This window comes from Dipteris shenzhenensis, chromosome 17 (assembly GCF_047967505.1).
Source record: "Dipteris shenzhenensis isolate YYH24624 ecotype China chromosome 17, Dip_SZ_1.0, whole genome shotgun sequence".
In the NCBI taxonomy this organism is placed as follows: domain Eukaryota; kingdom Viridiplantae; phylum Streptophyta; class Polypodiopsida; order Gleicheniales; family Dipteridaceae; genus Dipteris; species Dipteris shenzhenensis.
Window position 1 is genome coordinate 53343169 of NC_141612.1, and position 144179 is coordinate 53487347.

The following is a 144179-nucleotide window of genomic DNA, read 5'->3' on the forward strand; positions in this document are numbered from 1 at the left end:
CGAAATAGGAAAGCAACACTGGTCCTCTTATCAGGACACCACAAACTTGGCTTGCTTTCTTGAGCTCCTTACCACGAACAAGGCTCTGATACCATGTAAAGAATGAGGGAGAGAGATAGGAGACTCAAGTTCAGCTTTCTTCACAACACACAAAAGAGAGAGGACACAAGGTTGGAGGGTGAAGCCTTTCTTCACTTTTGCACACAACAACAATACAATAGAAGAGGGAAATACCCTATATGTCAAAACCTAGAATACGTGGTTCATATGTGAACCCAAACCAAAAACATACGTGGTAGTCTAACTACACCACGAGTACAACTAACATAGGCGGTGACATAAATAATAGTCATCCAGGAGATATATCGGGGGTAGAGCTTGATATCTCAACACCCATAACCTGTAGTCCCTACTGGACTCACTGTATCCAAGGAAGATACACCTCCTCGAACGGGAACCATAAGCATAAGCCTCACAGCCAAACACACGTAAATGCTCATAACATGGTGCCCTGCCTGTCAAGAAGTCAAATGGCACTCTACCATTCAGAGATCTCCTGGGTGACCTGTTAAGAAAGTATGCAGCTGTCTTACATGCCTCAGCCCAATAGCATTCGGTAAGACTTGCATATCGTAGCATGCTACCAATCCTGTCCAATAGAATCCGATTTATGCCTTATGCCAAGGCATTGTGAGCAGAAAGATGAGGAGTGGTTAACACCCTCCTGATACCAAGTGTATCACATAGATGCTGAAATCTAGGAGAGGTAAACTCTACATCACCATCAGTCATCAAGCTCAATAGCTTCTTTCCTGACTGATTTTCAGCATTACCCAAGAAGCGCTGAAATGTATCATATACATCATGCTTCTGCCGAATCGGATATACCCATATGTACTTTGTAGCAGCATCAATAAATGTCACAAAGTAAGAGGCGCCACCCAGTGAAACGGTAGGCATAGGCCCACAAACTGCACTATGAACCAACTGCAATGGCTCAAGATACCTCTCACTGATTGTCTCCCTCACAAAGGAGGATCCTGACTGCTGACCATCATCACAATCATGACATAAAATTTGAGAGACATCCATAACAGGAATGTATCTCAATGTTGTAAGGGCTTCCATACCTGCAGTAGACATATGTCCAAGTCTGGCATACCATAAACTAGTTGATGGCTGCTTACTAATCATAAGCATCTTATCCTGGACACCTGATACATGCAATGCATAAGAGAATCCAACCCGTGATCCCCTAGCCATAACCAGATTGCCTGTAGCAATCTTCCATGCATGATCACCCAAAGAGACATGATAACCTGCCTCAACCAACTGTCCAGTACTGATCTTGCTCGTAGCAAGTCCTAGTATATGTCTAACCCTCTGTAGAACAAGAATAGAGCCACTAGGCATAACAAGGTGGATATCCCCATAACCATAGACATCCATAGAATGATCAATGCCCATCAAACCACTCTCCACAATGCATTCCTGATATGCACTGAACCATGACCTATGAGGGGTCATATGACATGAAGCACATGGATTAACATCCAATCACCAAGAATGGGTACATCAGTGGCCAAGAAGGAGGTGTCAGACATAGACAAAAGAATGCCTTCATCACTGCTACTGTTAGTGGAAACCCTGGCATCGATGCCTTGAAGCTCAACATGCTTCTTCTCCTTCTTCCTGTCATTCTTAACCTTGATCTTCTTCTTGTATTTTCTCAGCCATTTCCAGCAATACTTTTTCATGTGGCCATACTTTCCACAATAGAAACATCTAACACAAGTCCGAGAGCTAGACTTGCTCTTGGAATTCCCCCTTGAACATGACCTGTTTCTACCAATTAACCGACCTTTGGAGTGCATATCAAGGCTGTAATTCAGCCCATCAGTACATTTTAGCCCATCATGCTGTAACATAACACTATCATGGTCATACATCTGGCATATACGAGTATAGAACTCATATGCATGGCAATCTACCCCTGTACACCATCTTGTACCTGCAAGTAGACTGACTTCGAGAGTGATGACTAAATGATAGAGCATGCTTGCTCATCCATGTCATCCCAATCACTCTGTTTAATGCTATTAGGCTTGACACCTTTGCATTGAATGGGCTTATGTTGCCTCTTCTGCACTAACACATCATAAATCTGCTATTTCCAATACTGAAAGTTTGATCCATCCAACCTCTCAATATCAAAGAGGGCACTACCAGCTGTAGATGCCATATCTATGGCACAATAGGTCACAACCAAAGAGCAATCAGGTCTCCAAATAAACTGGCTGATCCAATGCTCAAAAGCACTCAGCCATAAAGAGGCATAAACAAGTATGTATGCAGCCCAGTAACCTGCCAATGCCTAGCAATCCAAGTAAGAAATGCACTGAACCAAATGAGCAATGCCTGCTCAACCAATGGCAATAGGATCCCAGCTCAACTATTAATAAACATCAGTGTAGCATCCACCAATGCAAATCCATAATGCATCGAAATGGCATTTACGGCATCACCAATGCATCACCTCAAGCGCGTAATTGTTTGGCAACAAAATCAAGCATTCACCACTTGCCACATGTGCCAAAGTGATTTGCCAAAATGCCAATAATGCCCTTGGACTGAAGTGAGATTCCAATCACTTTCTGTAATTTACTGTGAGTTCCCAATTCACTGTTGTGCAAGAGAAATCCCTACAACAAGACCTCACAGCCACTTTGGGCAAAATAACACGCTATTCCTATTTTTGAACAGCGATATCTTTTCACTGAAAGACTGGATGCCAAAGCTATAAATAGCAAAGTTGTAGCTGGTAGAAATATCTACAACTTGTCAGTTGAGATCAAGAGCAAAATCCTTGTGGATTCTCAGATATTCTCACCTGAAAAACAGCTTCCTGCATATTGGTCACAAATAGACAGTAGACTGCAACTTTTTGTGGTTTTGCAGAGGCTGTAACTCCTGCAGCTTATACCGGATCAACTTGCTCCCAAAAGAAAAGTTGTAGTATGTTCTGCGAACTACAACTTTTCAGTTCGACACAAAGTGCAATTCCGCACCAAGAAAGAGATATTCAGTCCTGAAAATGACTGTTCTGTCATTATAAAAAAAAAAACAGCAACAACTAATCAATGACCTGTCAGTCAAGAATATCAATCATTTTCTCGTGGGCTTCAAAGCATAACCATATATTAAACATCCAATTTCTGAGCAAAATACTTGCATATACTGTGGCATCCAATGCATAAACCGCTTTCTGGAAATTGCATACCAGAGAAAAAAAAAAAAGCCTTTCAAGAGTCCCCAAAATGCATTTACTACATGTATATGGCCTCATTATATTGGCATTCAAGTGAACATCAAATTGTATGCATTTGCCACTCACTTATGCATCCAAAATGCATCACCAATGGCATATACCAAGTGACATTTACTGCATCATTTTGCCAAAATGCATCAACTTGCCAAAGTGCATCAACATGTATGCATTTGCCACTTTTCAAGTATCAAAAAAACAGTGTCAAAAATGGCATTAACCTCTTGCCCCAAATGCATTCATTGTGTATGGGAGATATTCCTGCAAGAAGACCTCACTTTCCCTGTACCAAAAGTGCTAAAAAGCACGTCTCAACCACACACCAGTGGGAGCTTGTAAAATGGAAATTACAGAATAGAAAGGGATAAGGTGAGAAGCACATGTGCAAGATAACACTTTCACATTAACTCATCCACTCGCAAGATCTTGCAACTCATTAACTCATTGCTTTTGCCTTTACCAAGTTCAGCAAATCCAATGATTCCCGCATATCATGCTTCATGCGCTTTGTGCACTGTGAGCAGTAAGGTATCCAAAGCTGATTTCTGGACCAGGAAAACCTTCCTTCACTTGCTTCTTTGCACAAGGAGGATCAACCGTGCAAATTGAGTAGAAATCGTCTGCAGAAGGACGGTATGCCTTACGTAACGAAGAGTTTTGATGACCATTTTTCTCTAAACGTGGCAAGCAAACTCGTTCACCTCTCAGCCCACCACAATGATGACCGCATTCAAGACTCTAAGTACAGGCCTTGCTGAGCCACTCCCTACAATCCTTCATGTGCAAAATGACCCAAATCTTCAACACAGCAGGCAGTCTTCTTGGGAAATAGTTGTGTCTTCTGTCGTGCCAAAAAACATCATTCTAAACCCATACTAGAGATGTCAACTGCGTTGTGCTTATCATTGACTCTACTACTGGTGATTTTGAAGCAGGTATCTTCAAGGATGTGAGCATGCTCTTCTTGCTTTCACTCTTGGTGTCAAGCAAATGATATGTTGCTGCTGTAACGAGGTGGAAATTCTTCAATGAGACAACTGTCACTCATCCTCATCGTCGCAGTCAGATCCACTAGTGCTAGAAAGGAAGACTCCAGCAACGATCCACATGCTATTCTCTCTGTAGCTCTTCCCTTCGAGGTGGAGGCCTGGCTCCTACTCTTGAGATGCACTGCTTGAAGCTCCACCGGCGGACTCTCTCCTTGTTAGCCACACTCACCAAGCTCAACCAGGCTCTGATACCAGTTGTGGGAGAGGAGAGCACACACAAAGGGATAGGAGACACCAAAAGTGGTGGAGCAAAAGCTACTCCAGCTTATTCCTCTATCATATATATATGAGTATACATGGGCACTGTACAAGTGGGTGGGCACACTGCCCTTTACCCCAACAAAAGGTAGGTGAAAGTGAGTTTTCTCTCAAATTTGAAAACCAAAGCAATCTAATGCAATGTCAAAGTAGTGATAAAGAAATTCTAAAGTGCTCACAAAGCAGTCATGAAGCACTCACAAAGGAGTCAATAAAGCACCTTCAATAGGTTTCATTACTTGGGGGGACTTAGTATCTCGTTAAGCAGTCCAATTCAGTGAGAAAGCTTTCATAAATCATTGACAAAGCAATCACATGCAATGACAAAGGAAACACAAAAGTCCCCCAAAGTAGTCTAATGTAGTGATAGAGTAATTCTAAAGCACTCACAAAGGACTCAAGAAGCAATCACAAAGATGTCAGTGAAGTACCTTCACTTGGTTTCATTAATTGGCGACTCTCTATCTCCCCAAGAAATCCAATTCATTGACAAGCATTTATGACAAAGTAGTCACATTTAGTGACAAAGCAATCTCTCTTAAGCACTCACAATCGGTGATAAACAAATGACAAAGAAATCATATCAGTGTGACAAAGCATGCTATCCTAAGCACTCACAAAGTAGTTAGAATGCAAGCTAGGTACAAAGCACTCCTCATCCCTTCAACAAAAGAAGTCACAAAGCCATTGCAAAGCAGTCAAAAATGCTAATATAGAGAAAACATCTTATCTAATTCCTAACACAAGCAAGTGGATTGGGAGCATAGCAAGAGAGGATCCCAATACCATTAATTTTGTTGTTGTGTAGGAATATTTTTGAGCACCTAGGTGACCTATAGTGTGACTCTCTCACACACATATTGGCAAAACAAAACTGATGGTATGGATGTCCCCATGGCAACATACAAACATCAACAAACTCATCATGTCAATTTCAAAGCCATAAGCAGCATAGCTTTCGCAATAATGAGATGAGGGATCATCTTACTAGCTGACATAATAGTGGGCTGGGAAAATTGTGATAGTTTGGTTTGATTGCACTCATTCTATCATCTTGTTGGCAAAAAAATACTACTACTAGGCCCTTTAAAATTTTGCAAATTTTTCTTATAATTTTTCTTGCCAATGAAAACAACAGTAAACATTGTAGGACATGAGATATGGTCTATTCAAAATCTACAACACACTTAAACCTCAATGCAAGTATATCTCAAACTTTGGAGCTTTAGAAATGAATCCCATAATGTCCAGTGTGATGTTGAAGGAAGGGATGTCTGCCTGTAACTTCCTTCAACAATCTAAGTCTCCTATTGAAACTTGATGTGCCAAATTTATTTTGCAGTGTCTGTAAGTTCATCCTTAATTTTTCAACCATGGGCATGTTTTGATGGCACAATCTCTTCTTCTTTTTCTTTTCCATTGAATTGATAGATTTTTCTATTGTTCTACAATAGAATATTTTGACAATTAAGTATCTAAGCCAAACTATAGCTTGCTGGTGGTAACCCATATGCATGGGAAATTGAATGGATGAAGCCCCAAGATCATGGGAAATCAAATGAACGCTGGCTTCACCCTACCTATGAGGACTTCAAATATGATCACCATGAGATGTCCCTTTAGATGATTCAATAGAAAGAAATATTCCTTTTGGACCATCTTTTGAGATTTTCATTGAACTGCCCCAAATGCACACCATGTTTTTTGTAGATGCAACTTGATTTATTCTTTTGGACATAAAGAGTGGCCTTTGTAGGGTTGTTAGGAGCTTGGAAGTGTCCCCAATGCATGGATTCTTATTTCTATATACTATTGGAAGAATCTGATGGATTTTTTTCATAACTAATTCCTAAGTATATTTTTATAGGTCATGAGAAAAGTGCAAGCTCTAGATTAGTAGAAAGAAAACCTTATGCCCATGGAACGCCTCAAACTTGTTAAAGATCTTAAAGATTGCTCAAATGCAATGCATGTGCTTAAGGGTTCATGTCCACTATAGGACCACCTAGTGCAAGCCTTACTTATTGGTTTTCATCTTTGTATGTTAGACTAATATCCCTTCCTCAACGTATACAATTTGTGTCTTGCCATATTAAGGTTCTAACACCCTATCTCAAGCCACAACTGGGCTTGTGGGGTTCACTTGGATAGATGTCCACATGATGTAGATTACCTTTTTAATAAATTGCCAAATGTCAACTTCATGAGAGTGAATTTGTACTAACTCCACCACGCTCACATATACCTAGGCTTTTCCAAGTGCACATGACAGATGTCAAGTGCATGGAACGTCAAGTTTGAATATAATATTTACTCTATAGTTATTGCTCCTCTATCGACCATCTATCTCATAGATCAAGTATGCCACTCTATGGGATTGATCCCATGCTACCATCACCACTTAGCCATATATGTCATCACAACTTACACAAGCTAGTTGGTTATTCTCTACTATGAGTAAAGCTATGTCTACCTATGCATTATTCCATATACCAATCTTCCACATAGTTGCCATGATTTCGATAGTGTCTACCATCCCTTCATGCACATTTATTTTGTGCACCTACATGTCTTTACTAGCATTTAGGGGTTATGTCAGCTTCAAAGATCCTTTCTTTTGTATGCAAAATGGGAGGTACCTTCCTGGCACCTTCAGAAAACATGCATTACCTATCTACCCAAATGTAACTATGATGTTCTAACACCTAGTTTGTTTGGATGGTGGCAGGTAAGTGGACCTCGACCTCGGAACCTGGATTGCCGGAGGATTCGATATCTTTTTTCAATATTATGTTTGTCAAACTCAATATTATTAAAAAATTCTTAATTTTGATTGAAAATTTTGCAAACTCTAGTTGCATTTTTCGACTTAGATGTCTCAAATATTTTTTCCTTATATCTTTCCCTTTTTTAAACTTTTTATCCAATTGATGGAATTAATTGTATGGCTTAATTATTGATGGGACTTTTTAATCTAAACACACACACACACACACACACACACACACACACACACACAACTAGGTATCCTAGAGGGTCCCTCCATAATCCAAAGACAAGATGAGATAGAACTCTAAGAACGTTTATACTTCATTCAAGGGAATTCATCCATACAATAGTTCAACACTCATCTGAATACAACTATCATGTCTCAGTTGTAAGGCATTCCTTTAGAATGTTGCATGTGTCCTTGTGTTCCCAAAAGGCCAAAAGGAACCTTTCTTAATATGGGTTCCTTCCACTCCCAATTACCCAACTATGCCTCTTCCCATTGCAATCCATGCTATTCACACCTTCACCATCGTGGAAAGATTGTCGACCCTTGAGTATTGATCCTTTATCTAACTAAAATGTGCCTTGGGTTGCAATATTTGACCTAGACTTAAACCAAAGCGTGGCCCCCATGCTTTCTCGTTTTCAATGCACTGATATGTTTTCTATGTCCACTTCACTGAATTTGGGTGCATTCTATCAACTTGGTCCAAAGCTTGCTTGCTTCTTCTTCCGTGATGCAATTCATCCTATAATAGAAATCTTAGTGTCCGATTTTGGCTACTTTTGATGATTGCATGACCTTTTCTTGTGCAGCTTGTCTGATGATGGTTGCTATCTTTATGCATGCCTTTTGTTGATTGTTGATCTATGTGCAATGACTCATTTTGAGATAATCCTTGGTGAACATGCAGCTATCTTACCTAGCTTAACAATTGGCTATGGGGGCAATGGATCCTTCATGTGTTGTGTTATCTTCATTGGAGATGACAAGTCAATTACATCTTCCTTCACAACAGATGTGGTGTGTACTGGTTTTTTTAAGGCTTATGAATTACCTTTATTGGAATCACTTCTAGGGGTTGGGGCAATTTTCTCTCAAGTGCTTTTGCATATTCTATAGAGAGTTCCATTGGGGTCTTTGTGATGTTTGCTGGTTCCTGAAGGATGTTCTTCTCGCCATGTTCTCTACCTCTTCCTCTTTGTCTAGACAATGGAGAGTCTTCAACATGTTTGTCTCAAGGCCTAACATGTATTCAGATGTCTCAGTTTTTTTTGCCTTTCCTTTATCTATGGGCCGTGAATTGTTCTATGACTAGTTGTGATGTACTCATCTTACACGATACTAAATTTGTGCAATTCTCACACTTTTGAAATTGTAAATTAGATCATAGAGAGTTGTTGATAATCTACTTTCTCATAATGGCTTTTCATTTTATTTCTTTCTTTACTTTTTCTTAAAAACTTTAACACTTTATTTTCAAATTGTTAGCCTCACACTCGAGTGTGGCTTGCGGGGTAGCACTAGGCCCCTGTGCTCTCACAAGAGATGCAAACACTCCAAGAGCCACATCTCCATCTCCATGGAATCATTAATTTTATCTCATTTTTATTTAATATTCCAAAGTTTAAATAAAATTTTATTTTTGAGCAAGAAAAAATTAAAATAAAATTTAGTTTTTAAGCAGTAGATTTGGTTTTTGGGATTTTTGAAAATTTTAAGAAATAATTTATACTATTTTTTATTATTTAATATTTTTACAATTTTAAATAGGCAATAATATTCACCCTTTCTAGCCCAACACTCAAGTGCCCTGGCTTGTGGGCTAGTACTTGGCCCCTGTGCTCATAAGGCACAGGAGCTAGATGGACCACTCCAAGAGTTAGATCCCTAGGATCTCTTGAAGAGATAGGTGGTTTTTATCATCCTATGTCTTGACGAAAATCGGAGAGAGATGGTCAGCAGTTATTTACATTTAAACTTCTAAAAAATTTCTTTGAGAGTTTATCAAGAATTTAAATATACAATACTTTTTGAGTTTATTCATTAATGAAAATTTTAATGTCTTTCTTAATGGGACTTTGTAGGGCATCAAACTCATGTGCAAGCATCCCTATTATATTTCTTGTCTTTTATGTAATCTACTATATTTCTTTTCTTTTACGTAATCTTTTTGGGCACTGATATGTAGATAACCAACTTGGTTTAGTTTCTTCATGGTGGTGGAGTGACTTTATAGATATGCACATTATTCATAACAAATGGTCATTTTATTTATGCACACACTGCACCATCTTCACAAGCGTTCATAACCATAGCTCAATATGGTTAATATACCTTGGAATGGATGTCCATAACTTTTGCATTGGAATTTGTGCGAATGCTATCCTAAGTGCAAAAGAATTTTTGGCATCGAGTACACACACAATATTGGACTTCGAAAGATGCTTGTACTTTAAGGTTTTCTTTGTGTCAAGAGGTTTTGCTACTTTTAAATTGCATTACGACATACCCAGTCATGAATTTTGTTCAACATCCACGCCGTTAAGCATGTAGTTTTAAAACATATTACAAGATTTTCAAACACGATGCACCACAATGTGGATGCGCATTGAAGATCATATTAGGATGTCATAGCATCATCTAGCTGACTCACTGAAATGAGACTCTTGGTCATCTTAGGCACATGTCTCACATTTTTCAAAACAAATGTGGATCCATTTGCAAAAGAAAACTTTATGTCACCTTCTCCCACTGTCAAATGCATAGTTATTTCCAAGATGCACACAACTTGTCTTTCCAGTGTCATGAGTGGAGAACCATTCCCTATGGGAGTAACATGGAATGAAGCACCAGAATCCAAAATCCAATCCTAGGAATACACATCATCAAAACTGGTAAGCAACTCTATAGGTAGACTAGACATGAAGAGAATACCATTGTCACAATCATTAGTGATGACTGCATTAATCTCCTCGGTCTTCACTTTTCATTTGTCCTCCCTTGGACTCTCTTTCTTCTTATTTGCACCCCAGTTCAAATTCTTTTTCTTATCCTTTTTCTCTTTTCAGTTTGTAGCAATCCTTTTTCATGTGGCCCTTCTTGCCACAATGGTAACACTCAATGTTCCGTGCCTTGGATTTGCTATGAGACTTCCCCTTGAACTGTGATTTGCTCCTTTGCACATTTAAGGCTGCATCCTACTTGTTACCATCCATAGACTTCTATCTTATCTCCTCGACCAACAAGCTATCCACAACATCATCAAACTTCAGTACTCCACTAGGTGCAGAGTTGCTGACAGCTGTACATAAGGTATCCCATGAGGATGGCAATGAACACAAGAGGAATATTGCCTCAGTCTCCGCATCAAAATTCAACTTCTGAGCCTAAAGCTGGCTGAAAATAATATTGAATTCATTCAAATGAGACGCAATGGAGACCCCTTTCTTCATTTACAGTAGGAGAAACAACCTCTTCTTGAGGTAAACTTTATTAGAGGTAGGTTCCTTCTCATAAGTGGCACATAATTCCTTCCACAAATCTTCCGTAGTATTCTTCTCATTTACTACTATGAAATAAACAGACTCTGCAAGATGAAGTCTAATAGTAGACTTTGCTAATGCATCCAACTCATTCCAATCATCCTCGGACATAGCTGTAGGCTTAGCCCCGTAATCCCTTCCAAGGGTTTAATCTGCTTCTTTTCAAGCACATCCCTTATCTGTTCTTTCCACATAGAAAAGTTTGTTCCATCAAACTTTTTTATGTGAAAAAACTCCTTTTCAAACATGGAAGAGGATGCAAATAAAGAAAAATTCCAAATGCTAGTGCCTGCAAAAAAGAATCACATCAAATACCAGCTGCACCCAAATGTGTATGCCACAATATAGTGCAATATCGCCAAAAGTCAAAGCTCAAAGCATCAAAACGCAATTGACACATATGCCTATACTATGCATCCATGTGAGCAAATCTAGCCTAAAAGAAAATGCCAAATGTAGATAAGTGCCAAATGCCTCAAGCATAAACACCATCCATGGGCATAATCATCAGCAATATCTCATCCAAGAGAGCATAACAGTATCAGCACATCAATTGCAATGTGTTAAATTTATCCCTCAGCATAAAATAGCATCCATGTGCAAAGCGTCCATCAAAATAGCATCTCACAAGGCAATTTGATCCTATCAACACATCCAACAAGGACCACAATGCATCCAAATGACCTGTAAAGCATCCACTGCGACCCAATTCAAACCACGAATGAGCGCACATGGCTCAAACTGCAACTAGAGTGATTTGCGGAAGGTATGCCCAAAGTCACAGTCTCATAGCAATGACCGATGTTGCAAAATAAATCATCATATGCCTCAAAACATGAACGTTACTGCATATCCAGACTCATTGATGCAATCTGCACATTTCTCCTTTTTGTTGCAACTCCAAAATCTTATCCCGTGAGGGAGTAAAGCAAGTCAATCCTTGCAATTGACTTGAAATTGTACCTTTGAATGATTTTTGGACACAGAGAAAAAAGACAAAACTTCTCCACGGTATCACACAAGAATTGACAAATAGGGGTTTTTGTGCCTCCTAAACACGATGGAAGGGATGGTTTTAGGAACCGTGGTCCCAACAATCACAAAGTCCAACACATGGACCAAACAATGTTTTAGCAAACAGATCTATTTGTAAACACCACCGGAATGCAAATGATGAGCAACATAGAGGTTTAGGACCTCTTGAGTCCACGGAAACTAACAAACCTGCGAATGGTTGCTTCAAACTCAAGCTCTAACAAATTTGGAGTTGCTGTCCCAAAATAGATCAACTCTGTTGTGCACGAAACAAAGACCTATAAACATCATAAAATGTAGACTATAATTACCTAGGTGTGTAGAGCTTGATGTGTTCTACCCGAGAGCAGTAGAACACCCAAATTCGATATCGAATGCAATAGTTATGATGAAAACGGTGGACTGTCAAGCTGCCATTTTTGACGACTTCTGCGGAGAAGATTCTTCATCTCAAAGACAGCTTGATGTGTTCTACCTAGGTGTATAGAGCTTGATGTGTTCTACTCGAGAGCACTAGAACACCCAAATCCGATATCGAATGCAAAAGTTACAATGAAAACAGTAAATAGTTGTCAAGCTGCCATTTTTGGTGACTTTTGCAGAGAAGCTTCTTCACCTCAAAGACAGCTCATAGATCCAAGAATGGTTCTCTCTCTTGTGGATAAGAGGGGATTCACACACCAGACAAGCTCCTCCTTGCTCCAAGGCTCGATCTCTGCTCTCCGATGGCCGATCCAAGCTCAATCTCCGTCGTGTTGTTATGGCAGCCCCATATACCTCAAGAAGCGCCTCGATTCGAAGCTCCTCTTCCATGCACACACCACAGACCTGATGCCGTGGTGCTCTGATACCAGTTGTGAGTTCACAACAGAAGCAAAAAACAAGAGAGAGTGAGAGCCAGAGAGGAACACACAGATTTGTGGGTGATGAACCACCTTATCTTTTATGTCATTCACATATATATATATATATAGAGTATTGTGTACATAACCGGGGTTAAGGCACAGTGGCCTTTAATCCCCATGTGTGTGTGTGTGTGTGTGTGTGCATGAGTGTGCACGCGCATGCGTGTGTGTGTAGAGAGAGAGAAAGAGGGGGGGGGTAGTATATTATGGAGATAGAACGAATGTAGTAAATTAGGGAGATAGAGCTATCTAGGCTATGCACTTGTAAATCGAGAGGGGAGAGAGAGAGAGAGAGAGAGAGAGAGAGCGGGGGGGGGGGGAGGGAGGGACGGGGGCAGGGCTAGATTGGGGAGATAGAGCAAATGTAAATCTAGGGAGGGGGTAGATTAGGAAGTTATATATATATATAGAGAGAGAGAGAGAGAGGGGGGGGGACTAGATTGGGGAGATAGAGCAAATGTAAATTTAGGGATGGGGTAGATTAGGAAGTTTTATGTGTGTGTGTGTGTGTGTGTGTGTGTATAGAGAGAGAGAGAGAGAGAAAGACGTCCACGAGAGGCCTCGTGGGCCTATGGGACAAAGTGACACCAAAAGGGGAAAACCCATACAAGCCACAAAGGGCTGGAGCAAAGGGCACACAAAGGCCCTTGCTGAGTACTATGTTGAAATAAAGAGAGCTTAGTAGCTCAAGAAAAGTCAAGTACAAAGCATATCATATCATATCAGATCATGTGATATTTGATATTTGGAGCAAGCCAAGAGCAAGAGCTGGAACTCAGAAACCAAAACCTGGCACTTGTCTATGAGTGGTAAAAATGTCTTGGATCTAAATCTCTAAGATCTTGTGGACGCCTCCTCTCATGGGGATCCACGTGATCTAGCAAGAAGAACTCCGTAATAGAGCTCTAAGAGAGATCTACCAAGGAAGAAGTCTGCTCCTATCTTCGTGATCAAAGTATCCTCTCACGGTGCCTAACTACCTCATGGATGAAGCCCACTAAACATCTCTGGTCTGGGTAGGAGAGAAATCGGGACAAAACCCTAAAGCTATCTCTAAAGAGACAGTAGAAACACCCTCGGATCTCATAGTAAATAAGGCACTTGAAGATGAACTGCTCCTCCATCTCAACCTCATGCATGTCACATAATGTGCATATGCGCCTCTCCTTGGGTAGGCTTTTTGCTCAGTCGCTCTCGATTCGAAGTCTATGTGAAGAGACCCGGAACTTCCTAATAGAGATCCTCAGTGAGTGGGGTAAGTGGATCTACGTGTATCCTGGTGGGTCAATAAAATCCTTCTATGTGATGTGCAAGATGTGATCTCTGTAGAAGTTGAGCTTCACTGGGAGTTCGCTCAGTCCCAACCATGTCTAGAATATGTGTAGTTGTAAGAGATCCTCACGGATTACCTAGTTGACCTCATGTGATAGGAGGGGAGAAAACGGAGCGCCCGTACTGTACTGGAAGGGAGGGAGTCTATCCATGTGGAGCCCTAGTCGCTCAAACCATCTCTTTGTGCGTGCATATCAGCATCTCTCGTCTCCCCCTGCTGAAAGTGCCATAGGGGAGGACAATGCTAGCCAAGGTAGTCTGTTGTGCTGAAAAGTGTAATCCTCGTACTCCATAACTTGGTACAAATACGTGATGACCTAAAATGCAACATCTAGATGTAATGGGGAGGAACCAAACTTAGCTTGAATGATCTAGTGAGGAACGGACAGCTTACCGCAAATCATCCGCAATAGCATGCGAACCTGTAGCTGCTCCACACGAGCCCACTCTATATCTGACAAGTTTGGCCCCAGCAAGGGCTATCATACATCCCCGCTGGGGGACCAAAAAGTCAAAAAAGCAACCACTTGGTCCGTGGATCCTGAAATGCGAGCGAAAACACTGCCCCTCTAGTCTAGCCAATGAAGCGTATGCCTTGCCCAAGCGGGCCTGCATTGCACGTCTCATAGTGAAGATGGGTCCGAAGAAGAAAACCCCAAGATATGTGTATGATGAAACTATCTCAGCAGGTAACCCATCAAACGTGAACTGCTCCATGACAGATCAATGTATTGATCATAATCTTGATTTTACCAAGGTTGACCTTTAAATCATGAGACTCACAAAAAAATTATAGTGAGTCAAGGTGTTTCTGGAGCCCCTTTGCTGAGAAAGCCAAAAGTGCCACGTCATCTGCATACAACAATATTTGGATTTAGAGTGCCAGCAAGAGAGCATCTACCCCCCCTTTGTGTCTGCATCACTGTCTTGAGCTCGTTAATGTAGAGGCCAAACATGGTAGGTGATAAAGGACACCCTTGCCAGACTTGAGAGTCAATGGAGTGGGGGTGAGGGGAACCATCCCTCTAGGAAACTCCGCCAAGTTTGTTTCTCTAGAGACATGCACAATATTGAACTTATAAAATATTTTTTAAGTGAAATTGTGGAAAGTCAATGAAAGTGATTATGTCATCAAATATTTGCGGAAGAAAATATGAGGATGTGAGTACACTTTTAAATTGTTTAATTGCAAAAAGATAAGTCTTAGGTGATTTGATATATTGTACTCCAATTTGCGTCGATCTAATTTGGAGATCAACACGCAAAATGAACGTGAAATAAAACTTGCTTAGCGGACGTTTGAATTTTACATGTAAAAGACCACCAATCTTCATGCAACTACAAAAAGACTTCAAGCAATAAATCAATCACGCCTTCAATCAAATAAGATAAGGATGATTGTTTATAACTCATATACACAAACAAATAGACAAGCTGCATGCACCCACCCTCAAGCGTAGCCTCTCCCTCTCTCACTCTCTCTCTCTCTCTCTCTTTGTGAAGGTTGGTGGATCATAGGTGAATGAGCAGTCTAACAACAAGTCTTGGTGAAAGGTTACCGTCTCTCCTTTTAATAATCTATCCATATGCCTCAACGACTTCTAATCTTTCACAACGACTCCTAATCTTTCAGTTACACTTATCCCATGTCTATGTGCGCACTTCATCCAGAAAACTCACATAGATACAATTTGAAGACCCAATATACTAAGCGTACAGAAAAACACCCGTGTTGCATATTCACGGAATCTTAAGCTCCATATCAAAATTAAGAGGTGAATGTCACTGCCATTTCAGAAGGGTTATATATAGAACATGGATCCCCTGATCCTATCATGTAGGGGGGGTAAAGGACGAAACTGTGACCCAATTCGAGAATAGGTTGACCTGCTTCCACCGCTACCAACAGTGCTTGCTCGTTCAGGATGTGAACCATAGTCTGATCCATCTGACCCAAGCCACACACACGCTCGCTTGGCAGCAAGGTGAGCATAATGACAAGGGGGGACTGCAACAGGAAAAAAAACCCGAACACGCTTTCTATCAGCATTGTAGGAAGAAAAGTAACATGGAATGCATCAAGTGTGATTGCCAAGAACTAATATAGGCAAAAAGATTCAAAAAACTATTTACAATACTAACCAACTGATACGGCTCGAGTGCATCGCACATATCTAGACACACAGCAAGTCCAACCCTTAAAATCCCTTTGAAATAAATATATAATCTGCAATGGAACCTTTGTATGCTCCTTGCAAATGCAATTAAAGAATATACTAAAATTATCTGGTAATGCAGAACGTGAAGACAGTGACTCACTGTAACTTCTATGATTTCCTTGTATATGAGAGACGCATGCAGAGGATTTAAGAGAGACAAGAAATTGAACAGTTTGACTTGCTGCACATTTGTTTCTTCAGAGCAAATTTCAAACAAAGCCATGACATGAAGCAAACAAAGCATACTCCGGAATGGTGCTTTCCCTTCTCTGTCTTGGATAAAAGGAGGCAATGCAAGTACAAGAAAAAGCCTTCTAAAAAACTTCTGGTACTTACGTAAAACAAAGATCATTGGTAAGACTTTGGATTTCATCCACGCCAAAGTTGTTTTCATCCTTGAGAACATAGTAATGTGCAGGGCGACTCGTTCCCTGCAGGAACAATATTAGCAGGTTGTACATACGATCAGAGCTTCTACTTCAGAAAACTACCGATTAGACCCACAGCTCACCTTTAAGCCATGATGGCTGCAGAGGAAGAAATCAAAATGATTTGGATGGCATATCACAGAATCTACCACCGTACCTGCCAAGATCCAACCATGTTAAGTCTGTTGCCACTTAACCATTCGTACGCCTATGATAGGTTCCAGTAAAAACAAAATAATATGTATGTGTCTAATACTTGCTGGTGACTATGAGCTCCCAAATTACCAGAAAGTATGTTCCCATTGTTTGATGCACGTTTTCGGTCTTTTGGAAAAAACCGTGTGTGATGTTGTTTCTGGACCACAATAAATGTAATTTTGGGACCTGATTCTCCTCGAAGTCTTTTCTGTTGTGGCACTTCACCTCTTCCATCCTGGGTTTGGTTGCCCCAACCTAAAGATTCACAAGCCTGCAACAAAAATATGAGCAGCAGAATCTCACCTCCTCCTGTGCTCTAGCAAAATATCACAATATAAGTGCGTAAATGTTTACACCGCTACTGCATTTTCTTAACGGAGCAGCTCAGCACAGGAACAAAGAACACAGTGACGACCTTTTTCACTGCCTCCATTTCATTGTTCAGAACTGCCTCAAATTGCCCCTCGCTCACACCATCTCTGCAAAAGACAGCAGGAAGACTTTAATGAAAACGTATTGGACTCCTATATTGGCTCGTTGAACCCTAAAATGAAAAAATTAGTAATTGCATCATCCAAAGTTTGGATTTTTAAATTAAGATTAGAAAACAGCTTAGGACTGTCCACTGTCTGGACTCTGATTGTGGTCAACCAGACCTCCATTAGACTTCAAAACATACTTACACCCTAAAATTCCTTGTGCAATGCTGGCAGTTAAGGGGACATTTAAAGAAGAAGACAAAGAATTGCTTTGATCCGACAAAAGATGAATCTATAGCGCTCAAAATCATAAAGGAGTGTCTACTGCCATGTGGAGCCTGTGAACCTGTAGAAAATAATTCGCTCTGGCTTCTGTCCACTTCTCTCCTCAAATGAACGAAGTAGATCCCTGGAAGTCAAAAGACAAAGATAAGTAAAACTGTAAACTTCAGAAAACTTATATACCAGTATGTTAAATGTTATGCAGACTTCATGCACTAATAGTAAAGAAGTGATAGCTTGGATGATACATTTGACTTACTTAACCATGCCACCAGTTTGCTTCCTACCCTGCTCATCTTCCCTTTCCCAGAATAACTCTTCCAAAATCTCTCCACGCTGCCTTTGACTTTGTACAATTGTTTCATATTGAGAAAAAAAAGGCCAATCCATACTGGCTGTAACCTATTCAAATAGGAAAAATTTAGAATCTGACACTCCCACATAACATGAAAACTATTCAATAGCAATGTATCCATGTTGCTTACAGCGCAAATAGAAGGACTATAATCATCACCAACTTTTGGGTGAGACACATCAGCTCCAAAAATTATAGAAGGAACCCCAGATATAAGAGGTAACCTTCTGTTTTTCTCGTCAAGTAGCAGTGCATTACAACCACCAAGCTGTCATCATTAGATATAATATCAGAAGGTGAAGAATAACATGTAGAAGACCAAAAAGGGAGAAAACAATGTAGTAGGATTATTCTGTCATATTGCTAGCGCATGTAGTCATATTTCATTACAATTAGAAAGTCCAAGGCTGATCAATCTGTGCTAGTCCTTGTCCAAGTTGTACAATTCTGACTTTTCTGTGTTGAACAAAAACAAGAGGGGAGGAAGAAAACAAATGGGTAGAATTGAAATAGGCCAAATACTCAGCTATCAGGTTCGTCAAGGTGTTTCAAGCTTACTAGCAGGCAACATCAGTGTGAGGTCTTACAACAGGTGGCCTAGCAGGAGAATTTTGTTGAACATTCATCATCTTGCAGGAAGCTAAGGGCAAGCATCAAAGCAAGGAGATCCTAATCCTAGCAATAGGACGAGTTGAGAATGTGACCTTCACATTAACTTTCAAAAGTAGGTTTGCAAGATACTGTGGACGACAAGCTTTAATATGGTCAGATAGGCAACACTGTGTTACCAAGCCTAATTCTATCTCACAAACTCGCTTCACAGAAGCTGCAAAAACAATAACCATGGAGCGATTAGTAAACGACATATATGCAAGAATACCTTTAAGAGAAGCGAAGGCCAATGTTTTTAATATCAAAATACACACCATATATGGATTTGTTGTCATTCTGTGGCATTATACACAGAAGAAACTGTAATTCCTCCCCTGTACTCTCCAAGCACCTCTGGTAGAGAAACTTGATAACATTTTCTATACTGCTATGCCTTTCAGGACGAATCCAGGGAACTGCCATGTCTGGATTCATTTCCTGCAGAAAAGGTCTTCCTTTAACAGCAAATTTGCATATCGTGTTTACAAAAACAGGGTTTACTGAAGAAAGAGCACTTACCAAACCATATGTATCACATTCCCGCGGGAGTGTTCTGCAGAACTTGTTTACATCATTATCTGACAAATTATGAGCAAAGTTGATGGCAGACCAGCTTTTGATTCTGCAGCCCTTAAGCATGACCTGCAATATAACATTATACGTCCAGGTTTGTCTGTGGCACAGAACCTCACGCTGTATAGGCTGCAAGCTTTTTTACATGCTTAAGAAGCAGACATGACAATTATGACTCACCTAAGTAGAATCTAGTCCTAAAAGACGGCTGATCACTAAGCACACAGGGAACGACTCATCAACCAGGGATGCTACAAGTGCCAACTACAGAAGGGGTATTTTTTGGAAGTGAAACATTTTCCTGGAGCTGGCTCCTACATCTCTTTTGACTGGCTGTCTTCATGCTGTGCCACCTTGAATAAAATACTAAATCTTCATACCTTTTTCATATTAGACATTCCTGCTTTGGCACTTACTCAATACAGAAACCCCAAAAAAGTTCTCACAGCAGGCTCTGTGCTACAAGTTTTTGAGTCTTTTCGCTGCTCCACTGTTTTGACTCCATTTTGCAATACATACAACAAAACTTTTTTGGCTATAACATTTTTGTACTTTGTACTTTACAGACCACCGGCAAGTGTGTAGATCTGTTGTTCTGGGCCTTGTCCAAGGTCATTAATGTATCATGAGGCCAAAGAGCTATTTAAGGAGGCTTCCTGACTGAAGGCACTGTCACTCTAAGGGATTTGACCACTAGAATCTCACTCTTACGTTTTTGTTCCCCCAGTATAAGGGATAGACAACTTAAAGTGGCCTAACCTTTCAAAAAGAGCCTCACATAAGGTGAACCCTAGAACAATACCAGTGAAGTTACAACAGTAGAGGATGTAAAGATAAATAATGTCAAGAAAACATCTTAACAAAGCACAATGAAAAAACACATTAACTTGCAAAACATATTTTTAAATCCCTTCAACGACTAATAAAACTGCACGTTTTGTGCTAGCTGCTGAAACTGGCCTTCAATAAACAAAAGGGCAGTGATCTTCTTCTTCTCAGTCATAAACTTCATAAATGGCCACAATGCAAGCCTTAGTCACTTCAATAACTTAGCACAACTTAGAAACAAACTTCAACAACAACAAAGGTGAGGCTAGAATGCCCCTGCTCAATGAAAATAGTACACAGTGCACCCACTGGCCCCAAATGCCTTGGCGCCCCTTATGGTATTTATTTCATGCTTCTGAATGGAAATGCTGTACAACAGGGGTTCAACCCCGCACTGTTCCTCTCTGCAAATCCTCTACCTCTCTTCAAGGCATCTAATCCAAGTGCACCACTAGAATTCCCTCTGGCAAGGCATACTCAGGCATTCACTTCTGATTTGACCCAACTGAGAGGCATTCAGGCATCCAAACCACTGGCAAACTGAGCTCAAGGCAGCCTCAAGGCTATCACATGCATCCACACTGTCCTTAGGCCTACCACAAGAACACCCTTGCCTCTGGGTGCTTGTTAAAACCTGTGACACGACTGCAAACAACACACATGCACTGCAAAAAGCTCCAAAGCAAGAAAGAACAATGAAAGACAGAACCTTGATCCAACCCCCGCTGTTTGTGGCAAAGGGGCGAGCTCCTTCCTCGCACCTATCCTCTGTCCAGGCTCCCCGCAGGGTGCAGGTGTCTTCCAGCAATCAGGATAAGAGAAAAATGAAGGTAGAGAGCGGAGGGTGAACAAGAAAGAGCTGTAGAGGGAAGATGGCCCACAAATCTGCCCCAAGATGACTGCCTTGAGATCTGCGCTGCTTGAGAAGGAGCATGCCAGAAGCAATAGGAAAAGCTCCTCCTGCGTCCTGCACTAGTCTAGAACAGCTCAAGAAGCCACCACGCAGCCAGAAACACGTGCAGAAAGGTCCAAAACAACAAAAGACAACCTTGGGCAGGAGGCAGCCGTACACGTCTGTGCAGAATTTATACAACCTGGAACAGCTGAAACAAGCTTAAAATAGCTGAAAACAGGCTTGAAACAGCTGAAATAGCTCAAAAACTACACAAGAATAACTGAAAACGTCCAGCAGAGTCTTCTCCTTCTCCCAAGCATGGAGGATGCTTCCAAGAGAGTGAGGGAGAGAGATGGTACGTGGAGGGGAGCACATGCATTTGCATGCATGCCACTCGGCCCTTCATTAAAGTCCTAGCCACCATACCAAGGACAACGTTGGTTATCCTTGGGACCAACTTTTAGACCCCTCTTTCTAGGACCTAGTGGCACACCTAGACTTTGCCCTAGGAACTTCTAGAAGTGTGCACTTCCTCTTGCCAGTCCCTCACAACCAAACCATTACTACACTTAACCATGGTTAACCCCGGGTTAAGCGTAGGTTGAGTTACAAAGATACTTTACATCACTTTTCACGTCCCTGTGACATACCCTCCTCTTAAAACAGCAAACTACCCAGGTTGTTGGAGAAAATATTACAATGAAACTAAAGTAAATAGGTAGAAATAGCCCATACCAGAATATACATCAGCGGCGGTAAGATACAACCTACAATGATAATATGGGCTAGGAGAGCTCGAGAGTCCATCCGTACATCAATGCATCCTCTGTGGCGAGTGTCGCAAACACCCATCATGAAGACCTCACGGCAGAAATAATGTCAGCAACAAGTAGCATTTCGGGTGAGACAATTGATGCCACCGAGCGATCTCCAGATACATGAGCAGTCTGAATTAAGGAGAGGTGCTACCCTCCTCTCGAGCACTAGGCAATGCTCCAGATCTCTGCTTTGCTGAACCTGTAGGAGCCTATACCATAGTGGGTGCAAGCCGAAACGCGTCCAGGTAGAGCTGTAAAATCTGAGGTGACTTTGCCAGGTCATCCTCCTCCATCCACCTCGTATCCACTGCAGGATAATTCCTAAACTTCACTAGGTAGCGACAGGAAACTCTACCTCTCACTTTTCTTTCCATATGTGCCAAAATCTATTCCGAAACCAAGATTTCATCCAACTCCTCAACTTTAGGCTGATCCTCATGAAAGGCACATCGTCTTAGAAAGGCTTCAATAAACTCACATGAAAGGCATTGTGTATGGTCCAAGTGGCAAGTAGCTTCAGCCTGTAAGCTACATCATTAATGTGTTCAAAAATATGAAAAGTACCATAATACCTCATCTTCAGCTTTGTGTACACTTTGGTCTTGCCTTTCATCTTCCTGAGTCATGCTTTCTGAAAATGCAGTAGCACCCAATCACCCTCTTTCAAGAGTAGCTCTCAGCGATGCTTATCTACTACTCGTTTGTGCTTCTCTTGGCTTTTCTCGAGGGCTGTTTTGACCTTTTGGTAAGCAACATCCAAGCTCTCCACAAATCTGTCCGCTTTAAAAATCTTCTCTTTCGTATGCAGAATGGGAGGTACCTTCCATTGTCCTACCACAATTTCAAAGGGGGCATGGTGCGCGTCCCTGTTGAACACATGTGCACACATTATAAATATATAAATATATTTATTCTCTGGTTAATCGAAGTCAATGCTCTTGATCATGATTAAGGGGCTTGACCAAGGGTTGAGGCGCCTTAAATATAGTCAAGTCTCTCCAACCGAAGTTGGCACAACTCTCCAACCGAAGTTGGCACATCTTGGTTAACCGCAGTTAACCTTCTTGGTATAAACCAAGTCTTCCTGTCAAGCTTACTTGACCAATCAATTCTTTGACCAATAGAAGAACTCTTTTGACCATAATTAACCTAGATGGAAAATTCTTTAATTATGATCAAATAAATGGTCAACTGTACTTTGACTTAGGATATTTACATTGTGGTGACATCCCCTCGGCTTCTATTCAGTTGACCTCAATTGAAAAGCTTCCTTGTTAACATCCAAAAGCTGTGGATGATCGGACAAGATGTCTTCATCCATCCACTTGGCATCCAATACCGTATAATTCTTGAATTTTACAAGGTATCTGTAGAATTCCTTGCCCTGAGGGCCTTTTCGTACAGTATGATACACAATCTACTATGGCTGAAGGACCTTCTCCAGCTCATCCACTTCTGGTAGATCCTCTCTTCTGATATTGGCACTGTAGGTTTTGGCCCCTAGCATTTCTTTAGAAGACTCACATGAAAAGCATTGTGAATCCTCCAATGCTCTGGCGATGCCAACCTGTATGCAACCTCATTTATTCTTTCTGTAACCTTGAAAGGGCCATAGTACCTGGGAGATAACTTTGCATACACTTTCTGTTTGCCTTTAAATTTGCGGAGCCTAGCTTTCTTGAACTTCAAAAGTACCCACTTCCCTTCTTTGAGATCTAACTGTCTCCTATGCTTATCTGCAGCTCTTTTATGCTTCTCTTGAGACCTTTCAATTGCTGTCTGGACTTGGCTGAAAGCTGTCTGGAGGTCTCTCACAAACTGATCAGTTGCAAATATTTCGTCCTTAGGATAGGTGGCAGAATCACCTTCCCATAGATGACCTCAAAGGGGGCTTTCCTTGTAGAGCTGTGTACTGTATTATTGTAAGCGAACTCTACCAATGGTAGGTACTTTTCCCAGCCTGAACCTTGGTCACCCACGTAGCATTTCAGCATATCCAATGTTGAAGAATTTGCTACTTTACTTTGATCATCTGTCTGGGGATGGAAAGAAGCAGAAAAATTCAGATTCGTCCCCATATTATCAAATAAGGCTCTCCAGAATAGACTGGTCATTCTGGGATCACGATCACTGACAATGGGCTTAGGCATACCATGGTACTTAAAGATCCGTGCCATGAAAAGCTTAGCCATATGATCTGCCTTTATGGTTTTACGAACCGGAATGAAATGAGCTTGCTTGCTGAATCTATCAATGATAGTCCAAATCCCATCATTCTCTGACTTTGATCTTGGCAAATCAAAAATGAAGTCCATTGTAATACTTTCCCACGGTGCCTGAGGCACGTGAAGAGGCATAAGTAGGCTAGGTACCTTCCGTCTATCATACTTCACTTTCTGACACGTAAGGTATTCAGTAACAAACTGATGTATATCTTTGCGCATCCCTACCCAAAAGAAATATCTCTCTAGTGCTAGAGTTGTTGCTGTAATTCCTCTATGTCAAGCATACGGAGGTGCATGGCATTCTTCAAAAATCTTTTTCCTCATCTCATGGGTGATGCATAGGCAGTCATCTTTCATTAGATACCCATCTTTCAAGGAATAGTAACTAGTGGACTGCCCCTCTTGCATTTGTTGTAAAATCTCACCAAAATCTGCATCATTAGCATATTGCTCCCTCATGCCTTCTAGGTCTGATGATAAGCAATAGTCACATTGTTGACCTGGGGTCTTCGAAACAAGGCACCACTCTGTTCCAAACTCTTGGAGTATGGACAATCTGAAAATGATATATTGGCAGCATATTTGCCCATTTCATATGCTTCTCGGAGAGTTTTGTTCGAGTTAGAAAATATCTCAGACTTTGGTGATCTATTTTAACAGTAAAATTTGCACCCAAAAGATAATGCTTCCATGTATTCACAGCATGAACTACGGCCAACAATTCTTTATCATAGATTCCCAAATATCTCTCAGCATCACGCAATCTTCAGCTTTCGTATGCTACTACATGTCCATTTTGATGAAATGCAGCCCCAACACACTCTCCACAGGCATCACAATCAACATCAAAAGGCTGATAAATATCCAGGACTACAAGGATAGGCTCTGTAGTCAACTTCTCCTTGAGTGTATTGAATGCTTTCTTCTGTGACATTCCCCATGTGAAAGCTGCATTTTTCTTAGTAAAGGTCATGTAGTGGAGCTGCAATATCAGCAAAATGCTTGATGAATCTTCTATAATAGGAGCAGAGTCCCAAAAAACTACGGACTCTGTGCACAGTTTTCAGGTCTGGCCATTCTTGGATGGCTCGAATCTTTGCTAGATCCATCTCTATCCCATTCTTGGATATTATGTGCCCCATATAATTCATCTCTTCCAAAAATAATTCACTTTTCTTGCTATTGGCAAAAAACTGATGATTTTGAAGTTTTGAAACACCAAAGCAAGATGTTCCCTGTGCTCTTCTTCTGTCTTTAAAAAGACTAGGATATCGTCAAAGAAAGTACCCGTGAAGTGCCTATACTTTCGGAAGAAGCGATCCATCATTCTATTGAATGTGGCTGGTGCATTTGTCAACCCAAAGGGCATCACTAAGTATTCATACAACCCAAATGTAGTGCGAAAAGCTGTCTTATGCATATCTTGTGGTTGTATTCTGACTTGATAATAACCACTCTTCAAGTCAATACTGCTGAAAACTGTTGCCCCTCTGAGTTGGTCAAGAACATCATCTATGCGTGGTATCGGAAATCTATTTTTGATGGTCATCTTATTTAATGCACGGTAATCAATGCACATTTGAAAAGAACCATCTTTCTTCCGTATTAAAAGTATTGGTGAGCAAAAAGGAGACGAGCTGGGTTGAATCAACCCTTCGGACAGCAAGTCCTACACTTGAGCCATAATCTCCTCTCTTTGAGTAGCAGTGACTCTATAAGGTGGTCTATTTGGTGGCTCACTACCAAGCATTAACTCTATCTGATGATCTTCTGGTCTCTCTGGGTATAACTCCCCTAGCAAAGCATATGAAAAACAATCTTTAAAGTTTACAAGAAACTGAAATTTATCTTTGTCTGCATCATTCATTTCAGCATGCATATCATTCTCTTTTTCTTTTACAAAAACCATGTACGTGGAAATTGCATACTTTATTGCTTTACCACATGTAACATCAGATACAATGGGAATAGTTTCCCCTTTATTCTTGGCAGCTAAACGCTGGTTTTTCCTGTCACCACAATGTAAATATCCTAAGTCAAAGTACAGTTGACCATTTATTTGATCATAATTAAAGTGTTTTATATGTGTTAATTATGGTCAAAGAGTTCTTTTAATGGTCAAGGGATTGACTATGGTCAAAGATACTTGACTCTAGTCAAGTAAACATGACTTCGGTCAAGGAGACTTGGTTTATTACCAAGAGGGTTAACTGCGGTTAACCAGAGAACTACAGAGCTGACTACGGTCAGAGAGTGTTGACTTCGGTCAACAAGACTTGGCATGCGCCAAGAGGGTTAACCCCGGTTAACCAAGATGTGCCAACTTCGGTTGATGAGACTTGGCTATAATTAAGGCGCCTCGACCCTTGGTCAAAGCTCCTTAATTATAATCAAGAGTGTTGACTCCGGTCAACCAGAGAATAAATATATATATTTATATTTGTTTAGGTGTGCACATGTGTTCAGTGGGGACGCCCACCGTGACTAGAATTAGTCCACAGTGTGTTATTTGCATGCAAAGCGCTAACAATTAATGGGTGCCATGGTGGTACGCTTTAATTAATTGTTGCAGGTACTAGGAAGAGTTATTTTTCCTAAGCGCTACGGGAGCCTAACAAGCATCTAGGAGGCGGTTCGTGTGACTAAGTGCTTTGAAGACTCCAGAGTGACCCTTAGTGGCATGTAATAGGACTTAGTCTAGATTTTAGACAAGTGGCATGTTGCCAATTTGAAATGAGCTTGAAGCTCTTGTAATAAAGGGGATTTTTCACGTTTTGAAGGGGGGGTATCAGATAGCTCTACGCTAAACTTTTGTAACAGCTTCTCTTCAAGTAATAAAATTCCTTCGGGGGGGTCCAGCCCGACATGTTGTCCTGGGCCCTAGTGTCTCTGTAGAGAGAGAGAGAGAGAGAGAGAGAGAGAGAGAGAGGGAGCGCAGAAAAGAAAGTGTACTTGCTGGTTATTATGAAGGAAGTTTCGTTCACAATAATTGTTGTCTCTCAGAAGAGCGAGATGGATTGCATTGGTATCAGAGCCAAGGCTCATGGCCTTCCTAGGCTGTGACGATCTAGTGAGGAGGCAATAGTGGCTAACGGGCAGAGATAGCGCAAAGTGTTCAGTTCTGGATTGTATGCTCAAGCTAGACTATACGCAAGTGTGAATGAAGGCAAAGCGTACGGTGACCCGAGGCAAGATACGCTGGTGATGGCGTGGGCACAAGGGGTGCTGGCTAGTAGGCCTGGGGCCTCATGCCTATGACGGCGTAAGGACGCCTCTAACGGAGAGTCAAAGCGAAAGAAGCGATCAAATTGCCAACGAGCGAAGTAGCTGCTGGGTATCGCGTGAACGCTCGAAGTGATTTTTGGCTTCCTGTGTCATTTTGCATACCCTAGTGAAGGCGATAGCGCTCGAGGAGGCTATGCTATGGCGAATTGTTGAGCAGATGGTTTCATTGCGTGGGTGATCCCGTTATATATTGCGCAACGATTGGCGAGGCTTCCATGAAGGCATATATGGAGCAGGCCCGTGGCTCGACGTAAGTTTCATAATGGAGATTAGTTGCGCTGGTTACGTTGAGTGCTGACGGAAGCTTTCTTCTTTCTTTTCTCGTCGGACGTGAAGGCGCGATGTGCGAAACTCGGGAGAATTCCGTCGTCTGCGCGTATTTTCTCAGCCAAGGTTCAACCTTAGGCTGATGTGGAAGCCAACGTGGCAACCAAGGTGACGTGGCAGGCAAGGCACCAGCTGACGTGGCAGTACATGTGGCATCCAGATCAGGTAGCTGATGTGGTAAGAGAGGACAGTTGCAGAGACTGTTTCTGCTAGCAGATTTCACTTGCCTGTCAGACTTTTACTGTCAGAAAAGCAGAGAAAACAGAGAAAAACAGAGAAAGCAGACTTTTACTGTCAGAAAAGCAGCAAAAAAAAGCAGAGAAAAGCAGAGATTTGCAGAAAAAGAATATGCATGCCTTTGAGCAGAGAAAAGAGGGAAAAACAGATGCATTTTGAAGTCATTTGCAGTAGCCAGAAAAGGGGCAATACAATTGTTGATGCTTTAGCAATTTTGTGGGTTTATGCTTTGAACTGATAGCCCAATTACTGGCACAAGTTGTGAATGCAAGACACCTCTTGTTGAGGTATTTTTCTGTCGGAAAAGCAAAGGTAGTTGTGCATCAGTTACCTACACGGTGTGAGAAAAATTTGCAGATCTCAGAATATGGATCAATCACCTATTCAGTGGGATTCACAAGATAGGGATGTACATCCAAGACAGAGAAGTGTGCAGCAAACTCAACAAGAATTTGAACAGATGGTACGTGCTCGTATGCAAGAGATGGAAAATTTCAGAAAAGATCCAAGGGCTCAGCATTTGTTTCAAGCAGAAGCTATGTTTCTTGTAAACTTTAAAGATTGCTTTTCTGATGCTTTGCCGCCGGAGTTACCCCCAGAGAGACCAGAAGATCATCAGATAGAGTTAATGCCTGGTAGTGAGCCACCAAACAGACCACCTTATAGAGTCAGTGCGACTCAGAGAGAGGAGATTATGGCTCAGGTACAGGACTTGCTGTCCAAAGGGTTGATTCAGCCCAGCTCGTCTCCTTTTTGTTCCCCTGTACTGCTAGTACAGAAGAAAGATGGTTCATTCCGTATGTGCGTCGATTATCGCGCACTGAACAAAATGACCATCAAGAATAGATGCCCTATTCCGCGCATTGATGATGTGCTGGATCAGTTAAATGGAGCTTCAGTTTTCAGAACGATAGACTTAAAGAGTGGCTATCACCAAGTGAGGATACAGCCTCAAAATGTGCACAAGACAGCATGCCGCACTACATTCGGGTTGTATGAATACTTAGTGATGCCTTTTGGGTTGACAAATGCTCCAGCCACATTCAATAGAATGATGGATCGCATCTTCCGAAAGTACAGGCATTTGACAGATACTTTCTTTGATGATATCTTAGTCTTTTCTAAGACAGAAGAAGAGCACAGGGAACATCTTGCTATAGTGTTTCAAGAGCTGAGAAATCATCAGCTCTACGCAAACAGCAAGAAAAGTGAATTCTTCTTGGAAGAAATCCATTATCTGGGGCATATAATATCCAAGAATGGGATAAAAATGGATCCAGCAAAGATCCGTGCCATTCAGGAATGGCCAGAGCTGAAAACTGTGCATGAAGTTCGAAGTTTCCTAGGCCTGTGTTCTTACTACAGAAGGTTTATCAGACATTTTGCTGATATCGCAGCTCCATTACATGACCTTACTGAGAAAAATGCAGCCTTCACATGGGCAATATCACAGAAGAAAGCATTCAATACACTCAAGGAGAAGTTGACTACAGAGCCTATTCTTGTAGTCCCGGATCTTTATCAATCTTTTGATGTTGATTGCGATGCTTGTGGAGAATGTGTTGGGGCTGCATTGCATCAATGGTCATGTAGTAGCCTATGAAAGCAGGAGACTTCGGGATGCAGAAAGATATCTAGGAATCTATGAGAAAGAGTTATTGGCTGTAATTCATGCCATCCATACATGGAAGCACTATCTTTTGGGTGCAGATTTTACTGTTAAGACAGATCACCAAAGTCTGAGATACTTTTTGACTCAGACCAAGCTTTCCGAGAAGCATATGAAATGGGCAAACATGCTGTCAATGTATCATTTTCAGATTGTCCATACCCCAGGAATTCGGAACAGAGTGGCAAATGCCTTGTCCCGAAGACCCCAGGTCAATAATGTGACTATTGCTTATCATCAGGACCTGGAAGGCATGAGGGAGCAATATGCTCCTAATTCAGATTTTGGTGAAATTTTACAGCAAATGCAAGAGGGGCAATCCACCAGTCACTATTCCCTGAAAGATGGGTATCTAATGAAAGATGATTGCCTATGCATCACCCAGGAGATGAGGAAAAAGATTTTGGAGGAATGCCATGCACCTCCCTATGCTGGACACAGAGGAATTACAGCAACAACTCTAGCACTAGAGAGGTATTTCTTTTGGCCAGGGATGCGGAAAGATATACATTAGTTTGTTACTGAATGCCTTACGTGTCAGAAAGTGAGGTATGATAGACGAAAGGCACCTGGCCTACTTATGCCTCTTCCCGTGCCTCAGGCACCATGGGAAAATATTTATTTTTGATTTGTAAAGATCAAAGTCTGGAAATAATGGGATTTGGACTATCATTGATAGATTCAGCAAGCAAGCTCATTTCATTCCGGTTCGCAAAACCATAAAGGCAGATCATATGGCTAAGCTTTTTCATGGTACAGATTTTTAAACATCATGGTATGCCTAAGTCCATTGTTAGTGTTCTGGAGAGCTTTATTTGATAACATGGGGACGAATTTGAATTTTTCTTCTTCTTTTCATCCCCAGACAGATGGTCAAAGTGAAGTAGCAAATTCTAAAGTTTTGGATATGCTGAAATGCTACATGGGTGACCAAAGTTCAGACTAGGAAAAGTACCTACCGTTGGTAGAGTTTGCTTACAATAATACAGTACATACCTCTACAGGGAAAGCCCCTTTTGAGGTCATATATGGGAAAGTGATTTTGCCACCTATATTGAGGACCAAAGATGAAATATTTGCAGCTGATCAGTTTGTGAGAGACCTCTAGACAGCTTACAGCCAAGTCCAGACAGCAATTGAAAGGTCTCAAGAGAAACATAAAAGAGCTGCAGATAAGCATAGAAGACAGTTAGATCTCAAGGAAGGGGATTGGGTACTTTTGAAGTTTGAAAAAGCTAGGCTCCGCAAGTTTAAAGGCAAACAGAAAGTGTATGCAAAGTTATCTCCCAGATACTATGGCCCTTTCAGGGTTACAGGAAGAATAAATGAGGTTGCATACAGATTAGCATTGCCAGAGCATTGGAGGATTCACAATGCATTCCATGTGAGTCTTCTAAAGAAATTCCACGGACCAGAGCCTACAGAACCAGTATCAGAGGATCCACCAGAAGTGGATGAGTTGGAGGAGGTCCTTCAACCAGAGCAGATTGTGTACCATCCTGTGCACAAAGGCCCTCAGGGTAAGGAGTTTTACAGGTATCTTGTAAAATTCAAAAATTATACGGCATTAGATGCCAAGTGGATGGACGAAGACATGTTATCCGACCATCCACAGCTTTTGGATGTTTACAAGGAAGCTTTTCAGTTGAGGTCAACTGAATAGAAGCCGAGGGGATGTCACCACAATGTAAATATCCTAAGTCAAAGTACAGTTGACCATTTATTTGATCATAATTAAAGTGTTTTATATGTGTTAATTATGGTCAAAGAGTTCTTTTAATGGTCAAGGGATTGACTACGGTCAAAGATACTTGACTCTAGTCAAGTAACCTGACTTCGGTCAAGGAGACTTGGTTTATTACCAAGAGGGTTAACTGCGGTTAACCAGAGAACTACAGAGCTGACTACGGTCAGAGAGTGTTGACTTCGGTCAACAAGACTTGGCATGCGCCAAGAGGGTTAACCCCGGTTAACCAAGATGTGCCAACTTCGGTTGGAGAGACTTGGCTATAATTAAGGCGCCTCGACCCTTGGTCAAAGCTCCTTAATTATAATCAAGAGTGTTGACTCCGGTCAACCAGAGAATAAATATATATATTTATATTTGTTTAGGTGTGCACATGTGTTCAGTGGGGACGCCCACCGTGACTAGAATTAGTCCACAGTGTGTTATTTGCATGCAAAGCGCTAACAATTAATGGGTGCCATGGTGATGCGCTTTAATTAATTGTTGCAGGTACTAGGAAGAGTTATTTTTCCTAAGCGCTACGGGAGCCTAACAAGCATCTAGGAGGCGGTTCGTGTGACCAAGTGCTTTGAAGACTCCAAAGTGGCCCTTAGTGGCATGTAATAAGACTTAGTCTAGATTTTAGACAAGTGGCATGTTGCCAATTTGAAATGAGCTTGAAGCTCTTGTAATAAAGGGGATTTTTCACGTTTGGAAGGGGGGGTATCAGATAGCTCTACGCTAAACTTTTGTAACAGCTTCTCTTCAAGTAATAAAATTCCTTCGGGGGGGTCCAGCCCGACATGTTGTCCTAGGCCCTAGTGTCTCTGTAGAGAGAGAGAGAGAGAGAGAGAGAGAGAGAGAGAGAGAGAGAGAGAGAGAGGGGGAGCGCTGAAAAGAAAGTGTACTTGCTGGTTATTACGAAGGAAGTTTCGTTCACAATAATTGCTGTCTCTCAGAACAGCGAGATGGATTGCATTTCCCCCTATGGATAAAACTCAACACCCTCTCAGGGTATTCTATCTTTACTCCTTTTCGATGGAACCATGGTGTACCAAGTACAACATCATGCTGCTTGAGAGGAGAAATTAAGAAGTCCTCCTAATCTATATAACTCTGCACATGGACACGAAGCTTTCCAATCAAAGGAGTAACTTGCACTGGATTCCCATGGAACATTTGATCAGCATAAAGAGCTCTGCCTAGCTCTTCAGTTTTAATCCCTAATCTCAAGGCTAAGTCTTCGGATATGAAATTGTCTGTAGACCCTAGATCAAATAGGATTAATCTGCAAAAGCACTTTTTCCTTTGGGTCTGAGGTACTACCCAAAACATTTGGGAGTGCTCCCACTGCTGTACAAGGTTGCAGTGGCATAAAACCTATAAGAGAGCCCTCGTGAGACAACCATTGTGTGGGTTCGCTTAATTGGTCTTGGTGGTACTTGTGGATTTTTTTGCTCCTTAGAACCCGAAGGCTTCTCCGGGCACTGGGCAGCCATATGCCCCTCTTTCCCACATCTAAAGCATTTCTTATCTCTGCGGAATTCAGCTATTTGTTCAGGAGAGAATGGGGATTGGCCTTCATATGTCTTTGAAAGCTGAGTACCCCTCGGCTTCTGACGCTGAAACCCTTTCTTCTCAACCTTGGGATACTCTTTCTATTCTAATTTTGAAAAATCAGGTTTCTTCCTGTCAGTACCTCTTGCTTGCAAGAATGGCACTGTGGCTGGATCTTGTACCTGCACGAGACTCGCTACTGAAGCTGAATGCATAATGTCTTGGATGTTCTTTGCCCTCAGAGCATTCACCACTGCCTGCATTTTTGAACTGAGACTTGCTCTGTACTTTCATATTTGGGTTCTTTTGGAGATGTTTTTCAAAGGTGCAACCTGCAAATAGGCATCCCAAAACTTTTGATTGTACACCTCCACAGTATCCCCTGCATCCTTATGTAAACTATCCCAATCTTGAAGGACATGATCTCTGAACTGTTTAGGCATGAACTGCTGGTAGAAGGCTTTCTTGAAGCTCTTCCACCTCTTTGGGACTGACCCATCTGTGGTCTGTGCACTCCACCATGCACTAGATGTCCCTGTCAAGTGCAAGCTGACCATTCTCAACTTGGAGGATAAGTTTTATGTACCGAACGCAGCATCAAACTGCCTAATGAACTGCCTGTATGACCATATTGTCCATTATAGGTCATAAACCTCCATCTTTGAATTCCTTGGTCTTGGAAGACTTGCTCTTCCTAGACTTCTTGTGTTTCCTTCTTTTCCTGGATGGTTTATCTGATGAAGAAGAAGAAGATACAGAAGTTGAGCTTGAAGTAGACGGTGAAGGGCTTGGAGATCGGTGATGCTGCCTCTTCTGCTATGAGACCGTGCCCTATGAGATCCCTCTCTCTCGGGCTGTACATGAGAGTGCGCCTTTGGCATTGGCACATCATAAGCTGCATTAGGCATAGTTTCTTCTTGAAACAGATGATGAGCTCTCGGATCCATTCTGAGTTTTTCCATCTCCTGCATACGAATGCGTACCATCTGCTCAAATTCTTGCTGAGTTTGCTCCACACTTCTTTGTCTTGGATGTGCATCCCTATCTTGTGAATCCCATTGGATAGGTGATTGAGCCATTTTCCTACAACTTGTCTGAAATTTGCAAGCTCTCACACACACACTGTGTATGCAACTGATGCACGCAGCCTTTGCTTTTCAAAGATAAAATTACCTCAACAAGCGGTGTCTTGCATTCACAACTTGTGCCAGTGCCGGGCTGTCAACTCAAAGCATAAACTCAAAGCTGTGCCCCCCTTTTCTGGCTACTGCAAATGACTTAAAAAAGCATCTGTTTTTTACCCTTTTTCACTGCTCAAAGGCATGCATATTCTTTTTTTTTCTGCAAATCTCTGATTTTACTGTGTTTCTGCTGCTTTTCTGACAGTAAAAGTCTGACAGGTAGGTGAAAATTGCTGGCAGAAACAGTCTCTGCGAGTGTCCTTTTTTTTTTGGGGATAGTAACTGGATGGATAACCGGCTGGTTACACTAACCAAACTGACTGGTTCTCGTTTGGTTAGTCTGCAACTAGACTAACTGGACTGGTCACAGTCTGGTTACATCAACCAGATTGGTTAAGTTAGGCTAGACTAACTAAACCAGGACTGTGTGGTGATCTCCGTCGCCAAAAATCCGTTAGGCACACTATTCTCTAGTAGAGGTGTATGTACTCCATTCTCTGGTAAAGATGTGTCAAGTCCGTCTCAAACAGCAAAACTTAATGGAGGTTCCCGTCGACCAATGTAGCTCTCCGTCCAAAAATCTTTGCATATGCAGATGGTTCTTTTGGCCTACAAGCACCGTTCGCCTCAAGACTTATTTTGAGCATTCCGTCCGGTGACAAGCGCCATCACGACTTCTTGACTCATGGGTATGGCGCCAACTGGTATTTGTCCAGAGGTAGATAGGGATAGAGGCCTGAGCGTGGCTGTTTCCACAGAGCAGAAGACTTCGATAAAACTTGAAATAGACCAACGCTCCTCCGATTAAACGTCAACGGAACTAGGCGGAAATTTCATCGTCTCTTGGCTCTTGCTTCCGCTTGAATACGGTAATCTGAATTCCAACATAGGACACTTTCTTTCATCACACGCGAGGGATGAGCTCATTACTTCTTTGGGCCATCACTGCTTGAAAAAGCCATGAATTTGACTCTGATACCAATGAAACCTCTAAGCTCTCCCTCTCTCCCTCTCTCCCTCTCTCTACATATGCTACATAGCGGGTCACCCCCAGTTTTAGGAACATTTGTCTATAAGCTTTTTGTACGAGGATTTTGTATTGCTCACGTCCCATAGGCCGATTTTTTGGTCTTCAGAGGACGATAATATATTCTTCTTCTTCTTCTTCTTCTTCTCTACAGATACACTAGGGCCTAGAACAATCGTTGGGATGGACCCCCCCGAAGGTTTTTTAATTCATGAGAGAGAATTGCAGTACACAGTTTAGCGTAGAGCTACTTCTAAAAATCCAAAGCGTGAATCAATTTTTACAAGAGCTTCAAGCTCATTCCAAAATGGCAACATGCCACTTGTCTAAAATCTAGACTAAGTCCTATTACATGCCTCTGAGGGCAATTGCTGGGATCTTTGTAGCACTTGGTCACGCAAGTGGCCTTCGAAATGCTTGCTACACTCCAAATTGCTTGGGTCTTTAGCTCCTCATAGTACCTGTAACAATTAATTAAAGCGCACCACCATGGCACCCATTAATTGTTAGTGCTTTGCATGCAAAAATAATAAACTGTGGACTAATCCTAGTCAACGGTAGGCATCCCCACTGAACACATGTGCACACATAACAAATATATAAATATATTTATTCTCAAGTTGACCGAAGGCAACGCTCTTGATCATGATTAAGGGGCTTTGACCAAGGGTCGAGGTGCCTTAATTATAGTGAAGTCTCTCCAACCGAAGTTGGCACATCTTGGTTAACCGCAGTTAACCTTCTTGGTATAAACCAAGTCTTCCTGACCGAAGTCAGGCTTACTTGACCGAAGCTAAGTATCTTTGACCGTAGTCAATTCTTTGACCAATAGAAGAACTATTTTGACCATAATTAACCTAGATGGAAAATTCTTTGATTATGATCAAATCATGGTCAACTGTACTTTGACTTAGGATATTTACATTGTGGTGACACCTAGTTCATAATTTACTCTGGTTGGGCTGTAGTGACTTTGTAAGGAGGTCGGTTAGGAGGGCTACTACCAGGGATGTATGGTCTTCTGGCTTTTCAGGGGACAACTCCTATGGAAGTGAGTCAAAAAAACATTCCCTAAACTAAAAAAGAAAATCTGGCCGCTGTTTTTCCAGCTTAGAAAAACGAGACTCTCTTCTACTGACTTCTTTTTAGATGCAAGCACTAAGAGGTGCTTTTTCATTACGTTGCCAATGGCAGAAGCAGATACAACAGGGATGAATTCTCCCTTCAATTTAGCATCAAGAACGTGGGTTTTGCCACGGTGAGTGAATGTGATTGTTTTATTCTTTGTATCCAAAACAGCCCCAACACGAAAGTACCAAGGTGTCCCCACTAACACATCACAACCATTCAATGGCATAATATAGAACTCTTCTGTGTCCGTGTAGCTCGGAATATGCATCCGTAGCTTGTCTATCACCGGAGTAGTTGACTAGCTGAGTCTCGGACAAGCCATATCTGCATCACACAAAAGGACCCATCTCTTTTGCCCGTATTCCCAACTTTCCAGCCAGCTCTAGAGAGATGAAGTTGGCCTTGGCTCCCGGATCGAAAAACATCAGAGCAGTCTAGTCTCTTATCTTGCCCCATGCCCGGCATAACTCTGTAGCATCTGTATTCTGAACAGGCCCAATCAAGTCTGACAAAAGATCACTAGCAGTGGGCTTGGGATTTTTATTCTTCTGATCAGTCCTCTTTTCCTCCTTGTGCTCACCCTACTCAGTAGGGGGGAGCTTCCGCTTCTTGTGTGGGCATTCAAAGCCCTATGGCCTTCCTCCTTGCAAATATAACACTTGTTGGCATCATAAAGAATTTGCTTTTCCTCATTTGACATACGGGTCGATACTCACCTCTGTCTTGCATCAAAATTTGCCTTCATGGGCTGCGAAAACTTTCTGAACTTCTTAGGGGATTCCATCTTGCTGTCCTTTGACCTTGATGTCTCATGTGAGCTTCCCTTGAACCCAGAAACTTTCCCTTGCACTAGTGCATAAGTGGTAGTGGCATTCTCAACCAACTGGGACATCTTGGGGACCCTTGTCTTCGTGCAATAGTCCCGAATCTCCTTTGGCAACCTGCAGCAATACCTTTCAATTTGCTCCGACAGCGGTACATGGCTGTAAGACAGGGCTTCCCAAAACTTCTTATTGTAGTTCTCCAAATTTCTGTGATTTGCAGCATCTAATTTGTACCAGGTGGTCATGATATCTACCTCGAAAGTGGTAGTGAGCCATGTTGCTGAGAAGATCTACTTGAATTCGACCCAAGTGATAGGTGCTCTACCTTGCAAGAGGACATTGGTCCACCATTGGAGCGCATTGCCCTTCAAAAAGGTGGCCGTCTTTCGGACTTTGGAAAATTCTATTAAGTGTTCACCTGAGTAGGCAGCATCAAACTATTGCACGAATGTCAAAGCATTCAATTTGTCCTACATCCCATTGAAGGTCTCAAACTTAACAGTTGCCCCTCCCTCCTTGTAATCTTTCAATTTGCCTTTAGGGGTGAGATTGTCATAAACGGGGAGCTGTAAAAATGGTGGGGGCATCACTGCTCCCACATTTTGAACCATTCCACCCATACCCATGGTGGGGTTTTGTTAGAATTATAGATATAATTCAGTAGTGACCAATGTAATTTAATAAGCTAGTTAGGTACACTTTTCCCTCTTTAAGAGGTTTTTCGCCCTAACCGCAGTTAGTTCACTAACTATGGTAAGTGACTACTAAGGTTTTGTCACTAGGACAAAACCTTGCTCTCTCTCTCTCCCCAAACTCTCACATTTGGTATGATCCTGCTCCCTACTCCTTCCTCGTTGAGTTCTTGCCTTCAGTTCAAGCTCCTTGTGCCCGTACAGCCCACGCCCCTGCTGCCGCTCTTACTGCTACATCCCATCCGTACCTGCTCGAAGCAACCAATAGACTGTCCGTACAGTCCGTACGACTGTACGGAATTCGTACATGCCGTACCGTCATGCATCAATGCGAATACAGCGTCGTACAACTGCGCCGTACATTCGTACAAGCGACAACAGTCTGCAGCTCCATTCCGTACAACCGATCTTCTGCTGTACAACCCGTCGCCTGACTGTACGAACGGTTCGCCGTAAAGTTCCGTACGGTTTATGTCGCCATCCGTACACCTGCGTCGTCAGTCCATCAGGCGTCCATATTGGTCCGTACAACCTTCCGTACTGTTCCGTACAACCTTCGTGCAACCCATCCGTACAGGTATTGTACCTACAATCCGTACTTTGATTGTACCTTGCCGTACAAGTTGTACCTACGCACAAGCTATACCTTGCAGGTGATCTTAGGCAGGCACATCTTGCAGACAGCCATTGTTTGGCTCAGTTTTTTGGAAGAATTGGGGCATCCTGTTTGTTGCAGACATTGCAATCAATTTGTAGCTGTTGAAGAAATTTGGGGCTGCAGTTAGAGCAAACATTGCAGATTTGGTCTGAAATTTGGGGCTTTCTGCTGAAATTGCAGAATTTGGGGCTTTCTGAGCTTTTGCCCCTATCTGGTTGCGATTTCAAGCTCGAAATTTGGGGCTTTTGATTCTGCAGTACAAATTCTTGAAGAAATTTGGGGATTTTGTAATTACACTGCAATTTCGCAGTGAAATTTGGGGCTTTTGCAGACAGAGCGCAATTCTTGCAACATTTGGGGCTTTTGATCAATTTGCCCCTTTCCGGTTGCAATTTCGGGCCTATTTTGAGGCTTTCGTGTTGGGAGAGCAATTTTGGAGTTTTCAATTCATACTGCCTTTCTTGAAGTGTTTTGCAGCACTTTTGGCAGATTCTGGAGAGTTTTTGATGCTTGGACAGATTTCTGACAGTGCAAGTGCAGAAATCTGAGTTGCATTTACAGCCAGTGCTTGGCTGTGTTTTTTTAAAAGGTGTGCATTTCATTCCCAGTAAAGGAATTCAGTTTGGTATCTGCTTAAATCTCTTTCTCACATATGGCCCAGCAAAATCAGAATGACTTCCAGTTCAATGGTCTTTCACAAAAAGACAAGTTGGATGGTACCAACTACTCCCTCTGGAGTTTTATGTTATGCAATATTCTGATTTCTCGCAATTTATGGGATTATGTTAATGGGGGTGAGATCCGACCAGCAGGTATGGCACCTAATACCCCTCCTCAGCAAGGAGGTGGAAGAGGTCGTGCACAGGGTGCAGCTGTAGAACAAGTTGTTGGTGCAGCTATAGCCACTACTCCAGAGCAGAAGAGATAGGATTCACGGGATGCCTTACCTTTGTTATGCATCTCTCTTTCACTGAAAAGATTTATCATTCCACATATCTGGTCGTGTAAGACCTCGAAGGCAGCGTGGGATATTTTAGAAAGCATGTATGCAGCCTGGAATGATGCAAGGGTATCTTTCTTGCAAAGAGAGTTAAGTAATACACATATGGAAGAGGGTGACTCCATGTCAGTCCACCTCACAAAGCTACAGGATCTCAGAGAGCAATTATTGAACATAGATGAGATTATTCCTGATTCAGAGATGATTACTACCACTCTGAATTCTCTTCCTGAGTCTTATCTCAGCTTTCATACCTCGCTGAACTTATCATTGAGGGGGGGTGCAAATCCTCTCACTTTTCATGAGTTGATAGGACTTCTGCTTCAGGAAGAGCAGACCAGGAAAAACTTGGCTTCACGTGCAGGTGAACAAGCTATGCTCTCAAAGTTTAAGTCAATAACAAAGGGACAGGCAAAGACATAAGTAAATCAGCCTTCTAGTGGGTCAGGACACAGGACAGCCTCTCACTTTTCATGAGTTGATAGGACTTCTGCTTCAGGAAGAGCAGACCAGGAAAAACTTGGCTTCACGTGCAGGTGAACAAGCTATGATCTCAACGTTTAAGTCAAAAACAAAGGGACAGGCAAAGACATCAGTAAATCAGCCTTCTAGTGGGTCAGGACAGCCTTCACAAAAGGCTAAAAATGATGCAAGTAAGCCCAAGAAGAAGGGTTTTTGTCATTACTGCAAAAAGCCAGGTCATCACATTGCAGAATGCAAGAAAAGGCTTGCAAAAGAGAAGAAAAACAGCTCCGGCATGGCTGTTTTAGATTCAGCTCCTCATGCATCTGACAATGGGGATGCTACAGCCAACTTTGTTGGACAGGATTATGCCTTTTTATCTTGCATTTCAAATTCTAGGCTGGCTGCTCCAGATGCTCGGGATAATACAGCCACTTGTAATGATGATACATATGCATTTTTGACTTGCAGTTATGACTCTTCTACGAATGCATCTGCTTTCAATGTCAATGAAACACTGAACACTTGGTATTTTGACAGCGGTGCATCCAAGCATATCACTTCTAGAAAATGTCTTTTTACTTCCTTGCATCCACCTCCTGTTGGTAAGAAAGTCACTTGTGCCAATAACTCATCATATTCAGTACGTGGCACAGGAGATGTTGAGCTTACTGCCATTGATGGCTCAGTTTTCAGACTTTCAGATGTCTTATATGTGCCTGGTATCACCAAGAATCTTCTTTCAGTGTCCACTCTTAGCAGAGCTGGATTTCAGGTCATCTTTGTGGATGACAAATGTGCTGTCCGAGACAGGGAAGATGATTATGCCTTAAGATTATCTCGTACTCTGCTGCGTGGGCTTTTTCAGCTTGATCTTTTTGAGAAAAGAGCAGCCCATGCTCTTGCTGCCATGCAGAATGCAGAATTATGGCATGCCCGATATGGCCACATGCATTACAACAGCTTGATGACACTTCAAAAGCACTCTATGGTTGATGCATTGCCACCTCTTGAGATACCTCCTCCACATGCCTGTGAAGGGTGCATTTTAGGCAAGATGCATAGATTCCCCTTCAAAAAGGATGGTTCAGTTAAAGCTGTCCGCAAATTATAGCTTATACACAGTGATGTCTGTGGTCCCATGAGGACTCCATCATTGGGTGGTTATCTCTACTTTGTTACCTTTATTGATGATTACTCCAATTTCACTTGGGTCTTTGGGCTGAAGCGCAAATCAGAAGTGTTCATGGTGTTTAAACACTTTTCAGCCATGGTTGAAAATGAAACCGGACTCAAGATACAGACATTGCGCACAGAAAGAGGTGGGGAATACTTGTCTGCAGATTTTGATGCTTTTTTGAAAGGCAAGGGTATTGTGCATCAGCTCACAGTGAGGCTAACCCCTCAACAAAATGGCAAAGCTGAGAGGAAAAATAGAACTCTTATGGAGATGGACAGATGTATGTTGAAAAGCAAACACATGCCTCACAAATTCTGGCTTGAAGGTCTGATGTGTGCCAATTACATTTTAAATCGGGCTCCCACTAAGGCTTTAAAAACAAAAACTCCCTATGAGGTCTGGAATGGGAGAAAGCCCTCGGTGGATCGTTTCCGAGTCTTTGGATGCCTTGCTTATGCTCATGTGCCAGTTGAATTTAGGCACAAGTTGTCAGATAAGGCAATTAAGTGCATATTTGTTGGGTACAGTGCAGAAAGCAAGGGGTACCGTCTCTACAATCCTGCTACACCCAAGATCATTGTCAGTAGAGATGTGATATTTGCAGAAAATTCAGCTCACACTCAGGCTGAATTTCAAATGCCTTCTTCTTCGGAGGATGTCTTTGAGGGGTTGCTACCCATTGCCTTGGGTTCCCCTGCTGACATTTCTGATGCAAATCAGAATTTACAGCCACCTCCTGATGCTTTAGTTCCGCCACAGGATGTCTTGCCACCTCCACAGGCAGTGGAACAGGTGGTGCAGCAAGAAATTGCAGACATACATGCAGCAAAAACAGTCCCAAACTGGCTGTTACAGACTCTCAGGGAGAGTAAAATTGATGCTCCATTACCTGGCAGGACTCGCAGTGCAGCAAGGCACATGGAAGGTGCTAATTCAGTGGAATAAGCATATGCAAGTACTCTTCTTGATGAGGAGGAGCCTGCCACATTCGAAGAAGCAAAGGACAATGTGGATTAAATGAATGCCATGCATGATGAGTTGTAGTCCATTGAAAAAAATCAGACTTGGGATGTTGTAGACTTGCCACCAGGTAAACATGCCATTGGCACACGATGGGTTTTCAAGGTCAAACGGAAGCCAGATGGCTCCATTGACAGATACAAGGCAAGGCTGGTTGCTAAAGGCTATGCTCAGAAAAAGGGCATAGATTATGAGGAGACATTTGCTCTTACATCCCGGATGACCACCATTCGATCAGTTATTGCAATGGCTGCACATTTTGAGTGGAATGTTTATCAGTTGGATATAAAAAGAGCCTTCTTAAATGGAGACTTGCTGGAAGAGGTGTATGTCAAATAACCTCCAGGCTTTGAAATTACAGCAAATGCACTTCAAGTATGCAAGCTAAACAAAGCTTTGTATGGGCTGAAACAGGCCCCTCGTGCATGGTATGCCAAGATTCATGCCTTTTTAACTAGCAAGGGGCTGCACAATAGTCCTACCGAGGGCACCCTCTACATCAAGATGGATGGGGGGGAAATTTTAGTCATCCTTCTTTATGTTGATGACTTACTGCTCACAGGGTCCAATGAAGATAAAATTGCAGATTTCAAAGCTGATTTGCACACCACCTTTGACATGTCAGATTTGGGGCTGCTTCACTTTTATTTGGGGATCCAGTTCTCTCAAGAGAGACATGGCACTGTTATGTCTCAGTCCAAGTATGTGCAGAAACTCTTGGACACCAAACGGGCAAAGGATGGCAGTTTGATGCTACTCATCCTATATGTGGATGACATGCTTATTGCCAGTAAATCTCAGCATGAGATTAGTGCTTTGAAGAAACAACTGCATAAGTCTTTTGACATGAAAGACTTGGGTGATGCAAATCATATTCTTGGCATGCGGATTACTCGTGACAGGTCCAAGGGACTTTTGTTTCTGTCACAGAAAGAGTACATTGACAAAGTACTGCAGAGGTTTAAAATGGAGGGGGGGAAGTCTATTAGTACCCCGTTGCCTCCACATTTAAAACTCAGCAGTAAGGACAGCCCCAGATCAGATGTTGATAAGGCTGAAATGGCCAAGGTTCCGTATGCATCTGCAGTTGGATCTTTGATGTATGCCATGGTTGCCACTCGTCCGGATATTGCTTTTGTGGTGGGAGTCATCAGCAGGTATATGGCAAATCCAGGCAAGAGGCACTGGGAAGCAGTGAAAGGTGTAAGCAGTGAAAGGTGTCTTGAGGTATCTCAAGGGTACCAAAGACTTGTGCGTATGCTATGGTAGGCAGGATGCATTGGTGCATGGTTTTACAGATTCAGACTATGCAGGGAATGCAGATAACCGGAAGTCTACTACCGGTTATATTTTCACATTTGCAGGAGGTGCTATATCATGGGTGTCTCGGTTGCAGAAATGCGTTGCACTGTCAACTACTGAAGCTGAATATGTTGCAGCCACTGAGGCTTGCAAGGAAGCAATATGGCTTACTCGGCTGGTGGGAGATTTGGGCATTACAGGAGATATGCCAGTTTTGCATTGTGATAGTCAGAGTGCTATCATGTTGGCAAAGAATACGGTCTTTCATCAGAAGACCAAGCACATAGAAGTGAAATATCATTTCATCAGAGAGGTACTGGAAGACAAGCGACTTGAGCTTGTGAAAGTGCATACTGATGATAATCCTGCAGATTTGCTCACTAAGAGCTTGCCTACAGAGCGGTTTGCACATTGCCCCCACATCATGGGATTAGGATGAGACCATTCTTATTATATGGTCTTGTATACAGTAACTGTATATTGCTATAATTTTTATTCTTTTCTCCCCTTTAGGCACATTGGCCTTTAGGTGGGAGGTTGTTGGGGTAAAGGCACATTGCCAACCCTTCATTAAAGATAGGACACCTATGACTGTCTTAAGACAGTCATAGGGTAAAACCTAATCCTAATAAAACTAAAGAGTTTTGTGGTGTGGCTCATCACTTCACACCCGCACACCTTGAGTCTTCTCTCTCTCTCACTCTCTCCCTCTTGCTCTCATTTCCCCATCAGGCCCTTCAACTCAGGCATCCACTTCTGAACAAACCCTCATTCAGGCATCCAAACCACTAGCAAACTAAGCTCAAGGCAACCTCGAGGCCATCACATGCGTCCACACTGTCCTTAGGACTACCACAGGAACACCCTTGCCTCTAGGTGCTTGTTAGAACCTGTAGAGTCCTAAAAGGACTGCAAACAACACACACGTACTGCAAAAAGCTCCAAAGCAAGAATGCCCCAAAATAATTGCTGCCTCGGAATCCTGTGCTTGAGTCCTCCTAAGAGAGCATGCCAAAAGCAGTAGGGAAAGCTCCTCTTGCGGCCTACAATAGTCTAGAACAGCTCCAAAAGCCACCATGCAGCTAGAAACACGTGTAGAAAGGTCCAAAACAACAAAAGACAACCTCGGGCACCTGCTGGAGGCAGCCGTACACGTCCGTACCGATTCCATACACTCGTACAGATGTCGGAATGGAAATTTTCAAAAAGTTGAAAAATGGCTTCTGACACTAACTAGAAGTGTGTATTAAGCCTTGGAACAATTGAAACGGGCTTAAAACAGCTGAAAACAGGCTTGAAACATCTGAAACAACTCAAAACACAAGAACAACTGAAAACGTCCAGCAGAGTCTTCGCCTTCTCCCAAGCGTGGAAGATGCTTCTAGGAGAGTGAGGGAGGGAGATGGTAGGTGGAGGGGAGCACATGCCTTTGCATGCATGCAACTTGGCCCTTCATTAAAGTCCTAAGCACCATACCAAGGACAACGTTGGTTGTCCTTGGGCCCAACTTTTAGACCCCCCTTTAAAGCCTTTTCCTTGCCCCTGGGACCTAGTGGTGCACCTAGACTTCGCCCTAGGAGCTTCTAGGAAGTGTGCACTTCCTCTAGCCAATCCTTCACAGCCAAACCATTACTACACTTAACCATAGTTAACCCCGGGTTAAGCGAGGTTGAGTTACAAAGATACTTTACATCACTTTTCACGTCCCCATGACAGCTATAGACATTTTCTGTTGTGGCATGTTTTGCATTTGAACCCTTCTAGAACAGTGAGCCAATTTTTTCCTGATAAGTGCTTCAATTTTATGCTATGTATGTACATGACAACATAAGCATGTATGTACCTAGAGATATTCATGAAAATATCCATGTATAATCACACTACACATACATGAACACATCATGTACACATCACAGTCATAAACATGACTAATATATTTCTTTGCATGCACGCACTGTAAGTTTACATGAGCATCATTCAATAATATAACCTAGCCTTCTTGCATTTTCTCCCTAATGGAATGACTCTGTGTATATATATGCTCTATCTTCAGTCGCATTGACTTGAAGAGTGGTTACCATCAGATACGAATCATGCTCGAAGATGTACATAAGACTGCCTTCAAGACCACTTTTGGGCTTTATGAGTTTCTTGTCATGCCATTTGGTTTGACTAATGCTCCTGCTAACTTCAATCGCATGATGGATCGCATTTTTAGAGAGCACAGGAAGTTTGTGGGTACATTCTTTGATGACATTAATTACTGGGAACTCGAAAGATGAAGAGGAGCATAGGCAACACTTGGCAGTTGTATTTGCAGAACTTGGAAACACAAGCTGCTGGTCAACACAAAAAAAAGTTCTTCATGCTAGAGATACATGTCTTGGGACACATCATCTCACGAGATGGAGTGAGGATGGACCCTGCCAAGATAGAGGCAATCAAGAATTGGCCTCCATACGAAAGAGGCTATGGGAAAGGCTGTCTAATGCATCATGCTCCAAGGGGAAAGCTGTAATAAGGAGTGACATAGGGATTAAACAAGGCTGCCCCCTATCACCAACATTATTCGTTCTTTTTATCGATGAATTGGAAGAGTGGATGAGAATACACAGCAAAGAAGGTGTTCAGATTGCAGGGTACGCTTTGTTAATGTGTATCTATGCAGATGATGTGGCATTCTTTGCGAAGAACAAGGAGAGCCTGCAAGCACATCTGGATGCACTAAGAGAGTTTTGCAAACACTCGGGAATGTAGGTTAATATAGACAAGTCGAAGGTAATGGTCATCGGGACACGTAACAAACAAGTGGATGTCACATTTGGAGGGGAGTCCCTGGAAGTAATCAATTTGTATAAATATCTAGGGCTGGATTTCACCACCAACTACAAACAAAATGCATGTGTGGAAAGGAGGATTTTGGGAGGTCTAAAAGCCCTATATAGCTTCCAAAATAAATGTAGGAAGTCGCACCTGTGGAATTGGGAAATGAGAAAGTTTCTGTACACCATGCTTGTGCAGACTAAATCCTTTAGGGATGACCCGCTTGGGCACCTGGGCCTGTCCAAGATTCACTGGGAAAGAATAGAAACTCTACATAAACGATTCTTAATAGGGGAGTTAGGGATTAGGGCACAAACACCCTACCCCATCATGCTGGCCGAAACAGGTATGATAGCTCTAGAAGGGGAAGCATTGTGTGAATTCATGGCTTACTTGAGAAGACGGACGCCGACAGGATACCACGCAAAGTGATGGAAGCTACACAAATCACAAGTTGGTATAGAGAGGGGTTGAAGTGGATGGAATCATGGGCTATAACAACCACGGATATACCAGAAGATGCATGTGGAATAAGAGAACCCAGGAACAAAAATGCAGTTTTATAAGCAAGAAGTTAACTCAATGGACAGCTATGGAATGCAAAAATATCTCAGGGAAGACATATCAACGTTTAAAAGACATCTAATCTGCAAAATCAGAACTAGTTCACATGATGTCGAGGTAGAGAGGAGCAGATGGGCAAGACCCAAGGTCCCCAGAGAGAAAACAATCTGCAAAATCTGCCCCACACAAGAGGTAGAAAACGAGCAGCATGTACTCATGAGATGTAGAGCATACGCGCACATCAGAGAAGGATATGGGGGAAGCAGAGATCTAAAAAATCTGCTGGAACAGTCAGCCAAAACGCTAGGAAGCTACCTAAAAGAGATTTGGGAACACTGCAACAAGGTATTGGTTCTAGCTCACAAGCTAGCCCAACAAGTACTCACTACATGACAAGTCTGTAAGATTTTTCTCTCACTGGATGTAAGGGATCACAATTAGTTAATAGTGATCGCCAGTCCCATAGATCCTGAAGGGTCTCACGTGGACTTTAACACAATCCTATCATATCATCTCTCTCTCTCTCTCTCTCTCTCTCTCTCTCTCTCTCTCTCTCTCCTCAACCCCCGTTTTCTCTCTTTCTCCTACCCCTTCTTCTTCTTGCTCCCCCTCATCCTCTCTCCCTTCTGCTCATCTATCCCGATTCCCCCTTCTCTAATCTGGCCCTATCCCCTTTTCTATAGAGTGTCAAGCTGAGCCCCCAAAGTTTCATACCCCAAAAGATGATCTAAGGGGATCAAGCGCCTCAGGACCTTCTGCATCATGTCTTCCAACTAATGTGCCAACACCTTATGCGCATTATTTAAATAGCAAGGAGTATGCTATCAAATGAGAAAGACAAAAAATTAATTTCTTAAAGGCCTTTTAACATTTTTTTCTTTAATAATATGACCTTTTATAAGAATGCACAATTTTTAAAGATATGACACACACCTTGTGCTTCATGTTCCATACTCCATCCCTTGGCATCTCATCCATTGAACGATAAGAAATCTATAACAAGGATGTGCCACAAAGAAACAAAATGATATGATATGCATGCAATATTATTATTTGATACACAATTACTGAATTAAAATAAACAAATTGAAAGTTAGAGAAAAAATCACACTCACTCTTGGAGCTGGTAATATACGTGCCGGTATCTCAGTCAAAAGCCTATTTACCATTACTCCAAATTCTTTAGTGATTTCTCGACTATTCTCGATCAATCCACTAGCAATCTATAACATTTAGAGGCCAAATTGCACGATTCAAAAATAATAGTGTTAAGTCTCTCTCTCTCTCTTTCTCTCTCTCTCTCTCTCTCTCTCTCTCTCTCTCTCTCTCTCTATCTATCTATACATATATGTATATATCTATATACATATGTACATATATATATATATATATATATACATATATATACACACACATATACATACATACATACATACATACATACATACATACATATATATATATATATATACCTTGCTGCTCTTTTGCCTTTTCTTGTTGTGCATCCCACTACCTCGTTGTGCCGCTTGTTGCTTCACCTGGCTGCCTTCCTATGCCCCCCTCCACCCTTGTTGTCATGCATGTATTGGTGCCTACTGTCGTGGCATCCTAGACTGAGTCGCAACCCTTGATAGGCTTCTTGTTGTGGCACCTCTGGTTGGGTCCTTAGGTTCTTCCTGCTTGGTCTGCCCCGCCTAGGACCCCTTTGGCTCACTGGTCCTCAAAGCTGCTGTTGAGAGCAACCACAAGCTGATATACGACCTGCCCATTGAAGCTACAGATTGTGTGACAAGGGGCTTTGACCACAGGTAAGCTCGAACCTGACTACCAAGGGCTGTATGACTGTGTGTGGAAGCTCGTACTTCAAGAAGCTGCTCAAAATAAAAGAAATAGACATCCTGGCCGCTTCTCTTCACCTCCGAACCTTCATCTGAATGCTGGACAATCCGTGGTAGCCCTCTTCAGCCCACTAAGTCATTGTATCATCTCCACTCATGTAATGAAAGGTAGGAAGGGATGCACACCTTCTCCCCGTCCATAGATTTTCAGCAAAAAGAATCTTTCAATCAAGAAAAAGAAGAAGGAAGGCAGCAGTAGTAGGAGGAGGAGAGAATGGCAAAAGAGGATAAGGAGAAAGAGAGACTTAAAGAGGAGAAGAAGCAGAAAAAACAACTCATGATTGAGAATGTGAATAAATGCAGCAACGGAAGTGGCCTACAGGTTGACAGCACCACCACACAGAAGCAACCAACAAAGCCTCTGTTCAAACAGCTTCAAATCCCACACTAGCCTCTGCATCAGCCTCTACATCACCATCATCATCATCCTCAGGATCACCTTCGCCATCTTCTGCACCATCTTTAGAGGTGACAGCACACACTATCCCTGGGTGTGGCAATGTCAGGGGCAGCACCAGATTTTGTAGCAGCATGATCACCATCAGTGTTTGGATCAGGGGGAGCTCCTCTTAGCCCAACCCACTATAACCCTCCTCCATAGTATACCTCAACTCTATCACACTCAGCCACCTTTCCCCACCTCAATTGGTCCCATCATGCCCACATTCCAATTCCGCCCCACTAGTCTCCACTCCCGCCCCGCATCATCTAGTCCCCATTCACACCACATCCCTACACACTTCATGGTCACACGATCCCATCAGACTCCTGGGATCATGCCCTCCTAGAGATACACTCCCTCCACACACAGGTGGTGGAGTAGGCCGTCTCATCCACAGCTTGAGCCAGGAGATATCACAACTTTGGACGGAGATGGCATCCATGGTGACAGCCCCACGCAGTGGACAGTGGTAGAGGCCGTTGAGGCACAAATAGCAACCATGCAGTCAACCAGTGCAGAGACTACCAAATAGGCAGATGTTGCAAAACGGGAGCCTACAAAGGCCACCATTTGGCCACCATTATAAAGCAGAAGCAGAGGGCCAACAAGGCTCTCAATGTCAGAGTACATGCCGTTTCTCACATAGCTACAACCCCCATGGATGATGCGATAGGCTTCGTGACTTCCACCCTTCGGGTTTAGGAGCATCGGATTGAGGGAGGCTAGCACATTGGCCTGGACCACAAATGAGAGCAGCCTCTCATCATTCGCTTCAAAGACACCCAAGCCCACCTCGCGGCATTGTGCAGATGCTCAGTCTTACATACCACCTAGAGATCTACTTAGATGAGGATCTTACAGCCATTCGAGTGAAGGAGAGGAAGGGAAGTGGGAAGTAGTTTGAGAGGGGCGGCTCTTGATAGGTGCCCGTTGTTTGGAGAAGGGAACTCCTGGTAGTGACCTTTGGTCTGGCCAAAAGGGCTCTATGGCAGCACCCTCCAATCCCACAGCCGTTAAGGTCCTTCGTTCTCCAACTAACAAGCAACACGTACAGCAAACAGTTCAGTCCCTCCAGGACAAGGCAATCGTGGGCAGAATTGCAGGCCTCACACCCGCAAGGAGACAGGTGTGAGAGTGGATCCAGGCGATCTTGGCACTAGATGGCAACCACATTTATGAAGTCACCATCTACGAAAGAGGCGAGCTGCCCCGCTACAGCATTGACACTTGTGGAGTAGAGTCCCATCCTCCTTGGCCCGCATTTGGTGCTTCCCTTCGTACCATGGCTTTACAGTGGAGGACATGGACATGACACACCATGTTCCCCGTTTTCTGGTTACGCTTCACTTCTCGAGGCTCCCAAAGGAATATAGAGCCATCCTCCCCTCCATTGGTTGAGCATTTGGCACTGTGCTGGAGTCTCCGCCAGATTCGGCTGCATCAATAGAATCAGACTGGTGGTTGAGAGCCAAGAGTCCCTCTTAGAGCTTGGATCCTCCTAGAGACCCTTGAAGGGGGTACACTTCGCCAGTAGGTGGAGATTTCTCGCTTACCAGGCCAGTGTCTTTGTTGCTGTGACAGATGGGTCACCTAGCCAGAGATTGCCCCTGCAGTCGAGCTCCTCCCCCCCACCCTCGCAGAGCAGGCAGAGTTAGCAGGCTAGAGCCCGGCACCCCCCCAGATAGGAGCAGCAGGAGTCTTAAACCCCCTGGGTACCCCTTCAGAAGGGGATTGGACCCTAGTTAAAAAGAAAAAGAAACCAAGCAAACAAGCTCGAAAGCGCCGCAGGCAAAAGGCAAGCAGCAAAGAGAGAGAGAGAGAGAGAGAGAGAGAGAGAGAGAGAGAGAGTATTTCGAGACGCACCAAAGGAGGAGCAGTAGCAGGAGCCCATACGTGGAGACCCACCCTCGAGCGGCAGGGGCCACTACTCAGCCAGGTGATCCTCCCATGATGGAGGTACATCGTCCACATTCACCCTTGTATCAGTAGCGAGCTCCAAGAGCTCCTGATGCTGCGATGGCGGAAGCTGCGGACGTTAGCTTGACAGCGGTTGAGGAGGAGCGGATTCAAAGCCTCCAACGAGCCTGATCACCAGGGGACGCCTACGGTCGCCCCTACTCCCCCCGCCCCTCTCCCCCCTAGATGCCTCCTCTCAACTCCACCCCCTTCCTCTTGGGTTTCCCCCGCCCCCCCCCCCTCGCCCCTCTTGCTATGGTCATCCTCACCACCTGTCCCCCTCCCGCCGCTCACGGACAGTGGCTCCATACTTTTATGATAAGGGTGAGCTTATCCCACAACGAGCAGTTTGGATGGGATTTAAGATGGGAGAGTCCAAGATTGGGATCCTGAACGTGTATACTCATTGTGTAGACCGCACCGGCTGGCCTTCTAGAGGACGCTGTCAGAGTGTCTTCCGGATGTAGACTCCTAGATTGTTGGACGGACTTTAACAACGTGGAGTTTGAGGAGGACAAGCAGGACGGTGCCTCCTTCTCTGAGATGCCAGCAGCAAAGCAGGGCACCTGGAAGTTCATCTTCACGACGATTAGTGGTAGAGACCCGTGGTGAGAGCAATAGTTCAGCAGGATACCTAACACGCTCCTCTTCTCTTTTAGGTAGAGGAGACATGATGGACTACTTAAGAGGCTACACCACTTCTCCGTTGGGGACTGGGCACTACACAGAGGCGGCTCCACCAGCATTAGGAAAAAAGGGAGCTCATTTTGGGGCCTTTTAGAAGAGAGAGAAAATAGGCTCTCAACCAATCAGGAGTGGGCCAACGTAACGTTGAAAATTCAACAAAAGAAGATGAAAATAAGAAAAAGAAATAGTACTATATGTTCGTAGAAGCATGTCACATTAATGAGGTGATCTAATTTGAATCTTTTAAAAATTTATTTTCTGTGCAGAATTTGGTGATTCTGACACCGCAGACGCGTCCGGAATGGCCCAAAACCCCAAAAACGGCACTGGAAACGCTGGAATCGGACATCCGGAGGCCCGGAAACGGCCAAAAAAGGCCGAAAAGTGGGATTTGCAGCAAAACGCGATCTGGCACCTTTGGAAATTTCAAAAGGTGCCAGATCGCGTTTTGCTGCAAATCCCACTTTTCGGCCTTTTTTGGCCGTTTCCGGGCCTCCGGATGTCCGATTCCAGCGTTTCCAGTGTCGTTTTTGAGGTTTTGGGCCGTTCCGGACGCGTCTGCGGTGTCAGAATCACCAAATTCTGCACAGAAAAGTGTTGCTCTTATATGAACATTGAATGTAAAGCATGTGAAACAATATATTTATTCCTTTTCACACTGACATTTTTCACGCAAGTATCCATATTTTCTTGCTTTTGTAGAGAGAGAAAAGAGAAAATAGTGAATTTCTTACAGGGCCCCAAAATGAGCTCCCTTTTTTCCTAATGGATTCTGGTAGGCACCATGTCAGACCACTCTCCAGCAGTACTCCACTTAGAGCAGCCTTGCCGAGGTCTTCCCCAAAAGGGGGTCCGCATTCCAGAGGACCTCCTATAGGATGGGGAGATTCAGCAAGTCATGGAAGAGATTTGACAGTAGTCAGAGAAAGCACCTTAGGAGGGCTGGGCTTCGTGGGTGGCCAACGCGATCCAGAGGAGCAGTGAGGAGTTACAGCAGACGAAGGAGGGCTCTTCAGAAGCACGAGAGAGCCAGAGTTCAGCAGGATATCTAGCAGCCTCCTCTTCTCTTTCGGACAGAGGAGACATGATGGACTACTTTAGAGGCTACACCACTTCTACATTGGGGACTGGGCATTGCACAGAGGCGGGATTTTGGCAGGCACCACGATGTCAGACCACTCTCCAGTAGTACTCCATTTAAGGCAGCCCCGCCGAGGTGTCTTCCCCAAAAGGGGGTCCGCATTCTAGAGGACCTCCTGCAGGACGGGGAGATTCAACAGATCAAGGCAGAGATTTGGCAGTAGTCAGAGACGACACCTTAGGAGGGCTAGGCTTCGTGAGTGGCCGACGCGATCTAGAGAAGCAGTGAGGAGTTACAGAAGACGGAGGAGGTCTCTTCAGGAGCACGAGCGAGCACTGCGGAGAGACCTCACCTCCATAGAGAGGCTCAAGGAGCAGGACCCACGATCCCAGTGGCTTAGTGGCAGGTTTGAGAGCGTGTGCCTTGAGATTTAGGAGGGTTTCAAGACAGAGAGATTCAACAGGCTGAGTTCTCTCACTCCTCCCGGGCCCAATGGGTACAGTAGGGGGACCGGATGACAAAGCAGTTCTTTTAGACCATTGGGCCCCGATCGGCAGGCACGCAGTTGCAGCGTCTACGGGATCCCCAAGGCATTATGCACACTGATCCGCAGGAGATTTAGATTTGACCATAGGTTTTTATAGCTAGCTCTTTCTGACAGAGAGGATGACTCCAGCTTGACTTATGGCCCATTAGTTAGTTTGGGATCACGTTCCGACGGTAGGAGGAGCCTTTCACGGATGAGGAGCTTTGGAAAGCCCTCAAGGCTCTCTCGACCCAGAAGTATTCTAACAAGGATGGCTTGACTCCGGCCTTCTTCCGGAACTTCTGGGAGATCATCTCCACTCTTTCTGCGTAGCCTACTGGGAGATCTTCGACACGGGCTCCCTTCCTCAGGCCCTGAGCAAGGGGTGGATTTGTTTGATCCCAAAAGGGGGAGATAGGGCAGACATCCGAGGCAGTGGAGACAGATCACTTTGCTTGATATTCCATACAAGATCCTCGCCAAGGTCTTGAGTTTGCAGTTACGGCCCCAGCTTACTGACATCATCCACGACACACAGACCGGGATCGTTCGAGAGCGCACCATCTTGGACAACATCTTCACATTCTAGGAGGCACTGGATTGGTCCAAGGAGTCGTCATATCCGTTGGCCGTCCTCTTGGATTTTAAGAAGGCTTACCACAAGGTGAAGTGGTCTTTCTTGGAGGGTGCTATGCAGAGATTGGTTTCTCAGACAAATGGATTAGAGGAGTTTCTATGCTTTATGCGGGGAGCTCTAGTTAGATGCTTATCGCTGGACACACAGGCGAGGCCTTTCCTCTCTCTTGCTTGGTCCGCCAGGGCTGCCCCCTTGCTCCTTTCCTCTTCTTGTTTGTGGCGGACGCTTTGGGCTACTACTTGATCACGGTGGCGGGCATCACAGGGTTGAGGCTCCCAATCAGACAGGAGGAGGAGTTGCTAGACTCTGAGTTTGCGGATGACACGGCCTTGTACGTAGAGGGCACCACAGCGAGCTTGGAGAGAGTTAGGGGAGCCCTGGCTATCTTACTGCGAGGCCTCGGGTGCGTGGATCAAGTGGACAAAATCCATAGGTTTCTTCACAGACTCTGAGAAGACACAGGGGATTCGAGAGTGGGGGAGCGACTTTGGCTTCCGCTAGATATCGCGGGGCTAGACAGCGAGATACCTCGGATGTCAGATGGGTATTGATATTACAACAAAGCAACAGATCGCCCCGGTCCTCGAGAGTTTCCGCGCAAGCTTCTCTACTGGAGCTCCGCCAAACTCTCCCTAGCAGGCCGTGCCTTAGTGGCAAACCAGATCCTTCTTGCCACGGCTTAGTATATCACCTCCAGCTAGTGTTTTCACAGAGGGTCCATTGGGCAACTCCGATGGCTGGTTTGAAACTTCCTTTGGGCACGATCGGACGGCACGAGAGCCCCAGTCGCTTGGCAGACGGTGATCATGCCACATGCATTGGGAGGCTTGGGTATCATTGATCCAGAAATGCAGAGCAAAGCCCTCTTGGGCAAGTTGGTTGTGTGCGGCCCCACCCCAAGTGCAGAGCCTTGGAAGCTTCTCTTACAACGAGGGCTTCTCAAAAACACCCCACGCACTAGGGGGGGCAGTGGCAGCATTCACACAGATGGATATTCTCAGAGGCTCCCCTTACATGGAAGGGTTCGCCCTTGATGAGGAGCCTCCATAGGGTCTGGTAGAGATTAGCAGGGGGCCTCTTTCGCGCTCAGCCCTAGTGCAGAGAGGAGTTCGAGCGTCAACCCTTCTTTGGCACCCGGAGATCAAGGATCTGGATGGGCGTATGCTCGCGTAGCGGACTCACATTGGTTGGGCTCAGTGGGATAGTGGACCGGCCCGCTCCTTTGGCAAATGGAGCAGATTACCCATGGAGGCAAAGGCAGAGGCGACGCTTGGTGTCTTAGCATATTTGCGAGGGGCATGGTAGTGGATGAGAGAGATTGACCTAGCCATCCCTGAGTCTTGGTGGGAGGGACTTCGCATGTGGATGGATCACACATCGATGGGATTCATTGGTAGATGATTAGAGTGGTGGGACATTTGGGGAAGGAGTGGCACATTGATTCTCCCAGAATCCCAGAGTAGAAAGTGCCTCTGGTTTTGGGAGGGTAGGCCCTTGAGGGACGTCCAGTGGTGAAGAGTGATTCTAGCCCTCTAGGGGCAGCCTTGCCAAGTAGGTGGACGAGGTGCCCTTCTTTTCCTACACTACACAGATTGGTAGGAGGCTTCAGATGGACTCTTCGACTTGGACCCCTTCGAGGGAAAGCATTGGGTGGCCCAGAGAGTGCCCCAGAAGGGGTCCGTTCCAGGTTTTGGACGCGGTTATGGTCCAATTTGTGGCCAAGGAAGATCTCCTACTTCTTCTGGCTGGCCACCCACGGAGGCTTGCCCATCGGCCCGTGGTTGGAGCAAATGCGGGTGGAGGGGCAGTGTCATTGATGCTCTGCTGGGTTTTTGGAGATGATCCCTCACTGCCTCTCGAGCTATCGCAGCGCAGCAAGGATTTGGATGGGAGCCCTCAAGATTATGACCCGTATGCAGAGCCTTCAAAGGGACTATACATGGGGGATGGTCGCCTAGTTGACAGAGGGAGGACACGTGTTCTAGAGTGATGAGATCTCCCAAACTTACCAGATACAGGGTCAGAGCATTCAGAGAATAGAGCTCCATGAGGCGGTCCCTCTTGATAACCTCATTCCTCATTCTCCTCCAGAGGACAGTGTATGGGAGATGGTAGCCAGTATCACGGCGTGGAACATTTGGGTTGCTCGCTGCAGTCTAGTGATGGGTGAGTATCCGGTTCCACCCATGGCTACCTTGGTCGCCATCTGGCAAGATATCATCTACACCCTCCGCTCCACCTGAGAGCGTGGGACCTCAGGCTCTAGGGCGACTGTCGCGAGACGCGCTCGATTCTGCAAGGCTTGGCCTACAGGAGTTTTTTACGTATTCACTCCGCGAGGGATTCGCTGGTTGTATAGTCCCCCCACCTAGCTATTAGCCCCAGTACTAGAGATCCCCTAGGCACTGAGCTGGGTTTCTCTGGAACATGCCGGTTTTTTCTTTCATCCTTTTTCCAGTTTTTTTCATACTCGGCACCTTCAGGGCTGCTGTTTTGTATGAAGTCTTTCGAGCATTAATAGAAGGTTCTTTTCTTTGCCCAAAAAAGCATGGCTAATGGAGATGCTGACAGAGAGCCTACTACTAAGGTGAAATAGAATTGCTCCTTCAAGCACTAATGGTAGATGGATTGTCAGAACATGTAGCATCAAAAATGAAGATAAGAAAAGAAAAGAAACCCTATCTTACTTGTAAGAGAACGTGAGACCGAAGCACCTCTCATGAGGCTAGCTAGCCATAGCTAGGTTTTGTCCTTCTCCCACACATAAGGACATATTATTGAAACTACCAAACAACAATGAATGATATGTACTCACCTGGCGTGCTTCAAAATGCAGCTGAAATCCATTCTTATATTGCCTAGGAAAGAGGTGTTAGAAAAGTAGTGGGAGGTTGCTTGGTTGAGACCAAGCAGCCGAAGATTCACCTCTAGATCACAAGATAATGGAACACAACTCAAAGAAGGCAACTTTGATGTAAAGAAGGAAACTTAGATCTACAAGAGAACTCTAGTGTACAGCCAAGATAGAGTAGATATATAGATAAGTCTCAAGTATGAAAACTTGCCATCATACGTACCAACACCTCTAGAAACAATCCCTGAGGTATGGCCAAAACAAGGCTCTATTTTGCTGCACCCTTTGAAGGAAACTACTCCTCTTTTGTCACATGCTTCTCTATAGGCTTCCATAGCTGCTCCAGGCTGAGCACTCCTTGTAAAGAACTGATTTCTCACGAATGCAAATGTGTGCAATGCATACAAAATTTGAATGCCAATTGGCCCTCCAATAGGGAAGAGCGCCCTCGTGAGAGTACCTGTTTCTATTTCGACCTACATGCAAGGTGGGAGGTGGGAGAGAGATGGCGGATGAATGCAAGGTGAATAGAGAATGCTACGTGAGATTTACAATGAAAGGGTGATACCCTTTCATTAATGTTTTTTGAGATCACTCAAGTTCCATCTTCCCATTTACACCTACCCTAGCCTATGACCCATGCATCTACCATTCAATGCATCTTAATGCACCCTTCCCTTCCTATTGCCCCCAGGACCTAGACACGTGTGTGCACATATTTATTGATAAAATATAAGCATCACATGTCCAAATTTGATGCCGTCTGAAGCAGTGGCTACAGCTCGACTAGTCCTATCTACTCAAATGATCCACCGCCATAACAAATCGGTCGGTGTCCATCATGAATACAAATACATGTTACACCATTGGCGTATAATATAAAATAATGTTTTAATGTCTGCTAATCACGGATTAGTGATTTCTCTTGTCATGACACTCCTGCAAAGATAACCTTCAATGGTGTATTGCAAACAAAGATCCCTTTCCTGCACCACTTATGCTCTCCTACTGTGTGTAGGTCTACACCTAGGTGTACTGTACATGTCTGGACTTTTGGTCCTGTAAGGTCACTATGTGTTACTATTGATGTAGTAATATTACTAGGTTTGTCGCTGCAATGTTGCCATTCGGCGTCCATAATGCTCTCCAGAAGATTGTTGGTTTGCAGGTTGGAGTGTCCAAAGGAGTGCTTAGTTCTCACCCCTGTTTAGTGAAATGCCTCCAAGGGAGGCCTTTAGAATTGGCTGACCCAACCAGTTAATCATTTGCTCCTTGCAAGGTGTTGTACTACTGGCCTTCTCCTGCTATGCATCGCCTGTTGCATAGACTTTCTTGGCTGATATGATCCTGCCTTTGCTAGGCTGACTCTAGGGCTTAGCAAAAGCGCCTATTCTTCTTGCCCACATGGCAGCCTGCATGCTGCCCATGTGGCCCCTACATATCTCCTCATATTTGCCCCTGTGGCAATCTCTCTCTGCTGACATGGCATCTCTTAGACCCTTAGCATCTTGCTGGTACCCTCCCGTATGTCCTCCTCATTTGGGGGTATGTGTGGATCTATATGTGCGAGAGCATACATTTATACTACGGTCTACACCCGTTGTTGGGGATGTCGTAGCTAGTCCTTGCTATGCATGATGGAGTTTACCTTTTGAGCAAGCGTCATGAGATTGAAACTGCAAGATGTGTCGTGTTTTCGGGGAATGAGTCGGGCATAAGCATCTTTAAAGAAAATGAAGGACTAAAGTATTGCTAAATTGCTCAAAGAATCTTTTCATAGAGTATCCAACATCAATCATGGAAAGAGCATAAGGGTAACACTGTACATGAGATAGCTTTAATAGGCCAAAGAAAAATGGATAGTTTAAACTTCTCATCGAAGCCAACAAGGGCCATTGTCAACAAGGCCCACCAAAGCCACATGACATGGAATGTACCTGCATCTCTATCTCTCCAAATTCCAAAAAGATATAGTGAGGGGGTGTTAGGAACTGCACTATTCTAAAGAGGACTATAAAGAGCACAGGGACCAACCCTTGAAGTGCACTCAAGTTTTTCCACTAATCAACCATCATGGTACCGAATATGGCTAACAGAGCCCCTTGAGTCTATGCATGAGTTTTTCTTATTGGAAGCCTAACTAATATAAAGGCAGCCCTTCCCCTGCCATTCTCTTCACTTGTTGCAGCCCTGAGGGGGCCCAAAAGGGCTCCTATCCTAGGCTGGACCTAAACCTATCCCTAAACCTAAGACGGAAACACTACCTTACGGTTCTCCAGTGGGTACTAGTGAACAAGGGCTGATCTTCCTACTTGACCTTAGAACGTACTCGATCATTCCCCCAAACTGCCGGAATATCTGGCTCCACCGTTGTTGCCGATCACTCCATTGCACACTAGGCATTGTCTGAAGCCACTTAAGGGCTTGGTGATCTATCTTCACCATGAAAGTCCATCCGTATAGGAAAGGCTTCCAATGTTTTAATGCCTGGATGACACCGAGGAGCTCTCTATCATACACTGAATAGTTCTTTTCAGCATCATTAAGCTTTCTGCTGTAATATGCCATAGGCCTATCCTCTTGCTGTAAAACTACCCCTATGGTGACATTGCTAGCATATGTGATTACCAGAAATGGATCATCCCAAGAGGCGATCTTCATAACTGGTGCCATTGTGGCCAACCGTTGCAAGTCATGGAAGGGTTGCAAAGCTTTGCCTGTGACTTCAACTTTTTGTCTGCGTGTCTTTACCCCCTTGAGAAAATCTGTAAGAGGGGCTATGTATGTTGAGAAACCCTCCATGTGCGAGCTGTATGCTTGACACAAACCCACAAAGGAACGGATCTCCTGAGCTGTCGTGGGGACAGCCCAACTTGTGATAGCTTGGGTCTTCTCAGGGTCCAATCGAATCCTTTGAGCACTAATGATGTAGCCCAAATACTCAATTTCCAGCAATCCGAATTCACTTTTCTTTGCATTGAGGTATAGCTGGTTATCACGTAATAACTGTAGGACACATCACACATGGCTGCTCTGACCGTAGCGGAAAAGATAAGGATATCATCGAGAAAGATGAACAGGCACTTCCCAATATACTCAGCAAATACCCTTGACATCATCTTGTTGAATGTTGGTGGTGCATTCTTCAAACCAAAGGGCATAACGATGAACTCGTAATGAGCTTGCTTTGTTCGGCAAGCTGTCTTTGGGATGTCAACTTCGAAAATTTGGACTTGATGGTAGCCACTCTTGAGGTCAATCTTTGAGAAAAAATTTGCACCATTGAGTCGTTCCAAGATGTACTCGATGCTAGGCATAGGAAAACTTGTTGCTTACTGTAAGCTTGTTGAGTGCTTTGTAGTCGACACATAGTCGTGCAGACTTATCCTTCTTTGCCACAAATAGAATGGGTGCAACAAAAGGCGAAGAAGAAGGTCTAATAAACCCTGTGCGCAGTAATTGAGACAATTGTTGCTCTAACTCCCCCTCCATAGACTTGGAAAGTCGATACGAGAACTTACTTGGAGGTCTCGAGTCCGCAGAAGTGGATCAATGTGATCGGTTGGAAGGAAAATGGGGTGGCACATCATCCTAGAGCATGATGTCTTGGAACTCTTGGAGTAGATCCACCATTGATTGCCCCATCAGAGGAGTGGCTTGAACTGCAATGATTTGGCACTGGACGTAGACAGGTGCACACATGGCACCCTTGCAGGCGGCGGGACCTGCTTGAATGTGATCACCGCATATCTCGGTAGGCTCAGGTAAACCTTCCACAATCGTGAAGGTGTCTTGCCGCCAATCAGGCGTCGAGACATGCTCATAGAACCACTGAATCCCGAGGATCATGTCGCATCCCATCAGAATCAAATCCCACGTAAATATGGCCTTTGAATGGAGAAAGTGAACTGGAGGGCCTTATATGCGTGATGTGTGTGCACAAGCCAGGTGTAAACCCGTCCATTGCAAGCTCGTGAGGCACTAAGGTGCACCCCACTGTCTTGGCAAGCTGAGGGGAGATGGCATCTTTTGAACTCCCCATATCAAATAGGACAATAAACTAATGCCCGTTAGCTATGCCGTACGCTCGAATGAGAGCCTTCTTTTGATCTGAGAAATCGCCCTCCTTCTTATCTTGAAAGACCACCGTGGGAACGACGTTCAAAGCATGGAAGACGGCATTTGTAGCTGAGGATGGAGGCGGGGTTGGAAGTGCCAATACATTAGCAACGGACGAAGTAGGTGCTTTCGCAGCCTTTTCGGCAAGCCACTTCAGACAATCCTTCTTGCTATGCCCGCAATGAAAGCAGCAATGTTCTTGGTGGTACCCATTTTGCTCGTCGGGCTGTAGATAGCCTCCCGTAATACCCACTTTAGCCTTCTCATCCGGAGTCTGCTTTGGCTTGGACTCCTCCTTTTGACCAGAAGCCTAGCCGTCTTTCTTTTGGAATTGGTTGTCCTTCTTCTGATCCTTACCCGCTGTGTTGTTTGACTGCTGGGGGGCTTTGGAATCTTTCTAGACTTGCTTGGGCTTTCCCCCATTCAGCATCATCTCTTGATTCTGTGTGAGAGTCAACGCCTGCTCGTAATCCAGCGAGTCGAAGTTCCAAATGGTATAACGGATGTTCGTGTCCAATCCTCGAATAAATTGCTTCATCTTGGTGCTCTCCGTTATGCCCAACTCCTGCGCCAGCGTGATGACCTTGTTACTGTATGTCAACACATGCAAAACCATTCTGGGAGAGATAAGAGAACTCATCCTCCAGGTTAAGCATATATTGGGGTGGGATAAAACGGGCTTTGAGGTCAGCCACAAACGTTGCCTACACGAAATTCGTCTTAAACGTTGTTGGGCACCAAGTCACCGCCTCACCCGTAAGATGAGGGCAAGGTGGACTTTATCTTGCTCATATTGAATCCACGCTGACGGAAAATGAGCTACAAGCTGGTGAATAAATTGCAAAATTGCTGAATGGTCACACTTGCCATCATACTTAACAAAATTTGGAGTGGACTGAGTGAGTGGTATTACCTTTCTTGATGATGAAGTTGTGGTGGTGATGGCTGTTGCGCTCAAACTTGCCTGCATAGCGGCTAACATTTGTTTGTGTTGGAGAAGCATTGCCTCTCGATCTAGTTTTTGTTGCCTCTCTGCCTAGGCGAGCTCTGCGCGTCGCAGTGCCTCTTCATTTTTGCATTCCTCAAGCATCAACAAGAGTAGTTTTTTGAAATCTGTGGTTCCTCTTTCTTCTAGTGGCTTTTCTACTTCTTTTTCCTCCAGACATCGTTTTGTCTAGTCCAGTTGTCTTCTACTTTCTTCTAGCTGGGATGAATGTTCTTTAAGCTGCTGCAAGAGGACCCGATTCTGCTCTAGAAGATTCACCATCACGTCTTGAGCACTTGGCGGAAGCATATCTTGTTGCTAGTCTTTCTCCTCTTCAAAGTCTTCAAGGTTGAAATCTTTTCCTGACCCTTCCATGGCGCTTGATTGTGTGTCCTTTCCGGATCTCAACACAACCATACACTCGCGGTAGTCAAGCTGGATACATACCGAAGCTCTGATACCAATGTAACATGCAACGGTAATCTCATCATGTAATTTATAGCAAAACCTTCTTTAAACCTTTAGCGAGGAATTAGCGTTGTTTACCATAGAGAGAGAAAGGAGATGAGGGTAGAGAGAGAGTAGAGTTGACAACCGATTGGGTCCCTGTACCCACTGAGGGCTTCCTCTCCCAATCAGGGGAGGATTTGCTTTTTACTTGGAGAACTGAGAAATACAAAGAACACTCTTAGAGAGAGCACGCAACGCGCTTCTGAAGAGCTCACTGTGCACACGTAGAGCGGACCCAAAGACCTGAGAGGCAACGTCGACCAATACCGAGACCTTGATGCTGTCCACACTGACGATGTAGGATGCTTCTGCAAGGCAAGGGAGAGGCTTGTGCTGTCCACCGGAATGTAGGGTTACTGCATGAGTGAGAGAGTGAAAGCTAGGAATGATAGATCCTATAAGAGAGCTGAGAGATGACTGAAATAAAGCTGAGAATGAGCTGTGTAAAACTGTTAGAGATAACTGAAAAAAGCTGCTGAAACAGACCCCAAACCTTACTTCGTTCGCTGTCCCGACTCCCCGTCTGATGCACTGTGTGAACACCTTCCCAGAGGGCTGAACTGATACCAAAGGCTGAGGCTGGTCTTAGGGCCACAGGGGGTGAGTGTCAGGCTTTTCAGAGGGGGCTGAGGAGGAGCTGTAGGAGGCTGAAGTGCTGGGAGAACTGAATGAGGAAAGAGGGCCTGGAGGTCCCCTATTTATAGGGCTTTTGGGGCTGGTTGGCTAGCCCCATAAATGGCAGCCCTAGGCCTCATAAAGTCAGCCCTAGGCCCCATAAGTGGGAGCCCTATGGGCTGGGTGCAGGGTAGCCTATAAAGGCATCCCTTCCCCTGCCATTCTCTTCACTTGTTGCAGCCCTGAGGGGGCCCAAAAGGGCTCCTAGGCTGGACCTAAACCTATCCCTAAACCTAAGACGGAAACACTACCCTACGGTTCTCCAGTGGGTACTAGTGAACAAGGACTGATCTGAGAGGGGGAAGAGAGGTGGAAAGGGAGCAAGAGAGTGAGAGTGAGAGAGAGACACAATAGTGCGGGTGTGAAGTGTTGAGTGAGCCACACCACAAACTCACTTAAGTTTTATTAGGATTAGGTTTACCCTATGACTGTCTTAAGACAGTCATAGGTGTCCTAACTTGAATTCTTTAATATAAGGGTAGGCAATGTGCCTTTACCCCAACAACCTCCCACCTAAAGGCCAATGTGCCTAAAGGGGAGAAAAGAATAAAAATACAGCAATATACAGTTACTGTATACAAGACCATAAAGTAAGAATGGTCTCATCCTAATCCCATGATGTGGCGGCAATGTGCAAACCGCTCTGTAGGCAAGCTCTTAGTGAGCAAATCTGCAGGATTATCATCAGTATGTACTTTCACAAGCTCAAGACGCTTGTCTTCCAGTACCTCCCTGATGAAATGATATTTCACTTCTATGTGCTTGGTCTTCTGATGAAAGACCGGATTCTTTGCCAACATGATAGCACTCTGACTATCACAATGCAGAACTGGCATATCTCCTGTAATGCCCAAATCTCCCACCAGCCGAGTAAGCCAGATTGCTTCCTTGCAAGCCTCACTGGCTGCAACATATTCAGCTTCTGTGGTTGATAGTGCAACACATTTCTGCAACCGAGACACCCATGATATAGCACCTCCTGCAAATGTAAAAATATAACCGGTAGTAGACTTCCGGTTATCTGCATTCCCTGCATAGTCTGAATCTGTAAAACCATGCACCAATGCATCCTGCCTACCATAGCATATGCACAAGTCTTTGGTACCTTTGAGATACCTCAAGACACCTTTCACTGCTTCCCAATGCCGCTTGCCTGGATTTGCCATATACCTGCTGATGACTCCCACCGCAAAAGCAATATCCGGACGAGTGGCAACCATGGCATACATCAAAGATCCAACTGCAGATGCATACGGAACCTTGGCCATTTCAGCCTTATCATCATGTGATCTGGGGCTGTCCTTACTGCTGAGTTTTAAATGTGGAGGCAACGGGGTACTAATGGACTTCCCCCCCTCCATTTTAAACCGCTGCAGTACTTTGTCAATATACTCTTTCTGTGACAGAAACAAAAGTCCCTTGGACCTGTCACGAGTAATACGCATGCCAAGAATATGATTTGCATCACCCAAGTCTTTCATGTCAAAAGACTTATGCAGTTGTTTCTTCAAAGCACTAATCTCATGCTGAGATTTACTGGCAATAAGCATGTCATCCACATATAGAATGAGTAGCATCAAACTGCCATCCTTTGCCCGTTTGGTGTACAAGCAATGATCGGTCTCACACCTATGATACCCTTGGGACTGCATGAATGCATCAAACTTCTTGTACCATTCTCTTGGTGCCTGCTTGAGTCCATACAAGCTCCTTTTGAGCTTACACACAAGCTGCTCTTTCCCTTTAACAGCATATCCCTCTGGCTGACTCATATAGATCTCATCATGGAGATCTCCGTGAAGAAAAGCTGTCTTCACATCCATCTGACATAAATCCATGTCAGCATGAGCAACAAGAGCCAACACTGCTCTCAAAGTAGTCATCTTGACTACAGGGGAAAAGATCTCATCAAAGTCAATGCCCTTCTCCTGCTTGAAGCCCTTGGCAACCAATCTGGCCTTATACCGAGGTAAATCATTTGAATCCACTTTGACTTTGTAAACCCACTTGCATGGCAAAACTTTTCTGCCTGCAGGTAACTGCACCAAGTCCCATGTATCATTCTGAAGTAGAGAGTCCATTTCTGACTGCATGGCTTTCTCCCACTTCTTTTTCTCTGTTCTTCCCATAGCTTCCTTGAAGCTGGAAGGCTCACCACAATCTGTCAGCATGATAAAATCAGCCACATTATTGGCTCCTGGAACAAACCTGACAGGAGGCCGTTGTGCACGGGTGCTCCTCCTAACAAACTGTTCCGGATTAGGCTGCTGTCCAGCCTGGTCTTCATGCATAACAGGTGGCTGTACCACCGTATATGGCTGTTCTACAGCCCCATCAGTTGGCACATCCAGTGGTGCATTATTGGCAAAATTTTCTGGCTGATTTTCAGCCTGTATACCCTCTTGAACAGGGTGATCTGCAGCAGGCTGCTGCTGCATATAAATGGGCATTCTTTGCTGTCCAACATCATCATAAATAACCCGCCTGTATTCCACAGGTTGAACGGGTTCCTTGTGTACACTATCTTCTTTAAAGATGACATCATTGCTGCGTATAATCTTCCGTTTAACGGGATCCCATAATCTGTACCCCATTTCACCTTCATCACCATATCCCATAAAGATGCATCTGATAGACTTTGGATCCAGTTTGGTGCGTAGATCTTTGCGTACATGAGCAAAGCACTCGCAGCCAAAGACCCGTAAGTGCTTATATGAGGGTGGCTTGCCAGACCACACCTCCTCTGGCACTTTCAATTCCAAAGCCTTATTTGGTGACCTGTTAATAATGTGAACTGCTGTTTGCACGGCTTCTGCCCAAAAGCCATGGGGTAATGCAGCATAAGACAACATACATCGAACCTTCTCCTGAACAGTTCGATTCATCCGCTCACTTGCACCATTTTGAGATGCATTATGAGGGGCTGTGAGTTCCTGTTTGATGCCCTTAGCTTGGCAAAACTGCACAAAAGCATGTGACACATACTCACCCCCATTATCGGATCTGAGGCATTTCAGCCTACGACCTGTCCGATTTTCAACCTGAGCGACAAACCTCTTGAAAGCATTTAGGGCATCTCCCTTATGCTTCAAGAAATAGACCCACACCTTACGTGTGGCATCATCAATGAAAGTAATAAAATATTTGGCACCCCCTAGTGATAACTGTGGCATTTCACACAAATCAGTGTGCACTAGATCAAGTGGTGCTCTATTCTGGGGAGTTCTCCTCTTATGAGGAGTCACAGAATGCTTGCCAAAAATACAATGATCACAAGTAGGCAAATCTGAAAAAGAGAGAGGCGGCAGATAACCCAAACGTGACAGTTCTTGCATTCCCTTAACAGACATGTGTCCCAACCGGCTATGCCACAATGAAACCTTTGGCAGCTCGGTTATGGCAACAACATGATTACCCACACTGGAAACATAAAGAGGGTACAAGGTATCACTCTTAAAACCCTCAGCCACTACAGTATGGCCATCAGTAATCACCCATTTGGAATCTCCAAATGTGGTGTGGTAACCACTGTCATCCAATAAGCCAGTGCTAATCAGATTTTTCTTGATTTCCGGCACATGGCGAACACCATCAAGCATAAATGACTGTCCATCAGGAAGTACTACCTGTATACTGCCAATCCCTGCAATCTGACATGCATAGTTGTTCCCAAGATGAACAACTCCATGAGTACCTGTGTAGGAGGTAAACCACTCCCTATGAGGTGTAACATGAAAAGAGGCACCTGAATCCAAGAGCCAGGTGTGCATGTCATGGCCATCAATAACTAAAGCATGTGCTATTACAGCAGAAGAGCATAAAACATCATGTATGTCACTGTCACTGTCCTCTGCTGCAACATTCACTGCATCCAATTCAACTATCTTGGCCTTGCCTTTGCCTTTGCTTGCATTTCCTGCATCTTGTGTTTCAGCCTTCTTGGCTTTCTGATCCCGTATGAACTTGAAGCACTTCGACTTCACATGTCCCTTCTTGCCACAATAAAAGCATTCAATGTCCTTTTTGCCACGGGACTGACTGCGGGATTTGGACTTACTAGCAGATCTCCCCTTCTGCTGAGTCCTGCCTCTATCCTGTACCTGCAAAGCATTTGAAGACTTGCTGCCCGCATTATTCTTCCTGCTCATCTCCTCCATAAGGAGAGAGCTCTCTACATCAGCATAAATAAGAGTGGCATTTGAGTTTGACAGGGTGGTCTTGAAAGTGTCCCAACTCTCAGGAAGAGTACACAACAAGAAAGTGGCCTTGAACTCCTCATCAAGATTCAACCCCTGTGCAATCAGCTGTGTAAAGATAGCATTGAACTCACTCAAGTGTGAGGTCATAGCTGTACCTTCCTTCATGCGAAGATCGACCAGCTTCTTCAGCCAATAAACCTTACTGGCTGAGCTCTTTTGGGCATACAATTCCTCTAGTCTCTGCCATAGACCATAAGAGGTCTTTTCAGCCTGTACATTGAACACAAGAGTGTCTGAAATAGTAAGCATAATAGCTGCCCTCGCAGACAAATCAAGCTCTTCCCAATCATCAGCTGCCATATCAGATGGCTTGACACCCTTTACCCTTATGGGCTTAGCAATCTTCTTTAACAGAAGAACATTCAAGCACTGTTCTGCCCATAATGCATAGTTATGTGCTCCTTCCAGTTTCTTTATGTTCAGAATTGAAGAATCACCTCCTCCTGATGCCATATCAGATGAGGAAAATACCTGACTCCCTGGAAGTAAAAAAAGACTGAATAATAAAGTTCTGATTTCTCAGAAAAGCCTGCTCTATTCAAGAGCCAGTAGCACTCTCAAAAGTGCTGTTTTTACTGTCAGTAAAATCTGCAGCAAAACAGTAAATGTCCCTGCAAGTACTGTACCTTCTGACAAACTGTTCTGTGCTCAAAGAGGCATAAAAAACAGTAATTACAGACTGCTGCTGCTGCTCAACAAGAGCTTAACAGTGCATAATTATCTGACAAAACCACTCAGACTGCTGTAAACACTGCTGTACTGACTGTACTGATCACTTCTCCCACCTCAGATGAGGTATGTCACTGTCTCAAATTGCAGAAAATACTTGACTGACACCCCAAAAACAGTAAATGACTCTTCAGCCTGTCACACAAAACCTGCAACAGGAAATGGGATAAATCCCAAGCAATCACCCTTATACCAAGGGGAGAAAATGCATCTGAAGATCTCTGTCGGTAACCCAAGTGCAATCAAACAAAGTCTGGGCAAAAGCCCCTTGATCTGACACCTGAATCAAGTGGAGGACACCTCAACAATGAGGTAGCATGCAATATGAAAATCTCTCTGACTCTTGTACCTGACAATGTGCAAAGCATAGACTGCCTCTGTGTACTCAGTAACAACACAAACCACAAAGTACAAACACCCAGAAGAAAATCTTTTGAGCACTGTCAACGATGGGCAGTTAGGGACCGAGTAAACTCGATGCGCCCTGACCAAACGTGGCTCAACTGAGATTTTCAGAATGTGTACAAAGAATGTGACCTGCAACAAATGTCACCAAATGCACTGCGGATATAAAGCAGATGTGTGCTCCCTGGCTACACACTGCCTCAAGGCATAGACTGCAAACACATCTAGGCAAAAGCCCTTTGATAATTTCACTCAAAACTGAGATTTTTCTTCAGTAAATGCATAGAAGCTCCGGCTGTCCTGCTGTACTTCTGTCCTTGCAGCAGGTACACCCTCCCCCAAAAAAAAGAATTTCGACTTGCTGTAGGCACACTTCCCAAGAAAAAAAAAACGAGTCTCTGCCTGGCTCCCTACGCGCACACACGCACGTCGAAGGAGATCCAGCTTCCTGGGTGAAGAACTGTCGTCCGTACAGTTGTACGGCAGTCCGTACGACTGTACGGACAGCCCGTACGGTTGTAGTAGGACTAGCTGCACACAGCAGCTAGACAGCTGCAGATGCAGCGTCGCGGTGTACAGCAGCTGCTGTACAGCTGTAGCAGTTCGCCCTAGCTGCGAAATGCGCCGCCGCCACCCGTGAAGCCCTAGCTGCGAAGTGCACCGCCGCCACCTGTGAAGCCCTCGAAAACGCGCCGCTCTGATGCCCTAGCTGCTCGCCGCCGCCTTGGACTGCTCCCGCGCCATCGACTGCTGCGCCGCCCTGATGCTCTGACAATGCCCGCGCAGATCTGGTCGCCCTGCAGTTCGCGACCGCCGTACGGCTCTGCGCCCTGGTCCGCCTGGTCCGTACGGTCGTACGGACGAAGTACGGCAGTACGGAACTGTCCGTACGTCCGTACGGTACGGGTTAGGTCGAGGTAGAGGGGGCTGGGTAGGGAAGAGGGGAGCTAAGTAGGCTCTGATACCAGTTGAGAGGGGGAAGAGAGGTGGAAAGGGAGCAAGAGAGTGAGAGTGAGAGAGAGACACAATAGTGCGGGTGTGAAGTGTTGAGTGAGCCACACCACAAACTCACTTAAGTTTTATTAGGATTAGGTTTACCCTATGACTGTCTTAAGACAGTCATAGGTGTCCTAACTTGAATTCTTTAATATAAGGGTAGGCAATGTGCCTTTACCCCAACATGATCTTCCGATTTGACCTAAGGCTGAGAGACTGACTTACGTAGCTTGTGCCTGACTGTCCCTGGACAAGGGCTCACAAAGGTGTCACAGCATACGACAAAATCTCCTATTAGGGAACTATTACGCACTTGTCGATGTAGCAAGTGTGTCACTTTGCACCCAAGTGTAGGGGTGTATGTGACAACAGACAGGTACAACAGCAGACAGCTGATACTCGCATTTATAGGTTGGCAGGGACATGTGGTAGATCGGCTGTGGCACATGGCCAATTGGCTAACTATGACGTCACTTGGTCAGTCATTTAGTTGGCTGTTCCAACAAACTTAGTTTGCTGACGGGTTGTGCTACAAACGCACACCCACAGATGCAAGCACGTGTCTTGGTGTGCCTTTTAGTTCAATGCATGCTTCTGCACTTATAGTTAGACAACATGCTAGAGAGAGTGTGATTGAGTTCTCTTACTTATTACATTATCCCTAACTGAGTCATTAACCCTCACATGTGTGGTTAAATAATACCTGACAACTTGAGGGATTGGGATAATCAACTACACCCACTATACTCTTTTGACTCTCCTTGTGAGCCCTATGGAAATGAGTGATGATTTCGGAACTGATCTAACATCACTTTTTTAGTAATGTGGAGTTTACAATACTTCCAACGACTAGTCACACAAGGAGTTTTGGTCCTTGCTCGAAGGCTTTTTAGCTTTGTTGTTTTTGGCAATGACCTTGTACATGAAGCAGAGCTTAAAATACCTTCAACAACAATGCACTATACTGGAATACACCCATTGTTTAGGCATTGATGATTTCGGAGGGGATGTAATAATAGCTGTGCTCCCTCCTATTCGTGATAGGGTCTATGGGTTTCAACAATGTGAGTGATTGTTGTGAGATTGAAACTGTACTATGTGTAGTGTTTTCAGAGGATGGGTTTGGGCATGTTCCTAGATACATACATATAGCCCCAATATGGAATATTAAAGTTCATGACTTCTATTGCAAGCTCTAACCTTTTCGTGTAAGAAATCCTAGATTTACTATATTTAAAAATGTGCTAAGGAACAGAAAGGAGACTAAAATAGCAGAGAACAAGGAATAATTGTATTGCTTGAGTGTCTATAGTGTAGCTGTAGTGTCATCCATACAATTGGGCCTCTCTTATATAGAGAGTGAAGAGTCACACATGAAAAGGTGTGTACACCAAAGTGTATGTGCATAAAGAGGTGTGTACCCCTTGTGAAGGGTGTGACCCTTGATGAGAGGGCACATTACAATAGGAATGTCTCTTCAATAGAATGTCTCTTGTGAAGGGTTGTGCCTCATAGGAAGTGTCCCGTCGAAAGGGTAAGGGTTGTGCCTCATAGGAAGTGTCCCGTCAAAAGGGCATACCCCTCCACAAGTGTCCATTCATCAAACCATCCATAAGTCTAGATATAGAGAAAGGAATACGTCACAGATCGTGACATCCCCTCCCACTCAAAATAAGACCCTGGTGGAGATAATGAACTGATGCAGAAAATATCACGGTAAATTCTGAAAATACTGCTGTAAAATGTCAGGGTACTGCTGTAAGTCTTCATCAGATTGCCAAGTAGCGTAAGAGTCGTCCAGATCTCGCCAAAGAACAAGGAATTCTGTGATAAGTCGATGTCGAGTCTCTCGCTGTCGATGGTCCTGAATACGTTTAGGAATAAGGAGAACATAAACGTCTTCAATTTCTGGGACATAATCACCTACAGGAGGAACTGCTTCATCACCTGGAATGTACGTCTTTAGCCAAGAAATATGAAATGTCGGATGGATTTTACCCCATGAGGGTGGTAATTCCAATTTGTAACTTAAAGTTGAATTTTTCTTGATGATCCGGAAAGGTCCATAGTATCTTGGTCGCAACTTAGGAAACACAGACTTAACCGTCTTATAGCGATGTGGGGCTACAAATAATAGCACCATGTCACCAGTGTCGAATTCCAAGTGACGTCTATGTTTGCTGGCAAACCGTTGATACCGCTCTTGCGCTTTTCGCATATGATCCCTGACTTGGAGGAGAATGTCGTGCATTTCTTGAACCAGTTGATCAGCTAGGGCCACTGGATGTTGAAGTACAAAATTCATTGGTACAATCGGAGTGTGTCCATAAGCTGCTTGGAATGGAGTCATGCTGGTGGCACTATGAAAAGAGTTATTATAAGCAAACTCAAGGAGTGGTAGATACTCTTCCCAAGCTGCTAGGCGTGACTGAATATAATGTCGAACCATTTCTTCCAGAACTTGGTTGACTCTTTCAGTCTCGCCATCTGATTCTCGGTGGTAGGTGAACTGAACAGTAGAGTTGTTCCCAAAGATTCAAACAGTGAAATCCAAAAGTGACTGGTAAACTTACGATCTCTGTCGGATATGATATTCTTGGGCAATCCATGGTGTCGAAAGATCTGTTGTATGAAGAGTTTGGCGATGTCCGGAGCCTATGCACTGCTTTTGCAAGCAACAAAGTGTGCCATTTTGGACAATCAATCAACAATTACCATAATCTGAGTGTTACCTCTGGAGGATCGTGGTAGTGTTGTAATGAAATCCATGGAAATACTTTCCCATCTTTCAGTAAGAACTGGAAGAGGCTGAAGAAGTCCTGCTGGAAGTCGTCGGCTTGCTTTCATTTGTTGATAAGATAAGCAAGATGTAACCATTTTAATGACGTTGCTTTTCATCTGAGGCCAGTAGTATGTTGCATTGAGTAACCTATAAGTCTTGTTGTCACCATAATGTGAATATCCTAAGTCAAAGTACAGTTGACCATTTATTTGATCATAATTAAAGAGTTTTATATGTGTTAATTACGGTCAAAGAGTTATTTTAATGGTCAAAGGATTGACTACGGTCAAAGATACTTGACTCCAGTCAAGTAAATCTGACTGCGGTCAGAGAGTGTTGACTTCGGTCAACAAGACTTGGCATGTGCCAAGAGGGTTAACCCCGGTTAACCAAGATGTGCCAACTTCGGTTGGAGAGACTTGGCTATAATTAAGGCGCCCTGACCCTTAGTCAAAGCTCTTTAATTATAATCAAGAGTGTTGACCCTAGTCAACCAGAGGAAAATATATATATATGTTTATTTGTATATATATTTGTTTTGATGTGCACGTGTTCAGCGGGGACGCCCACCGTGACTAGGATTAGTCCACAGTGTGTTATTTGCATGCAAAGCGGTAACAATTAATGGGTACCATGGTGGTGCGCTTTAATTAATTGTTGCAGGTACTAGCAAGGATTATTTTTCCTAAGCGAAATGGGAGCCTGACAAGCATCTAGGAAGCGGTTCGTGTGACCGAGAGCTTTGAAGACTCCAGAATGGCCCTTAGAGGCTTGTAATAGGATTTAGTCTAGATTTTAGACAAGTGGCATGTTGCCAATTTGAATAGAGCTTGAAGCTCCTGTAAAAGAAGGATTTTTCACGTTTTGTTTAGAGAGAGAGACTTACGAGACAGCTCTAAGCTGAAGCTGAACTTCTGTAACAGAATTTCTGAAATGAATTAAGACCTTCGGGGGGGTCCAGCCCGACAATTTGTCCTCGGCCCTAGTGTATGTTCAGAGAGAGGGAGTGAGGGAGAGCTTTGGAGAGTTAAATTCCGTCGTTGAAGTGAAGCCATAGCTGTTTTTCACCCTCCAGTTTGGTTTTGGTTTTATTGGTATCAGAGCAGGGTTTCACAGTTTTCTTAAACTGTGACGATCCAAGAGACAAGGAGTGAAAGAAAGCATAGACTCATCGCGCCCTTGTATAGTGTCGGGGTAAGCGTGACGTGCAGGCGCTGCAGGCGCAAATTGTAGAGCAAGGGACCTTTTAGTCGACCACATAGAAACGATGGTTCTGACGCAGAGCTAACGAGATGCAAATAACTACGCGTGAAGTGATGCCATGAAGAGGCTAAAGGTATCTAGTGGAAAACCCACGCAGGGTGCTATGGATTGCAGAGGTGTCTGACAGAGAATCCACGCAGGAGGTGGAGTGTTACTCTAGTGATCAAGAAGATTGACGACGGAGCGACGCTCAGCCAGGCAGCCAAGACTGACGACGAAATCCCGTAAGTAAGCGCCGTCTGACGGAAATCTTGTGAGATCATGGCGCGAGGCGAAATCAAACTAGCGTCGGCTGATGCCTTGATCTGGAGTATTGTGGTTTCGCTTTCAAGGTCCCGTGAAATTTGCAAATGGACTCGTTTCTTCTGAGGTCTCTGCGCTGCACACAGACGGCTCCAGTGAGGGTGCTAGCAGGTCCAGTTGACGTGGCGCAGGAGGACACATGGCAGATAGCTCAGCAGCTGACGTGGCAGTACACGTGGCAGACCACGCAATTGCTGACGTGGTGCCTAGCCAGGTGGCAGTACATGTGGCAGCCAGCTCAGAGCTGACGTGGCACACTGACACGTGGCAGCCAGGCTGGCAGATCTGTGGTTAGTGTGACCTTGTTCAAGTTAACTGCAGTTAGCTGACCCTGGTTAGGGATCTGGTCAGAGGACAGCCTAACCAGACTGGACTGGTGCAGTTAACCAGTTTGGTTCAGTTAGTGGCCAAGTTACAGACATCTAACCAGACCAGAACAGGACTGATCTGGTTAATGTAACCAGTAGTTACCCATCTGGTCACTGTTTAGAAAAAAAAAAAGAGAGTTGCAGAGACAGTTTTTGCCATCAATGCCCACCTATCTGGTAATCATTTCACTGTCAGAAAATCAGCAGAAAACAGAGAAAATCAGAGTTTTGCAGAAATAAAAGAGATGCATGCCTTTGTGCACAGAGAAGGGGAAACAGATGCCTTTTGAAGCCATCTGCAGAAGCCAGAAAAGGGGAATATAAATTGTTGATGCTTTGGCAATTGTGTGGGTATATGCCTTGAACTGACAGCCAGTACTGGCATAGATTGTAAATGCGAAACACCTCTTGTTGAGGTATCTTTTCTGTTGGAAAAGCAAAGGTAGTGTGCATCAGTTACCCGCACTGTGTGAGAAATCTGCAGATCTCAGAATATGGATCAATCACCTATCCAGTGGGATTCACAAGATAGGGATGTACATCCAGGACAGAGAAATGTGCCGCAAACTCAACAAGAATTTGAACAGATGGTACGCACTCGTATACAAGAGCTGGAAAATCTCAAAAGGGATCCCAGGGCTCAGTATTTGTTTCCAGCAGAAGCTATGCCTAATCCAGTATATGACGTGCCAATGCCAGAGGCACACTCTCGTGTACAGTCTGAGAGAGAGAGATCTCATAGATCTCATAAGAGACGGTCCCATAGAAAAAAGAGATCGAGGCATCATCACCGATCTCCTAGTCCATCACCGTCTACCTCGAGTTCGACTTCTGTGTTTTCTTCTTCCTTATCAGATAAACCATCCAGGAAAAGAAGGAAACACGAGAAGTCTGGGAAGAGAAAGTCTTCCAAAGCGACCAGGGAATTTAAAGAGGGAGGAAAATCTGTCAAGTTTATGACCTACAATGGACAGTATGGTCATACAGACAAAGCATTGCAGTTTATCAGACAGTTTGATGCTGCATTCGGTACAGAAAAATTCTCAAAATCCTCCAAATTAAGAATGGTCAGTTTACACTTGACAGCAACGGCTAGTGCATGGTGGAGTGCACTGACCACAGATGGGTCAGCCCCAAGGAAGTGGAAGGGCTTCAAGAAAGCCTTCTACCAGCAGTTCATGCCTAAACACTTTAGAGACCATGTTCTTCAAGACTGGGACAGCTTGCACATGGATGCAGGAGATACAGTGGATGGGTACAACCAAAAGTTCTGGGATGCTTATTTGCAGGTTGCACCGTTCAAAAAGATCTCCAAAGGCACCCAGATGAGGAAATACAGAGCAGGTCTCACTCCAAGAATTCAGGCAGTAGTGAATGCTTTGGGGGCAAAGAATATTCAAGATCTTATGCATTCAGCCTCAGTAGCGAGTCTTGTGCCGCTACAAGATCCATCTACAGTGCCATCCTTGCATGCAGGACGTGCTGATAAAAAGAAAACTGATTTTTCAAAATCAGAAAAGAAAGAGTCCCCCAAGGCTGAAAAGAAAGGGTTTCAGCCTCAGAAGCCGAGGGGTACTCAGTTCTCAAAGACCTATAAGGGCAAATCTCTATTCACCCCTGAACAGATAGCAAAATTCCGTAGAGATGGGAAATGCTTCAGGTGAGGTAAAGAGGGGCATGTGGCTGCCCAGTGCCCAGAAAAGCCTTCAACATCGAAGGGAAAAGAGGCAGAGAAGCCACGAGGACCGCAAAAGCCAATGGCGGGGGGAATTCCTGATATACTGGGTCATGCTTTGAACCCAGAAGAACGAGAATTACTGCTATCATGGGGCAAAGTTAGAGACCAGCAAGCGCTAATTTTATTTGATCCAGGGGCTACTGATAATTTCATATCAGAGGATCTAGCCCTAAGGCTGGGAATAAAGACGGAAGAGTTAGGCAGGGCTTTGGATGCCGATCAAATGTTTTGTGGGAATCCTGTGCCAGTTACTCCCTTGATAGGGAAGCTCCATCTTCATGTTCAGAGTTATGTGGATCAGGAAGACTTCTTCATTTCTCCACTGAAACATTATGATGTAGTTTTGGGGATGCCTTGGTTTCACCGCAAGGCAGTGAAGTTGACTCTTCCTGAAAGAGTGCTGGAATTTGTGCATAGGGGGAAAAATCAGCGTTTAATTGCCAGGAATAAAGGGGATACTATCCCCATTGTATCTGATGTTTCATGCCGTAAAGCAATAAAGTCTGCAATTTCTGCGTACATGGTTTTTGTAAAAGAAAAAGAGAATGATATGCATGCTGAAATGAATGATGCAGACAAAGATAAGTTTTAGTTTCTTGTAAACTTTAAAGATTGCTTTTCTGATGTTTTGCCAGGGGAGTTACCCCCAGAGAGACCAGAAGATCATCAGATAGAGTTAATGCCTGGTAGTGAGCCACCAAACAGACCCCCTTATAGAGTCAGTGCGACTCAGAGAGAGGAGATTATGGTTCAGGTACAGGACTTGCTGTCCAAAGGGTTGATTCAGCCCAGTTCGTCTCCTTTTTGTTCCCCTGTACTGCTAGTACAGAAGAAAGATGGTTCATTCCGTATGTGCGTCGATTATCGCGCACTGAACAAAATGACCATCAAGAATAGATTCCCTATTCCGCGTATTGATGATGTCCTGGATCAGTTAAATGGAGCTTCAGTTTTCAGCAGGATAGACTTAAAGAGTGGCTACCACCAAGTGAGGATACAGCCTCAGGATGTGCACAAGACAGCATTCCGCACTACATTCGGGTTGTATGAATACTTAGTGATGCCTTTTGGGTTGACAAATGCTCCAGCCACATTCAATAGAATGATGGATCGTATCTTCCGGAAGTACAGGCATTTTACGGGTACTTTCTTTGATGATATCTTAGTTTTTTCTAAGACAGAGGAAGACCACAGAGAACATCTTGCTATAGTGTTTCAAGAGCTGAGAAATCATCAGCTCTATGCCAACAGCAAGAAAAGTGAATTCTTCCTGGAACAAATCCACTATCTGGGGCATATAATATCCAAGAATGGGATACAAATGGATCCAGCGAAGATCCGTGCCATTCAGGAATGGCCAGAGCTGAAAACTGTGCATGAAGTTCGAAGCTTTTTAGGCTTGTGTTCTTACTACAGAAGGTTTATCAGACATTTTGATGATATCGCAGCTCCATTAGATGACCTCACTAAGAAAAATGCAGCCTTCACATGGGGATTATCACAGAAGAAAGCATTCAATACACTCAAGGAAAAGTTGACTACAGAGCCTATTCTGGTAGTTCCGGATTTGTATCAGTCTTTTGATGTGGATTGCGATGCTTGTGGAGAATGTGTTGGGGCTGCATTGCATCAGAATGGTCATGTAGTAGCCTATGAAAGCAGACGACTTCGGGATGCGGAAAGATATTTAGGAATCTATGAGAAAGAGTTATTGGCTGTAATTCATGCCATCCATACATGGAAACACTATCTTTTGGGTGCAGATTTTACTGTCAAAACAGATCACCAAAGTCTGAAATACTTTTTGACTCAGACCAAGCTCTCAGAGAAGCATATGAAATGGGCAAACATGCTGTCAATGTATCATTTTCAGATTGCCCATACTCCAGGAATTCGGAACAGAGTGGCAGATGCCTTGTCCCGAAGACCCCAGGTCAATAATGTAACTATTGCTTATCATCAGGACCTGGAAGGCATGAGGGAACAATATGCTCATGACTCTGATTTTGGTGAAATTTTACAGCAGATGCAAGAAGGCCAATCCACCAGTCACTATTCCCTGAAAGATGGGTATTTAATGAAAGATGATTGCCTATGCATCACCCAGGAGATGAGGAAAAAGATTTTGGGGGAATGCCATGCACCTCCCTATGCTGGACATAGAGGAATTACAGCAACAACACTAGCCCTGGAGAGATATCTCTTTTGGCCAGGAATGCGGAAAGATATACATCAGTTTGTTACGGAATGCCTTACGTGTCAGAAAGTGAAGTATGATAGACGGAAGGCACCTGGCCTACTTATGCCTCTCCCTGTGCCTCAGGCACCATGGGAAAGTATTACAATGGACTTTATTTTTGATTTGCCGAGATCAAAGTCAGGGAATGATGGGATCAGGACTATCATAGATAGATTCAGCAGGCAAGCTCATTTCCTTCCGGTTCGTAAAACCATAAAGGCAGATCATATGGCTAAGCTGTTCATGGCACAAATCTTTAAACATCATGGTATGCCTAAGTCCATTGTTAGTGATCGAGATCCCAGAATGACCAGTCTATTCTGGAGAGCTTTATTTGATAACATGGGGACGAATCTGAATTTTTCTTCTTTCCATCCCCAGACAGATGGTCAAAGTGAAGTAGCAAATTCTACAATTTTGGATATCCTGAAATGCTACGTGGGTGACCAAAGTTCAGACTGGGAAAAGTACCTACCATTGGTAGAGTTTGCTTACAATAATACAGTACATAGCTCTACAGGGAAAGCCCCATTTGAAGTCATATATGGGAAGGTGATTTTGCCACCTATATTGAGGACTAAAGATGAAATATTTGCAGCTGATCAGTTTGTAAGAGACCTCCAGACAGCTTACAGCCAAGTCCGGACAGCAATTGAAAGGTCTCAAGAGAAACATAAAAGAGCTGCAGATAAACATAGGAGACAACCAGATCTCAAGGAAGGGGACTGGGTACTTTTGAGGTTTGAAAAAGCTAGGCTCCGCAAGTTTAAAGGCAAACAGAAAGTGTATGCAAAGTTCTCTCCCAGATATTATGGCCCTTTTAGGGTTACAGAAAGAATAAATGAGGTTGCATACAGATTAGCATTGCCAGAGCATTGGAGGATTCACAATGCATTCCATGTGAGTCTTCTAAAGAAATTTCAAGAACCAGAGCCTACAGAACCAGTATCAGAGGATCCACCAGAAGTGGATGAGCTGGAGGAAGTCCTTCAGCCAGAGCAAATTGTGTACCATACTGTACGTAAAGGCCCTCAGGGTAAGGAATTTTACAGGTATCTTGTAAAATTCAAGAATTATACCGCATTAGATGCCAAGTGGATGGACGAAGACATGTTATCCGATCATCCACAGCTTTTGGGTGTTTACAAGGAAGCTTTTCACTTGAGGTCAACTGAATAGAAGCCGAGGGGATGTCACCATAATGTAAATATCCTAAGTCAAAGTACAGTTGACCATTTATTTGATCATAATTAAAGAGTTTTATATGTGTTAATTACGGTCAAAGAGTTATTTTAATGGTCAAAGGATTGACTACGGTCAAAGATACTTGACTCCAGTCAAGTAAATCTGATTGCGGTCAGAGAGTGTTGACTTCGGTCAACAAGACTTGGCATGTGCCAAGAGGGTTAACCCCGGTTAACCAAGATGTGCCAACTTCGGTTGGAGAGACTTGGCTATAATTAAGGCGCCCTGACCCTTAGTCAAAGCTCTTTAATTATAATCAAGAGTGTTGACCCTAGTCAACCAGAGGAAAATATATATATATGTTTATTTGTATATATATTTGTTTTGATGTGCACATGTGTTCAGTGGGGACGCCCACCGTGACTAGGATTAGTCCACAGTGTGTTATTTGCATGCAAAGCGGTAACAATTAATGGGTACCATGGTGGTGCGCTTTAATTAATTGTTGCAGGTACTAGCAAGGATTATTTTTCCTAAGCGAAATGGGAGCCTGACAAGCATCTAGGAAGCGGTTTGTGTGACCGAGAGCTTTGAAGACTCCAGAATGGCCCTTAGAGGCTTCTAGATTTTAGACAAGTGGCATGTTGCCAATTTGAATAGAGCTTGAAGCTCCTGTAAAAGAAGGATTTTTCACGTTTTGTTTAGAGAGAGAGACTTACGAGACAGCTCTAAGCTGAAGCTGAACTTCTGTAACAGAATTTCTGAAATGAATAAAGACCTTCGGGGGGGTCCAGCCCGACAATTTGTCCTGGGCCCTAGTGTATGTTCAGAGAGAGGGAGTGAGGGAGAGCTTTGGAGAGTTAAATTCCGTCGTTGAAGTGAAGCCATAGCTGTTTTTCACCCTCCAGTTTGGTTTTGGTTTTACTTGTTGATGCCTAGATGGGCAGCATAAGGAACTACATGATGCTCTATTAACAAAAGACATCGAACATCCTTGTCATGTGGTACACAAACGCGATCTTGATAATACAGAAGGTCGTCCGTATAAGAATAGGATGAGAAAATCTTCTGATCGGAAGTCGAAGGTTGATCTTTTGAAAGAACTTGTACTGCTGTGCCGAAGTCTTTATCATTGAAATACTTCCCTTTGAATGAATTCGGAACATCCACAGATAATGTAGAGATTACCACAGCTGATGCTAGAGTTAACCTGCTGAGAGCATCTGCAACTACATTGTGTAGTCCTGGAATGTACTCAATGGTCATGTGAAAGTTGGCCAGAAACTCAACCCAGCGTGCTTGTCGACCGAGCGTTCATGACTGGCTGAGTAAAGATATACTTTAAAGAGTGATGGTCTGTCTTGACCACCGAGTCGGCTCGCATGAGATAATGTTTCCAAGAGCGATAAGCATGTACAACGGCAAGAAACTCCTTATCATAAACCGAGTATCGGGTTTGGATATCGAAATGTTTATGGCTGTCAAAAGCAATAACTCTGCCTTCTTGCATCAAGACTGCTCCTGTAGCAATGTCGGAAGTGTCGGTCATGACCTCAAATGGAAGGTTTGGGTCGGTGTGGTAGTGAGGGCTTGCTTGAGTTGTTGGAAACTATACTCTGTTTCAGGAAGCCACTGAAAAACTGCTGTGCTTTTCAATAATTCGAACATAGGAGCTGCGATTTCGGAAAACTGATAGACCTTTGTATGGTAGAAGTTTGCCAATCCGAGAAAAGACGGACATCATGAACATTCTTAGGAGTAGGCTAGTTTCGGATTACCTCGACCTTCTTGGGATCCACAGAGATGCTTTGAGCTGAAATAACATGTCCAAAATATTCAAGTTGGCTCTTGAAGAACTCACTCTTCTCAATGTTGATGTAGAGAGAATTTGCGCGGAGAACTTCAAAAACTTGGTGAAGATGTTGTTTGTGCTCATGTAGGGATCTACTGAAAACGAGAATGTCATTGAGGTAAACGATGACGAACTTATCGAGGAAAGGCCTGAAGATGTCGTCCATTAGTGTCATGAATGTGGCCGGGCATTGTTTAACCCAAAGGGCATGACCAAACATTCATAGTGTCCATACTTTGTTCGAAAAGTTATCTTGTACTCATCGCCTTCTCGTATGTGAATTTGATGATAACCTGAACGAAGATCAATCTTTGAGAATTGTGTTGCGTGTAGAAGTTGATCGAAGAGGTCATCAATGCGAGGCAATGGATACTTGTTTTTGATAGTGAGCTTGTTGAGGGCTCGGTAGTCAATGCAGAGGCGCATTGACTTATCCACAAGTAGTACAGAAGATCCGAAAGGGCTGCGACTAGGCCGAATGTGACCTTTGTCGAGTAGTTCGGTGACCTGTCTTTAAATTTCTTCATTTTGAGTGTAAGAAACTCGATAAGGAGGTTTTGACGGTGGATTACTGCCGGGAATAAGTTCGATTGGATGATCCACTGGTCGTCGAGGTAGTAACTGCTTTGGCAATTCTTGTGAAAAACTTTCCAGGTAGGGCTGGAAAAAAAAAAGTTGGTTGAGGTATTCAGGAGGATCCTTTGTTGCTGTCTCCTCTACTCCCGTAACCAACAGAAGTGAAGTCTTTACTTGGCGTTTACGGACCCACTTCTTTACTAGTAGGGCAGAGGCAACTAGGGTTGAAGGAGAGTCCCTAGAACCAGTTAGCTCAATAAGTTTTCCCTGGTGGACAAGCTGGATAGTATGGCTGCGAAAGCTGATTGATGGATCATAGTCGTAGAGCCACTGTTGTCCAAGTATGACATCGTACCGAGAAAGAGGCATGATGTCGAAGTTCAACTTGTCCATATAATGTTGGATGCAAAAAGACAAGTTTTTGATTCTAGTGTTACACAAGAAGGTAGTTCCATTTGCGAGTTCAATCTGATAGTCAATGAGACTAGGACTGGTGGTCAACCGAAGTTTGTCGACCATAGAACTAGCTAGGAAGTTATGAGAGCAGCCACTGTCGATGAGGATAGTGACCGTTGTTCCACGAATCAATCCTTGAACACAAAGTACTTGAGTGGCCAGGGAAGGTTCGGGGTTGCTGGCAAGGCTCAGGTGGATGGTATTTGCCATTCGAACAGCTTTGTCTTTCTTGTCTTGTGCTGGGGGAGCATCTTCTGTTTGGGAAGTCCTAGGTTGCATATTGGAATTTTGCTTTGGTCGCTTGGGACAATTGAACCATCTATGGTCGCCTGTACAGATGGTACAAAGTCCTTTTGTGCTGGAGTTGTTCTTCTTGTCAGTGGCCACACCTTTATGTTGGGAATGACGGTAATGACTTTGTGAAGAAGAAGATGCGCGATCCTTGGAGAAGTGCTCTTGTTGGAATCCAGCATACAATTTCTGAGACTTCTGGGGATCTTGAGACTGTCGCTGACCTTGATTACCGGAGTTTTTTCGAAACCTGGTATTATCTTGAGGGCGAGCACCTTTGGCCGTAGAGTTCTGTGTGCAATTAGCACTCTGCTTCCCTGTGTTTTCGAAATCTGTTATGCGCTCTGCGAAAGCAATATCGCCAGTTGTGGTGGTGATGTTTGCTTTAAGGACATCAATGCGTAATGAGGGATTTAGGCCTGAGATGAAAGCATGAAGGCGATCATCATCAGTTAACCCATCAATCTCCAGCACCAATGTGGTGAGCTGAGAGATGTAGGAAGACAGGGAGCCTCTTTGCTCCAACTGTCGGAGTTTTGAATGTGCTTGGAAGTCCGCATTGGCAGGTATGAACTGTTTGCGGAGCACGTGTTCAAAACGTTGCCATGTTAACACACTTTTGTTGTCCTTTAAGCGTCTTTGCCACCATAGAAAAGCTGTATCCTTAAGGAGGGAGGCTGCCAAGGCAATCTTTTTGCCTTTAGAGAGGTCAACAGTATCAAAGTACATGCACAATTTTACGAGCCATTGGTCAACTGTTCGGCGATTTCGTTGACCAGTGTAGGCTTCCGGAAGTTTAATGTCAAGTCTTTTAGTTTTGGAAGCTTGGAGTAAACGGTAGAGAACACCGAGTTCAGTGTTTTCTACCTCTGGTGGGAATGAATCCGCATAGTCGTTTGGTTGCGTCACGTCATCCTCTGTATGTATAGTACTGCGAGAATCTTGGAGTTGTTGGACTTTCTGGACCAAGTTGGAGATGCTGTCCTGAAGCTGGGAAATTTGAAGTTGCAATAGTGTTTCGCCTTGTATGTTGACTTCAGGGGTCTTTTTTGGACTTGAGTCGCTGATCTTTGGAGAGGCTCACGCGAGCGTTGCGACATATCTGAGGTCCTCGTGAGAAAAGCACGAACCTGCGCTCTAGTTTGTACCATTCTTGGAAGAAGATTCGGGCTGCTCCCTGAGGTTGCTCATGTTGGAGGGGGCAGGCGAGGCAGGATGGAACCACCCGTGGAAGTCTGGTAAAGGAGGTCCTGTCTGAGGTAACACTGGTGATGCCGAAAGTGGTGTTACTGCTCGTGAGAGGACAGGAGTAGGTTGCAGAGTCCACAGATCTGAGAAGGGATAAGGAGCTGCTGTCGGAAGTGGAGGATATCCACGAGAAGGAGTGCCTTCGGAGTGTAAATATTGTTGTGGGGAAGGTACAACCTGTATAGGAGGATATCTGGGAGCTGAAGGAGGTGGAGAGTACCCTGGAGATGCCGAAGGTGAGGGGTAAAATTCTCTCCAAAGATGGACAGCAAACTCTTGAGGAATATCGGGTTCCGGGTATCTTCATGTCTCGTGGAACACAACCTGTACTGTGCTGAGGAAGTAATGTAACTGAGGTGCCTCACGTAGAAGGTATAGGATGTGGTCCAAATCACTAGGAGGGCACGTGACACAGAAAACCCACGATGCAAAAGCTCCGAAATGGGCTGGTTGTGCAATCTGAACACAATATTGTGTAGTAGATGATTCCTGAGGTGTCCTTGAAATGCCGGGTGAATTACCAGGGGTTTCCATGCTTTAAGGAAGCGTCTTTCATTTGCTGTAATTTGATAATGACAAGAGAATCCTTAGAAGTAGAATGGAAAGACTCCACCTGGCATTGATTTAATCTGCCAAATTGTTGCGTAGAAGAGCCCAACATTTCTGTCCGGAGGTCCATGTTGCAATGGGTGGCGAGGAGCAGATCTGGTCCTGGCATTTAACAGGCTGTCTTCATCGCGATAGGAGGCTGAAACTACTGCTGATCTAGCAGGAAAATGTAGCGCCACAAAGGGACAGGTTGTCTATGGTGCAACAGGCTGCAAGGTACCCAATTCTGGATCGCGATAGGGGCTGGCACACCAGGCTGCTGATGTCAGGAAAGACTGGCGAAATAGAAGGGGGGGCGGCAGGCTGTCAATGGCGAAAATTGGTTGCAGGCTGGATCGCGGCAGAAATGGCGGGCTTCCAAGGCTGCAGGTTGATTTGCGGCAGAAAAGGCTGGCTGGCGCTGTTTTCACGCTTCAGGCTGGCAGGAAACAAGGCCGGAAAACTTGCGAGGCTAAGACTGCACATGGCGAGGGGAGCATGGCAGCGAAATGGCTAGGGGCTGCGCAGGTAGGCTGAGCGAAATGGCGAGGCTAGGGGCTGCGCAGGTAGGATGAGCGAAATGACGAAAATCTGCATGGGCGTTGAAAAGGTGCGCCCTTTTTTCGTTTGGGCTGCCTACGTTGGGTGGTTGCCCCAAAAATAAAAGGGTGGGTTTAGTTGACCCTTGGGTAATCTAGGGTAGACCTAAGCTTTGGGATTGGGTTTTTCTTTTTAACCCCTCTAGGTACCCTTTTTATAAGTGCTTCGTGCCAAAAGGTGTGCCTATTCGAAGGGGTGTGACCCTTGGAATAGGTGTACCTTTTCATGAAGGGGTGTGACCCTGTTTTTAAAAGGGGTGTCCCCACACGAAGAGGTGTGTCCTTTTTTCCACGATGGGGTGTGTCCCTTGGGTGAGGAGTCAAAACTCTTCATCAAAAGGTGTGTCCGATGGTGGAAAAGATGCGTCCCTTGGTTTTGGGACAGCCCAAGCACATGAAAAGACACAATTTTTGTCGTGTCCATTCACATCAACTTGTGATGTGTGGGAGATGGAGAGGCCATTGATGACTTTAGGCAGGATTGGCGCTAAAAAGTTTTACGCTCATTCTCTCCATCTCTTCCATGCACAATGTGCACGGATCCTTCTAGCGAAAAAAAATGTATCAGATAGGCGCTAGAAGGTGGGGGGCATTTCCTACAGGCAGGAGCGAAATTTGCTCTGATACCACTGTAAGAAATCCTAGATTTACTATATTTAGAAATATGCTAAGGAACAGAAAGGAGACTGAAATAGCAGAGAACAAGGAATAATTGTATTGCTTGAGTGTCTGTAGTGTAGCTATAGTGTCATCCATACAATTGGGCCTCTCTTATATAGAGAGTGAAGAGTCACACATGAAAAGGTGTGTACTCCAAAGTGTATGTGCATGAAGAGGTGTGTACCCCTTGTGAAGGGCATGACCCTTGATGAGAGGGTGCATTACAATAGGAATGTCTCTTCAATAGAATGTCTCTTGTGAAGGGTTGTGCCTCATAGGAAGTGTCCCGTCGAAAGGGCATACCCCTCCACAAGTGTCCATTCATCAAACCATCCATAAGTCTAGATATAGAGAAAGGAATACGTCACAAATCGTGACATTTAGGGCTAAGTCCTCTCTCACTCCAACAAAGGAGCAGAACTCTCAATACTTTAGGAAGAATATAAGTGCAAGGGTTTTTGTTGATTTGAATGAGTGTCAGGCTTCGGCTTGTTGCTAATATCATATAGCTTGGAAATGGCAAGGATTGTAACAAACATACTGCCGCATCATACCGTTATTCTCAATTCCGTTTGCATTTGTATTATGAATAATACACTTGTCCCAAACATGACACCTCCATTGGATCAGGGTGTCCAAGTCAAGCACTCAAACATGCTTTAGTGTGTGGTGCATAGATAGGAGGATGCAAGGTCATGGTTCGCTTTATTTAGACAGTTTCAAGGATTTGAGTGATGAGCACACTATTGACCCCACCTCACTCATGGTTACCCAATTAAGGGAGTTTTGACTGAATGCAAATGTAAGGGAGGCTAATTCTTTGATTAGCCTTCTTCTTTAGTATTAGCCTTTGTAGGGCTGAGTCTGCACTGAACCTGGAGAGTGCTGACAAAACTTGGTAGGAAGACCTTTGTATAAATGAATGCCCACTATGTTGTTAGAAAACACAGTTGGAGGTTGCTTGCTATAGCCAACACTCCCCACACAGCGGAAGATTTGTTGAGAATAGGCATCTCCAGGGGTGGCTGGCCGACCAGCTCCCACGCAGCAAGGGGGGGCCAGAGGGGGTAGGCTGGCCGACCAGCCAGGCTTTGGCCGACCAGCTGGTCGGCCCAGTTGGCTGACCGACCAGGCTGGTCCGTCTAGGCAATCTGGCCGACTCCCCCCTGGCCTGCCCTATAAAAGGGACTCCTTCCCTTCACTTCCCTCACTACTCCTTGCAGCTCCTCAAGGCCCAAGTACACAGCCTGCTCCTGACCATCCCCTCAGAGCCCCCTCTCAGCTGCTCGGTTGGCTGCCCACACTCCCGCAGCAGATCTTGCCTCTTCAGGGCTCTTGCCTCCTCGCTCCAGGCCTCTATAGTTCCCTTGTTCCAAGGTTCCTGCCTCTTCACCCAGGCTCCTTCAGCCTCCTCTTCTCTAGGCTCTTGCCTCCTCAGTTCAGGCTCCTCTAGCCTCTTCACTCCAGGCCCCTGCCTCTTCGCTTCAGGCTTCTCCTGCCTCCGTGCTCTCAGGCTGCAGCTTTCTTGTGCCCCCCCCCCTTTTCCTCTGCTTCAGTTCAGCCTCTCCTGCAGCTCCTGTTTTCTTATCTTATTCAAGATATCTTGTATTTCAGTTGCTGCCCTGGTTTAAGGGCTGATTTACAGCAGATCAGTTGTGGCACATTTTGTTATCTCTAGTGTTCTCTGTATGGCTCTATAATTTCAGTTTGTTTGCATCTTCCGCTGCCATTTTTAATATGGTATCAGAGCACCAGAATACTCTCTGATCTGGGAACTTCTATATTGATGAAGTTGAAGAAGTTTGTCCTCGTCAGCAACTCTCCTTCCCACTGACTACAGAGCTCTCTTCTCCCCCCCCTATATTTTTTTTTTTTGCTGCCTGTCGGCAGCCCTGTTCTAGACCTTGATCTTTTCTTCAGCCCCTTGTTGCTGTCCACTCCCTGGTTTCAGTTATGGCTGATGAAACAAAGGATTCTACTCCAGATCTTCGCGTTTCCCTTATGTCCAGTTTCTTTCAAGAGTCTGACAAGCCTGTACGTATTCCCACTCTTCCTACATTTCCAGATGCTCGGCAGTTAGATGGGACCAACTATTCTCTTTGGAAAATTCAGATGGCGTCTGTATTGGAATCTTATGATCTTGCTGAGTTTGTTGATCCCGGGATCCCTCGTCCGTCACCTGAGAAGGAGCCACATGCTTCTCTTATCTGGGATAAATTGAATGCTCGTACGCTCGTTCATCTTTCTCAATTGTCAACCAGGGGTTCTCAATCATATCAAGCATCTTACTTCTGCACGTGCTATTTGGGAATTTCTTGATGGCATGTATCTTCGCGTCACTCCCATGAAACGTATTTCCTTGGAAGTTCAGCTTCGTCGCCTCGATCCGACTACTTCCCCTTCCATACGGGACCACATCAACAAAATGCAGAGCATGCATCAGGACATCCTCCATGCAGGCAAGGCTATCTCCTCCGAAGATATGGCTATTACTCTCTTATCTCATGTTATTACTGACAGTCGATATGCAACATTCTATTCTTCTCTTATTACCTCTGGCCGCCTCAGCACCATCACTTGAGAGGAACTTGTCCCCATGATGATGGATCAGGAGGAACAGTTCACTAAAACCTCTGATAATTCTTCTGAGGCTCTTGTGGCTCACCGTCCCAAATCACGATCCAAGAATGCCCCGTCCTCTGCCAATAACTCATCTCCTTCATATCCCTCCAGTGACCGTCCTGCTCCCAAAGGTAATTGCAATCACTGTGGCACTCCTGGCCATTATTGGAGCAATTGTCCCTACCGCAAACACAAACGAGCTGACGCACCCCTGGCCGCTGCGGCTGATGCTTCCCTTACCCCTACTCCTGCATTTGTTCACCTTGAGCTCTTGAATTCGGTACCCCTTCCTGTAGCAGAGTCATTGGCTCTCCATAGCTCCGATGCTCGTGAATGGATTGTTGATAGTGGGGCCTCTCGGCATATGACCCCCTCCTCCTCGCTGCTCCAGGATCTCACTCCTCATTCTGGTCGTGTCTGCATCGGCGATAAGCACTCTATTCCTGTTCATTCAGAGGGCTCTCTTGATATTATTCCTGATGGCAAAGGGGGTAAACACTCTTCTCGTGTTCTTTATGTTCCGTCTCTCGGCTTTCATCTCCTTTCGGTTCATCAGATTTGTCAAAACAATATGAAAGTTGAGTTTGAAGCGGCCTCTGTCACCATCCGCGATCGTGCCACCGGACAGCCGGTTTGGACCGGGCATTCTACTAATGGTATCTACAAGCTTGTCGCCCTTCCCTCCCTTACAGGAACCTCTCTTGGCGACCTTTGGCATTATCGGTTTGGTCATCTACACATTGATGCTCTCCATCGTGCTTTCCGTGATCAGCTTGTCCTCGGCCTCCCTAATGTCGGCACTCGCCAAGGTCTCTGTCCCTCTTGCATATTGGGCAAACAACATCGCGAGCCGTTCGCCCATCATGCCTCTCGCCGTGCCACCGTTCCGCTTGGTCTTGTTCACCTCGACCTATGTGGCCCTATGCAGATTATGTCACTGGGGGGAGCCTCGTACTACATGCTCCTTGTTGATGACTTCAGTCGCTATTCTTGGATCTATTTTCTTTCCCACAAGGATCTGGCTTTCAGTCGTTTCCAGACCTGGCTAGCCATGGTGGAAAAAGAATCCAATCACTCCCTCAAAATTCTTCGTGCTGATAAAGGTGGTGAGTTCACCTTTCTCGAGTTTGATCGGTTCTTGAGTAGTCATGGTGTCAAACAGGAATTTGCCAACACAGGTACCCCTTCTGATAATGGCGTGGTTGAACGTAAACATCGTACCGGTGTTGAAATGGCTCGGACCATGCTCACTCACAGTCAACTCCCTCAGTCTCTCTGGGCCGAGGCCATGATGACCGCCATCCATACTCTTAACCGCTCTCCGACATCAGCACTCCCAGGCATGACCCCTTATCAGGCTTACTATGGATCTAAGCCCGATGTTTCCCATTTTCGGATATTTGGCTGTGATGCTTATGTTCATATTCCTAAATCTGATCGTGAAAAGCTTGATCCTAAGTCCCACAAGCTCTTGTTCGTAGGCTACAACTCCGCGTCTCCACTGGATATCGCCTCTATGATCCTCGCCGCCGCATTATCTCCGTGAGCAGGGATGTCCTTTTCGACGAGCGGGTCCTTCCGCCATCCTCCGACTCTCCTCCTGTTCTTGGAGATCCGTCCGATGCCCCGGAGCCCTCTCTCCCTCCACCTGCCTCGTCCCCCGTTACATCCCCTCCTATTCTCTCTCCTCCGCCTCCTCCGGCTCCACCCTCGTCTGCTCCTCCTTTGGAACCCCGCTCGGTACGTGTTCCGCGATGGCTCATTGATACTCTCCGCTCCTCCGGTCTTGAGGATCCCTACTCCGAACCACACCCTGATGATGGGCCTCGTCGCTCTCATCGCCATCTCCCACCGTCCTCTTCTGATCCCCTCCATGTCAATTACGCCCTTATGTCTCGCATCCTCGCCACTCGTGAGCCCACTACCGTTCCTCACGCTCTGGCCCAGCCTCATTGGAAACAGGCTATGGAAGCGGAAATTCATGCTCTTCTTCGGAACCACACCTGGGACCTTGTCCCTCGTCCCTCACACCGTTCCGTAATTGGTGTCCGGTGGATTTTCAAAACAAAATACGCCTCTGATGGTTCTGTCGACAAGTATAAAGCTCGGCTGGTGGCTAAAGGCTATGCCCAACGACCCGGCATCGACTATGGGGAAACCTTTGCACCTACCGCCTGGATGAGCAGCACCATCCGAACGATCCTTGCTCTTGCAGCCCACCATCAGAGGCCCATCTTTCAAATGGACGTCAAATCAGCATTTTTGAATGGTGATCTTCATGAAGAGGTATATGTGGATCAGCCACCCGGGTTCATTAATTCTCGTTCTCCTTTCATGGTCTGTCGCCTTCGCAAGGCCCTCTACGGTCTCAAGCAAGCTCCTCGGGCCTGGAATCATCGTATTGATACCTTCTTCTGCCGCCAAGGACTTCTTCGCTCTCTGGCTGATCCCAATTTTTATCTTTTTCATGAAGGACAGCTTCATACCTTCATCATTCTTTATGTCGATGATCTAATCCTCACCGGGAGTCATACCAATCATATCCTTGCCATTAAAGTTGCTCTTCAAACTGAATTTGAGATGACGGATATGGGCCTTCTCCATTTTTTCTTGGGTCTTGAGATTTGGCAGACTAAGAGGGGGTATTTTGTCTCTCAGCAACGCTATGTTCACGAGCTCCTCGAAACTTTCCAAATGACTGACTGTCGGCCCATCACTTCTCCCATGGATCCCAACTCTAAACTCTCTGCTTCTGGGTCCACTGCTTATCAGCAAGGGGGGGCCAGAGGGGGTAGGCTGGCCGACCAGCCAGGCTTTGGCCGACCAGCTGGTCGGCCCAGTAGCTGGTCGGCCCAGTTGGCTGACCGACCAGGCTGGTCCGTCTAGGCAACCTGGTCGACTCCCCCCTGGCCTGCCCTATAAAAGGGACTCCTTCCCTTCACTTCCCTCACTACTCCTTGCAGCTCCTCAAGGCCCAAGTACACAGCCTGCTCCTGACCATCCCCTCAGAGCCCCCTCTCAGCTGCTCAGTTGGCTGCCCACACTCCAGCAGCAGATCTTGCCTCTTCAGGGCTCTTGCCTCCTCGCTCCAGGCCTCTATAGTTCCCTTGTTCCAAGGTTCCTGCCTCTTCACCCAGGCTCCTTCAGCCTCCTCTTCTCTAGGCTCTTGCCTCCTCAGTTCAGGCTCCTCTAGCCTCTTCACTCCAGGCCCCTGCCTCTTCGCTTCAGGCTTCTCCTGCCTCCGTGCTCTCAGGCTGCAGCTTTCTTGTGCCCCCCCCCTTTTCCTCTGCTTCAGTTCAGCCTCTCCTGCAGCTCCTGTTTTCTTATCTTATTCAAGATATCTTGTATTTCAGTTGCTGCCCTGGTTTAAGGGCTGATTTACAGCAGATCAGTTGTGGCACATTTTGTTATCTCTAGTGTTCTCTGTATGGCTCTATAATTTCAGTTTGTTTGCATCTTCCGCTGCCATTTTTAATAAGATTATGAAACCGTTGCCTACAAATCACACAGTGCTATTTCAAATCTCAATTCTTTCCTTAATAGGCATAGCGAGATGGATATAGCCTTAGATCTTTGAACAGTGCCACAGTAGTAGATCATGCATTGTAGATTGCTCCAAACAAATGGACAAAAACCTGATACAAAAGAATGAGTAAGGCGTGTCACCATCTAGCAAACAACGTTCTACCTAGATGTGGACCCTTGACCACCCAAAACTGTCATCTACCTCCTACTGGCACCTTTCAACGTTCATCAGCCTGTATGCTCTCCTAGAGCTTCAATGGGCTGCATAACGATGCCCCGCAAACAGACCTCCTTGCTACTCCAGTGGACAGCCAACGGTGAGACATTGTTTGCTCCCAATCCTTCATTTCCCTGACCTGCATTGTACTGCTCTTCACCCTTGACACGTCCCAGCACTCCTGAAACCCCTGATCTGCAAAACAACCACACACAACATCAGAACTGAGCAGGCTGCTCACCACCCAACCGTGACATCTACGGGATGTGATCCCGAATCAGAAGATGTCCCCTCCGAGCCACGAGCTGAGCTACTGGCACGAACTCCCAATCAGATCCAAACCAGCCTGGTGTCCCATACCACCAGGTGGCGCTGTGAAGCCCTGGATCTGTCACTGGGCCTTGGGCTACACTAAGATGCAGGCGCGCGTCCGCGACTCAATCCAGGATCAGACCTAGCACCTGGGAACGAGACTTGCTCCCAACTGCACACTCAGAACTGAACCCCCTGGGCCTCTTTTATAGACTCGGGCCTCGGCGCCAAAAATAGCGAAGACCTATAAATAGTTCGTACCCTTGCCACTCAACCCGAGAATCAAGCCTGCCTAGCTCTAAGCCTCCCCAGGCTAACCTGAGCTAGTTCTGTGTACCTAGTACACGTCAGATACCAATCCGTGCACATGACACTCTCCCCCTCCTCTAAGAACTCACTCCTGAGTTCGCTAAGAAATCCGGAAATGTTCTTTGGAGGTTTTGTAATGTCTCCCATGTTGCATCCTCCTCAACACGATCCTTCCACTTAATCTTGTATTCCGTGATAGTACGATTTCGAATCTGTCTTTCACGAAATTCAAGAATAGATTCAGGTTCGTGAGGAATAAAAGTCAAATCTGTAACTTCTATAATCTCATGAGGAGAAACAAGTTGATCATCTGCACCCAATACTTCTTTCAGTCTACTGACATGAAAGACTGGATGTACTTTAACATCAGGAGGCAATTCTAGTCGATATGCAACTGGTCCAATTCTTTTAATGACCTTGAATGGACCACAGTATCTGGGAGATAATTTCGGAACCAAACCAGTACTTAGGCTCTTGGATTCCTTAGGAATTCTCAAATATACCATCGTTCCTTCAGAGAACTCTCTGGGTGAACGATGTCTATTAGCATAAAATCTGTCCCGATCTTGGGCACTTCTAATAGACTCCTTGGCAAACTGCAACATCTCCTGCATGTCTTGCAAGAAGTTCTTAGCAGCATCATTTTGAATCCCTTTTAATCCTACCATAACTGGTGACTTAGGTTGAAACCCGTACATAAGCATAAAAGGACTATAACCTGTACTAGAATGCTTTGCACTGTTGTAAGCAAATTCAATCATGGGTAGATAATCTTCCCATGAAGACTGTCTCTTAGATACATATGCCTGAAGCATGTCTTCAACCAGCTGGTTGACCTTCTCTGTACTGCCATCGAATTGTGCATGATCCGAGGAACTCATACTTAGAGTAGTTTCCAACTTCTCAAATACAAGTGTCCAGAAGATACTTGTAAACTTTGAGTCCCTGTCACTGACTATGTCAGATGGCAAACCATACAGCTTGAACAAGTGGTCCACAAACTCGTGAGCCAACTGAACAGCTGAAATAGTTGTTCTTGTAGGTAAGAATCTAGCCATTTTTGTCAAACGGTCGACTATGACCCAAATAGAGTCATGACCCTTGCGCGTTCGAGGTAAACCAGTAATAAAATCCATGGAAATACTTTCCCATTTATTACCTGGAATCTGTAATGGCTGTAATAAGCCCGCGCTTCTAAGGCGTTCAGCCTTAGTAACCTGACAAACTCGGCAACCTACTACATAGTTTTCAATAAATGCACGCATCTTAGGCCAATAAAAGGTATGCTTCACAAGAGACAGAGTCCTATGTATACCTGGATGTCCCGCACTAGGAGCATCATGACACTCCCAGAGAATCTTGGACTTAAGGTCCAGAACATCAGGCACACAAATCTTTTCATTCCGGAACAGCAAGCCGTTCCTAATCATCCACTGACCTCCCGCCACCTGTATCCTAGGTGGCACAATCCCTGAGTCCTCGTCAACCATGGAGCTCCCATCCTGGACTCTCTGCCAATAAGAACTGAAATGACTATCAGTTGCGTATAGCCCTCTCAAGGATTGAAATAGGTCTGAGGATATTTCCGTAAATGACAAAGCATTTACAAACTTAACTCGACTTAAGGCATCCGCCACACTATTCAACGAACCCTTACGATAACGTATTTCGAAATCAAAATCCTGCATTAGCTCTGCCCATCTAGCTTTCCTTCCCCTCAATTCTGATCCATCACACACATACTTAATTGACTGGTAATCAGTCAATACAAGGAACTTTGAACCATACAAGTAGTGTCTCCAAACCTTGAGAGCATACACTACAGCATAAAGTTCCTTCTCCAGTGTGGGCCAACGATACTGGGTGTCGTCTAGCTTCTTACTCTCAAAAGCTACAGGTCTGCCCTCTTGGAATAGAGCTGCCCCAATCACATAATCACTCGCATCGGCCTCTAAAACATAAGGCCCGGTAGGATCGGGTAATGCAAGAACGGGTGCTTCCTTGATAGAAAACTTCAAGGTTTCAAAAGCGTTGTTCATTGCATCATTCCAAGAGATCGGCTGGGTAGACCTGCGTCCACGACCTTTCAATATGTTGGTCAAGGGTGCCGTGATACGTGAATAATCACGGACGGACTTCCGAAGAAATACCGAAAGAACGAAGTTGTTTCACAGTCTGAGGGATAGGCCATTCTAAAACCTTCTGGATACAATCCAGATCAATGCTAATACCTTCAGAAGAAATCTTGTGTCCTAAGTAAATGATATCCTTCATAAAGAAGTCACATTTATTCATCTTGGCATAAAGCTTATGCTGTCTTAGAACAAGTAAGACAACCCGGAGGTGTCCTATATGATCCTCAAGTGTTCTACTATATACCAAGATATCATCTAAGAACACTACAACAAATTTGCCCAGAAAATCCCTGAACAAATCGTTCATCATCTGCTGAAAAGTAGCAGGAGCATTGGTCAAACCAAAAGGTAATACGAGGAACTCGTAATGACCATACCTAGTCCGGAATGCGGTCCTATCTATGTGTTTAGCATAGATACGGATTTAATGATAACCCGTACGCAAATCAATCTTAGTGAAATACTTCGCTCCGGCCAAACGGTCTATCAAATCATCAGAACGAGGTAAAGGATAGCAGTTCTTAATTGTAACTTTATTTAATCGTTTATAATCTATACACATTCTCCAGGAAGAATCCTTCTTCTTTCTTAAGAGGACAGGTGCACCCCAAAGTCTTCTGCACAAATTTGTAATTAACAAAATTGTGAGAGCTGCCCGGATCAAAGAGAATGTGAACCTGTTGGTCCCTAACTTCTCCATAAACTCGGAAAAGATCATGGGAACTAAACAACGAAGTATTAAAGGTACAATTACATGAAAGGGGGCAGGTAATGACATTTACTGAAATACCTGTCATCGTGACTTGGTTGGCTCCCTTGGCTGCGGTACGTGGACCCGCCTGGAGCTTCGGTCCTAGCACCAACTTTTGGTTCTTCCGCTTAGGACACTCATTCTTTGTGTGGCCCCGCTCCTCGCAATAAAAACATCGGCCTTCTTTCTTGAGCCTGAGAGTGCCAAGGAAACGGGCCTTACCATTCTTCGCAGGAGTTAAGCTTTTCCTGGAGGCGTTGTCCGTAGACTTCGTCTCCCCAATACCAGTTGCATGCTGAAAGAACTTGCGTTTGTTCTTTCCGCTCGTCTCGGTAACTGTGGTTGCCTTGGTACCGGCCATGGTATCATCATATATGCGCACATATGTCATGGCCTCCTGCAATGTTGTGCACTTGTTGTTCTTAATCTGTAACTTATAGGAGTCTGGCAAACCATCCACGAAAAAACCTAACAAGATTACAGGATCCATTTTAGTGGCCCTGGTTTGCGGATCCCTAAATCTTTGAAGATAAACTTCAAAAGTTAAATTCAATTTTGACATATCGAGGGCCTTGAGCTTGCCGACGATATCGTAGTCATCTTCCTTCTTCAGGAACTCCTTCCTGAAGATGCCCTCAAAATCTGTCCAAGTATCAGGCTTAGGTTGGAGCTCTTTCCACCAAAGCAAGGCTTTACCTGACATAAACCCTGCTGCCAACTGAATCTTTTTCTCATCTGGATAGGGGTGAAATTGGAAGTGTACTTGCCAGTTGTGCAACCAAGTGTCAACTACCTCCTTTGTTCTTGATTTTTGGTCACCTGGAAAGGGATCCGGAGTGATATTCGGGCCTAGCACGGAAGCCATGGCATCCACATGCGTGAGTGCCTGAACCGTGCTAGCCAGAAGAGTCAGAGTTGCTTGTATCCCCTGGAGTTGCTGTGTCAACCCCGATTGATTAGCATTGACTTGCTCAAATTTACCATCAAGAGCAATCGTAAACTCACTGAAGGCTTTCTTAGTTATCAGGTCGTCATAGAGACCCTGATCATCCTCTCCCACTGGAGTGTAATCTAAGTCCTGCTCTCCCATAGTGAACTCGGGATTTGGAGCATCAGACATGGCTGAAATCTGATTTGATTACGTACGGAGAGAAATAACTGACTGAAACGAAGCACAGAGGAAGATGGAGCAGAAGAAAACCGTCCCGAATGAAGCTGACGGAAGGAGATGCTGTAACCTGGCGAATCGGAAGACCCAGAGTCACGGAGCCTCCCCGAACCCGCAAGCCGGATGCGCAGGCTGCAGTAGTAGCTGTACGGTCTGCTGACGCAGGCCGTACTGTTGCGGGCGTGGCTGGTACGGCTGCTGACGTGGCCTGTACGGCTGCTGACGCAGGCCGTACGGTGGCTGCAGGTCCTGGCGCAGTCTTTGTTTGGTGCAGCAGCAGGTACAGGAGCTAGCGGAACAGTCCGTACAGGCTGTACGGCTGTTGCAGAAGCTGTACGGACTGTTGCAGAGGCTTCGGGAACCGTGCAGGGCTGACGCAGGCAAGGGCAGATGTGAGAGGCTGATCGGAAGCAGGGCGATGCTGACGCGAGCTGTACGGACGAGGCTGGCTGGGCACTGATATCGAGGTAAGGGCTCGAAACTCGAGGCTGCTTGTGGGTAGCCTAGCACCCAGCCCCCACCTATATAGGGTGCAGGGCTGCCTTATTTGGAAGCTGGGCTTCCAAAAAAGGCTGAGCCCCTCCAGCTTTGGAGGGGTGCTTTTCCGAAAAAAGCACCCTCCTCCTGCGCAGGCTGCACGCAGCCCTAGGCGCAGGCTGTTCGCAGCCTGTTGCGCAGGCTGTGGACAGCCTATTGCGCTGGCTGTGGACAGCCTATTACACAGGCTGTCCAGCCTACACTGCCTCGTCTACTCCGCCCCTTCCTAGGCTCTGTATCCCGTCCTCCCTTGCTGTCTTTTCCCAGCACTTCTCTCCTACCTTTCTACTCTATTTCTCCTCCCTCTAAACTTCTCTCCGAAGCCTTCAGAGATTTCGATTCTCTCTCACTCCTATTCTTCTTTCTTTTCCAGATCTTTCTCCACCCCTTCTACCCCAGGTAGTCAGCAAAAACGCAGCAGGAAATTTCGAATTTTAGGGCATACCTGGAAGATAAATCCGTCAAAATTCTCGCATCAGAAGTTCCTACCTCAGGAGTTGGCTCTGATACCAACTGACACGTCCCAGCACTCCTGAAACCCCTGATCTGCAAAACGAGCACACACAACATCAGAACTGAGCAGGCTGCTCACCACCCAACCGTGACATCTACGGGATGTGATCCCGAATCAGAAGATGTCCCCTCCGAGCCACGAGCTGAGCTACTGGCACGAACTCCCAATCAGATCCAAAGCCTGGTGTCCCATACCACCAGGTGGCGCTGTGAAGCCCTGGATATGTCACTGGGCCTTGGGCTACGCTAAGATGCAGGCGCGCGTCCGCGACTCAATCCAGGATCAGACCTAGCACCTGGGAACGAGACTTGCTCCCAACTACACACTCAGAACTGAACCCCCTGGGCATAGTTACCAGCCGAAACGGAAACGGAAGAAACGGAAACGGAAGAAACGGAGTTTCCGGGCCCCGCCGAAACGGAAACGGAAGAAACGGCAATATGATACAATTTATGTATAGAATTTTATTTTTTATACATAATATAATTATCAATAGAGTGCAATTTGCAAATCATACATAATACAATTATCTAGACTTGAAGCTTCAGCCTTCAAGCATCAATGCATCATTCATACTTCTTGGAGCCAGTGCCTCCTTTATAACTATCTAGGAGGGAGACATGGACCCAATAAGCATCTCTCGGCATTGAGGAGGATGGAGAGGTGAGAAGGAGGATGGAGAGGTCACAAGTGAGAAAGGATGGAGAGGTAGAAGGAGGATGGAGAGCTCAGAGGTAAAAGAGGATGGAGAGGTGGAAGGAGCCTGGAGGATCAGAGCCTAGAGGTAGAAGTGAAGGAGGATGGAGAGGTTACAGGTAAGATTAAAGAGAGGATGGAGAGAAGAAGGATGGAGGGATGGAGAGCAGGCTGCCAAGCTGCAGCTTTTGCAGGATGGAGAAGATGGAGCAAAGGATGAAGAGGATGGAGAGAGAAGGATGGAGGTCCGAGGAAAACGGGATGGAGAGTCCAAGAGCAAAGGATGGAGGGATGGAGAGAGCTTAGAGAAGGTGGAGAGAGCAGCAAGGATGCACAGGAGGAGTGCGATCGGCGGGAGGCGGCGAAAAATGGAGCCAGGCAGCGAAATCACAACTTTTGGGATTTAGGGCAAAAACAGGTTTTACGAAACGGCGTTTCTTCAAGAAACGCCGTTTCCGTTTCGCCGTTTCCGTTTCCAGCCAAGAAACGGCCGTTTCGTGCAACTATGCCCCTGGGCCTCTTTTATAGACTCGGGCCCCGGCGCCAAAAATAGCGAAGACCTATAAAAAGTTCGTACCCTTGCCACTCAACCCGAGAATCAAGCCTGCCTAGCTCTAAGCCTCCCCAGGCTAACCTGAGCTAGTTCTGTGTACCTAGTACACGTCAGATACCAATCCGTGCACATGACAACCCTGTAGATAATCTATAGGCTGGAGTGCCTGTTGTGTGACCTGCTTTGCTGCGAGTCTCGTTGCTGGCCTCCCTGCTGCTCTCCAAGGCAGCCTGCAACACAGAGTGTGAATGAGTATGCCCAAGGCTTGGGCCCTGTTTATGGGGCTGAAGGCCAGGCCTACCTAGTCTCTAGACTGGCCGACCAGTCTGTAGACAAACCTAGGCTCCGCCTGTTACAAGCTGGCAATAGCCAGCAACTTAGCAGCAAAGAGTCTACAACAGATTGCTCTTAGAGAGCTACAAGATCTGAAAGTGCATGGGTGACACCAGTGCGTCCGACCATACACGCTGAAGTCCAAGACTCGTAAGGAAACCACCCCCTTTATTGGAAGCCTTCGATCTTTGAACAGTGTGACAGTAGTAGATCATGTATTGTAGATTGCTCCAAACAAATGGACAAAACCTGATACAAAAGAATGACTTCAGCGTGTCACCATCTAGCAGACAGCGTTCTACCTAGATGTGGACCCCTGACCACCCAAAATTGTCATCTACCTCCTACTGGCACCTTTCAACGTTCATCAGCCTGTATGCTCTCCTAGAGCTTCAATGGGCTGCATAGCGATGCCCTGCAAAACGGTGGACAGCCAATGGTGAGACATTGTTTGCTCCCAATCCTTCATTCCCCTGGCCTGCATTGTACTGCTCTTCACCCTGTAGATAATCTATAGGCTGGAATGCCTGTTGTGTGACCTCCTTTGCTGCAAGTCTCGTTGCTGGCATCCCTGCTGCTCTCCAAGGCAGCCTGCAACACAGAGTGTGAATGAGTATGCCCAAGGCTTGGGCCCTGTTTATGGGGCTGAAGGCCAGGTCTACCTAGTCTCTAGACCAGTCTGTAGACAAACATAGGCCCCACCTGTAACAAGCTGGCAATAGCCAGCAACTTAGCAGCAAAGAGTCTACAGCAGAGTGCTCTTAGAGAGCTACGAGAGAGACTGGAGGTGCATGGGTGACACCAGTGCGTCCGACCATACACTCTGAAGTCCAAGACTTGTACAATTCAATTTGGAGTAAAGGAAACCCCCCCCCCCCTTCCCCCCTTTATTCCAGAATTAATTAAGGCTAATTAGGGCCATTCCCACCAACCATTATGATAAATTAGTTAGCTTTAATTAGCTAGCTCAATTATATCAACAAGCTATTGGATCTCCATTGCTTTCCACTATGTTATGCAGCAGGTGGTGTTGATAGATATGCCAAATGGTTACTTCATGCTATGGGGCCCATTGTTTAATCTTAGAATCACAATGGTTTCTTCTTTATAATAGCTTTTGGTAGTTTATTAAGTAACCTTGCCCCTCATAAATTTTGCACGACCATATTTCTCCAAGTAGCATTGATTCTACCAAAATGATATGCATCACTTGCAAACCGAGGCACGTTGTCTTATCCAGGATTGCTTGTTGACCACGTCTATAGAGACAAGGACTCGACAAGGATTTGCTGCTTGCATTCCTAACCTATTTTCATGCTCAAGCATTTGCAGTCTTTCAATGCCGGTTGATATTCCATCAAGGAGAGCGTGATTGTAAATTAGAGGAGTGCAAGCATCAAGAGTGCGTTGTCCATCGGCTAAAATTTGGTTGTAAAATGACTTTTCAAGGAGGTATACTTAGGGAAAGGCTTTTCCGTGCCGTGCAAGATTATTCACAAAGCACAGATTATTCACAGATTACCTGCTCAGTTTTAAGCATCCGCTCTTCAGTAGGCACACAAGTTGCGCCAAGAAGTCCCTTTTTCTGAGTGTCATTCATCATTTTCATATATGGCTGTCCTTTTACGATTTTGCAAACCTGTGTAGTTACATGAATCAACAGTTCCTTTGTGTTATTCCAAAACGCATGATGCCAGCGAATGCGTTTCTAGAGACAGGCTATTCAAAGAATGGACGAGAAAACACGTGCGTGATGACAAAAAGGCCATGAACACCTGATTCTTGCAAAGACGCAATTCTTACATTATCTGAAATAAGATGTTTACCTCCATGGGCAAATAGCGCTTCTTTTCTTTGGCTCCACACTCGATGGCAGGAAGACCGTGAAAAACAATCGTGTAATTGTAGGTTCGTGTGAAGTAGTCAACAACTGACATAGTCTCACCGTTCATATCAAACCTGTCACAAGTACAAATAGCCATAGTTAAAAGCCAGAAAATTCATCCAGACGTAATTATTGCCTCATCCTATATATCTGTAGATTTTAGTACTGTTTCCCCAAAAAAAACGAGCAAGCTCCATCACACTACCTCGAATCACCAAATCAAACGCAAATTTGGTGCGACAGCGATGAAGCATGTTATGTCAATCCAAGATGTCAATCTAGAAATATCGAAATGGGAAATACACACGTTAATTCGCGCAGAGGTTGACTGGTAATGCTCTGAATTCGGTACTTTCGCTTAGTCTCGGGATTATGTTCTGTTTCAACGCGAATTCCCTTCAATAACTTCTTGGCCTGAAATGATAGACTCAAAAAAGTTTCTCATACAGCTTCGCTGAATTTTCATTTTACGCAGACACTTGCAGCTTGCCGGCTATCTCGCTCACCTTTACTCTGGCCGTATCCCCACGTGCATCTGGCCTCGCAAGCTCAAGATTAAGATCACGTGGATCCATTCGGAAGGCGTGAGCAAGAAAGTCTGTTACTCGAACTGGCTCAATAAATGGAGCAGCAGCGATATCTGTAGAACAGCCAGTTGCACAAGTGAACGAGTAAGCGAATTCGTGCATCTTATATAAAGCACTCGTGCATATTCGAATGAAAGCCCAATGTAGCATAGTTTCTATTAGCTCTTCAGGCCAAACGCATACCTACGTTAAGGGTCAAATAGCCATCCTGCGCCGGTCTTATTGATTGGTAAAACCCGTTGTATGCTACAATTCCACCTCCCAAGCTAGTTTCTCCGAAGCTATCGCCGAAAAAGGACCTACCCCTTGGCACAAAACTGGCCAACACGAAGCGATCATCGCGGTCCTCGGCCCGCCATTGGTATAAAAGCTGCAAATTCATAAGCAGCGGTTTGCCGCACACAACAAACATGTCTAGAACGTACCGTTTCATCATGGCGGCTTCGCGAAGGACGATATCAAGTACTTGAAGGCTTTCCTGCGGAAATGTTCGACGCCTGCCTGCAAGGAACTCTTGGAGGAGTCGTAAATCCAATCTAGATGCCTCTCGGAGTGTAATTTTAAAAACTCTATTGCGCCTGCAAGAACGAGACACAGAGACTTTTCTTAAAGAGCGGGGAAAAGTATGTCGAGGACAATTTTGTTCAAAAGCACCAAGGATGAACTTCGCAAACCTCCTGTTCCCAACATCCTCTTTGTGGACAAGGTCAACCTGCATTTCAACGTGCTCCGCAAGCTCCCTGGCAGTGTAAAGAGCCCTTTGACCATCGTACGCCGGAATGGAACCAGCTAGCTTTTCTTTGCCATAAACGTTGAACGCCTGCTGTAAGATATCACGATGCTGGCCTCGAGGAGGCTCTGGCTCGATGGTCACCTGAACATTGAACATGAATGGAATACCGTAAGTTCAGCACTTAACGAGAAGAGCAACGAAAGCAGAGCGTTCCCCGGGCAAAGCGTTAGCAATAAAATTTGAACTCCCAAACCGAAACAAGTTGAATGCTGTAAGTTTATGGAACGGAAGGCAATGTCGTTTTTGACAGAAGAAGTTAGAAACGAAGAAGGAACCACTCCAGAGAACGCGCTACGATACCCTCGACGGCAGATATACAATCGTCAGGAACGAGCTTCCAAAAATCATCAGGAGAGAGAGAGAGAGAGAGAGAGAGAGAGAGAGAGAGAGCGCAGAACACCTACATCGTAATGGAAGAGAACTTTAGGGTCGGAAAATTTGACGCGGAAGTGGTTGGCAAAGACGACGGTGCGGGCACCACGGGAGCCGAAGCCGGGGCGAGGGGCCAGGGCGAGGGCATCGACGCTGGGTGGAGGACGAGGAACGTTGCGAGGGCGCGCTGCCATCGCCAAGCAAGGGACGGGTAGAAAGTTCAAAGCAGCAGCAAAACAAAGACGAAGACGAAGAGCAAGAGGGAGACGAAGACGAAGAAGAAGAGAAGAAAGAAGCAGCAGCAGCAAGCGACAAGACGCAGAGCGTGAACTGGCTTTCCTAGGTCATTATTACTCTAGGGGATCTAGATGGATTAAGTAGGTCATTATTACTTAATCTTGATAGATTTGTGTACCTAGATATGGCTATCCTTTTCACACAGCACGTTGTTCCTCCACTTAAGGGAAAGACCCGGGGCGGACTGGACTGCAGACGACTGGCGATAGGCGGTAACCTGTCAGTCCGACCCTGGGGCTTTCCTATTGCATTCTGTAGGTCACGAAAGCAACGTCAACGATAATTCTCCCAGTTTTGCAGATTATGGTGGCCACCTTGACGTTGCGAAACCTTTCCAATTTAGAAAATTCTGCACTCCCTCTGCAAAGGAGGCGCTTTTGGATCCAAAACAGAACGCACATATGTTTTTCAAAGAAATCTCCATAAAAAACTCACAAGTAAATTAACTTCTTTAAAATTACATGTGGGAATTGGAGAATCCAATTCTCCATTGTAGCACTACCTCGTTAGAGGCAATGTTGATAAAGTTTACTCTTGTGGGTAAATGGTTTCAAGGTTTTAAAACATATAGGTTCTAAGACTAAAATGCTCATAATTGTTAAGGGCCTCGGTCGGTGGAAGAGAAATCTCCACCATCTGATCAAAGGCTTTTCTAAATCGCTTTAAGGTGAAATGCTTGTCGGAATAGTCAAAACTTATGCCAAATTGCACAAAAAAGTGACACATAACCATTCCACAACATCGAAAATGATGAGAGACAGTTTCCATGAAACACATGGCAGGGTTTGACATGCGTGCATTCGCCAAATTGCACTACCTCGTCGTTGAAATTGTGTCACTATCAATAAAACAATGAATTACCGAGGGTAAAACCCTCTCTCAGTGGCCCAAGGTCGCCCTTTCAGAGCAGGAAGCTGCCAAAAAAGGTCTCTTGCGTGCCTTCCCAATGCTTCCCTCCCGGGAAAGGGCTACCTAGGCCTTTTCCCTACAACCTTTAAGGCTTTTCTATGACTAAAATACAGATGCTATAGTCTCAAAAATCATAACTCCCAACCAATTTTTTGGCCATTAGACAGAGAGCACTATTCTCATTTTAGCACTCCCAATTTCATCAACCACCTTTTGTTAGGAAGAGCTTCCCTACTAGTTTCTAGTTCAGCATCACCCTACAAGATCTATGTGCGCTTTTCCAGAGGCTCCAATCCTCAACAAGTGCCTTTACATACTTGAAAGAAGCCATGGGCACTCTAGGGTTAAATGGTTCTAAGCCCCATCTTTCATCATAGTCACCCATTAACTGCATTCCCCCGTGTAGGGGTTGAAGAGGGTATCTTGCCATGTTTTGTTTTTTGTAGCTGCTTGTAGTGCGGGTCGAGGGTGGATAGCCCACAAACCGACTAAGTTTTGTAACTACAATCATTTTTGCAGGGGTGACCACTCTTTAATCAATTTGGCGGGTTTTTTTTTTTTGCCTGTTGTAGGTGCAGGTCTTAGTAAAGGCTTTTCACTAGAAATGAAAATTTAGATTTGTGTATTTTTTTGAATTCAGATAATTTGTCTGGTGAGTAGTCTCTCTCTCTCTCTCTCTCTCTCTCTCTCTCTCTCTCTCTCTCTCTCTCTCTCTCTCTCTCTCTCTCTCTCTCTCTCTCTCTCTCTCTCTCTCTCTCTCTCTCTCTCTTTTCTCCCCCCGCCCTCTTTTCCCTCCTACTCATCCTATTCATCTTCTTTTTCATTTTGGATCTCCAAGGCAGGCCACTTGAACTTTGTTCGGCTTATTTAAAACACTCAAATGCCATGCATTATCACATGGCTTCCTACATGAACACACACAAGACCAATGCTTGTGCCATAACCTATGAATAGACGTGAGGACAACTCCTACACCATCATTACTACTAGTCCAAGGTTGGGTTAAATGGTTAAATCCTCTAGCTAGGTCCTTTTTTCAAAGATCAATGCACAAGCTAGAGTAGCAAAACACACCGAGCAACTAAAATTGAAACAATGACACTAACCACTTGTATAAAAAAAGAATCATCTTTCCTTAATATCTTTTTCCTTTTCTAGCAACTAAGGACTTGGCTACAATTATCATATGATTGCTTGAATCTTTAAGAGATCTATCTATTGGAATCATGGTGACATTGAACAAAAGTCTTTATCCTTATAGCAAACCATGTAGTAATATTTCATCAATCTAGAGTCACTTTTCTAAGTTTTTATCCTTATAGCAAACCATGTAGTAATATTTCATCAATCTTAGAGTCACTTTTCTAAGTTTTTATCCTTATAGCAAACCATGTAGTAATATTTCATCAATCTTAGAGTCACTTTTCTTATCTGCATCTATAGTACCACCTCTCTTTTTAACACAACACAATTTTGCAAGTCTTGGATATAGTATGAAACTATGCACATAAAGATATAAACTCATTATTACATTGTCTTTGTCAGCTATTGGATTCCTCCTTGCTTGAAACTATTGATGCATCCATTTTTTCACTTTCTCTATGATATTATTTTCTTTATGTGATGGTGTTCCATCTTTAACCGTCTTGTAGGTACTTCTCAAACTCTGATAGGTCTCTCTCTCTCTCTCTCTCTCTCTCTCTCTCTCTCTCATGTATGGAGCATAATTACTCCTTTAACAAGGCACCACAATTAATCATTTGCCACCCAATTATTTTTCAAAGGTCATCATAAATATTTTTTTAAACCTTTGCAATGCTTGTATGATGTGCAAACATCTTAGTCATCCCTTGTCTAATTTTGCTCTTTCATTCCAAGCATCATAGTGCACTCGCTTCTCCAACTTTGGTCGATATCTACCCTAGTAACAACATCATAAACCATGTTCCATTAGACAAATGAACATCTACAACTACTAGGTTTAAAATCACTTTTGAGTGAACTGAAGAATGTCAAAGTGTGATTTAGCATCGGCATCTCAAAAGCGGTTGTCTTGTTGATGAAGATCACAAACTGATTGGATTTGAAGTGTTGGAAATGACCCTCATGGGGCTATTGAGTTTGGGTCTTGTGCATTGGTTTATGGAATGCATAGGAACCTTAGAGACTTGGCTAGACCCTGGCTGTGGTCTTATTTCATTGGCGACTGGAATATCGGTGTGGCTTGCCTTCTACAAAGGTGTGGAGACGGCTTCGAGTTACTTCCTTTTGTCCACGCTTCCATGAGAATCGTCTATATTGTCGAAACTTTGGCTTCCATGAGTAGTTGTTCATCTTGTCAAGGTCAAGAGGGTCCATAGTTGTGTCTTCTCTTTCACTTGTATTCTGCACATATGCAGAGCATCCTTGTTAAGTCGTATGTTTGATCAAGAAAAATATACTGCCATTTTGGTTTTTCTATTGTGTCGTCTCAACTCTCACCACTCATATTTACACCTTTGGATTATGAGTATTCTTATTGCTTAAGCAATTATCCACCATCCTTCCTTCTAGTGGTTGCCATTAGGAGGGTGTGATTTCTTTAAAGTGCTCTAGGTTTAGAGGTTGCTACAACTTCTGAGTATTCATTATTTTATGTGGGTTCAAATGCTCAATTAGTCATGCATGAAATATAGCTCGTAGCCAACAAGTGGTAGCAGGGTAGACAACAATCAGCCTATGAGCAATCTCTGAGATTTGTGTAAGGAATTCGACCAGCCCTTCAAGTTTGTATAGTCAAAGAACAACATGGATCTTGCAAAAAAATTCAAAGTTGGTTCAAGAGCCATCATGCAGTTCAATGGCCGTAACTTCCCTTCTTGGCAATTGGCAACACTCTTGTATTTGATTCAAAAAGGCCTCTAGAGCGTGGTAGCCAGTACGGAAAAGAAACCTACTAAGAGTGGAGGACAAGAAGCAAAGAAAATACAAGTGTGGGAGAACAAGAACAAGAAGGAAATTGGCATATTAGGTCGAGCACTAGGGCCATAGTTTTTTCATCATATTGATGTTGGGAAGACCATAGCAGAGAACTGGATTAGCTTGGAAACCTTATTCAGTGTGCACATGAAACATTCGAAAGCTATGTTAAAGCAAGAACTTTTTGGTTTGCAGATGGAGGAAACTGTAAGCTTGGGAACCTTTCTTAATCACATGGAATCTCTCTTGAAGAAAATCCACAAAGTCGAATCTAGGGTGGAAGACAAAGATAGGAAGGCCATTCTTCTAAAGAGCTTACCTTTGTAAGAAAACAATACAATGTTTGTGCTCAACAGATAACAGGATCTCGTATGCAAGAGAGAAAAGCAGATAGAATGGAGAATAAAAAATTTGATTACTGTAAAACTGATACAATAGATGGCGCTGCCTCCAAGCCGTGGGCTCCTATGTGAGAAGCTTCGATGGCATGCTAGAAACAGTAGAGGACGGAGACTGGATGCTAAGGAATCAGGGTTGCTGTAGCCAGTGATGAATATGGGCTTCACGGGCTTCATCTTATATAGCCACCAGTCGTAGTCGGTTAGACCCAATTGGGAGATCGACCCAATCAGCCCAAAACGGCTGACTGGAGGTCGGCCTCGAAATAGGCCATCGACCACATGTTAGAACCGTGACGTAGAATAGAGCGATTAACCTACGGTAACCGTTTGGCCCAGAGCCATCCGGGATCATCTGGGGCTCCAAACGGGGGCCCCGCAACCCAAGAGTGGGTTGCCTCGGGAAATGCTCCGTCCACCCTCAGTGCGGTCAGTCATGGGATGCCTTCCCGCACTTGCATGTAGCCTAGTTGGTAGTGTGCCAACTCTATCTGAAGCCGTCCAGCCATCAGGCCACACATGGCCCCCATTTGGTGTCCAAACCAAGACCTACCGGATAACCGAGCTACTCAAATACCTTCTCCTCATATGGGGGCTTACAAGTAGAGTTAGCTGGTTCCTGCGTAGTTACACGAGAGTGGAGCATTGATATCTAACAGTCTTCAAAATATCACAATCTTGTGAACGATCCTACGATTGGATGATGATGTAGACTATCTCGACTATGTGGCCATGTTGTTGAGGGAGAAGAAACAAGAGGAGAAGCTTCAATCCATCGGTGAGGTAGCCTATATCATATGAAGGAGAAAAACAAGAGTAAATGTGGTTGTGGTCATTGTGGTAAACCAGGACACGACAAAGAGCACTGTTGGAGAAAGAAGAAGGAAGAAAAATTAGTTGGCTCGAAGACTCAGGTTCTTCAAGCATCTACTTTGAACGACAATGTACATTTCATAGAAGTTTTAAAAGATCAATGGGCTTTTTAGCTCTTAGAGTGCTTGTGTTTATTACTTGTTCTAAACTAGTTATCCTCGTTTGGTTCTTATGGCGCTTGTTGTGAGTTCTACTCTCATGGTGCATATTGTCAATGCACCTATTTCGAGTTGTTTTGTTTAGTCATCTTCATTGCTTCTTCCCCATTTCGGCTCAGTGAGCGATTGTTTTGAAATGACCCCCATAAGGCTATTGAGTTTGGGTCTTGTGCATAGGTTTATGGAATTCATTGGAGCCTTATAGAATTGGTTGGTCTTATATCATTGGCGATTCTACATGGCAACGTGATGCTATTGGACCATGCATTTGATAGTCCGTGATTGGATGGCTGGAGCAGCTAGCATTTGCATGGGAGCCAAGTGGTGGTATTAGTGGAGGCGGTTGAAACATTGTTGTGGCTTGCCATCTACAAGGGCGTGGAGATAGCTTTAGGCTCACTTCAAGTTACTTTCTTTTGTCCGTGCTTCCATGAGAGTCGTCTACAGTGTCGAAGCTTTGGCTTCCACGAGTAGCTATTCGTCTTGTCAAGGTCAATAGGGTCCATTGTCATGTCTTCTCTTTCACTTGTATTCTGCAAGAAGCCTGGTAGGGATGCGCAGAGAGTCCTTGTCTAAGTCATGTGTTTGATCAAGAAGAATATAGTGTCATTTTGGTTTTTCTATTGTGTCACCTCAACTCTATCAATCCAAAGATGCGTGAAGATGAAAGCTCAGTGTTTTCAACCTTTTAGACATGCTTTGCACATTTCTTTAAAGCTTTTTTTTCTCATTCAATGTATAAGTTCTTAAATTGTTTTGAAGCCATGCACAGTCACTTGAGTTCATTTTAGTGCTAGGGTTCAAATCAAAATCATATTCAAAAGTAAAGTCTTTTGAAAGTTAAAAAAATGACCATTTGAACTTCATGATCCAGGCACTCTAACTTTGGCAACACAAATCACATATAATAATCATGGGTAAATCATGTATGTATCAAATGAGAGACATGAGACCTTGTGCTAGACAACATCCCAAAAGAATGTGGATCTTTTATTTTCATCTTGTATGTAATGCTTTGTATACTAGATTACACATGCTATTTTGATGTGCTACATCAGGCTTTTGTTTTACAAGAATTGGGATTATTACATTATCTTATAATCTTTCAGTATTTAGTTGTGGGATCTAGCATTTTGTTGCACAGTTGATGTAGTGTGTACTCGTTGTTCATATGAGTGTGTAGCAGTGTGTACTTCACTTATGCAAACGAGCGACGGTATGTGTAGCTATGTGTCCACCATCGTACCCATGGCTGGATATATATGGCTATGGCCATATGACATTATGTGTGTGTAGCAGTGTGTACTTCACTTATGCGAACGAGCGACGGTATGTGTAGCTATGTGTGTACCATCGTACCCATGGCTGGATATATATGGCTATGGCCATATGACATTATGTGTGTGTAGCAGTGTGTGCACCACTTACGCAATGACAATATGTGTAGTAGTGTGTGTACCATCCATCTATGACTTGTAGATCTTGCATCGCTTAAGTGCTGAAAGATTGAATAATATTGGTGATTGTTTCCAAGGTCTTATGCTTGAAATATTTGCATTATTGATGGATCTTGTGGATTCAAGGGAAGATTAACTAATCGGGCGATGAATATTGGCAACAAGCATTTTAGTGCGCGTAAGGCAAAACCAATGATGCGGGGAATAAACAAAGCTTACTTCAAAAAGCCTAGTTTTTGAAATTACAAATGCCCATGTACATATTTTAATTTTTGGAACATTAGAGGCTTAGCCTAAAGCATATTAACTATAGTGGGAAAAGCAAACTCTATTTCTAGAAAAGGCAAGCTATTTTGGAAAGTGTGTGTGTAACTTATCTCCAGTTTGTGCATGGAGGAGATGTACATGAGCTTGTATCAGTTGTTGCTTAAAATTCTAGAATCAATCAAATACATAGGAAGTGGAAGACAAGCACCACTCATATGGGGGGAGATTACACCCAACACGCTTGTCTTCTTTTCGTTTGTGAGCTTTGAAAGATCATGCCTATTCTTGTGTATAGTTTCGCTGTTATTTTTAATGATTTGTAGGTTCTACGAGTGATTCTCGTTGTAGGCTTTACAAGTGTTTATGCAAATGTATGTGTGTGCACATGCAGACACTATAGAAGTACACTCTGTTCATTTAGGCTAGTGCAATTTGCCAACCTTATGACATCAGATTTCTTCAAATACCAAATTTATCTTCTTGGTCATTTGGGCCATCTAGTAACAATACATATCTTCAATGTAATCAATAGGCTTGGATTAATGTATTTGACAAGAGAGGCTCACTTGACATGCTAAAGGAAACTCTAGGAGTATTAGGATTATTTGACACCAAGGATGTTTAAAGTAGCCAAAAGAAGGGGGAAACAAACAAAATGTTGGCTCTTATGTTATTCTTCTTAGATTTGTATAAACTCATCATTTAAGTGCTTCACCAATTCACATTAATTGCATTTTTTGGTGCAAGATAATACAAGTAGGGAATGAGTTGGCACAAATCACCCCACAAACGTATTTGTTGTTACTTATTTCTTTAGAAAAAGAAAAATTTTACTTCTTAATTAAGGAAGGGAGAGGAAAGAGAGAGAGAGAGAGAGAGAGAGAGAGAGAAAGTTTCTTAAAAGTCTTTAAAAGATTAAAGGGTCTACTGAGAATGAAAAGAACTAGAGACAATGAGCTAAATGGTTGGAACCTCGATCGGGCATCTGCATCGAAGACAAATACAACACAATCATACAACACTAGAACATAAAATGTTTTAGTCCATGGAGAGGATGGAAGGTATCACTATGATGGTCCTCTAGAAGCTGGTGGCTCTCACTCTGGGCCTCGTCCCCATTGTCTCCTCTAGGCCAATTGGTCCATGCTAGCTAGCTAGAAAGATTTGATGCTTATGCTCTAAGGGGGCTTTGAGAGAGTCTAATTGTGCACCCTAATCTTGCCCTTGTATCCTATGCAAATTGTCCCTGTGTCGAATAGCCTCGTGAATGAAAGTCGCCAAGAATCTATGATCAAGGTAAGATTGAGAATTTGCTACTCAGGATGTTCATGACCTCCAAGTCATGTGTCTCCCAAAAGCTATGAAGTGCATCCAAGTGTCACTGGTGGACAGCCTCCGTTGAGGATGAGAGTACGTGGTTTCGGATGCGTATATAGGGGACAAAGGAAATCATGACAATTAAGGTAAAACAAGATTTGTCTTTTGGTAGAGGTGTGCTTTCAAGCTCGCCTGAATCCATTAAGTTTGCAAGATGGATATGATGTAGAAAGAGAAGACAAGACATGGGGTGGCTTTGCTTACCTTCAATGGTGAGAACTTTCCCTCATGGTGGCAAGCCGCCTATAGTTCATGCAAAAGGAGTTATGGGGAGTCGCTATTGTTGGAGTGGAGAAGAAGACAAAGGAGGAAATGCATTAGAAGTAGAGAAGAGTGCATGGGAGACAAAGAATGAGAAGGCGATTGGATACATGGGACGAGCTCTTGGTCTCGAGTTTTTCCACCACCTTGATACAAAAGCATTAGTAGATGATAAGAGGTTGCCTCAGGTGGGGTCTCAAGGTTGAAGGCATGCTAGTGCATAGTTAAGAGTGCAAGGGAACATGGACACGTGGAAGGGAACACACTTACACAAGATGTGAAATGAACACGATGCCCAAATATCACTTTTTATGGGTTACATGAGCCTTAATACTCTCTCTTTAAGAAATATCATCTCTCTAGTTCTAGCTTCTACACAATGCCTTTGATTTCCTACATGAACTTGGATTAAATAGAACTTAATTTGGAGTCTATTTGATATGTTAAAAAGTGCCAACATTCTATCTTTATTCTCTGAATAAAATTACTAATCTAGCAATAGAGTGAGTATTTCTCTCTCTAAATTTAAGATATACGTGTTGAAATCCAAGGTCTTGATATAGGAAAATGGTACTCCATTAGATAAATATATTTCTTAGAGAGTGTTACTCTTTTTCTTCTTTGATGTTCCCTCATTATTCAACTTCCCTCTCTAGAACATGATTGCAAACTCATTGCAAATAGGTCTAAGGACTATACTAGTTGTGTCGTAAACCCATACAGCAGCTCTTAGGCCTATTTTATTACAAGCGAAATCCACAAACACTTGCAATTTTTTTGACTACACTACGTTGCATGACTCTATGTTGTTAGGGATAACAATGGCACACGTGTAACCCATAGTGGTTGCTATGGTCAACTTGAGAATCAAAGAAACCCTAAGGTGTAGTTAAGTCCACAATTCTCATGTGCCATTCAAGAAAATAAAGGAACATGAGTACAATTTGCAAGTGGCTAGAGTTATCCAGCTAAATTTAAACTCACTCAAGAAGGCTTCGTCAAGTTCTATAGTGAACCTCATTCACAAGTAAGGGTCAAAGTAAGCCAAGAAGTAAGTCAAGAATCCTAGACTACATCCATTATGGTCAAAAGCCTAATTTTCTTATTTTATACAATTTTTCCCCTATAATTTGCAATTCTCAAGTTCCTCAAGGCATATGAAGTCCACAAATTTAATAAATTTAAAATAGCCATAGCTTTTTGCCATATATCAAAATTTGGATCTTTATGAATTGGTGTCCTCACTTGGATATTCCTACTATGAAATAGTATCAAAGTGTATTAATGATCATTTCTAGGTGTTATGTTGCACACCATGGCAACTATTATCATTCTACATCACCAGCAACATCAACATTGAAGGTTTTCTTGTTGGGGTAAAGGGCAGTGTGCCCACCCACTTGTACAGGGCCCGTACATACTCATATATGTATGATAGAGGAATAAGCTGGAGTAGATTTTGCTCCACCACTTTTGGTGTCTCTCCCTTTGTGTGTGCTCTCCTGTCCCACAACTGGTATTAGAGCCCACGGCATTCGATCTGCGAGGAGCTCGGTGAGAGGAGCACGGGCATTGCTTCGAGAGATCTACCAGGAGCTTTGGAGAGCTCGATTCTCTCATTCACAGGGAGATTTGGGTAGACATCATCCAGATCTATTTGCTCTACAACACAGTTGCAAGAATCACTTTGGGTTATCTTTCAGCGCTCCAGTGCTCCAGCAACCTGCAGAACCCATCCACGGGCATTGCTGGCTGGACGATAGAGCTTTGGAGCTCAGAGGCAACTTGGCTCATGAGCAATATCTTTGTTGGTGTGCTGCTACTACGCAGGAGCTCGGAGATGCGGTCATTGCTGGCTACATAGTTTTTTGTTATAAGTTGTTGCTTTTGCTGTAGAGAGGAGGCCTTGCAAGGTCTATGGCCTTGCTATGCTGGCCTTGCTATGCTCTGGAGTCATCGGTTGGCCAGAGAGGTGGCTATGGAGCTGTTTGTGAAGGCGTAGGCTAGCATTGCAGACTATTGTTGTGTGAAGTTTGGAGCATGCATTGTCCTAGAGTTGTATGATGGCACCAAGACGGACATGGAAACCGGCCGGCTGAACGTGAGAAGCTTGCAATCATAGGAGGAGCGGTAGAGAAGGTTCATCAGTTGGCTAGAAATGTTGAAGCTGCCTAAAATAGAGACGCTTGGGAGGTTTGTCGGCTTTACATGCCTGTTGAAGCGGTGGCATGGCCTCGAGGCTATTTTATGTGTTTTTATAGGATTTGCACAATGGAGTTTTGGCATTTTTGTGCTTGTGCACTGAGCAGTTGGTTGTAGCTACTGCTGAGCTATGTGTGCTCATTTATTCAGTGCATTTGGGTCCTTGTACAGACATACTCTGGTGCATCTTAGTCCTTGTGGACATTCCATTAGAGTTGGTCTGATTTTGACAGTTTGGCTTGGCTCGGGGGTATGGTTAGGCACCCTGAGTGATAGTAGGCTAACATTGAGACTCACGGTTTAGGAGTTCTCGTCAGAGGCCATTGCACATACTTTTGTTGACTGTGGACACATGCTTTGAGGTCATTTTGATAGTGATTTAATGGACATTTTGACAGTTTTACACCTACATATATTGTGGTGTTTATGTCAGTTCACTGAGCAGCTAAGGAGGATGTATTGTCAGTGATTTGCCGTTGTTTAGAGCACATTTCGGGGCTGTTTTGCCAGTGCTTTTGGGCTATTTTATCGCTGATCTGTGAGCATTCTCAGGGCTGATTTGGTTGGGCATTATACTTGCCATTTTGTTGGTGTTGTAGTTAACATACGAAGTAATATACTAGATGTATTTTGACCATTTTTGGGGTTGTTTTGTTGGAGCAGATGAGCGCTGTAAAGGGTAGCAAGCATACAAGGAAGCTGCCGTTGCTGTTTTTATGACAAAATAGTCATTTTCAGGACTGGATATCTCTATCCTGGTGTGGAATTGCACTTTGTCTTGAACTGGAAAGTTGTAGTTCGCAGAACAAACTCCAACTTTGCTTTTGGAAGCAAGTTGATCTGGTATACGCTGCAGGAGTTACAGCCTCTACAAGACCACAAAAAGTTGCAGTCTACTGTCTATTTGTGACCAATGTGCAGGAAGCTATTTTCAGGTGAGAATATCTGAGAATCCACAAGAATTTGTCTCTTAAGCTCAACTGACAAGTTGTAGATCTCTCTACAAGCTACAACTTTGTTGTTTATAGCTTTGGCATTTGGTCTTTCCGTGAAAAGATATTGCTGTTCAAAGAAAGGGACATCATGTTATCTTGCCCAAAGTGGATGTGAGGTATTATTTGTAGGAATTTCTCTTGCACAACAGTGAATTGGGAACTCACAGTAAATTACAGAAAGTGATTGGGATCTCACTTCAATCCAAGGGCATTATTGGCATTTTGGCAAGTCATTTTTACACATTTGGCAAGTGGTGAATGCTTGATTTTGATGCCAAAGGGTTGCACACTTGAGGTGATGCATTTGTGATGCAGTAAATGCCATTTCGATGCATTATGGATTTGCATCAGTGGATGCCACACTGATGTTTATGGATAGTTGAGCTGGGCTCCTACTACCATTGGTTGAGTAGGCTTACTTGGATTGCCAAGCTTTGGCAGGTTATTGGGCTGCATATATTATTGTTTATGCCTCTTTATGGCTGAGTGCTTTTGAGCATTGGATCAGCCAGTTTATTTGGAGACCTGATTGGTCTAGACAACACTATATTTTTTGGTCATTCGGGTTGCCTATTGCACTATACTGCTCTTTGGTTGTCAGCTATTGTGCCACAGATATGGCATTTACAAATGGTAGTGCCCTCTTTGATATTGAGAGGTTGGATGGATCAAACTTTCAGTATTGGAAAGAGCAGATTTATGATGTGTTAGTGCAGAAGAGGCAGCATAAGCCCATTCAATGCAAAGGTGTCAAGCCTAATAGCATTAAACAGAGTGATTGGGATGACATGGATGAGCAAGCATGCTCCATCATTTAGTCATCATTCTCGAAGTCAGTCTACTTGCAGGTACAGGATGGTGTACAGGGTGTAGATTGCCATTCATATGAGTTCTATACTCGTATATGCTAGATGTATGACCATGATAGTGTTATGTTACAGCATGATGGGTTGAAATGCCCTGATGGGCTGAAATACAGCCTTGATATGCACTCCAGAGGTAGATCAATTGGTAGAAACAGGTCATGTTCAAGGGGGAATTCCAAGAGCAAGTCTAGCTCTCGGACTTGTGTTGGATGTTTCTAGTGTGGAAAGTATGGCCACATGAAAAAGTACTGCTAGAAATGGCTAAGAAAATGCAAGAAGAAGAGCAAGATTAAGAATGACAAGAAGAAGGAGAAGAAGCATGTTTAGCTTCAAGGCATGGATGCTAGGGTTTCCATTGAAAGTAGCAGTGATGAATGCACCTTTAACACCTCCTTCTTGGCCACTGATGTACCCATTCTTGGTGATTGGATGTTAGATCCATGTGCTTCATGTCGTATGACCCATCATAGGTCATGGTTTAGTGCATATCAAGAATGCATTGTGGGGGACAGTTTAATGGGTAGTGATCATTCTATGGATGTCTATGGCTATGGGGATATCCACCTTGTTATGCCTAGTGGCTCTATTCTTGTTTTGTAGAGGGTTAGACATATACCAGGACTTGCTATGAGCAAGATCAGTACTGGACAGTTGGTTGAGGCAGGTTATCATGTCTCTCTGGGTGATCATGCATGGAAGATTGCTAGAGGCAATTTGGTTATGGCTAGGGGATCACGGGTTGGATTCTCTTATGCATTGCATGTATTAGGTGCCTAAGATAAGATGCTTATGATTAGTAAGCAGTCATCAGTTAGTTTATGGTATGCCAGACTTGGACATATGTTTGCTGTAGGTATGGAAGCCCTTACAACATTGAGATACATTCATGTTATGGATGTCTCAGATTTTATGTCATGATTATAATGATGGTCAGTAGTCAGGATCCTCTTTTGTAAGGAAGGTAGTTAGTGAGAGGTATGTTGAGCCATTATAGTTGGTTCATAGTGTAGTTTGTGGGCCTATGCCTACCGTTTCACTGGGTGGCGCCTCTTACTTTGTGACATTTATTGATGCTGCTACAAAGTACATATGGGTATATCTGATTCGTTAGAAGCATGATGTATATGATACATTTCAGTGCTTCTTGGGTAATGCTGAAAATCAGTCGAGAAAGAAGCTATTGAGCTTGATGACTGATGGTGATGCAGAGTTTACCTTTCCTAGATTTCAGCATCTATGTGATACACTTGGTATTAGGAGGGTGTTGACCACTCCTCATCTTTTTGCTCATGATGCCTTGGTAGAAGGCATAAATTGGATTCTATTGGAAAGGATTGGTAGCATGCTACGATATGCAAGTCTTACCACATGCTATTGGGCTGACGCATGTAAGACAGTTGCATACTTGCTTAACAGGTCACCCAAGAGATCTTTGGATGGTAGAGTGCCATTTGTCTTCTTGACAGGCAGGGCACCATGTTATGAGCATTTATGTGTGTTTGGCTGTGAGGCTTATGCTCATGGTTCCCAATCGAGGAGGTGTATCTTCCTTGGATACAACGAGTCCAGTAGGGACTACAGGTTATGGGACTCTTCAACTAGAGAGCTAATATGCAGCCATAATATCTATTTTAGAGAGGATGCTATGTTTAGACAGTCGAGGACTGTGGATAGCAGGAGAGTGTGTTCTAGGAGGGTGTAAGTGCACTGATACCTCCGAATTCTTTGCAAGGGCAGCCCATATCCCTTGGAGTGGGAGGTTTTTCCCACGGTGAGAAGGTTATAAAGTTGGGACCACCACGATTACCTCTCAATTTTGGTCAGAGATGGCAGTCAGATGTCTCGAGTATTCCACAAGTTTATACTCCTATGGAGATTGTTGATGCATCTTGTATGGACAGTTACAGTTTGCTCCCAGGATGTGGAATGCCTCTTGTAGATGAGGATGAGGCTATGCATGGTGAGGAGGATACCTTGGCTAATGATGCCCGATATGATCCATTAGCTGGTTATGCCAAGACAGATGTGGTTTCTGCAGTTATTGACTCACGTCATATTGTGCATGGACAGGAATCATTGATATGTTTGCTTTGTAAGTGCCTCCATGACCAGAAGCTATCCCCTCGAGCTTGGCTTCATAGATTTGATACCGTTACGAGAGCTCGGGATGTGATGCATAGTGAGATAGGTTATGGTCTCAGTAATTAGCAGGTTGCTATCCTTTTGAGGTTACTTGCCATATGGTCCTTTATGGACAGGGATGCTTTACATTGGGAGCTGCATGGTCTTGATGATGCTTATCTTCAGATACTTGGTTGTTTCAGTATGGAGAGGGGGAAGTTACTGAGTACTCCATTGCATGTATTGGCTCCATACTTGAAACACAATAGGTTTGACGATCACACATCAGTTGAGCAGCAGGTTATGGTTGATATGGAAGCCATAGTACTTCATGTATCCATGACTAGGTTGAGACTTGGTTCTCACATGTTTACCGTTGTAGACATGAGTTCCTTATGCTTCCAGGAGTAGCATGCAGGTGATGCAGGTTGGGTAGACCAGCAGAGGTCTATTGTAGGTTATGTGCTTATGGTCACAGGTGGTACAAAGACATTTTCTTTGCACAGTGACAGTTCGGGTGCTATGGACTTAGCACAGGAGCATGTGGTGGTGAGAGTTCACTCTCCTAGTGAGATCTGGCATGAGATCTTGGTTGATAGGCATCTACAGCTTGCCATTTTCTATCCTGTAGACCTGGTGTCTACTAGCAGCTTATCCTCTATGCATTTTGCACATTGTAAAGTGCTGATGGGCATAGGATGACGGTCTGGTCATCTTGTTTTTTAGCATATGGCTGAATGTATTATATGTGTACTATACTCACTTAAAGGCACATTGCCTTTAAGTGGGAGGTTGTTGGGGTAAAGGGCAGTGTGCCCACCCACTTGTATAGGGCCTGTATATACTCATATATATATATGATAGAGGAATAAGCTGGAGTAGCTTTTGCTCCACCACTTTTGGTATCTCCTTACCCCTTTGTGTGTGCTCTCCTCTCTATTTCTTCCAAAGTTTATAGACATGTTTAATCCTAGCCTTCATAGTAGGACATCCTAATATCACTACAATTTCGTTTTTCCATAGCGAAATTTATAGGTGGTTCTCTAGTAATGTCTCTTGCCATGATTATTATATTTGGCATACATGCCATTGTTATGATGTCAATTATATCATCACATTGAATCTACATTAGTTGTTCTCAAAATCTAAAATGCCTCTGTGTTTTTGGTATGTTCTCAAACCCACAATTTTCCAAAAATTTGACACACCTTACATCATATCATTGCTTGACATCTCAAGGAAGTAATGACTCTTTAGGTAAAGTACTCCCTCTTCATGAATTTTCTAACGTTAAACTACACAGGTTTTTATAATTCCAACATCTGCTATATAGTTACCACAAATTTAATAGTTTCACGTCTCAACCTTATAGGAGCTTCTTCAACAGCAATCTTAACAAATTTGCCACTTCATATTGATTTTTTTTTTCACATAGAACACACACTTGACATGAAATTACATTGCCAAATTTCACAATTTACAAATTTTCTATTTCTCATAAAAGGATTAACTTAATGGTCCTTATAGATCAACTGGACTAATTCAGCTGGTTTATATCAAGCATTAATAAAATCTCATTTTCACTATAAAATAAATAAATTTACATCATTGAAAAAATTGAATTGAAAAGATAGATGCCATAGACCAAAGATAGTCAATAATTCAAGGAAGTCATTTGATTTGTTACTTTCTCTTAATATCATCATCCAAAAAACTTTTATAGTATTTAATAGTTCTCTCTTTATTTATATAATCTAATCTTTGTCCATCTCACTTTTCAATAGGATCAATATTAGTTTCATCAGTATAACACAACAGTAAACAATTGCATCTTATATTGGGAATCAAGCATTAATAAAATTTCATTTTCTCTATGAAAAAATAAATATACATCACTACAAAATTGAAGTGAAAAAATAGAGGCCATAGATCAAAGATAATCAATAATTCAAGGAAATCATTTGACCATATACTTGCTCTTAATATCATCATTTGAAATTTTTTTGCAGTATTTAATAGTACTCTCCTTCTTTAGATAATCTAATATTTTTCTATCTCATTGTAATCATTCAATAGGATAAATATTAGTTTCAATACTATAACACAATAATTGCATGTTCTATACATTCCCAACATACTCTTTTCCAATTACTGGATAGGAGAGCTTGGTTTTTGGTTCAAAAAAAAGCCAAGCTATTCTGTGTGACTTCAAGGAAATTTTTTAGAGAAAATAAGGAGCCTTGGCATGTGACATTTTTAAAGAAAGATAAGTAAGAATAATAATTGATGAATCCCCATATTTTATGCAAATTTTCACAAAGTCAAAGAATCATGAAGGTGGTGGTGATCGTTTAAGATGTTAAACACTTTGTGATGCCACTTCCTGAGCCATCAAAGTTTTCAAACCTAGAAATTCCATTGGAGACTCTAGTGAAAAATTAGTGACAATTTCCCAAGCTGGAGGCAAATAGGATGTGTACGAAGGTCATGGTTGAATACTTAGAGAATGCACAATATGATGCTCAAGTTGATGGGCCTCCACACGAGACAACACATATAGAAGAGGTAACACATACACCTCTAGTCTAGGGTCACGAAGCACAAGCACCTCTAGTTCAGGGACAACAACATATGCTATACTCTTTCAACAAGAACATGAAGATTTGGTTGAGAAAACTAGATTTGTATATTTGGTTTTTGCAAAAGAGGCAGCACATATACCTTGGGTTCACGATCATGAAACACATGTACCCTAGTTTAGGGACAAATAGCACATGCTACACACTTTCAAGGACATGGAAATTTGATTGAGAAAACTAGGATTGCAGCTTTGGTTCATGGACTTGTACATGAGACATGACATGCATCGTTGCTTCAAAGGCTTGTAGACATGGATGATGGCACTCAAGAACATGAATCTTGATTGCACATCAATTGAAGAGAATAGAAGAACAAGAAGGAAGGTCCAAAGCTATGTTGGTAAAGACCCTCCAAAATTAACAGTGACATTGAATGCAAAAAGTGAATAGTTTCAAGAGCCACTATATCAATTTTGCAAGTACTGGAAAAAGACGTCACTTGTCTATGAAGAAAGGACCAAAGGAAGTGGAAGAAGAAGATGAGGATGTGCAAACACTAAACCTTCATCTTAATGAAGTGATTATAGATGATGATCTAAGATATATTTGGGAAAACAAAGATGGATTGACATCAATGAAAACACTAAATCTTTGTCTTACTGAAATGGTTACGGATTATGATCTAGGATATATTTGGGAATACTTGCTCTATTGTGACTGTCACCTCTATGGGGACAGCAGGCCTCTATACTACTAGTAGGATGCTGGATATATCCTTTTCTACAAAGAATTTCAATGCTTTGGTGGATGAAGGAAAGGCACCATTAACATCAAATGTAGTGCTCTATCCATCCATGTTTATACTACTGCATAGAATGGATATGAAAGAAGATACCGATTTGATAGGGCCTAAACTATTTCAAGAAGTGTCAACTTTCTTGGAATAAAATTTTCAACCATGGGAAAATCTAGTGTAGGCATAGATGGACAGTTAATGAGGGATGCAAAGAGAGATTTTTTGATGCACTACAGACTTGATCCTATGAATGGTGGTCAATGTTTTGCACATGCTTGTGATAGACTAACTTAAAGACGCACTCATGAAAGAAAGAATTACACAAGATAGAGTTCCTCAATTTCATGCCTACACTGCAATTATATGTATCTTTGATTATGAGTACAAATATCTGATTTAGTTGAAAAAACTCAATCATGATTTTGTTGCCTTGCAAAATATTACCTCAACTTCAGAGATGTTGATGCTAGTGAGGACATTATCCTAACATTATGGGGAAAACATGTGGGCAAGCTGTAACCACTCTCAAAAGAATTGCCACTAAGGAAGAAGCTAAAAAGCTCATTGTGTTCTACAAATGTCTAAGTGCAATTGTACCAAGGGCAAATCAAGATAGAGCTGAGATGATGACAAGCTTCAAAGTGGTGAGGGATAGATGCCAAGAGTACACAAGTATTATTTTTCACCTTGATGATGTGTTTTCCTAAATGCTCAATGTCTACATATCAACGCCTACAAGACCCGAGAGGTGCCATGACATCTATGGAAGGGAACTATTGGACTTTCCCTTTTGACCCAGGTGAAAAGGGAGATGTCACGTATGAAGCGCCGGCATTTATTACTAAAAAGGCTAGAAAGACTGAGAAAAAAGAGGTGACCACTAGGATATCGAGACCATTGAAGTATCTTCGATATACCTACGCATCCATGGCAGCCAAGAAGATTATTAAAAAAGAATGGTTTTTTAGAAAGGAAAAGACCATTGCATGGAGAAGTGCATCAATCTCCAAGTGAAGCGCGATGCAGTGGATAGTATAGTAAACTATTTGCTCTTTGAAAAAAGCATCCTAATAAGTCAGCGCAAGATTGGTAGTAATATTGTGAAGCGGATGGTAGCTACTTCACCCTCGACTAAGAAAAAGGCCTAGGTGAAGATGGAGCAAGAGCGCGGTTATTTCTAGCACACAAAAAAAATATCCCACAATAGATACTTCATAAATGAGCATTGAATGAGAATAACAAAGAGAAAGAACCATGGCTTTCATTCATAGAAGAGATCATTTTAGAATTTAGGAAGCAATTGGAATTTAAGGGAGTTACATGTGAGGACTTCCTCAGTGATGATACAACTTGGAGCAAGCCATAACTCTTTTTTATCGAGATGAACATGTAGGCAGTAGCAATAGGTCCTACTTCCACTTATTTTAGGACACATCTTTTAACTTTAACCATTCATTGTATTTTCTCAATGAAGTATCATTAATTTTAGGACATGAAAAATGCTGGTAAATAAGAAAGAACTATTGTTTACAATCAAATTCTTGCATTGGTCCCATGGTATTCTTAACATACTTTAGTGCTATGACATAATCTCAAAAAAATCCTTAAAGGTACAAACTTTTTTTATATTTTAGCCATTCATCATCATTTTCACAATCATTAATGTACTTTCCTATTCACATCTGTGTCCTGTTTTGATTAATTAATTTATCACTGCGTTGTTGCATTGATTGATATTCACGATTAACCTAAGCTCAAAGACACTCCCTATTGCAGGAACTACTTCCATTCGCACCAATTCCTGCTCAATTCCTCTTTTGCTTGTGCTCCCTCCTTACTCTCTACCTTCTTCCTCTCTACCTCCTCCCTCAACCCCCCTTCCCGCAGTCCTCTCCCTCATCCCCCTTCCCTCCCTTCTCTCCCTTCGTTGAGCCACATCTTCCCTTCTCCTCCCTTCCTCCTCCCCCTCTCACTTCTCCCACTCCTCTCCCTTCCCCCTAGCTTCCGCTCAACATCTTCCTCCTTCTCTTGGAGAGCCTTCATAGCCCCCCGGCCTTCTCTTGGAGAGGCCTTCATAGCCCTCCTACCTTCTCTTGGAGAGGCCTTCACAGCCCCCCCTGCTTGCACTGAGCACTCTACAACCTCCCTCCTCCTTTTATGCCCAGGTCAATAGAAACTTCTATATTCAAAGGCCTCTAGAAGAAGCCTTTAGCCTATTGCACCACCATTATAAACTACTGCACCCCTGCCATAATCAATCTCAATGAGCTTACCTTGCCCATCGCAACCCCCAAAACATGAGCTTATCTTAATTGACCATCGCACACCCCCCCCCCAAAACAAAGAGAAATTAATTAATAGAGTGAGTTTTGTTCATTGGGGTTCCTATTTGCTCTTACAATCTTACACTGTTCCTATGTAATCATTAACATACTTCAATGACAAGACAAAAAATGCACATAAATAAGAAAGAACTACTCTTTACTATTACATTCTTATGCTAGTCATATGTAATCATTAACATACTTTAGTGCCAAGATGGAAAAAATGTTGGTGAATCAGAAAGAACTACTACTACATGGCAAGCTCTCCTTGACTTGATATAGCTTGCCACGTAGGCAACAATAGTAGCAGGTCCTACTTTTATGGGATCTTGCAATGGCGACGATTAGCAGGGGAAGTTGATGGCGACGGTTGACGGGTATGAGAAAGGCCGACGACCAACGTGATACGAGATGGCGATGGTTAGTGTGCTCTGATGTTGGCGATGGTCAGTGTGATCCGAGATCACGACGGTTGGAGGGATACTTCTATAGAAACAACCGACAGGATACTTGACAGCATCACCCAATGGGATACAAGATGGCGACGATCGATGAGATACTTCTATAGCAATGACCGACGGGATACTTACTTTGTAGAGAAGTAAAAGAGGGAGGGGGTGTGAAGGTGAATGGGAGAGGGAGTGAGTGGAGTGCAGTTGTGAGGTGTGGGACTAATTGTGAGGCCAGCATGCAAGATGGTGAACAAATGAAAAAAATGGACTTGTTGACCCTACTCACCTAGTGCTGACTGTGGATGTGTGTGTGTGTGCATGTTTGGTAGTGACTTGTGGGATGCGGGTGTGTCGGGTGAGATGCCTATTGTACTAACTCACCTAGACTTGGACTTGATTATGAGGAATGCCGTGTGGGCAGACGTAATGCTACCGCATAGGGTGTTAAAAGCCAGATAGAGTAAGTGTCCAGCTTGTGTTTTACCTTGGATGCTAGAGGCACATTGGCGTTGGGCTTAGTTGTTGCAGCGTGGTCCGTTTTCTTGGAGGAAGTAGGTTCTTATGAGACCGCCCTTGGCATAGACCCTTGCTTTTGTGAGTAGGTCAGTACCATAGGAGGTGGTACAATCGCAATTGCCTTTGAAATTAGAGGGAGGTTCTTGTGTAACACCTCACAGGGGAGGGGTCGATCCTTGCGCTGCTCCCTGGCTACCCTTGGTGATATTTGTGTTGAGTCGGACTATTCATGGTAATAGTGCATACTCAGTGCTCTAGAGTTGGCCTTCTGCATTCAGATCATTGGTAGGTTCTTGTGGTGTTGCATCTTGGGACGACATAGGTTCTTGTGTTGTTGCCTTCACATACTTCGTGGCTTGCACCCTCATCTTCGGCACCCAGGCAACCTTCTTGCCTCAGCTGCCCAATTGTTTAGAGCTGACAGTCCTGTTGGGGGGATGTGGTGATGGATGACATGGATTGGAGCTTGAGACTTGAAGCACAAGATCCCGGTGTGGTCTTCTTCTTGTAATAGATGGTTTTGGAATTGTACTTGTTGTTCATGAATTTCCTAAGTGGAGGACGGTAGTGGCAGTGGAGTGGGAAATGGCACTGGTTTACCACTGTGGCTGGCTTTCTTCTCCCTTCAGAGTGGGACTTTTGTTGGGGTGTTGGAGGTGGCTAGGGCTTCCGTCTGCCCTCTTTTGTAGCTTCGTTGTCGTGGACTGGCGAGGATGGAATTGAAGGAGCAGGACTTGGTCCACACAGCAGGACTACCGCTGTTCTGCCACCATTTGTGAGTGAAGCAGTCCAGGTGTGCCAATGGTAGGAATGCGTCAGCTAGGTGCAATAGTACTGCACAAATTTTGAAACACTCGACATCAACTTCCCATCTGAGGACCTAGTTACTGAAGCCTGATCCGACTTGCCAAACATGAGGGACCACTGGTAGACATCTCTAATGTCTATCCTTGTCCACCAAGGGGATGCCATTTTGAACTAGCATGTGACCACCATCTATAGATCAAGCCGAGCCTTCTTGACCATCCGTTCGCCCTTGACCATCCAATCAATGAAGGCATCATCAACCCCACGGGTTCAATTCATGAGCATCTGCCTTCGAGCGCAACAACTAGTCTCTGCTAGTCTATGAGGCCAATAGCAAGGATAGCTGAGGTGAAATGTTGAACTCAGATCAAGCCAACTATTACGCGGTCATCGAGCATGGATTGTGGGAGCAGCAGTTGAGAACCGCCTTGGAGCAGCAATGGGTGCAAATGATTTCGAAGTATCAACTTACAAGTGAGCGCACTGAGGGACCATGAGTAGTCATCTTCGATGTCTATCCTTGGCCACCAACGGGATGCCATTTTGAACTAGTGTGTTCCCCTCCTTGATCACCACCTATAGATCAAGCTGGGCCTTCTTGACCATCCGTTCGCCCTTGATGATCCAATCGATGAAGGTGTCATCGACCCCACGGGTCTAATCCACGAGCATATGCCTTCGAGCAATGACTAGTCTATGAGGCCACTAGCAAAGATAGCCAAGGTGAAATGTTGACCTCATTTCAGGCCAACTAGTACATGGTCATCGAGCACGGATAGCAGGAGCCGCAGTTGAGCACCACCTTGCAACAATGGGTGCCGATAGTTCCAAAGTATCAACTTACAAGTGAGCGCACTAAGTGCATGCTAAAATGGAAGGCAATTCTTAGGTAAAGAAAAAGTTGTAACAGGCAGAGGAGAGAACAAGAGAGTAGTGTGTCGAGTTCTCTTTCTCTGATCTGAATTGATAGGTTAGGGAGTGTTCATTGCAAGCCAAGGCGGCTTGGTTGTTCACAATGATTCTGATACAATAAATGAGCAATGGTCTCTCTTCTTGGTCTCACTTGTTGCATACTTCACTAAGTGTTAAGTGTAGATAATAACTTGGTATTCTCCTGCCATCACCACATGATTTTTTCCCATGAGCTAGCCCCGATCTCCGAGTGTTAATTGTGGGCATGGTCCTGTACCAGAGCAACCCTACCTTAGGATTGCAAGAGCAAGCATCTTCACGAAGCATAGCACCAGGTTAGGAACTAACCCGAGCATTCTAAGTTAGTAGGATGAGTGAACACGAGCATCAACAAAGACCTCACACTCTGGGGTTGGAAACCTATCACCAACACATATCTATTGCCATAGAAGGACCTAAGCTTTTTCTTTGGTACATATGGAACAAGATCATTCCAAGCATTCACAAAGGTAGGTGCCCCAACCTTGCACATTTGTCACTAATGTCTACTATCTTGACATCATCAAGGTGGCTCATACACATTACAATCAATATATACCTCTTGGAAAGATACATATTCCATGGAAACTCACCACGCTAAAAAAAAGCCTTTCATTCTTAGGATCATAATGCAATTGAGAGTAGCCTGCAACTATGTGCTCACAGCTAGAATATGTGTCACAATACCCACTAAGTGCTTGGCAAATAGCAAGAGCCGAGGGAAATATCACATAGGACCCTTCAAATCCTCCCACGTTATTGGGGGAAAAGGAGGAAGTGTTGCAAAAGAGTCATCAATATCTCCTACATCCATGGGATGCTACATGCCCACAAAGGAAGCTTCTTTTATCTCCATGCCTCTGTGTTTGCAACCAAACCCGCAAAATAAGATCCATAGACAAATTGAAGTCATAGAGAAAAGAAATCCATTTCATTTCTTTTACACAATAATATACCAAATGTACAAAACATCACACCCTATACATTATAGAGGCTCACTAAGCAATTTCTCTTGACCAACCTTTAATGGTAAAGGGCCCAATCTTCTCTTTCGCCAAGCAAAAAAGTTTTTTTTTTTTGAAATACACTAAATACAGGACATTAAAACTTGTATAAAAGTGATTCACATCTTCCCATTTAACAAGCCTCTAAGCCCATCACAAATGATGCCTATTCCATTCAAAAAAAGCAATTCTTTTTATTTCATTTGCTCGAGCATACTGTAGATGTAAATTTATACATTATGGAAGCATACTAATCACAAAAAAGCTTCCCTTCATCAATCTTAACAAGCAAAAGTCTTCCCGAGGAAGTAAGGAGTTTAAATATGAAATCCCAAGATCGGCACACAGCTAACACCATTTAAAAAACCGAATCTTTTCTTTGGGCAAGTAATGGATGAAAAGGTTTTGGTAGTGCACCAAATATGGGCCATCCCAACTCATGTACGAATAATTCGCATCTTTCCACTTAACAAGCCCAAAGCATAAATGATAGCCATTGCATTCAGATATAGTTTCATTTCAAAGCCCCATTTATGTCATCTCCCTAAAATGCAACCCCTCCTTTGAAGGCAAGTTGCACAACTAAGGAAGGTCCTCCAATAAATAGAGTGTTAGAACCAAAGCCGTTTTATGGCTGTGCTTAGTAGAAGGGCTTTGAATCAAAACTAATGAGAAAAAAAAGGATAAATTAAAACATGGAGCATGTAATAGCAGTCAAAAAAATTCTCCCAAGCCACCTTCATATCTTCCCTCTTAAAGCACAAGCAACACAAGCATTTCACATGGAACTAATTTGTGCACATATAGAGCCAATCAAAGGACATTGCAAATCCATAGTTAAATAAATTTCCCACATACAAACCCTATGCACAAACCAATATTCCATTGACAAATTCTATCTGCATTCAAGACGAGAGACCATCTCAAATAAAATATTGATCTCGGATTTCTCACCAACCTAGACTTGTTACCAAATACAAATGATCATGCTTATATAGACCTTTAAGCAATCGAAAGAGTTTGGATCTAAACCTAGACTTGCTACCAAATATGAATGATCATCCTTATATAGACCTTTAAGCAATAGAAAGAGTTTGGATCTGAAACTCATAAAACTCAGAAAACCAAGGCAACTTAACACATCAACAGTGGAAGCACCCTAAGCACAAGGAACATACATGTGACAAATGTGCCAGCACATGCAAATGCCCTTGTAACCCTCTTTACATAAGCTCCTTCATGACTTACACCTCTACCACTTAAAATTCACAAGTACAACAATGCACCCGTTTGCATAGTCAAACCTCTTCAAGTTATCTTGCTTAAACTAAATGCACACCACTTAGCCAACCAAGAAATCAAAGCAAGCAAAGTACACATGAATACTATTTCTAAACTATTCAATTTGTTTACAAGAGAACCCACTTAAAGAAATGTCTACATCACTAAGCTCAATGAAGGCACTTTATAATAGTCAATGCCAATTATGAAGATAAGACCCAAGCTAGACCATATGGAGGATCACACATTGTAAGCAGCATCATCTCCAACCATTAAACTTATAATCCATGTAATCTATTCAATGAAATGAAATTCCAAAGGCCCTTCCTTGAGCATGGTTTCTATGTATTATTCATCCATGTAGTCTATTCAATCAAATGTGCAAACAAAGCTCCAAAGACCCTTCCTTGAGCATGGTTTCAATGCAATGCTCAACCAAGGCCATGTATACTCTATCATTATTCCCTTGGTCTACAAATATAAGAATCTCAAGAATGACAAATGCAATCCCAAAACCACAACCACATAGCATTGCTTATTCAATGTTGCAAACCACATTCTCCATTTTTGATGTATCAACACACACACACACACACACACACACTAAGCTCCTTTGCAAATTTTGTTTCCTCACTTTGCTCACTTAAATCATGGTGATAATCTTTTCTGATGTGTTCATGGTATCATAATAACCTATTTCTCCTTAACTCGGTGTACGCACAGATGCAAGTCAATACTTCACATGTGCATACAATACATCATAAGCAAACTTTTGATGCCATTTGAACAAACTCATTGTAGGACATCCCAAAGCACAAGTAGCATACACATGCCTTTCTAGATATATGTAACCTTGCTGCATTCGATCAAGCCAAAGTTCTAATGGGATCTATAGCGTATCCACAATGAGGAAAACTTCACATTCCTTTGCAAATGACTACACACAAAGGCTTCATCAATCACATTCCTCATAGTTTCTATATGCCGTCTGAGCAAACCCTTACATGAGTACTCCAAGGCACATGGATGTTAAATTTTATAAGTGAACTTGTGAACACTAATGCTCCACAAAGTTCTTATGCCATTTAAGCAAACCCTTGTGGGGATACTCCAAGCACAAAAATCATACTTGTTTCATTTCAAACAAATCAGCACAAGGACACCCTAAATCCCATCACAAAATTTTTTGTGCCATGCTGCTCGCTTGAATCGCAGTGCTGATCTTTATCATTGTGTTCATAATACCACTAGAGCTTATCTATCCTTAGTTGGACCCATGCAAAGCTCAAATAACCACATGCAAATGATCAATCAATCATGTTACTCACACTCTCTGTATGCCATCAAAGCAAACCCACACAAGAGTACTCCAAGGAACATGGAACATATGTTTTATGAGTGCACATGCAAACACAAATGCTCCATGAAATCCTATGCCATTTGAGCAGACCCTTGTAGGAATACTCCCAAGCACAAGAAGCACGCTTGCTTCATTTTGAATTAATTAACACACAAAAACCCTAAATCCCATCATGGTAAGCACATGCAAATGCTTAATTAGTCATATTCCTCATACTCTCCGTATGCCACTTGAGCAAACCCTCACAGGAGTACTCCCAAAGCACACGGCATAGATTTAAGAAGCACACGCATAAAGGCAAATGCTCCATAAACCTCCTATGCCATTTGAGCAAACCTTTATTGGGATACTCCAAAGCATAAAAACCATACATATTTCAAGGGAATTGACACACACACTCATTTTTAGTCAGTAGCGGGTCGAGAGGAAATGGCTCTACTAGACCATCTCTAGAGGGGGACAGGAAGTGGGGGTAAGGTAAGAGGACCAAGTGTTGATCAAGTTCCTTGTTGCTCCGTTTTACGCACAGCCTCGGCCTCCTTCATTGGCTCTCATTCCACTGTATCCCCACCATTATTGTCCTCTTCATTGGAGGCACCCTGTTGGATGTTCCCCTCCAACTGCGCTTGATCCTCCTTGGGGGTTCCTTCCTTGTTGGTTCCCTCCTCATTAGCTTACTCGGAGGTGTCCTTGTCATTGTTCCCCTTTGGCTTCTCGTCTTCCTATTGTCTACCCGTCTGACTATCTAGTTGGTCCTCGATTGTTCCTTGATCCTATTGTTCCTCGCCTTTATCTTGCTATTAGTATTTTCCTTTGTCCTTCTTGCCTATCCTTGTTCCTATTGCACTCCTTTGTCATGCTCTCCTTCTCCCTATCCTTGTTCTACTCCTTTGTCCTGTTGCTCATCTTGGTCTTGTTATTGCCCCTTATCCTGCTCCACTTGCTCCTATTCATCTTGTCCACCTGCTCCTGAAGTCCCCGCACCTCTTGTTGGTAGTACGCCTAGCCAAGGCACTCTCCCAAACATTAGTTTGTGATGGAGCATACATAGGTGGGGGTCGAGCTTGCAATGGGCTTGCCCCTTGTTGACGGCTTGGAGCTAATTCTCAAAAGATTTTTCAAAATTTGTGAACCAGTCCACATGGAGCTAGTCCTCCATTGCCATAATGACTCGGGCTACATGCTGGTGGGGCACATACCCAACACTCTTCTTGAGCCAATGAACTCAAACAAAAATCGACAGGTCATCTTCAGGCCTTCATCCTGTCGATGAAGATGAGTAACTACCTGCCTCAAAGAATGCATCATAGTGTTTAGCATCTGCCATCTTCTTGGGGTCGAACCATTGCTTCATTCAAAATGCCCTTTGTAAGAAAGTAAGAAGAAAGCAATGACTCATTTACAAACACATTGGTCCATGGATATGTTGATGAAAATGAGACTTTTGATGCGACTTCAGCTCTTGTTGCAATTTCTCCAAACGAAAATTAAAAATTAATGAGTATGTATAGAGGGATAAATACTATTAAGAGCTAAACTATACAACACTCTTCTTTGGACAACCAAGGCATGAACTAAATATGCTAAGCTACCTAAAAATTTCTTAGTGGGGAATCTTACACACAGACCGCCGCTTTGCACCACATATCCAAAATAATTTTTTCCAAGGCAATAAAGGTCTTGATACATTTCATTGCTAGCTCAACATGGATTCAAATATGAAAAGCATATTTAAACGATAGACCCATAGTTGCCAAAGATGTTATGAATAAACAGAATCTAGACTCTCTTAAAATCAAATATTGGCTATTGAGAACTTGAAAGCGTTAGAACTTCCCGACATTACTTACAACATCAATGGAAAAAGCTATTTGCAATGATCCATCAATTAGGTCCTCCAACATTTTTTGTATCATTCACAAGTGGAGAGAGTAATTGGGCAACCTTGCTAGATCCGTTGGAAAATCTGGGTGGATCTCAGTGAAGGACACTATCCCAGTGCATCAAGTAGTTTGCAAGGATCCTAGTACTTGTGCATTCTATTATAACCACCGTATAAAAGAGCTAAGGAATCTTTTAGAGCAAACAACAGACTTTTTGGACAAGTCAAAGACTACTACTTTGCAATTGAATTTCAAAGCCGTGGGAGTAAACATGACCATGATTTGCTATGGATTGAAGGAGCTCCTATGTTTAGCATAAAATTAAATGAAGCATATCAAATTCCATTGATGAGTACATCTCTCATGATAGCGCACTACTTCCAAAGCCATTGCAAATAGCATAGTGTCATAAACATACCCACACGTGCAAGAAAAAGGGAAAAGCAATATGTAGATTTCATATCCCCTTACCTCCACTAGATGAAACAACTATTTTAGAGCTTCTGCACGTAAAGACCAAACAAAGTAAAACTACCTTGAAAAATGCATACAAAGATCTAAATGACTGGATTTCAAGTCCAATGCAAAGCTTGTAAGATTACAACTCAATAATAAGGACAAATACATTGAATGTTTGTGAGCAAATCTACGATGACTCATGGTTTCTGAAAAGAAAACAATCTGATGCTTGGACAAATCCATTTGCTAAATCATTGGCACTCTTGTGGTATGCAAACACTAATGCTCAATTCATATTAGATCCATATGCTACAGCTACATACTGCACATCATGTATCACATAGATGGACAATACAACATTCCATGACATAATCAAGAAATCTAGCGATGAAGAAAATGATGCAATTGCCCGCATTAAAAAGATTGGGTTGCATTTCTAAGCTTGCAACAATATTAGCACAATAAGCAATTTAGACAATACTTTCATTGCCATTGGACCATGCCTCCAAAGCAACATAGTTTATAAATACATCACCCCTACAGCAACCCACAGTAGTACTAAAGCCTAACAAAATATTACAACTACTATCAGAGAACTTAATTAATATTATGTGTGCCTCAAGTATTGACCATTATGTGGCACGGCTAGAGATTCTTGACTGAATATTCCTTGCTGAGTTTGTATCTAAGTATAAAAAGAAGACTTACAAGGAAAAAAGGAAATAGCAAGTAATTTGATTCTCACACTTTGATTAGCATCAAGAACCAAAAGAACAACTAATGCTTTATGTTCCCTTTTGAGAAATAGAAGAAAGCTTGGAAATAAGGAACTGAGACATGGCAATTAGCCTACCTTAGAAATCGGATCAAATTATTTGAGTGTGCCAAAAAAATCAACTTTAGCATAATTATGTTCGAAAGACCAAAACGTTGAAACTTGGCAAATTTTTAAGCAACAAGTTAATGAAATGGTTGCAGATGCAAATAACAATGTCTAGGCTGGGGCATTTGATAGCGCTATATTGATGGACCCATCCAACATAATACAGACATTCTATTCCCCCGAACAATAAAAGACCAAGTAAAAACACGGCTGGGACTTTTGATCTTTTGCAATTAGCAAAAGAGCTATTGTCGCTGAGTGAGCACTACTCCCAAATACGAATGCTAAATGTTGAGCAAAGGCATATATTTGATGACATAATAAAAGAAAAACATTCGAGGAGAGCCAATCTATATATTTCTTATAGGGGGGCTATAACTAGCACGACAACAATTATGCACACTCGTATTCAACATCTAATGCATCTATAAAACAAGGACCACAACTCTAATCTATTAAAAATAAAAATACTAAAAATGGTGTACACAAGGAAATTTTCATACAAATCAATGCTACTATCCTTCATTCTCCCTTAGCCATGTCCATAAATTGCCAGAATATGCCTGAATTAATAATTGACATCAAGCTCGCAAAGATGTCCAAACCATTATTTTAGATCAAATTTTGCTTATTAAAAAGGATATTTAGTTTTTTCAACAAACAATTGCATGCTATCAAACATGTCCATGGCATTCCATTTAGAGGATTAAATGTTATAGTAATAGGAGACTTGTACTAGTTGCCTTCTCTACCTAACAAGTGGGTTTTCCAACATCAAAATTTGTTAAAGCAAAGCTTCCGGAAAGAACAAATAAAATGCTACCACCTCATTAATGTCACACACCAGGATGATCTACTATTACCGATATCTTGACAAATTCAAAGAAAATGTACAAGAATAGTAAGACATTAACACACAATCAACTCTATCTGTTGTCATAACCCGCCACTAGGCTTGACATTTCCTCACTTGTTTAGCACAAACAAATTGGTATGTGCACATCATCAAGCTATATTCCAACAAACAAAAGGTGAGACTTACATTTTTTATGCCGTAGACGAGAGACATGAATTGCATCATGCTAACATTATTAAATGATCATAGTAAAATTGTTGGGCTTTATTGAGAGATAAAATTAAAACATGGCATGGTCATTGAGTTGTGTGCAGGAAATTACGATACAATGGAGGTCTTATAAATGGAGCAGATGGGCACTTCAAGGCTACAAAAGGTATGATTCACTCACCATTATGCAGGTGCAATTTTCCAACCATTACACAGGAGCCTGCGCATGTCAGCAAATAAAGCATCTATATGAAAGTCATATTGAGAAGCACTAGACTTCAATACTTCCAATTACTAAGGAAATATAAACACCAATTACACAATCTCTCAAACACCGTACCCAGCCTAGCTAGCATCAGTAAAAACAATACACCGTGCTCAAGGCTTAACGCTAGAATCACTGTGTTTTGTCTCTAATAGTCCTTCAGAACATGGCATCACATACCCAGTACTTTCAAGAGTACGAACTAAAGAAAACCTTTACCTTTTAAATCCATTGAACATTATGCACTTTCATGTAGATCCAATTGTGGCAACCAAAATGGATAGACCCCTTACTACAGTAGCTTGGGAATTTGATGTCCCACTTATAGAAATGGGCTCGAACACATCATCATCTAGTCACTAAACACACACTCCCTACACATTGCATTATGTAGATGTGAATGCAGATTACAGTCTCTAAGCATCAGATTTATACTGCCTTAATGATGCTAGGATACAAAACCCCTCAAATACATCAATAAAAAGAGGTTTACTGCAATCACAACATTGGATAAGATGGACACTCTGCTCCTATATAAGCACAAGCTTTCGTTAACTTAGAGATGAACAATCACAGTCATTTTGTGACACATTTTCAACCAAATCCAAGGCAATCAATGTTTGTAATAGCAATGTATCGAACTGAGGCATGTGTCTTCTTGCAACACTTAACACAAATACTAGACCAAAAGCCACTTTATTACTCGACATTTGTGCTAGGAAATCTAAACATTGACATGCTTGCCAAGTGTTCGAAGCAACAACAATTAGCAAAACTTATGGAGCAAAATAAACTACATTTAGTGTAAAACACCAACAACAATTTATGCACCTCAGCTTGCCCATATTTGGAGAAAAGCTCCTGTGACAAGCAATTACTTGGGAACAACTGAAGCATACTAGACTAATCACAATCCTATTTACATTGCTTATCAATTCCCAACAAAATTGCCAAGGAACACCTTGCATTGTGTTTTTCTTTTCAAATGCTCTCAAAACAACTCCTACTTAGAGCAACTCTCACAACTCTCTAGAAGCAAATGCAAGCAAGTTGCTATGTTTACATTTTCGCTACAACCATTAATTGGAGCAAAGGCTCCTAACATTCTTTTGTTGGGAGCAAGTTGCCACCTCATGCTTCGCAGTGGTGAGTGTTTTTTGTTCCCATATCTTAATTATTGCCCCACTGATTTATCAAAAAAGTTATTCGCTTAAGCTACTTTCAATACAAGTACAAAAAGATTGGTTAATTCGATTAATCATTCTAGACGTAGATGCTAGAGCTAGCACCAGATGATGAAGTGAACAAATAAAGCAAAGCCAAGTATCCTACACGTTGCTGTAGCTGAAGCTTCCAAATAGCATTAATGACCCACCTTGCTCCTTGTTAAGATTTGCAAGACAAAGAGAAAAATAAGGCATAAATTCCCTATGCTCTTGAGCCAATGCTTTTGTGCACTTTGAGCACCCTTGTTAAAATTTTGGATTATTTGAACTAACTATTAGTTTGCGAAGAGCTTAGAAATGAATAACTTACAAAAGGATCAACAATGCCAATGGGAAAGTTCTAGTAGGAGATTGAGGATGATATGATAAGTTACCCTAAAAAATGGGGTAAAGAAATACAAGCATTATGATAACCAACATATTGATTACTTTATCCCTTGAATCGTAAAGTCTTTAAACAATGAAATGAACAAGATGATTAATCTATCAAGTCTTTTATTTAATGTCATGGATTGACCTACGTATAGATTTGAAGATGCACTAATAAAAGGCACTATTTAAGAGCCAATGGTGTCATACTCCTTGCATTGATGCATAAGAACAAAGTTAGACAAGTGCTCATGGATATATACCAACTTCGTGGAATTTATACGTGCCCAACCTTGTAAGTTTTCAAATCATCATGTAATTGCAATTTTCAACAATGGTCAAAGTTATCGAAAATAGGCCCACTATGATTTTTCTTTTAAGCGAGTAGAGAAAGGATATATGTGCATCCCATAAAAACAATCTCACTGATTATTGAAAGCTCACAAGTTTAGGGATACTCAAGCTCGAACTAGCTCGCACCACATCAAGGTGACACTCTATTGTTGAGTTATATGCCTACTTTGCTACTCTCCTATTGGGTGATCAATCACCCATAAAGGAGAGAGAACTGACTTGAGTCATCGAGAAACTAGATTAAGCTATGCTAATATTTTCATGTAATCCAATAATCTAAGTGACCTTACCATATGTTGCCTCTACCCCTTTTAGCACCTTTAGATATAAAGCCAACATATCCATGCAACATGAAAATGATGGGCATCCATCACTAAAAAAAGTTATTTATTTAACCAAGGTGGCTTTGGTTGATACTAAGTTTTGCATGTACAAATAAGATCTTCACTTAGGAAACAACCTACAGACATGAGTCACCTTAACACAAGGCATATTAACCAACAAATACAAGTCATCAGCAATAGAGGCATGTTATTAGATCCCAAATGACTTTCGATGCATGACAAATAAAACATTAAACAAAGCCCAAGAAAAGGACATAAGTATTGGCATTAATATAAGGCTTGCTAAACCAACCAATTCAGCTGTGGTACCCGGCTCCATTGTGCAAATAACTGAATTCACTCTTTCATACTGGCTGTAAGTGGAGGCCTCCATATCGTTTTGCACTTGCCTGCCTCCATTGTACAAGTACCATCCAAATGAAGGACCCTCTAGTGTTTCAAGAGACCATAAAACAATGATTGGAATAAAATGCCACTAGCAGTAGAGGACGGATGAACCTCACAGTATTGCCCTTAATCACTCTTTTAGAGATTCACACGCCCACACTATATAGGATTTCGATACTACTAGCTACTGGTTCAATATTCCTGTGGTCTAATATTTGGACGTCCTCTCAACTTTCAGGCTCTATGCAAACCAGAATTTGGTGCATACTAATGCTTGTATAAACAGTTCCAACAGAGAGCATTTTTTAAAACACAACTGGATTATATTTGAATAAAGAAACCACGTTTGTTATCATAATCTTATCAATGATTTTGCCCTTTCCCCCGACAGGTGGTCTTATCATAGAGTCTAGACACAACTTGCTATAATTTCGAGATGGAAATAGGCTCTAGACTTTACTCTCCTGCAATCCCCTTCTTTGGACGAGTCCCCAGATTGTATTAAGCTGTATCGCTAGCTCATCCAGTGTTTTTGCAATCCATACTTCCGGATAGTCGAAAGTAGAGGCTTCTTCCAACGAAGCAACTAGTTCTCTTTTAGCTTCAAGGGAGAGGCCCACACCATCTGGCCCTGTGCTTGTGACTAAATCTGCCACCTGAAATCAAGGCGAATATATATTAAAACGGCTGTATGGAATAACTTGAAAACTCATTGAACTTACAACAGTGCGAATACAAACCTGTTGAATCCAGGGTATAATGACATCCAGAAAGCTTTGTTGCAGTAATAGCTGAACAACTGTTCGAAGCAGTTCATGAGCAGTGCCACTTGAAAGCCGTTCCAGAACAGGACCAGTCCTGCTCATGAGCCGCACTAACAAAAGTTCATCCCCTGCACAAAGTACCTCAACATATGCTGAATCTATGTCACCAGAACGCAGGGACTCTGCTGCTCGTGTCCACAGACTCCAAAACGGACCTTTGCCTTGCCCTCCAATTTTTTGGCTCTGACTTTCTAACCCAGTGCACCAAGTTGATCCAAAGGGAATCTTCGAAGTCTCTGGAACTTTCAACCTTGGATCAGCTCCAGCAACCCTGATAGCTGCGAGAGTGGCCTCATCCTTTGAAGCCTGCCAGATACTCCTTGCAGAAGGACCTTCACCAAGTCTGGAAGGCCCTGAACCTCTTTCCCAAACTTTCTTGTTCATGTACAAATTGCCTTCTGCTTCATTTCTTGTCCTTTGCACAGTATCAGAAGATACGTCTACATGAACTCTCCAAGAATTCGCTTTGGTTTCCAACTCTTGATTTCCTGTCAAGGGAACGTGGGCAGCTGATACAAATCTTGATTCATCACGCCCTATGATGCCTACTTCTGAATTTCTCCATGAGGAATCCCGGCCGCTCCTTCCTGCAGATGAAGTACTGTCAGGAGAGACAGACCTGCTTAATGGACAACCCCGATTGTCATTTTTCTTCCAAAACTTGGAGCTCAAGAAATCAGCACCAGCAAGAAGCTTCCCACAATACTGAGCAGTATTGCCATCGTATCTTCCATTTCCTAAATCTCTAACAAGGTTATCCAGAACATTCTCTACTCCAGCCACCCTGGCCTCCAACCTCGACATGCTCTCTTGGGAACTGTTCATGAACTTCTGAAATCAAAGACAGTAATATGTACACAAACAATAAGTCTAAAATCAAATGCGTCATCCATTGCCAAGCAACACCTTAAATGTTAGATGAATTGTCAATCTCTGAGTTCCAAAATATCTGCCTAAAACTAGGCAGGTGGTTGAAAGTTGTATCTGCCAGAGAAAGAAAAGGAAAATTGCTGCATGATTCACAGGATAAACCTAAACTGAGAAGTAAGATACAGGATGCAGCAACAGAAATCATAGGTGCGTGACTATACTCAATATCAAACAAACAGTTGAAGGTCTTTTTTTAAAGGCTTGCCACTTCAAAACATGCTTCATGTTATCGATAATCCCTACTAGACCATGTCAAGTGAGGGATCCAGCCTTAATGGATTGAACCTTCAGCTTAAATGAATGAAAGTCGAGGTTGCTGACCCCATACCATTCTTAACTTGGATTTATTTTGTGACAAGTATATAAATGTGCAAAGGTAAGAAAGGAGGACAAAGAGATAAGCCGAAAGGATGGAAGAAGAATAGAAAACTTAAAGTGTGATAGAGACCCATCAGAATCTAAAGGATTTCCTAACATCTATGTTACAATGACGCTTCTCTAGAAAACCCACCTTTCTTCCAGGTACACGGTTTACATGTGTGTTTGCCTGTACCTACACAACATGGGATGGACCATGTTTCTGTTTTAGACTTTATCAGGTGGATCCTCCCAGCTATTTGGCAGGCTGCTTCGAAGACTCTTATGCAATGTAACAAACCTACAATTATCTCAATTACTTACTGGATTATTGTTGGATATCTTATTTCCATTTATTTCATTTCTTCTTTTATGCAAATATGTTTACTGGCCACATGTAATTTTTGTTTGATTCATCCCAGTTAGCATCATTTTTTAAAATGGTTCCAAATCCTAATAAGCGAAGAAAGGCATCGAGAGCGTTCCATGATGCACCCATCCATTTACTTGTACAGTTGGTAGTTAGCTGAGAGTACATATCCAAGGATACAAGGACCACATGGATTTGCTAGTTGTGACAATGGCAGATGCAGATGTAGTGTTGGGTCAGCCTTAGCATTATAAAATGCAGCCAATCTATGACTGTAGAAAGAAGATTGTGGCAATTCCACATGGAGTCGAGATGTTACCATTCAAGTACACCAAGAGAGTCAGATTCAAGTATAACAGTATTAAAGAAATCAGTTTGTTATTTTTTTATTTCGGTATGGGAGTCAGACAAAAGAGAGAATGGAGACACTATCACCACAGATAGGAGAGTTTCTAGAAGAATTCATGGAGAACCTCTTACGAGACTTTGCTAATTCTTTGCTACTTGAAATACCAAATGATCTTAGCAAAGACCTGATTCCGCGTACTATGCCACCCAATAGGCTGCCTTACTTTGTAAGACAGCCACAACAGGAAGAGATTCAAAGACATGTGTTTGAGCATGAATCGATTAATCAAGTAGTCTATATTTCAGATTCACCAGTGCTCTTATTGTCTTCATACTGTCTTATCTACACCATCTACACTATGGTGATAGATCTTCAATCATAATAGTCATAACCAATGATGAGATGTTGGGAGCTAGTGCATGGAGTGGACTTCACATCAGTGAAGTTACAACTTGTATCACTATATCTTACCGAAACACCCTCCACCTGATATTAAATTATGTACAAGATTGATGATGCTTTGCACATCCACAAGGATTTCCTAATACCTATTGGATCTACAATAGCCATGGTTTGTAGTTGACACCTTTAGTCTCTCTTTGGGGGTGAGCCTTGTGTGTTGGCAATGATGCTTGGCTTAATGAGGGCGAATCGAGATTAACTGTGCAACAGATGTGATCTTCAAAACCCCATAATCTTTGAGTGTTAGGATCAGCACCAGGATCACACACATGCACATTAGTTAGGACACATTGAGTTCTAACTGGTGGGTTCGATTTGGGTCAATTCTAAGTTATTAGGTCAATTTATGAGCTTGACAAGTGTAAGATCATATCTGTTGAAACATCTGGGTTGCATGTTGCAACCTAGTAGTGGGCGAGCATCGTGTTCCACTCGCGGCCACTCTGGTCACTATCTGGCAAGATAGTATCTATACTCTGCACGGCATTTGGGAGCGTGGGTCATTGGATTCCAGAGTGACTGCTGAAAAGGCAGGAGCGGTTCTGCAAGGCATGGCTTGCAAACAGTTTCTACACTCTCACGCCGCGAGGGATTCATTGGCTGCATAGTCCTCTCCCTGGTTTTTAGCCCCTGTCCCTGAGATAACCTGGGCAGTGAGTTGTGTTCTCGAGAAGCAGGCTGGTTTTTCCTTACGCTAGGCTTTTGTTTTTCCCTTTCGGGATAGCCTACTTGTATGGTTGATTTTCCAAGCATTAGTAGAACGTTTCTGTCTCTGGAATCTGGGGGGGGGGAAATAGATCATATTTGTTCTAGGCCTGTTTGTTAATTAATTGTGTGCATGGGTAGAGTCGTCCTGGGCAAATTTTATAAAGAAGACATAAAATTAAATGGTATTTTAATCTACAATATTAATTAATGTTACAATTAGGATTTATTAGATTTAGAAGTGTCATTTTTCACATTGTTCAACTTTTTAGTCACTTCACCTAGTCACCTCTGTTATCCTGCAAGCACGTCCAGCTTTCAGCTCTCTTGCACCTGTTCATGTTCTAGGAGATTCTACCAATTGTGATTTTGTCCTGGAGCAGCCTAGAGCAATGTGGAGCCTGCCTGAACCCTACAGCAAAAGAGGAGGCTGAATAGCAAAACACAGCAGCAAATCCTCTCCTAGCTGAATTGTGATTCATCTTGGTTCTCCTGCTACTCGGCGTTAACACAATTTGGCCGCTCTCCCCTACAAACCCAACCTATGATTACTATTTACTTGCTCCTAGCCTGACGATTTGCTAGAAACCCCCTTGCTTCAGTTCTAACTTTTTACAGTTTCCATGCTCTAGACAGCCTAGAAGTCATTGCAATCAGCAAAATCAGCCTGTTCCTAATTTGTGGTTTGAATTCATGCTGTTCTCTCAACTTCTAGATTTCATTTTTCACATATACGTATACTCAGGATTACACTTGTTTCTGACCTATTCTAAGAGTTCTGACAGCAGTAGATTTGAGATATTGATTTCTATATATTACCTAACTAAAATTCCTAGGGCTAACTGATTCTAATATGAAGCTTTCGTGTTTCTGAATTAGGGACATGTTGGAATCCACACAGTGAACTTAAAAATTTCATCCTTATATGAGATTGGGTTCTATTTGGAGAATTTTTTGACTTTTCTTCACTGGACATCTCCAAGGAATGCCAATGGCTATTACTTTTTGATACTTTGGTTCTCATACTCCACATTCCTCAATAGGGGAAATCGTTGTAATACTCCAGATATATGTAATAGGATTTCTAGGTCCCCCTTGGGTTCTGTCCGAGGATCTGAATTACTATTGTGATTGAAGCCTTGCATCATGGAATTGAAGGAACATAGCTGGATAGCCTAGTTATGGGGTGTACCTCATTCATACCCCATCAGCAGTGCCGATCAGGTCCCGATGTCTATTGTCTTCTTAACCCTATCCCTTGTTTGAATTTTGAATGATATGTGCGAAATTGTTCACTTCTGTTTAATGGCTATTAGAAATTACAAGTTCACTAAGTAATCAACTGAAAATTGTGCTTCCGCTATAGCTAGCATGCAGTAGTCCTGATTCCCCTAGCAAGATTGCAAAATAAAGTCGCTATCAATGATTATTGTTTTGCTAGTAAGATTGCCAAATAAGTCCTGATACCTCTAGCAGGAATCTCTTTTATACCTTTCAGAATTTCTCCCAAGTTCCTTCGGCTAGTCCTGGCCCCCATAGTAGTGATTCATAGAGAGTGACTAGTAGAACCAAGACCAGGAAAAAAAGTTCACCATGGTAAACCTTTGTGCAATTCTTTTATGTGATTCTGACCACTGTCCCAAGTTCTAGGTTAGTGTTTCTCAATCTATGAGGCCCTGTATAGTGGAAAGTCAATAAGCATGTCCCGAATAGGACCAGGAAGAGCTGGGCTGATCCACATGATTAGCAAATTGCCAGGCACACTTTCATGCATGCCAGTAAGAGCTAGATTTGATGCCCAGGACCTGACAGTTTGCATCAGGCAGCACATGGCAGATCTGCTATGTAAAGGTTGGGTCTATTGCATGGCTGACTAGCCAGCCCTGTCCTACGATCAGTCCAGAACCCCAAAGATGGGGTTACACCTCTCCCCCACCCCCCCACCCCCCACCCCCCGCAGATCCAATGTTCCACTAGTTTCATCAAGGAGACTTGTTGGCTACTGACCTTTAGTAGGGAGAGCGCAGCTGGGAGATCATCACTTGTACACTCTACACTTCAGCCACTTTTAGTGCAGCATCTTGATATTGTAAGACATACCTTGTTCGTCTGCTGTTTGGCCTTCAGGTTTCTCAATCAGTCTTGTGAATACTTGCATCCACTATGAATGCATGCATGGTAGTCTCTCACAGCACTCTCCTAGGATTCTCTTCTAGGTTCTCCTTTTTTAAAATAGATGTTCATCCCATTTTCTGGTGGTTCCATCATTATTGCCTTTGTCTTATCTTATCAGAAGCAAAGTCATCTCCCATAAAGTTGGGCCAAGAACTTACTGGAAGTTCGCCGATACAGCCAAGGAGAGCTTCCTCCTCATTCAGCATCAAGTGATTTATTGGCTCTAGCAATAAGGAGCCTTAACTAGCAGCATTCACATCATAAAACATCTTATATCTGAGCCAAATTGATCTCAAGGGTGGATGCCTTGTTGTCATCAATATTGGCACGGTAGGATATACAATTGGGCAACCTCAGGCTAATCATGAATGCACGAGACTTCCAAACCTAATGAGTAGAATGTACGAATTCAAACGGAACAAAATGCATGCTGCCCAATGTCAGTTATAACGGAATTTGTTCAAACAACACTTGCTGCTCTATAGAACACACCATAGAGTATCGTGGA

The 144179-nt window shown here is 43.5% G+C and overlaps 2 protein-coding genes across 4 annotated transcripts in view; both read right to left on the reverse strand.

Annotated features, from left to right (window-relative positions):
• Window positions 1–15778: 15778 nt before the first annotated feature.
• Window positions 15779–103344, reverse strand: LOC147892295 (protein argonaute 1A-like). Its single transcript, XM_087388292.1, has 22 exons — window positions 103087–103344; window positions 102564–102763; window positions 102315–102467; window positions 102073–102206; window positions 101809–101942; window positions 101610–101716; window positions 101244–101376; window positions 100940–101056; window positions 47954–48061; window positions 47772–47831; window positions 19354–19476; window positions 19110–19272; window positions 18888–19009; window positions 18314–18451; window positions 18088–18230; window positions 17893–17955; window positions 17483–17546; window positions 17155–17338; window positions 16953–17026; window positions 16778–16872; window positions 16365–16396; window positions 15779–16230 (listed from the first exon to the last, which is right to left on the reverse strand). The coding sequence occupies exons 1-22, from the start codon at window positions 103246–103248 to the stop codon at window positions 16025–16027; spliced, it is 2715 nt and encodes a 904-aa protein (XP_087244418.1). The 5' UTR covers window positions 103249–103344; the 3' UTR covers window positions 15779–16024.
• Window positions 103345–137858: 34514 nt separating this feature from the next.
• The window catches only part of LOC147892296 (microtubule-associated protein TORTIFOLIA1-like), an 8925-nt gene continuing 2604 nt past the window's right edge, over window positions 137859–144179 (reverse strand). For 2 of the 3 annotated variants that reach the window (XM_087388289.1, XM_087388288.1), the window contains 2 exons: window positions 138240–139154; window positions 137859–138155 (listed from right to left, as the gene is read on the reverse strand). In XM_087388289.1, coding sequence (XP_087244415.1) covers window positions 137949–138155; window positions 138240–139154 — 1122 coding nt within the window. In that variant the 3' untranslated portion in view covers window positions 137859–137948. The remainder of the gene's footprint in view (window positions 138156–138239; window positions 139155–144179) is intronic. The other variant, XM_087388290.1, reaches the window with a different exon arrangement.

What these genes read in the sequence shown, in the direction of transcription:
- LOC147892295 (XM_087388292.1), bottom strand. Translation starts at nt 103,248, where the DNA reads ATGGCAGCGCGCCCTCGCAACGTTCCTCGTCCTCCACCCAGCGTCGAT. An exon ending in AAGTTCTCTTCCATTACGAT is followed by an intron (nt 102,764 to 103,086) that starts GTAGGTGTTCTG and finishes TTCAATGTTCAG; the next exon opens with GTGACCATCGAGCCAGAGCC. An exon ending in CAAACTGGTGGCATGGTTAA is followed by an intron (nt 17,956 to 18,087) that starts GTAAGTCAAATG and finishes TTTGACTTCCAG; the next exon opens with GGATCTACTTCGTTCATTTG.